At 34.2% G+C, this 141,328-nt stretch overlaps 17 protein-coding genes, 1 long non-coding RNA gene and 2 pseudogenes across 26 annotated transcripts in view; 11 read left to right on the top strand and 9 right to left on the bottom strand.

The window, feature by feature from the left end:
- LOC105957259 (E3 ubiquitin-protein ligase SP1-like) overlaps nt 1-2,036 on the top strand; it is a 3,380-nt gene extending 1,344 nt beyond the window's left edge. The window contains exons 3-10 of the mRNA XM_088813544.1: nt 140-264; nt 344-439; nt 541-693; nt 790-855; nt 963-1,078; nt 1,461-1,559; nt 1,655-1,704; nt 1,802-2,036. Of these exons, the coding sequence (XP_088669670.1) occupies nt 140-264; nt 344-439; nt 541-693; nt 790-855; nt 963-1,078; nt 1,461-1,559; nt 1,655-1,704; nt 1,802-1,827 (731 nt within the window). The 3' untranslated portion in view covers nt 1,828-2,036. The remainder of the gene's footprint in view (nt 1-139; nt 265-343; nt 440-540; nt 694-789; nt 856-962; nt 1,079-1,460; nt 1,560-1,654; nt 1,705-1,801) is intronic.
- A 2,518-nt stretch (nt 2,037-4,554) lies between these two features.
- On the top strand, nt 4,555-6,520 carry LOC105957261 (E3 ubiquitin-protein ligase SP1-like). The gene is made up of 8 exons (XM_088812775.1): nt 4,555-4,719; nt 4,806-4,858; nt 5,448-5,572; nt 5,652-5,747; nt 5,868-6,020; nt 6,106-6,171; nt 6,259-6,336; nt 6,464-6,520. Exons 1-8 carry the CDS (start codon nt 4,568-4,570, stop codon nt 6,518-6,520), a joined length of 780 nt encoding a protein of 259 aa, XP_088668901.1. The 5' UTR covers nt 4,555-4,567.
- Nucleotides 6,521-8,340: 1,820 nt separating this feature from the next.
- Nucleotides 8,341-9,230, bottom strand: LOC148765379 (uncharacterized). The gene is made up of 3 exons (XM_088812774.1): nt 9,052-9,230; nt 8,620-8,944; nt 8,341-8,511 (listed from the first exon to the last, which is right to left on the bottom strand). Exons 1-3 carry the CDS (start codon nt 9,228-9,230, stop codon nt 8,341-8,343), a joined length of 675 nt encoding a protein of 224 aa, XP_088668900.1.
- Nucleotides 9,231-20,883: 11,653 nt separating this feature from the next.
- Nucleotides 20,884-22,076, bottom strand: LOC105957235 (putative E3 ubiquitin-protein ligase RF298). Its single transcript, XM_012981166.2, has 2 exons — nt 21,480-22,076; nt 20,884-21,338 (listed from the first exon to the last, which is right to left on the bottom strand). The coding sequence occupies exons 1-2, from the start codon at nt 22,026-22,028 to the stop codon at nt 21,162-21,164; spliced, it is 726 nt and encodes a 241-aa protein (XP_012836620.2). The 5' UTR covers nt 22,029-22,076; the 3' UTR covers nt 20,884-21,161.
- Nucleotides 22,077-26,127: 4,051 nt separating this feature from the next.
- On the bottom strand, nt 26,128-26,984 carry LOC148765378 (uncharacterized; annotated as a pseudogene).
- Nucleotides 26,985-27,712: 728 nt separating this feature from the next.
- LOC105957257 (F-box/LRR-repeat protein At5g63520) lies at nt 27,713-33,205 on the bottom strand. Of its 4 annotated transcripts, none has more exons than XM_012981190.2 (10): nt 32,793-33,205; nt 32,080-32,187; nt 31,902-31,994; nt 31,515-31,655; nt 31,162-31,263; nt 30,650-30,689; nt 30,258-30,404; nt 29,982-30,157; nt 29,172-29,302; nt 27,713-28,274 (listed from the first exon to the last, which is right to left on the bottom strand). In XM_012981190.2, exons 1-10 carry the CDS (start codon nt 33,009-33,011, stop codon nt 27,839-27,841), a joined length of 1,593 nt encoding a protein of 530 aa, XP_012836644.2. In that variant the 5' UTR covers nt 33,012-33,205; the 3' UTR covers nt 27,713-27,838. The 4 variants fall into 4 exon arrangements, with proteins under 4 accessions (XP_012836644.2, XP_088669825.1, XP_012836645.2 ...); XM_088813699.1 differs by having other exon boundaries at nt 31,545-31,655; nt 32,793-33,141; XM_012981191.2 differs by lacking the exons at nt 31,902-31,994; nt 32,080-32,187 and having other exon boundaries at nt 32,793-33,199.
- Nucleotides 33,206-36,172: 2,967 nt separating this feature from the next.
- On the bottom strand, nt 36,173-38,004 carry LOC105957256 (uncharacterized). The gene has a single exon (XM_012981189.2). The coding sequence runs from the start codon at nt 37,888-37,890 to the stop codon at nt 36,460-36,462; it is 1,431 nt and encodes a 476-aa protein (XP_012836643.2). The 5' UTR covers nt 37,891-38,004; the 3' UTR covers nt 36,173-36,459.
- Nucleotides 38,005-41,697: 3,693 nt separating this feature from the next.
- On the bottom strand, nt 41,698-43,262 carry LOC105957223 (putative galacturonosyltransferase-like 4 pseudogene; annotated as a pseudogene). The gene has a single exon (XR_016029592.1). The product of XR_016029592.1 is annotated as a putative galacturonosyltransferase-like 4 pseudogene (transcript).
- Nucleotides 43,263-49,584: 6,322 nt separating this feature from the next.
- Nucleotides 49,585-52,071, bottom strand: LOC105967866 (auxin-binding protein T85). The gene is made up of 5 exons (XM_012992464.2): nt 51,848-52,071; nt 51,611-51,717; nt 51,310-51,513; nt 50,742-50,809; nt 49,585-49,941 (listed from the first exon to the last, which is right to left on the bottom strand). Exons 1-5 carry the CDS (start codon nt 52,032-52,034, stop codon nt 49,830-49,832), a joined length of 678 nt encoding a protein of 225 aa, XP_012847918.2. The 5' UTR covers nt 52,035-52,071; the 3' UTR covers nt 49,585-49,829.
- Nucleotides 52,072-53,272: 1,201 nt separating this feature from the next.
- Nucleotides 53,273-54,304, top strand: LOC148765377 (uncharacterized). The gene is made up of 2 exons (XM_088812773.1): nt 53,273-53,473; nt 53,560-54,304. Exons 1-2 carry the CDS (start codon nt 53,273-53,275, stop codon nt 54,085-54,087), a joined length of 729 nt encoding a protein of 242 aa, XP_088668899.1. The 3' UTR covers nt 54,088-54,304.
- Nucleotides 54,305-58,110: 3,806 nt separating this feature from the next.
- On the top strand, nt 58,111-71,593 carry LOC105957255 (piezo-type mechanosensitive ion channel component). Of its 4 annotated transcripts, none has more exons than XR_016029500.1 (21): nt 58,111-58,524; nt 59,071-59,151; nt 59,352-59,514; nt 59,610-59,767; nt 60,233-60,389; nt 60,544-60,730; nt 61,138-61,253; nt 61,478-61,562; nt 61,646-61,861; nt 61,969-62,146; nt 62,777-62,905; nt 63,058-63,231; nt 63,357-63,590; nt 63,719-65,209; nt 65,306-67,782; nt 67,877-68,256; nt 68,783-68,941; nt 69,534-70,040; nt 70,601-70,742; nt 70,867-71,011; nt 71,125-71,593. XR_016029500.1 is itself a non-coding variant. In XM_012981187.2 (21 exons), exons 1-21 carry the CDS (start codon nt 58,476-58,478, stop codon nt 71,258-71,260), a joined length of 7,380 nt encoding a protein of 2,459 aa, XP_012836641.2. In that variant the 5' UTR covers nt 58,111-58,475; the 3' UTR covers nt 71,261-71,593. The 4 variants fall into 4 exon arrangements, 3 of the variants coding, with proteins under 3 accessions (XP_012836641.2, XP_012836642.2, XP_088669078.1); XM_012981187.2 differs by having other exon boundaries at nt 67,877-68,272; XM_012981188.2 differs by having other exon boundaries at nt 58,171-58,524; nt 59,355-59,514; nt 67,877-68,272.
- A 98-nt stretch (nt 71,594-71,691) lies between these two features.
- Nucleotides 71,692-73,033, bottom strand: LOC105957234 (methyl-CpG-binding domain-containing protein 4-like). Of its 2 annotated transcripts, none has more exons than XM_012981164.2 (2): nt 72,840-73,033; nt 71,692-72,455 (listed from the first exon to the last, which is right to left on the bottom strand). In XM_012981164.2, the coding sequence occupies exons 1-2, from the start codon at nt 72,885-72,887 to the stop codon at nt 71,979-71,981; spliced, it is 525 nt and encodes a 174-aa protein (XP_012836618.2). In that variant the 5' UTR covers nt 72,888-73,033; the 3' UTR covers nt 71,692-71,978. The 2 variants fall into 2 exon arrangements, with proteins under 2 accessions (XP_012836618.2, XP_012836619.2); XM_012981165.2 differs by having other exon boundaries at nt 71,692-72,452.
- Nucleotides 73,034-77,836: 4,803 nt separating this feature from the next.
- Nucleotides 77,837-79,330, bottom strand: LOC105957233 (methyl-CpG-binding domain-containing protein 4-like). The gene is made up of 2 exons (XM_012981163.2): nt 79,074-79,330; nt 77,837-78,610 (listed from the first exon to the last, which is right to left on the bottom strand). The coding sequence occupies exons 1-2, from the start codon at nt 79,119-79,121 to the stop codon at nt 78,140-78,142; spliced, it is 519 nt and encodes a 172-aa protein (XP_012836617.2). The 5' UTR covers nt 79,122-79,330; the 3' UTR covers nt 77,837-78,139.
- Nucleotides 79,331-85,243: 5,913 nt separating this feature from the next.
- On the top strand, nt 85,244-86,088 carry LOC148765376 (uncharacterized). Its single transcript, XR_016029715.1, has 2 exons — nt 85,244-85,420; nt 85,796-86,088. It is a non-coding gene; the product is annotated as an uncharacterized LOC148765376 (long non-coding RNA).
- A 3,411-nt stretch (nt 86,089-89,499) lies between these two features.
- On the top strand, nt 89,500-93,950 carry LOC105957254 (putative E3 ubiquitin-protein ligase RF298). Its single transcript, XM_088813468.1, has 4 exons — nt 89,500-89,941; nt 90,216-90,258; nt 91,324-93,035; nt 93,190-93,950. Exons 3-4 carry the CDS (start codon nt 91,335-91,337, stop codon nt 93,685-93,687), a joined length of 2,199 nt encoding a protein of 732 aa, XP_088669594.1. The 5' UTR covers nt 89,500-89,941; nt 90,216-90,258; nt 91,324-91,334; the 3' UTR covers nt 93,688-93,950.
- Nucleotides 93,951-97,452: 3,502 nt separating this feature from the next.
- LOC148765375 (uncharacterized) lies at nt 97,453-98,621 on the top strand. The gene has a single exon (XM_088814420.1). It carries the CDS (start codon nt 97,875-97,877, stop codon nt 98,364-98,366), a length of 492 nt encoding a protein of 163 aa, XP_088670546.1. The 5' UTR covers nt 97,453-97,874; the 3' UTR covers nt 98,367-98,621.
- Nucleotides 98,622-99,647: 1,026 nt separating this feature from the next.
- LOC148765374 (uncharacterized) lies at nt 99,648-102,481 on the top strand. Its single transcript, XM_088813777.1, has 2 exons — nt 99,648-99,874; nt 101,523-102,481. The coding sequence occupies exon 2, from the start codon at nt 101,548-101,550 to the stop codon at nt 102,454-102,456; it is 909 nt and encodes a 302-aa protein (XP_088669903.1). The 5' UTR covers nt 99,648-99,874; nt 101,523-101,547; the 3' UTR covers nt 102,457-102,481.
- A 4,351-nt stretch (nt 102,482-106,832) lies between these two features.
- On the top strand, nt 106,833-109,306 carry LOC105957221 (uncharacterized). The gene is made up of 2 exons (XM_088813804.1): nt 106,833-108,227; nt 108,652-109,306. Exons 1-2 carry the CDS (start codon nt 107,324-107,326, stop codon nt 108,996-108,998), a joined length of 1,251 nt encoding a protein of 416 aa, XP_088669930.1. The 5' UTR covers nt 106,833-107,323; the 3' UTR covers nt 108,999-109,306.
- A 16,144-nt stretch (nt 109,307-125,450) lies between these two features.
- On the top strand, nt 125,451-130,270 carry LOC148765373 (uncharacterized). Its single transcript, XM_088814456.1, has 3 exons — nt 125,451-125,530; nt 127,838-129,298; nt 129,755-130,270. The coding sequence occupies exons 2-3, from the start codon at nt 128,146-128,148 to the stop codon at nt 130,108-130,110; spliced, it is 1,509 nt and encodes a 502-aa protein (XP_088670582.1). The 5' UTR covers nt 125,451-125,530; nt 127,838-128,145; the 3' UTR covers nt 130,111-130,270.
- A 5,359-nt stretch (nt 130,271-135,629) lies between these two features.
- LOC105957253 (uncharacterized) lies at nt 135,630-139,928 on the top strand. Its single transcript, XM_088814436.1, has 3 exons — nt 135,630-135,796; nt 137,404-138,861; nt 139,297-139,928. Exons 2-3 carry the CDS (start codon nt 137,448-137,450, stop codon nt 139,644-139,646), a joined length of 1,764 nt encoding a protein of 587 aa, XP_088670562.1. The 5' UTR covers nt 135,630-135,796; nt 137,404-137,447; the 3' UTR covers nt 139,647-139,928.
- Nucleotides 139,929-141,328: the final 1,400 nt, after the last annotated feature.

Below are 141,328 nucleotides of genomic sequence, written 5' to 3'. Positions count from 1 at the left end.
GGACAACTTATAGGATAAAATCTCTAAAGAGACCAAGATATAGGACAAAAATTACAAATTTTCCTCTTTAGAACCTATCTCAGTCTCCGTAACTAGGGTTTGGAATCTGTAACTTGAATTAATCCATTGTTATATATAGCTCAATTATGCAGTGCTGCAAGCGCAGTGGTTCCTTTGGTGGTGGCGTTTTCTGGATTGGTTTCATCAGATACCCCAATCAAATGCGAGTACAGCGGTTTAAAGGGCGTAATCGTCGAGAATAAGGTAAAAAATAACCGACTAGTCACGTTTTCTCCAAAGTTTTATTGTACATTTTTTAGCCAATTTTGAATCCTTAATTTAGGAAGAGACTCATATCTTGAGACGCAATTTCCGAGGAGAATGGAAAAAAGAATCAATTCTTCCGTCTTCGGTGTGGAATGAAGTTCCTTGGTATCTGGTAAGCATAAACTTATATATGCTGTTCTAATCAAATAGGCATGATTACTAAATTTCTCTTAAAAAGCTTAATTTCGTTATAGTGAGTTTAATTGACAACAGGACGATGGCACTAGCCGTGTACGTGTTGCTGAAGCCCGTTCGGTTGAGGATTTCACTTTCACTTGTCTGCCAATGGCATGTGGAGGGGAAGTGTTTGAGAAGTCAATACAAACCCCAATTCAGGAGAAAATACAATTAGACACTGGTGCTAAGGTTTATAATATTTTTGTAATTATCTCAACTCCGATCCACATTTTTTTTAACTCCCCATATTGTTGCTGAAGTGATTAGGTAATCGTATTTTTATAGACTTTAGGAGTCCACAAGATCGAGCGAGTTCTCCCAATCGGTACATGCTTGACGGTTGTTGGTGAGGTATATATATATAAAGTTAATTTTATTTAATTTAATTTTATTATTTTATGGTACTTGTCCCCTTAAATGCATGTTGAATGCATTGTTTGGTTTTTTTATGTTACCAGGTGATTAAGGATGAAGCAGGAAATTTTGTTATTCAGAAACCATACGGAGGACACCCATTTTACGTCTCCTATAGATCAGTCAGCGAGACTATTGAAAATTTTCGGGAAACGTCGAGGTTTAGTTTTTCTCCTTGTATCACTAGTAGAAAAATAGTTTTTTTTAGTACGATCATTAACCGTAGCAAAACGTATCAAATTCGTACTAAAAAGGCTTTTGCTACGCATTTGCTACAAATTTGTCCAGTAGCATATACAGGCATGACAAAAGCTTTGCTACGGTAAATGGCCGTACAAAATATTTTTTTGCTACGGTAAATCTTAGTATTTACTACGACTTCAAAATTGTTCCGTAGTAAAAAATACCTTTTATTACGGTTTTTTACCGTAGCAAAAAATTTCGCAGTAATAAGCAAATTTGCTACTAGTGTATGTATGTTTTATGTAAATTAAAAGGACCTATTTCAAGCGTCTTTGATATGTATTTTTGTTTTCCTTCAGGTTTTGCATGTATGCGTCTGCGGCTTTCGGTCTAATTGGGGTGGTTCTCATTGCTAAGCATGCATTTCAGTACATGGAATTCAAGAAAATGCAAAAGAGGTAAACTTTATTCGTCATTTCTTACATGCGTATATGTTTGTATACATACGTAAATAGTGCCTTATTTTTTGCGGTTCGATTTAACCTCGTGACAGGGAAGCCGAATATAAACGTAGGCTTCTTGATGCTGCTGCTGCTAAACAAGGTAACCAATTAAGAGATATTAAATAGGTGCTGCTGTATATTTAGTAATTTAAAATTCGGTTAATTTGTTCTTGTTTTGTCTGATGATGATTTGCCAGCTTCAAGAAGAAGGAATGTTGCATGAGAGTTGCGTGATCGATCTAATACGACCCCGCATTTGTTCTAGGACATATTTTAAAATTCAGCTAATTTTTGTTTTATAAATCGACAATTGTGTGTGGGTGAATTGCGTTTATAGTTGAACAAGTTGTTGAGGATCGCATCTACTAACAAACATGAGAATCAAATCAATCGTCTATTTTTGGGATAATTACAGTTTTAGTCCTTATATTATACACTTTTTTCTTGGTCTTTATATTATACAGTTTTGGGATATCCTCCCAACCTTATGAACTCATCATCTTTCCCACTTCAAATTGATGTGGGGACTTTGTTTACACACCTAACAAATTAAGAGTTACGTCGAAAAAGAACGCGGTGTTCGAAGAACGGAGATTTATGTGCGGGCCGCTCGATCATCCCTCTATGTACCAAAACTGTGGCAAGAAGAGCTCGGCCTTCTCACAGATCTCGGCACCTTAAAGAAACGGTTCGAGGTATAAAGAGCGAAAAGAAGAAACGTGGACAAAAATGTTATTTCACAAAAGAAAAGAAATCATAAAACATTAAAATGTGGCCAAATCTCATTAATAGTAAAAATCATAAAACATTAAAATGTGGCCAAATCTCATTAATAGTTCCTCAGCTTAGTATTTAGTCCTACTTTAGTCCCTCATGTCCCAATTGTCTCATTATCATCCTTCAACTCTACAATCTATCTCAATATAGTCCTTCGTTCTATAATTTTGTTAACTTTAGCGAAATCTTTTGTTTATTGGATGAAATATTCTATTCTGACAATTATTTGTAATAAATTATAAATAAATTAATAAATACTAGAAATACATATTTATTGAATTAGCTCTTTAAATATTAACATAAGGTCATAAAAAATGTAAATGATTTTTTTATGAGAATATATGTAGATGACATATTATAATTATTTAAATATGTTTCTAAATTATATCTACAATATAGATGATTCGTTTTATATTAATATAAATTAATGTTTCGTAAAAATAGTAGGTTTTTAAGTTATATTTTTGTTGGTTGCAATATTATTTTTAAATTATAAACCTTATTATTTATTGAAAAAAGTCTTAAATTATCAAAAATAATTCTAACAGTGTAATATTCCATCCGTTTTTTAAAATATTCCGTTAAAGTTAACAGGTTTATACATCAAGAGATGACAATGAGATGAATTATAGAGATGAATGATGAAAATGAGACAATTGAGACATGAAAAACTACAGTGCAACTAAAGGTGACGATGAGGGACCATTTATGAGATTTGGCCTTCAAATGTAGAACAATGAAAGATAGGCGTTACTTTTAGGTCAGTCAAATGAGGAGTTTTAGACAATTAATCCTTTAATTTTTATGAAATGTACCTCATTTTTCTTTTAATTCTTAAATTTCCCTCCAATCATTTTTGTTTCAACTAAATTTTTGGCCTGTGTGATGCACGAGGCTGAAGTGAAATTACTACAAAATAAAGTTCAATTTCCCAGGGTTAACTAAGAGCAATTTTACTTATAACTAACTTCTTAAGAAAATAATTATCTTGATAACATGGGCATTGGAAATTGTTGGATATCTAAAGTTAAATTTAATTTATTGGGTATTAATTTTCTTCAAAAAATTATTTATTTATTTATTTCTAACTTAGTGATTAATTATTTTAGTACATAATTAATTAAGTCACTAACTCACTAACCATTATCTCTTCTAGCGTGTTTATTCAGTGATAATAAGGAGCTCTCGGATTTCTATAAATAGGAGAACTCCTCTTTAAATTGATGAAGAAAACATCAAGTAAAATAGAAATAAAAATAAATTATTAATAAAAAATAAATTAAATTTAAAAACGAAAAATATCTAAAATAACCCCAAACCCACCGCCTCTCCCGACCACCACCCATCCAACATACTCACCCAAAACAAAAATTGATACCGCATCGTATTGATTTCAAGATCAAATCTTCTTCTCCGATGGGAGGAAATTGGCTCACTATACCCATCTTTGCCCGGACGCCTGCATCGAAAATAATTACTACATCAAGTAGGCCTCCAATACTCCGCCGGCGGCACCCACCACAGCCACAAGCTAAACAACAAACAGGAATTGGCCACGGTCCACAGCGGCGCTGTGGGGGCTGAATTGGGTGAAGTGTTGAGGGGATGGTGGTTATCGTCATGGTTGCTTTCTCCGGTGGATGATTTGCGGCGGTGCCGCGGTGGTATGGCTGGTGCTGGTGGTGCAACCTGGCTTACTGTTCTTTTGGTTCCGGAAAACATTTTACTTACACCCTTTTCACCTTTATACCATTTGTATATACAGAATATTATCAAAAAAATCTTAATTTTTTTTTTTCATATTTTAATCTTGGGGCCCACCGCGCCACACCCGATTTGTTCGACCCTACCCAGTGATAAATACCGGGTGAATCTTCTGCTGTCACGTGTCTCTTTTTGTATTTTATAATATATTTCTCGCTAGGGTTTATTTAGGGGTTTTAAAAAAATAATAAAAGGGACACGTGGCAGCAGAAGACCCACCCGATGTTTATCACCGGGTGTAGGGTGGAAGGAGCCGCCACACCCCCACCCAGCCCAGCCCAACCCACCAAGTGTTACGGATAGTAATACCCTTTCTTCCTTAGCAAGATAACTACTAGCTTCAATATAAAACTATTCAAGATAAGTGAAAAACCCTAGTCCCTTTTTCTTTCCTGTTGGATATTATTTTAAACTCGGCATCCATGGATTGGTTGAAAGTCGCAATGGATTGGTCAAAAGTCGCAATTGATTGGTCGAAAGTCGCAATTGATTGGTCAGAGATGATTCCAGTTGAAGGGGCGTCTTGCTGCCTTGTTTCGGCACTCTTTTATGCTGTAGTAGTAATCTTGGAAGGGTTTGATTAATTACTTTCTTGGTTTATGTTTTTGTTTTTGTTTTTGTTTTTCTTTTTTTTTTTCTTTTTAATTTCTCTCGTTCCAGGCATGCTGAGGATTTGGAATCTGCAACTAGGGTTAGTAAGTTGAAGGATTTGGGTAAGTCGGGAAAATTATAGTTTTGGTCCTCTATGTTGGCCTATTTAGGAGTTTAGTCCTCTAACTTGTCATGTTTCAGTTTTACACTGCAATAACTTTGCAAATATAGTATTTTTAGTCCTATTTTGCATGATTTTTTTATTTTATGACGCGACAAAGAAACTTGACACATTTTACATATATGGACGCTTGAAAATTTATAGACTCGACATCTAATTTAAAATTTATAGACTCGACATCTAATTTACTGTTGGTAGAACTTTATTAATCATGTGAGACTACACATTTATAAACCAAATTAGAGGAGCATTTATAATTTTTGAGTGTCCATATAAATATATTTCTACGAGTTTGTTATGTACATCATTAAACGACAGCTAAAATTTAAAGTTTGAGTGAAATAGGACTAAAAATACTAATTTTGCATAGTAATTGCATGTAAAATTGAATAAGACAACTTATAGGACCAAATCTCTAACGAGACCAACATACAGGGCCTACATTACAATTTTCCCTATTTAGAACCTATCTCAATCTCGGTAACTAGGGTTTGGAATCTGTAACTTGAATTAATCATTGTTATATATAGCTCAATTATGCAGTGCTGCAAGCGCAGTGGTTCCTTTGGTGGTGGCGGTTACTGGGTTGGTTACATCAGATACCCCAATCAAATGCGAGTACAGCGGTTTAAAGGGCGTAATTGTCGAGAATAAGGTAAAAAATGACTGACTAATCAAGTTTTCTCCGAAATTTTTATTGTACATTTTGATCCAATTTTGAATCCTTAACTTAGGAAGAGACTCATATCTTGAGACGCAATTTCCGTGGAGTATGGAAAAAAGAATCAATTCGTCCGTCTTCTGTGAGGAATGAAGTTCCTTGGTATCTGGTAGGAATTGGGCTGGCTTTCTCTTGCTATAAAGCATACATATGTTGTCCTAAAATTTCATCACCATTAGAGTGAAATTTGGTTACAGTGTGTTAATAATTAGTTTGATTGACACACCAGGATGACGGTACCGGTCGTGCAAGTGTTCTTGATGCCCGTTCGGCAATTACATTAACATATGCTGGTTTGCCAATGGCATTAGGAGGTGAAGTGTTTGAGAGGTCAATACAATCCTCAATTCACGAGAAAATTGAATTAGACAAGGGTGTTAAGGTCGTCTGCATTTCTTTACGCTACGTTGTTGCTTAGCTTCTTGACATTAATTAGTATAACTAAATTGCCTATGTTATTTGTATAGACTTTAGGAGTACAGAAGATGGAACATGTTCTCCCAGTCGGTACATGTTTGACGGTTATCGGTGAGGTATGTATATATATATATATATTTTTTTTTTTCTTTTCTTTTTTCTTGTCCCCTTAAATGCATTGTTTGGTTTTTCTATGTTACCAGGTGATTAGGGATGAAGCAGGAAATTTTGTTATTCAGAAACCATGCAGAGGATTCCCATTTTTCGTCTCCTATAGATCAGTCAGCGAGATTATTCATTGTTATCGGGATGCGTCGAGGTTTAATTTTTCTCCTTGTATTTATGTTATATGTAAATTAAAAGGACCTATTCCAAGTGTCTTTGATGTGTATTTTTGTTTTCCTTCAGCCTTTGCATGTATGCCTCTGCGGCTTTCGGTCTTATTGGGGTGGTTCTCATTGCTAAGCATGCATTCAGCTACAAGAAAATGCAAAAGAGGTTAACATTATACGTCATTTCTTACATGGGTATATGTTTGTATACGTACGTAAATAGTGCCTTATTTATTGCTGTTCGATTTAACCTCGTGACAGGGAAGCCGAATATAAACGTAGGCTTCTTGATGCTGCTGCTGCTAAACAAGGTAACCAATCAAGAGACATGATATAGGTGTTTATTATATATTTAGTAATTTCAAATTCGGCTAATTTATTCTTGTTTTGTCTGACGATGATTTGCCAGCATCAAGAAGAAGGGATATTGCATGAGAGTCGCTAGACCAGACAGCGAGGAGACGGAAGATTAGTCGTGTGATCGATCTAATACGACCTCATTTCTTCTAGAACATATTTGGATATTGTGCTACTTGCATCAATTTTTGTTTTATAAATCTACAATTGTGTGTGGGTGAATTGCGTTTATAATTGAACAATTTGTTGGGATCGCACCTACTAACAAACATGAGAATCATCAAATCAGTTGAGTCGTCTATTTTCGGGATAGTTACAATTTTGGTCCTTATATTATAAACATCTTTATATTATACGGTGTTGGGATATCCTCCCAATCTTATAAACTCATGATTTTTCCCACCTCAAAGGACTTCGTTTACTACACCTAACAAATTAAGAACACCTAACAAATTAAGAGTTACGTCGAAAAGGTGATGTAAAATAATTTTGTAAAATAATTTTCTCGTTTGGTTTATAAGTAAAATATTTATTTTGTAAAACAATTTTCTCGTTTGGTTTATAAGAACACCTAACAAATTAAGAGTTACGTCGAAAAGGTGATGTAAAATAATTTTGTAAAATAATTTTCTCGTTTGGTTTATAAGTAAAATATTTATTTTGTAAAACAATTTTCTCGTTTGGTTTATAAGTAAAATATTATGTAACAAAATTGCACTAAAACCAGAAAATGTGATGTAAAATAATTTTCTTGTTTGGTTTATAACTAAAATACACATATGGATTTCCCTAAAAAAATTGAGGAAAATGTGTCATTCTATCTTCGTCCCTTCACACTTCTTTTGGGTTAGAATTTCTTTTAAAATAAAAAAATATATCTCTTTTTAGAATTTATTTTGAAATAAAAATGATCCAAACAAAGCCTTAGTTTTTAATAACAATTCATTTTTATTTTCATTTTTATTTTCATTTTACTTGGTATTTTTCTCGCCATTATCTGTGATCCTTTAAGTTGGCTTTCTAATCCAACTTAGACCAACTAGATTGAGATTTCATGTCGGGTGCATGTTGAGTGCATGTCAAGTGAATGTCGTATGCATGTTGGATGCATGCCGGGTGCATGTTGGGTGAATGTCGAGTGAATGTTGTGTGCATTTCAAGTGAATTTCTAGTGAATGTGGGGTGCATGTCGGGTGCGCGTTGGGTGCATGTTGGGTGAGAGAGATATACATGCATGAATGAAAATTCGAAGTCAAAATGGTATAAATAAAAGCGAAATGAAATTTTAGTTAAACAATTATATAATATATATAAAAAAAAAGAATTATTCGAGCCTAGAGATGTATTTGATCTCTGGTCCTCCGCCCATCCCAAGCCAAACGCGCCCTTAGCAGTCTGGTACATCTCGATCTGCATAGTGACCCGATCCTGAACCCGCGGATCCCAGGTAGTCCGTACAACACAACACAACAAACCAGTTGCAACTTCTGGGTCGATAAACATATCGCTCGTGTAGAAAAGATTGGGGTTCAAATAGTAACCCGCCTCGTGAATCGGGGTGTATAGTACTCCACTCCAAATCTCGTCTATCACTTTTCAAAACCTCGTGTATTGTGCTTTGTTCTTTTTGAACCCTTGTTTAATAGTCTCCTTCGCTTGATCCATCGTTTCGTATATATATCCCATCTGCTCCTTATTATTATTCCCCGTCTTCCATTGTATTACGCGCACGAGAGGTATAGCTGCTTTGAGCACATCCGATGCCCCCTTCCAAAAAGATTCATCACTCACCAAATCAAATACTTCGTCCCAACCCTAGTCTGCCAAAAAAATGGGAGAGCGAAACAATTTGGTCAATATTTTTTTCTCCAAGACGATATTCTCGAGGGTTAAGAAAGGCTGCGTTGAATTGATCTTCGAACACTGCTGAAAAAACTCACGACCGTCCGTTTTCTCCTTCGGATACTTGAACGCATTATGGTTTCCGTAAATAAATCTCGTAAATATTTTCGCCTTCTCCAGGATTTCTTTGATGACGTCCATTTCCAACAATTTCTCCAGCATGAGCTGCATGCAGAAAGATCCGTTCACCGACCAAAATATTTGTCGGTATTTCTCCGCCAATTCCTTCGCCACTTCCTTGGTAAAAATAGAATTCGAGGATGTAATAACTTGAACCACATTCTCAATCCCAACTTCACTGAACACTTTATTGAATAACATTTTCATTTCGTCAATTTATCCAATATAATCGGAAATATCGTACGTGCTGAGATAAATGGTTGCTCTCGGTGAGTCATCTAAAACATTGACGAAATCCCTTCCCGTTTCACCCTTCCATTCATCGAGCAAGATAGTGCATCTGTGTGCGCCCACGAATTCCTAGCATCGTCGAAATATTTAGTCACTTCTTTTAATGCATCTTGAAATAACGGCCCTTTTAGCTCCTCGAGAGTGGGGATGTGGCACTTTCTAGGGCCCCCCATGTTGTGGAAACTTGGGAAACTTACTGAATGAAAATCGAGCCCATTTTCCAATAAGAATCTTGCAATATCCTCTTTGGTTTCGTTTATCGATGGATCAACTTCTGTGGTGGAATTTTGTGGATGATTACTATTATCATGCTGGTTTGAGATGGAAGATGATTCGACCCCGATGTTGTTTTGTGATGATTGATTTGTTTGAGTGACTTATTCCGTATCAAGAAGCTTCTCCACCGGACCCTCTTGAGCTGAAATTTCGATGCACCCTCACATGTTTGGCTCAGTATTCGAATCTCACTTTTTTAGCTCTGGACATTTGCCCCCATAATTCGACCACCATTTTGCTGCAATTTAAAATTAACAATAAATAAATAATTAATATCAAGAATTAACCGAGCTTAATGTCGTTTAAATTTTATGATACCGTTTTCGATTTCAAATGTGATTTTAACCATTTTTTATGTCTGAATTATGCAAAACTCAAAACATCAAATTTGTAAAGTTGGCATAATAATCCAACTTATACCAACTCGATTGAGATTGCATGTGGATGTCGGGTGCATGTCAATTTTCAGGTGCATGTCGAGTGAATGTCGGGTGCATGTTGGGTGCATGTCAAGTAAGAGAGATATGCATGGATTAATGAACATTCGAAGTCAAAATGGTATACATGAAAGCGAAACGACATTTTAGTTAAACAATTGTAATATATATATATATATATATATATATATATATATATATATATATATATATATATATATATATATATATATATATATATATATATATATATATATATATATATATATATATATATATATAATCGAACCTGGAGAAGTATTGTCGGGGAATAAATCGTTCCTCTTCATTTTGGACGGTGAAGTTGTAAAGTGTGTATGTATGCAACTCAAATGTGCCTGATAACATAATACAAGAACACTAGTCAGAATCATTACATAAATATATTCCAATTTCAAGACAACATAATAAGATAAAAATAAATATACTAATAAAAATCCAATTGTATTAACTCAGAACACCAAATTTGTAGTCCTTTAAGTTGGCTTTCTAATCAAACTTAAACCAACTAGATTGGGAATTGCATGTTGGGTGCATGTCGAGTGAATGTCGGGTGCATGTCAGGTGAATGTCGAGCGCATGTTAGGTGCATGTCGAGTGAATGTTGAGTGAATGTCGGGTGGATGTCGGGTGCGTGTTGGGTGCAAGTCGAGTGAGAGAGATTTGCATGCATGAATGAAAATTCGACGTAAAAACGGTATAAATAAAAGCGAAATGACATTTTAGTACACAATTGTAATATATATTTAAAAAAAAAAGTAATCGAACCTGGAAAAGTATTCGATCTCTGGTCCTCCGGCCATCCCAATCCAAACCCGCGCTTAGCATTCTGGTACGTCTCGATCTGCATAGTGACCCGATCCTGGACCCGCGGATCCCGTACAACACAGCACAACTAAAACATTGATGAAATCCCTTCCCGTTTCACCCTTCCATTCATCGAGCAAGATAGTGCATCCTGTGTGCGCCCACGAATTTCTAGCCTCGTCGATATATTTAGTCACTTCTTTTAATGCATCTTGAAATAACGGCCATTTTAGCTCATCGAGGGTGGGGATGTGGCACTTTCTGGGACCCATCATATTATGGAAACTTGGGGAACTTACTGAATGGAAATCGAGCCCGTTTTCGAAGAAGAATCTTGCAATATCCTCTTTGGTTTTCTTTATCGATGGATCAACTTCTGTGGTGGAATTTTGTTGATGATTATTATTATCACGTTGGTTTGAGATGGAAGATGATTCGATCCCGATGTTGTTTTCGGGTGATCTATTTGTTTGAGTGAGCTCTATCTTTAGCTTATAAGCTGTTCTTGTGTCGGCGAATAAATTGTTCCTCTTCATTTTGGGCAGTGAAGTTGTAATGTGTGTATGTATGCAGCTCAGATGTGCCAGCCTGATAACATAATACAAGAACCCTAGTCAGAATCATTACATAAATATATTCCAATTTCAAGACAACATAATAAGATTACTTAAGATAAAAATAAATATACTAATAAAAATCCAATTGTATTATTTGGGCCATGATAAAATAATATTTGTTGGTCTAGCTACTCGGAAAATTATTGGGTTTACCATATATCGAAAAAAGTTCAGTAATTTAATTAATATTTAGTAAATCAAGACTAATTAGCCTAACTCCTAACCAAACGAGGCCTTATTACATAACTAACTTCAGTGGTAAAAGAATATTATTGCAATTTCCAACATCCTTGACGAGTACATAGTATATGTTCTTGACTTTTTGTGTAAATAATTCGGACTCTTAACCTGATTGTCCTAGTTCAGATAATTATATCCAATGTTGTTAGAACCGGACCGAACCGGCCGGTCGGACCGGTTCGACCGTGACCCGGCAATAAAACGGTCCGGTCTGACATCTAAAACCGGAAAAATGGAATACCGGAGTCAAATGACCAAAATCAGGTTCGACCGGGTAAAATCCGAGAACCGACGAGTCAGTCAAGGAACTCGATTTTCGGCCAAAACGCCTCGAATCACCGCCGAGTTGGTTATTTGTGGCTAGATTTGAGCGAACATTCACAGACTTAGTAGTGAGTGGCCGGATCTAGTCAAGATTGGTCGAAGTATTTTCAGATATGATTATAAGTGATCGAATAGGGGTGGCCGATTGCCGGATTTGAAGAATAAAAAATGAAAAAATATAGAGTATAAGCAATAAAATATAGTAAAAAGTGAGGTGGAGTAGATAAAAGTGAAAATAATAAGCGAGAGATTAAAAATATAAAGAAAATAATATTTTTAAACCATTAAAATTAATAAAATAATGGCATATTATAAAAGATCAAAAACTCGGTTGGACCGGTTCGACCCTATAAATCCATGACCCAAATAGTCGTCCGGTTCTATAGTCGCTTCGGTTCTGAAAACATTAATTATATCTCTATAAACAAAAAGAATAAAGAAAAAAAAAAGCCGGAAGCTTTATTATTACCCTTACATGTGAGACGAAAAGCGAACACGACAATTTTTTAAATATAATACGAAGTATTAGATTTTTTACAATAAGCATCTAATTTTGAAATAAGAGGAGAAAAATATACAAAATATTACGCCCGTTATTTATATTTAAGCGTCGTTTAAGGTATATGCAATAATCCTAATAAATGACATTCATTCTAACAGAAAATCCCAAAACTACCATTTACACATATTTAGAAAATATATTTTTTATTCCACATAAATCCTCATAAATGATAAATGACAAAATAGGTAAAACGAAAATAACTCACCCTTGAAAGTCTAAAGCGGCGACGCGTAATATATATTGGAAAACAATTTATGGCTTAAGAGACAATTAAAAAGAAAACCGGGTAAGTGTTGCAACTCCAAAAATTATATAACACAAACTCTTTAAAAAGGGGAAAAAGGGTCCGAAAATGCAGAAAATATAAACTTAGGGGCAAAAATACATATTCCAAAAATACCTCTTTATTTAAAAAATAAATCCTAAACTTACGGGACTAATTTGCAAAATCCAAAAAAACCAAAACCCTAGTAGGTTTTCATTCTCGAAAACTCGCTGCTTCGGAAACTAATTAAAAGTATCCGCCGCTTTGAAATATAAAAGTATCCGCCGCACAACTATTTGCCATTTTGGCCACAATCAAAACACACACACTCACACACATTTCCGATCTAAAACATTTTAGATCGGAAATTTTCATTCCGGCAACTATAACGGAATTCCGGCGAACCATGATCACATATAAATAATGCGTTCCAAATTTAAATTCCCCTAGATTGTAAAAAAAATAATATGTATAGTGTATCTCTATGTTTCAATCAAAAAATTATCATCCCGGAAACCCTACGCCGGTAGGGCGGTACTGTGTCGGATGTCTCGGATCTCAATTAAACATCAAATTTACCTTAAAATCTCATGAAAAACACCTAATAATAATTTAATAATTTCTTGAAAATTCAAAAGGAAAAATAAAAGTCTAAAAATTAAAGAGAAACCTGAAAACCCCTTGAAAAAGGGGGAAAAAGGAGGAAAAGATTGGATGAATTTCTTACAAACCAGGGACAAAAATAAACAACCTCCTCAAAAAAATGAAATATACAACTTGAATACATGAATAATAACCCAAGACAAATCAAAGAAAAAACAGTCACAAACGGTAAATGATATGTAAAAACGATTAAAAAAAAAATTAAAAAGAATACTTACCGTCTAGTTTAGCCTTCGCATGCAAGTGCAACCCCTCTTTCTTTAGCTTTTGGAATGTAATAATGATGAGAGAAATGAGAGAAATTTTGTAGTGAAATAATATTGTTCAATGCCAAGGGTCAAACATTATTAATGAGCTGCGTACTATCCACGCTGGTAAATCCATCTGACGCGTGGGTGCTCAGTTGTTCCTTTTTTGTGTACGAAATGACCGGGTCGGGTTATGAACCACCCGATTTTATTTATGGGTCTCAGTTATCCATTCATAGTTTATGTAGCACGAAAACTTTAATTTCTGAGTGTATTTGTGTTTCAAACACATTTCTTATCTGACACTCGAGGACACCTGTTGGACACCATATGTGCTATAGTGTGCAATTTCTAAAAGGTTATAAACATGTTTGAATAGAAAATTTACAAATATTTTTGTTGCTTCACTACTTATTTATACAATTTAATGATCAGTTATAAATTGATAGTGGATAATGATATTTATTTGATATATTTATATGGAAATATATTTTAAAAATTAAATATAAATAAAATATAAAATATGTTTATATAGCGTATTTATAAATATAACTCTATACGTTTAATGACTGAAATGCTATTCATATAACGTTTTTTACTAGCTTGCAGTGCGATTTATTTCAATTGTAATTTGTCTAAAAAATTAAAAATTGCCCACCATTTCGTGTTATAGCCCACGAAATGAATTGAACATATTTGTGTACAAACGCACGAAATATATGTGTTTATTGATATAGAACACGGAGGACGAAACCCCTAATATTTTTTGGGAATTTAACCAACTTATTTGTCAATAGTCAAATAAATACAATAAATTCACATAAATATTCTTAAGCTCAAGTACTAATACAAATTGAACTAAAATTCAAATACAAATAAAAATTATAATAAAAGAACACGATGGAAGTAATTTTTGACTTTTAATCACACAAGGAAACCTAAATCTTCTACTAAGTTGAGACATCTATAAAAGGGCAAAGACCAAGCACGAATCAAGACACTTTTTACACAATCTTAGAGGAAGAGGAGCGTGAGAACGGGGAATCGAAGACGGAGAATTGACAAATTGTCATCATATATTCTTCTTTCATCCATCTTTTCGGAATCTATGTCTTTTAATATTTTTATTATGTTTTTCGTAGAGAACATGAGTAGCTAAGCTTTTAATCTAGGATTTTATTAGAACCCTATGTGGTGATTCGAACCTATTTTTCTAATATTATGCAAGTTTAAATTCCATGATTATTTCTTCTATTTGATCTTATTTAGCGCATGAACCTAGCTAATTTATGTTGCTATGTGTTATTGTTAGAATTTATTGACAGATCGTTTTAATAATTAGAACAGAGATAGAAGAACCTTCGAGTAGTTTTCACCGGATGAGTGTGTCAATTGCATGTATTATGGTAGACATACAGATAATACCTTAGGTAGCCGTTTACGAGACTTGTTATTTAATGTTTTATTAATAATTGGTTTGCATAGACATTTAGTGAATCGTTTATGAATAATAGACTCATAATACACGCGACAGCGGGTTATGAGTAATTTAGTATCTCGGGTTAATAATCAGGAATGGTAACTTGCATGATAGATGATTAATTGGGTGATGATTTATCGCATAGGGGAAGATAAAATCCTAGATCCGTTTTTATATTGATACTTTCTCGTGATTATTTGCTTTCGTAATTAGTTTAATTATTTAGTTGATTATATTTGATCACATTAGCTTGCGTAGGCTGGATAAAAATCATATTTTTTAGAATTTGGTACCTAGGATTAGGTAATTTGATTATTCCATGTGGGATCGATCCATTTTTACTACTTGTTTGCGATACGTGCACTTGTGTGTTAGATATTTAGCCCAACAGTGGACGTTTAAAAAAATTCATAGTTGGAAGTGGTGTTTGTAATTACCCAATTAGGAGTGACTTTTTATTTTTTTGAATTAAATTTAAGTCCATTATAAGGGGAAGTAGGGGAGGGGGAGCTCGAACCCTAGACCGTTACCTTAATTGGGAATGGTATTTTTATAAGGGCATATTCGTGAGAACCCCTTCTACCTTTTTTTTTTTTTTTAATAAAATGGGTCTAATCACTTTTCCCTTATTAGTGGTAGACACACTCCTTTCTTTATTCCAAATCTTCCATTTCTAATTATTAACTACCCATTATGCACTACCTCATGCATTCTTTTTTTCTATAATATTCGTCTTTTATTTATTTCATTAAAAAAAAAATTCTTTTTCCAGTTTCTTTTTGTTGGAATTTTTTGTATTCTTAAATGAACTATAAACTTCCCGAAAACAACTATAAAAATTTCAAAATCAAATATAATTTCTTTTTGTTTTTTTCATTAATCAACTATAAAATTCCCAAAAACAACTATAAAATTTTCAGAATCAACTATAACTTCTTTTTTATTCTTATAAATTAATTATAAAAATATCGTAAACAACTATAAAATGTGGTGTTCAACAGTAGATTTACCAATATAAAATCAACTATGAATTATCAAATTCAACTAAGAAATTATCGAAATCAATTAAAAATTATCGAAATCAACTACAAAAAAGCACCATGACTATCACACACACAACTTGATTTTTACGTATTTCTTCACAACTCCACCTCCAACAACAAACCAAAGAATTGGAGCAATTATCAAAAGTCCACCACCTACACATTTTTTTTGATTAAAATGTAAATATTATAAATAAATAAAAAATCGTAGACAAGTACAACGGGTATACCCGAGAAAATTGCAGAACTTAATGCAGAAATTAATGCAGAAAGCATAAAGAAATAAACTAACGTAAAAGCAAAAATAAAAGTGGGGAAAACCCACATAAGCCTAGCATCTAACTTAGTAGTAAAATAACTGTAAATAACAATAATATTATTGTCAACCACATCAATATTGTTATTTTTTGGGGTTTTTTTTGTGTTGATAGAGTTATTCACGGAGTAACGTAATAATATTACTACCTATTATTGTAATATTATTGTAAACACAATAATATTACTGTTGTTATAGTAATATTACTGTCAATCAGAGTAATATTAATTATTTTGGCGTTTTATTATGTTTACCTTTGTTGAACAGTAATATTATTACTGTTAATAATTATTTTGGCATTTTACTATGTTTACCTTTGTTGAACGGTTTTATTATAGTAATGCTTTTTGTTGTGTTAATATTACTATGCTAGAGATTAATATATAAATATTATTGTATTAAACTGTAGTATAGTTATTTTTACTGTGTTTAACAGTAATATAGTTAATATTATTGTCAACCTCAACAATATTGTTGTTTAAACGGGGGACAAAAAGATATTGAAGAAAAGAATTAAAAAAAAAAAACAGACAAACAAAAGTCAACGCCGATTGACCAACGGTCAACGGCGGTGACGGACAAAATTGTCCATAAAAATGTGTCGTGGGCCAAAATTGAATAATAACAATTTTTTTAATTGTGTGTATATACAATCACATGAAAAAAAGTAAAAATGAAAGATCGTTCAATTGAGATAAGAAACACCAAATTTGAACATTTTTTCTCTGAATTATACAAAAGTCAAAACACCAAGTTTGTAGTCCTTTAAGTTGGCATTATAATCCAACTTAAACCAACTAGATCGAGATTGCATGTGGGGTGCATGTCGAGTGGATGTCGTGTGCAATGTTGGGTGCATGTTAAGTGAATGTGGGGTGCATATGTGCATGTCGAGTGAATGTCGGGTGCATGTCGGGTGCGTGTCGGGTGCATGTCGAGTGAATGTCGGGTGCATGTTGGGTGCGTATTGGATGCATGTCGAGTGAGAGAGATATGCATGCATGAATGAACATTCGAAGTCAAAATGGTATAAATAAAAGCGAAACAACATTTTAGTTAAACAATTGTAATATATATTGTAAATAAAATAATCGAACGTGAAGAAGTATTCGATTTCTGGTCCTCCGGCCATCCAAAGCCAAACACGCGCTTAGCATTCTGGTTCCGTCTTTCTTTGACCTTTCCTAGGTCCTCGTCCAGCTCAGCATTTCTACAGTTGAGACTCGTTAGTCCCTCGACGACTCAACCCTTCTCCCTTTCGCACGATTCCAGTTTCTTGAGTTTTTCTTGCTCCCTTCTCCGAGCTTCACACACGTTATTAGCCGATGTCAAAGCCTTCAACCTAGCATCTTCCATCATCTCCTTCAACTCCAAATTCTCCTCTTCGAGGCGGCGAAGAGTAAGTCTAGCCAGTTCGATCTTTCGAATCATGTTTTCCGATTTTGTCGTAACCTCCTCCAAAGTCCGACTCTCCTTGTTAAATTTGTTGAGCTCTTTTTTTCTTGCTTCAGTAATTTCAACTCACTTTGGGACTTTTCCACCATTATCGCAGCCTGCATAACCTTCTCGTTCGCCCAATCACGCCATCCTTTGATCTCTTTCTCGAGGGCTTCCTTATGTGCCACTAGCTTATTATAAGTTGTTCTTTTGTCGGGGAATGAATCGTTCCTCTTCATTTTGGATTTCGAATATTGTGTGTATTCGATGTGCCTGATATCATAATACAAGAACACAAGTCAGAATCATTACATAAATATATTGCAATTTCAAGACAACATAATAAGATTACTTAAGAGATAAATTAAATATACTAATAAAAACCCAATTGTATTATTTGGGCCGTGATAAAATATTATTTATGAGAATCATCTATATGTTGTTAACATATAGGCTCACCTCGAGATCGTGTGTAGTGAGAGAATTACGGCAATGAGGTTTGTGACGACTAAAGAGTTGATGTCTCTTAGGCTACGCAAAAGGACTCCGGTCCATGAGCATGGTTTGAGATGACTCGCTCCCAAAGAAGTTGCGTGACCACAATGTCGTTTCCCACCAGAGTTCTCGGTGAATCTCATGCTGTCTTCACTAACTACCTCTTATGAAACGTTCATAATTAATTTCAATGAAAATATGGTTGAATCTCTTTTTGAAAGAGTTGGTCAACATCTTGAAATATGAGTTGGTTATAAAGAGGACAAGTCCGTTTTGTCTTCGGCACTTTCTGTATCTTTTACTAAGAATAGTTCGAAGTCGAAGAAGAGAGTAAAAGGAAAATAGTTTTCAATCGAGCAAAAATAGACTAGGGGTGAATCGAGTATTCGCAAGGATAAAGAAAACAAGCATATAAGTGATGCTTGCTTCCAATGTGGAAAGACAGACCATTGGGCTCTGTAAACTGCACGGAGTGCCTTGATCGGAAATGTTTTGAGAAAGGTGCGTTTTTCATTTAACCTGAACTCAATATAGAAGATAAACCGACACAACTTTGGTACGTTAGATTAGGACATATTTCTTTAAGACGAATGAATGAGTTTGCATGTGAGGGATTATTCACGTTGGATGAAGTGAACTCAGTGCGGGCTTATGAATTTTGTTTAACAAGAAAAATGTCCAAATTACCATTAAAAGGGACGACAAATAGAGCGTGTTGAAGGTCTCTTGGATTTGATCTATACAGACATGTGTGGTCCACTATGTATTAGTGCCACGTGTGGTTTTAACTACTTTGTAACCTTTACCGATGATTACTCAAGGTATGGTTACGTATACTTGATGAAGTACAAGTTTGAAATATATTAAATGATCAAAGATTTTGAAAACGAAGTAGAAAAGCAATTCATACGAAGTATTAAGAAACTACGATCCGATCGTAGTGGAAAATACTTAAATGATGAGTTTATCGACTATCTCAAAGAGAACGAGATTCACTATGTTACCATCGTACTTATAGGATCATGCACTCCATACCGCCACGTATTTACTGAATAGGGTTAACACCAAAGCAGTTAGTTCCACACCATATGAACTTTGGCATTCCGGAAAATCCACTTACATGAAGTGGCTAGTGGGAGAAGAGTTGAATAGTCGATCCAACTTATGCTATTTCGTGGGATATCTCAAAAATTGTTTTAGATACTTATTCTACTATCCCTTGAAACGAAATTGTTTGTCTCGGAAATGCCACCTTCTTAATGAAGAAGGTTCTATGCGATAGAATAGGTGTATGGTAGAACTCGAAGAAATTCGAGAACCACGAATTGAAGTTCTAACACCATAAATAGAACAAGAGCCAACCAAAATCAAATAACCCATTAATGTACCTTCTCAACCATCTATGTGTAGATTCGAAAGGATCCGTAGAGAACTCAATAGGCTAACCCTCATCGAAGGTAGTTAAAATGAATTTGACGAGAGATGTGATCCAAGAACCTTCAATGGGGTTGTATTTGATGCAGTAAGGGACATTGGCTTAACACCATGAAATCCAAAATGAATTCCATGTACTCCAACAAGGTATCGACCTTGATGGATCCACCTAAAGGAATCTTTCCCATAGGATGCAAGTGGATCTATAATCTTTAAGTTGGAATAGATGGAAAGGTATCGACCTGTAAAGCTAGATACGTGGAAATGAGTTATACTCCAAGACAAGTTGTTGTATGTGAGTTAACTTTTCACGAAACATTATGCTATAATTCCATTAGGATTCTGCTAGCCATTTCTGCTGGTATGACTACGAAATATGGAAAATTGATATGAAGATCACCTTCCTCAATGGCGAGATTGAGGAAATCAGAGTGGTGCAGCCGAAAGGCTTCATATCTTCTGGAACTTAGCAAAATAGGGTTTGCAAAATTCCAGCGATCCATTTATGGATTGAACCTAGAATCCCATAAATTGGAATGTTCGATTCGACACAAAAATCAAGCAATTGATTCAGTGACAATTTTTCCTGTTGTCATCTAAAATGGAGTTTATGTGATGATTTTCATTTTTGTCTCATAAATTATTCTTTACGAGACGAATTTATATTTCTTCATAAGATCTCTACTCTACTTTGACGAATTTGAGTTTCGTCACAATAAATTGTCACATAAAAAGTTTTTTTTTTTTGTAGTGAATATGGGGAATGAGAAATTGAGAATTTTAAAATTGAAATAGAGGGAAAGAACCACATGTCAACTCCACGTTATTTTTTTGTCACATTATCTCAGTGTATTAGCCATATCGGTATTTAACTGCCAGATCGACATCACATGCGCCACATGTGATATTTCCGTCCAAGTTGACTAACTGAGTTAACGGCAGAACGTAAATTGTTGAAAAGTGACAAGTTTGAGGACATCTTTCGTGGATGAAAAAATTTGAGAACATAAATCGTTTTTAGTGATAAAATATAGGGACATAAACTGTAATTTCCCCTTCGAGTGTCGATTTCACGATAAACCTCGAATAGAAACCATAAAACATAAGAACCTCAATTGCAATTTACAAGTCAATCCGAACACAAAACAAAAAAATCATAAATTCAACAATTGAATGTCAGGTTAATATCCATAGATGTCCACGAAAATATGAGAAAAACTCGGGGAATAACCGAAAAGTGATGGTGGTGTGCAACAGTAGAAAACACCGGAGGGTATTTAGGAGTACATTTTGGGTAAGAGACAACTAAGGCATTGGAAAAACGAGGAGCAAGCAACACTCGTTTCATTTTCCAAAAATAGAATCTCACGATAGTCATAAACCAAAACCAGCACATGTATAAAAGAAGAAACTCTTCCATGCTATTTTTCGAGATTCTCGGTTTTGGCCTTCAGTGTCTGCTTGTTTTTTTCCGCCGTTTGTGTGATGGTGTCATCTTGCATTTTCATCAGATCATTGAATTCTTTCCTTTTCGCCCTCAAGAAATCAAGTTGCGCGCTCACTTTTAGCATCTCCTTCTTCTCGTGCTCGATCAGAACCTGTAAAAACATACAACTTCTTTCAGCTTCTTATAACATTCTTGAGATAATTCATAACCATAAAACCCTAAACCCTAAAAGAAAACCCGAAAACCCAAAAACCCAAAACCCTAAAAACGAAATATAAATATAAATATATACCTTCAACTGGTTCCGTCTTTCGTTGACCTTTCCTAGGTCCTCTTCCAGCTCAGCATTTTTACGGTTGTGACACGCTAGTTCCTCGACTAACAGAGTTAACTCCCTTTCGCACGATTGCAGTTTCTTGAGTGTTTCTTGCTCCCTTCTCCGAGCTTCACGCACGTTATTAGCGGATGCCAAAGCCTTCAACCTAGCATCTTCCATCATCTCCTTCAACTCCATATTCTCCTCTTCGAGGCGGCGAAGAGTAAGGCTATCCAGTTTGATCTTTCGAACCGTGTTTTCCGATGCAATGTGCATTTCAGACAGCCGTTTAGTCGTAACCTCCTCCAAAGTCCGACTCTCCTTGTCAAATTTGTCGAGCTCTTCTTTCTCTTGCTTCAGTAATTTCAACTCACTTTGGGACTTCTCCACCATTATTTCAGCCAGCATAACCTTCTCGTTCGCCCAATCGCTCCATCCTTTGAACTCTTTCTCGAGGGCTTCCTTATGTGCCACTAGCTTATCATAAGTTGTTCTTCCGTCGGGGAATGAATCGTTCCTCTTCATTTTCGATTTGGAATATTATGTGTATGTATGCAGCTCAGATGTATGCAGCTCAGATGTGCCTGATAACATAATACAAGAACACTAGTCAGAATCATTACATAAATATATATTCGAATTTGAAGACAACATAATAAGATTAGTTGAAATAAAATTAAGTACACTAATAAAAAGTCAATTGTATTAATTTGGGCCATGATAAAATAACATTTATGGGTCTAGCTACTTCGAAAATTATTGGGTTTACCATATATTGAATAAAGTCCAGATATTTAGTTAATTATAAATAATCTCTCCATCCAAACGAGACCTAGTTACAGAACTAATTTCAGTGGCAAAACAGTATTATTGCAACTTGCAACATCCTTGCAGAGTAGAATAGATAGTATATGTTCTTCACTACATCTGTGAAGAATTTGAACTCCTAACTTGATATTCCTAGTTCAGATAATTATATTTCAATACAAAAAAAAAATAACACGAAAAAATTAAGTTTCATTGTTTCCTAATGTTGTTAGAACCGGACCGAACCGGACGGTCAGACAGGTTCGACCGTGACCCGACAATAAAGTGGTCTGGTCTAACATCTAAAACCGGAAAAATCAAAAACCGGGGTCAAATGACCGAAATCCGGTTTGACCGGGCAAAACCCGAGAACCGACGAGTCAGTCAAGGAACCCAGTTGAGTTGGTTATTTGTGGCTAGATTTGAGCGAACCTTCACAAACTTAGTAGTGGGTGGCCGGATATAGTCATGAGTGGTCGAAGGATTGTGGGATATGATCATGGGTGATCGAATAGGAGTGGCCGATTACCGGATTTGAAGAATAAAAATCGAAAAATATAGAGTATAAGCAATAAAATATAGTAAAAAGTGAGATGATGTAGATAGAAGTCAAAATAATAATTGGGAGATTAAACATATAAAGAAAATGATATTTTTAAAACATTAAAATTATAAAATAATGGCATATTAAAAAAAATCAAAAACCCGGTTGAACCGGTTCGATCCTATAAACTCATGACTCAAATGGTCGTCGGTTCTATAGTCGATCCGGTTCTGAAAATATTGATAAGACGAAATGTGAACTCCTCAAATTTGTTTAAATAAAATACTAAGTATTAGATTTTTTACAATCAGTAACTAATTTTGAAATTAGAGTAGAAAAATATATAAAATATTACGCCAGTCTTTTATTTTTAAGTGTTGTTTAAGGTATATGCAATAATCCTAATAAATGAGATTCATTCAAATAGAAAAGCACAAAACTACAGATATTAAGAAATGATATTTTTTCTCCACATGAATCCTCATAAATGATATAGGGCAAAATAGGTAAAACGAAAATAACTCAGTCTTAAAGTCTAAGGCAACACGTAATATATATGGGAAAAAGTTTTATGGCTAAAGAGACAATTAAAAAAAAACCGTTAGTGTTAAAACTTCAAAAATCATATTACAAAAAGGGCCAAAGGGTCCGAAAATGCAGAAAATATAAATTTAGGGGCAAAATTAAAAATTCCAGAAATTTCTATTTATTTTAAAAAGAAATCATAAACTTACGGGACTAATTTGCAAAATCCAACAAAAACCGAAACCCTAGTAGGTTTTCATTCTCGAAACCTCGCCGCTTTGAAACCTAAAAGTATCCGCCGCACAACTATTTGCCATTTCCGCCAACACCAAAAACACACACACTCACACATTTCCGATCTAAAACATTTCAGATCGGAAATTTTAATTCCGGCAACTATAACGGAATCCCGGCGAACCATGAACACATATAAATGAGGCATTTCAAATTTAAATTCCCCTAGATTGTAAAGATAAAAAATTAATAAAAACAAATCTAGCTAATTCCATCATAAATATCATGTATAGTGTATCTCTATGTTTTAATCGAAAATTTATCATCCTGAAAACCCTATGCCGGTCGGGCGGTACCATGTTGGCCGTTTCGGACCTCAATTAAATAGCAAATTTACCTTAAACTCTCATGAAAAACATCTAAAAAACAATGTAATAATCTCTTGAGAATTGAAAAGGAAAAATAAAAAAATAAAAATGAAAGAGAAATCTGAAAAAATCTTGAAAATTTGGGAAAAACTTGTGTGATTTTCTTACAAGCCAGAAAAAAATAATAAACATCCTTCTTAAACAAATCCAAATGTACAACTTGAACACATGAATAATAATAACCACCATAAATCAAAGAAAGAACACTGATCAACAAGAAACGATAAATGATATGTAAAAAAAAAAAAAAAGATTAAAAAGAAAGCTTACCGCCTAGTTTAGCCTTGGCATGCAACCTCTCTTTCTTTCGCTTTTGGAATGTAATAATGAGAATAATGAGAGAAATTTTCAAGTTAAATAATATATAGGGGCTCGTTAATAACCCCTCAATATTTTTTTTAGTAGATGAAGACCCAAATTATTTTGTATCATTTGAGAAAAACTCACTTCAAATTTCAATCACCCAATTTTTTAATTGTGTCCCTCCACCTTACACACTATCCCAATGACCCATCAGCCCACTATCCCAATGACCCATTAGTTGTGTCTTTCTCTATTTTTTTTTTCTTTATTGTTATATAGTATTATTATTATTTTATTATTATTATTATTAATTTATTATTATTAATTTTTTTAATTTTTTTTTTACTTTCTCTATCAGGTATGTTAATCAACTATGAAGCATATTAAATCGACTATGATGAACTATAGTCGATTAAGTAATCGACTACTAAAAATAACAAATCACAACTACAAAAATCCAAACTCAACTATATTTTACAATAACTAACAATATACAAACATTATAATTAATTTATACAATTAAAATCAATAAACAAAAAATTCAAAAAAAAATTAAAAATTGGAGTCAATGAGGCATATTAATCGACTATGATGTGAAGCATAGTCGATTAAGAATCTGCTACTAAAAATAACAAATCACAACTGCGAAAAAATGTAAATCAACTATATATTACAAAAACAAAAAATATAAAAACATTATAAATGATTTATACAATTGGAATAAAAAAAATTGGAGTCGATCAACCTTAATCGGCTGCCAGAGCATAGTTAATTAACTTAATCGACTATGAACATGTACATAGTCCATTAAGGTTTCAGTCTGCGCGAAATTATCTACATGCGCCGTCCTCCGTCCGATCAGGCCACCAAAAAACCCTAAATCTGCTTCCCCATCATCACCACACCGTCGCACCACACAATTTCAACCTATCCTTAACAAGAAAAATAAAATAAATAATTCATGCAAAACAAAACACAAATTAGCATTTCAATGTTCACAAAAAAAAATTAATAAAAATAATAAATAAATAAGAACGATTCAAAGGTATTTGTCAACCATTGTTGGTCACTCCATAAACAATTTTGAGCACATGACAAAACCAACACTAAAAAATAATAAAGGTAAAAAAAAAATACCTACATCAACAATTTCCGTAGATTCTCCTCCGACGACGAGTGATTCTTCTTCTTTCTCAACAGCTTGTTCCTCTTCTTCTTCCTCCACACGCTGACTGGGTGGGACATGATGTTGAGAAAGAAGAGTGTTTCTCCTCCACACGCCGACGACGAGTGATTCCTCTTCTTTCTTTCTCCATCTACCGACGGCGGCGACGACAACTTTGGAACAAAAGCTCAATAAAATCTCTAAAAATGTTATTGAGCTTTTTCATATATGCAGAGAGAAACTTTGGAAGTCGTTTTGGGATCTATTTATTTTGTTTGAAAACCTAAACAAATACGAATTCATTTTCAGAAGAGAATAAAAGAGAAACCAAAACCGAACCAAACATTGCCATATGATCCGGTTACAATTGTTTTTATTTATTTTTTTCAAGTGTAATTTCGTGGTATGTCAAACTTCAATGGGCCTATTTTTAGAAGGGAAAATTAGTAAGACCTCCTTCATTTGGAAAAGTCATGTAAGGTAAACAATCATAGTGCAAGGCAGAAGCGAGAAGTGCCCGAAAAATATTTATAAATTAAGAATGATATGCATTGTAGATCATAAACAAAAGTGTATACTAAAATCTCCAAAAATCATGTGGTGTACAAGAAGGATTTATAAATAATCCTACTAGTCATGGTGGATCATAAACAAAAGCTTAACAAAATCTCTAAAAATTACGCGGTGTTTTAAAAGTGTGCAGCTGAAGTAAGTTTCATTGTCCACATCACCCTTAGATTCTTCTTCATCTTTTCTTCCTACGCTCGTAATCACTTCCACTCTCTGTTGACTCGAAATCCAACTCAGAGATCGCCTTTTGTCGTTGCATGTTTTTGAGATACTCACGCATGTGCTATGTGATCCCTCCAAGCTCAATTAAAGTGAAGAAGTTAATAGCAAACATAGTGTTGTTTGTATTATCCTTCGGAAATATAGAGTACTCGAAAGAATCTTTACTTAGACGTTCATTCAGTGAGCGAATTCCAAGATTAATTTCTGAAGAGAAACTTGACGAAAATACGAGAAGAAGAAGTTGTACCCACTTCAGTCAACCGTTCATACCCCAAAACATGTCAAGGTAGTGCATCTGTCGCGAGTAAATGAGCGAAGAAATTTGCCACATTCCGTATTTTATTCATGCCCATTCGATGAATCATAGAGTAGTTCTGGACAAAGCACTTTTCAAAATTCGCCTTACTTTGTTCGTCATACAAAACCGGCCTACCCAAGCAATCCATAGTAGAGATGGTAGGTTCTCTCCTGACTGCAACACTCCAACAACATAACACAAAGATCCATCTCTAATTGAGCAGGCTCCATTTTCATTATCTCAACTAGCGTATGCCCTTCTTCTTCAAAATCAACACTTGACATAATCGTCAAGTAAATAGTTCTTCGAAAAAATCGATCAAATTCGTCTCTGTCTCATCCTTTATTTCATGGAGAAAGCACCCACATTCCGTAACGAAGCCCATAACCACCTCAACTCATGTCATCGGTTGGATTCTCCAGAAGCAGAGTCAGCAGCTCGAGAGCAATAAGCTCGTGAGCTACATGCTGGTTCACCAAGTGTGCGATGAATTTGTCTGCAGCAATTAATTGTGGTTTATCATGGCGCATGAAAAGATGGCCGATTTCAACCAAATTATTCTCCACAATTTAAAAGGAGGAATATATACGCCGCCGCTTTTCCCCAATCTTGCAACCAATTCCGGGACATCGTATTGTAACCAAGTCCATGATTCATTAACTTAATTATCTGTTGGCACTTAATTATTTATCGGCATGAAAACTTAATTATTTGTAAATGGATTGTCTTTTGAGCCCTAGTTGGTGATCAATCTGCAAAATAATTAGTACATAAACTTCGTTTTTTATAAATTTATTTTTAGTATTTTTTAGTTCATGTTATCATGGAAAGTTAATTGATTTGAAAACCAAATAATGTTAAGTTTCTAATATGCGATTCGAAACAAAAAGGAATTTTCTCGCATGAATATTTACATACATGTATATCATTGAAAAAGTACTTGCACAAGTTTCATATAAAATAGATGTTCTATTAAAAATGAAGTATTGTCATACTCTTAAGTTTTAGGTATATGAGTCAAGTCTTATGATTTAACCTCTTTGCTTGTGGATTTTAGACACAATGTGGTTATGTCACTAATCACAACAAGAAAAATAGCAAAAACAAATTAAAAAAAAAAAAAGTCAGACATGTATATAGTATAGGAAATGTCAAGTAATATACAAAATTTACAGACCATCTTCACTAATGTTGAAATATCAATTGCAAATGCAACAGAGAAAACAAAATGATAAGGGCCTACCTCTCTGGTATTGGACAATGGTAAGACATAACTAGGTAAAGAGCACCGTAAGGATGAAGATTGCAGTGAATATCATGGTTGTTTTCTTGATCAGGGCCATACAAATAGCCGAAACACCCACGAGCAATTTCTGCAGAAGTATGTGTTCCCGCAAAAGTAACACCGGGAAAGTTGTCCACAAAAGGGAAGCAAGCATAATCAGGACTTCCGAGATAGTTACCACCACGACCACCGCAGCAAAAAACAATTCCACCAAAAACTTCTGCCTTTTCATGTTTTTTTATTCTGTTATTAAAATCTTCCTTTAGATCCATAAGCATATCAAAAATGTTGTAGGTAGTTGACAAAGCGGGGTCTTTGTCTGAGATGTAGAAACGAAAGGGATCTCCACTATTAATACCAACAGGCCTGACAGGTGGCAATGCTTCGTCGCTGGGGGAAAAGAAAAAAACAGAGAGAATCTCTATAGAATTACAAAGACGAATAAGCCAATAGAATTGTCAAGAATCTCCACATGGAATTAGTATGTCGTCAAGCATGGATATTATTTCCCACCTAATAAGTTTAAATCATGCAAAGCAAGTTTATTTTCCAAATGATTTCACCGTTCTTTTTCTGAAAAAATAAATCTCAAGTCAACTATAGAACAAACATGGATGCATAGTCTTACATTGTTATGTGGATTTTCTACCATAGAAATGTTAGTCTAATGGTGTTTTTTAAGGGCTTGACTTGACCGTGTCTTTTCTCGGGTTGGAGGCTAAAACGGGAAAGTTCAGTGTAATCTTATTTAAGTAAGAGAACCTTTTTCAAAAACTATTGCCATTTCCATGTAATTTATGGTTTCAAATTGGCAGGATAGAGATATACTTTGGCCCCGTTTGGTTGGCAAGATAAGATTAGCCAAGATAAGATTAAATAATCTAATAAGACCCAATTATTTTATTGGAGCTTGAATCGTCCAACAAAAAAAACTCATTAGAAGGCAAGATAAGCCATGATTATTTAATTTTGGCGGGTCGACCCGGCAATTTATTGAGGATACCAAACATCAAATTAAGTTCAACTATTTAGTTAATCATGGCTTATCTTGGCAACCAGACGAGGCCTTAGATCATCATACCTTCCAGAAGATACAAAAACTAAATCCAGATAGGTTAATTAAACCTCAGCCTTTTCAAAAAATTCAATCACGGAACTCACCGAGCTAAATCTATTCAAAGTTAGTACATGCCTGAGATGCTTGAAAATTAAATTAAATTTAAAAACAAGAAAGGATTTTTTTTTTAAATAAAGGAGTAACTTTATGTAATAAAAAGTGCATATTACCCCACAGGTTCAAATTTATGGAATTCATGAAATTGCATCAGTTTTGCTCTTTCCGTCCCAACCGAGCAACTTCTACTTTTTGTTACTCCAATATAGGTAGCTTTAGCAGCAAACATAATATCTTCTCCAACCTGTCACAGGTATCCTTGTTAGATGAATCATTAACGAAGCAATTGTGACAAAATTTAGATGTTGAACTCTTTTCGTTTTTCCTTTGGGCAAAAGCTGCAGTTCATATAGAAATACTGACTACTGCTTAAATATTAAGTCAGCTCAACTACAAAGCTGAGCAAAGACGAGAGGCTTGACAGTCTACTTTTATTTATAATTTCTACAAGGTTAATCATAAAAACTAACACTTCAGGTTTAACCTCTTTACCAAAGAAGAAAAAAAAAATCAAGCTAAGTTTGTATATAACAAATACCATCTTGATATCTATGAGGGTCATGTATAAAAACTGTCTTAGAGGTTTAAGTATAGCCTATCGGTGAAAATAATCAAGAGTTTGTAAAGCTACATAATAAATCTCGAGGGAGGTATTTGTCATACCTTGACAGAGTATTTTCTAATTCTGAAAATTAGCTCTCAATATTCATGAGTAATTAGTAGAAAGGAAAGTTTTATTGATTGCTCAAGACTTACGAGTTATTTTTTATTGCTTCCATCAGATGTAAACTACAAGATGATTTAGCTTAACAAAAAGTTGAACTAGTTCGTAGAGTAACTTTACCTACTAAGCAACACTACGACAACCACTAACATGCACCTTCAATTTTATAAAAAAAAAATTAGGTTTAGATCATGGATACCTCATCAAGAATATCATGTAAAATAGCTTCACCCTCAAAAGGCTCAGGAATTGTTTCTCTCGTTGCAGTGAAGCAAGTTGAAGTTCCGTGCTCTTCAACAGAGAGTACCTTGTATACAGGACCAACTGCTGTTACGCCAGTTGATAACATGACATGAAATTGAATTTCTCCGATACCTATACACAGATAAAAAAAAATATTGATCATATAAAAATGAAGACCAGTTTTGGTGATTACTCTCAAGTCTCAGAAATATGAATATAAAAGATGACCTACCTAAAGGCTTGTTTATATCCCTTGTGAACAATAGGGCAACAGCAGCAAACGTGGAATTTGGTGGCATGGTAGTGGTTTTACTGATTCGAAATATTAATTCACTACCTCCATCACCCACAATGAAAGTATCCTTGGGAAATGCATATTCTAAGTGATATATAACAAAGGAACAAAAAAGTGTCAACGATAGATTTTCATTGTCGCCGATATATTCTAAGTAATAAATAACAAAGAAAGGCATCTTTATTTTTTATATTGAAAAATAAAATACAAGTTTCTTTTATTACTTGGAACTTAATGCACCTTAACTCTACTTCAGTTCACACTCTATATCACTAAAAAGATTAATTTAATGTGTGTGCAAGAACAATGTCTAGACATAGTTTACTTACCAGTTTTTTGAAGAACGGGTAAGATGTTTGTTTTCCGGTCCTAGCAAATCATTCAATTCAAATATAAGAAACAAAACTTACAGTTAGGAGTGTCTATTTTCTTTTAAGAAGCCTACCAAAGTGTGTAAGAAGTGTTTAAAACCCTTCAAATTTACCAAAACTTCCAGCCCTCTAATTAAGTAAATGCTTTTCAAATGAGTTTTTGTCAATGCACAGTTAAGAGTGTCTATTTTCTTGTAAGACTGGTTTTTGCTAAACTCATCCAACTTTAAACCCAACCAAATAACAACAAGAGAGCAGTTTTTGGCTAAACCGATTGTTGAAGGGGACTACAATATACAGTAAGAGTGATTCCAAAACCAAGAAAAAGTCCAAGGAACTCGGCTCATAAGTATAATAAAACATAAGAACCATAAAAATTGTCACAGGAAAAAAAATATCATTCAGGCTTATCAGTAGAGAAAAGGGAGAAAACAGTTAAATAAGAAAAAATGCAAGAAAACTTCACTCACAGCAAACAACATGATTCCGGCAGGAGATGAAGAATGGGAAAAAGCTGATGCAACTTCTCTAATATCCATAACAAATTTGTCAACGAGAAGGCTTTGAGGTCCCTGATATTTTCAAGCCACGAGTCAATATCTAAAAAGTAGAGCAAACAATATTCAACTACTGATCGATTGATCAATAGCATAGAGCGGAATTACATATATCATTTGTACAATCAGAAACACAACAAAGATCCTTCATATAAGCTGATGGAGAGAATGCAGTCTCTCCACTATATTCCATTCAGACATTGAAATGAAATTAATTTGCTAAAGAAAACTATTTTGTCCTAGAAAGCTATGTAAACCGCGCTTACCCGACTTCGGAATAAAGGAACTAAATGAACCTTCAGTCCTGGCAAAAATCCAACTGTCAATATCATGCCGCAGGTCGCTGTTGGCTGAGTGTCAGTAGACCAAGAATATTTCTTCTTTGCTGCCAAAAGTGCCCATTGTACCTAGACCAATAATGAAGATCCATCACATAAGTATTCACGCACTCGTAAAAAGACCCATGTATCTTCCAGTTAAGAATCAAGACGACTAGTTAAATATATTGACGACCATTTTACACCATCCTAGAACAGTGAACAAGCACTGAAGCATAATGTAACAACTTTAAGGAATCGAACCTTCTTCCTAGATGGTCAACTCTGTAAGAATTTTTTTACTGAGAGAGAACCAACATAAGACTTGAATATTACCTCTACAAACTTATCTGTACGCACATCCCTGCCAATGACTCCCTCAGCCACATTGATAATAATAGGAATCTTGGAACCAAATATCCCTTCAATCTTTAGAAAATTATCGTATCTAGTCAAAGATAGGACAACACACCTTTCTATAAATCTACACGAACAAGAAAAGTTGGAAACATACCCGTCGTAGAGCTGCTTGCAAGATAAAGCAGGGACCAATAGAGGCCAATACGAAATGAGGGCGAATTGGTTCCATCAGAACCTTTTCGACAACCTCGTTCAAAGCTTTCTACCACCATAACAGAAATTGTAGTTTGTTGGAGAGAGAGACATGAAAACTAAAAATATGCTGGAAAAATGAGAAAGATTGCATCTCATGGTTGTATACAAAACTATCACAGTATTTTCCTTCTCATCATATTACCTTTTTGTATTATACAACAGAGCTACGACAGAACAATAACGTATTGTAAGATTAGGTGTTAATACTGTAAGTTAATTGAAAGAATATATTGTACGAATAACAGTGCTCTTAGACTAACAAACATAATTCCCAAATCGTAAGTTCCAGAAAACAAAAATGAGATTATTCTACAAAAATGTCTACCTACTTTCACAGTATGCAAGGTGCATTCAACTCAAGAATCGTAAAATTCCACAGCCAAAAATCTCAATTGCTTATAATTCATAAAAAAAGCCGGGAAAAAAAAAAGTAATCATGAGAAAAGCATATTCAATTTCGTTAATTCACAAAGCAACCCCACAATTCACCAAGTAAACAAAATTGGAGTACAATGAAAAAAAAAATTGAACTACAAACATTCAGCTCACAAGCAAAATACAAGGAAATGAATTTTCCGTCGAAATAAAGAAAGAAGGGGGAAAAGGTAGCACCTCAAGTGAAGGGTTAAAAGAGACGGCAGATGCGAGTTTAGGGGAGGAAAGTATGCTATTGCAGATAGTGTTCCATGAACGGCTAACACACGCCGCCGATGCGAATGATTTGGCCGGCAGCCGACTGAGAATGTTTCGTATAACAGCTTCTCCTAAATCGTCGATCACATATATAATACGCCGGAAGAAATCTAGGTTTTCTACAGCGGCTCTCTCCATTTCTTCCAAGGCCTCCACAATTATCGGATTAACCTGGGACTTCCAAACGACTCACAGAAAACGACGAATTCTAGAAACCCTAACCCTAACCCCCAAATGAGAAGGATATACAGAGAGGAATGGAATTAGAGAAGGAGGAAGAAGAAGATTATTGAGGAGTAACTAACAGATTCGTGTTCTGAAATTTTGAATTCTGTTTCCCCGGCTTCACAATATTAAAAGTCCTCGAACAAACTAACCGCTAGTGCCTGTTTTTAATGATGCCAAGTGTCAAGATATCATTGGCTGGAAGCTTAATTAATTAAGTTTAAATGGCTAACAGTTTGGCATGAAAATGGTGACTTCGCCGCTTGCATAAGTCGCTACGATGTCGTTTTATTTTATAATGGTATTTGTAAGGTGTTCATTCGGTAAAACCGTACCGGAATTTTTCGATAAACGGAAATTTTGGTATTTCAAAAATGTGTATCATTTTTTCAGTTGGGTACAGTTTTTTACCGAATTAATTCATGTTTGGCATCGGTAAAAAAATATTTAAACTAATTAGTTCTTGAATTTGACATTCAAATTTCAATAATCCGCCCTAAAAATTAAAAAAATGATTATCAATAGAGACTAGGCTAGTTGGTAAATAATGAAGAAAAAAAAGCTATCAATTTATAAGTATTTTATAATTTGTTATAACCTTAAAGGATTTCAAATAAAAGAAAAAAATAAATATATATTAAACATTTCGATATTCGGTACGGTATGGTATACGGTATTCCAGACATTTGTACCGTATACCGTACTGAATCCCGAAATTCAAAAAAATTACCGATTACCAAACCCAATTTTTGGTTCGGACTTGGCATGTTCCGAATTTTCGATTTGCTACGGTTCGGTCGGTTTATCAATTAAGTGAACACAGCTAGGTATTTGACTTCTTTCGTGTGGGGAGAGTATCAGCTTCAAATGGTTTTCGGGTGCGAGTTTGTAAAATGGATTACTAATCCAAGCAAATTAATACAATTAATTAATTGGTGCGGTAACAGAATGTCAAGTAAAATAACCCAAATTCAAAGTTCTTTTAGCAAAACCATCTTTATTATTTTAGGTTCAGGGGCTATCTATTAGTTTGACTAGCTTGTCGAGCATGCTGATGCGAATCTTGGATTGAATTCCAACATATACAACAGATTCCCCGTTTATCATTGTTTGGACAAGGTTAATTAGTTTCCCAGATATGTTACGAGTTTGGAGGTTGAGTTTGTACGGCTAATTGATTTCGTTACTTCTCATGCCAGGTCACTAGGGATGTCACAGAAACATTCTGCATTCAGAAACCATATGGACGAGGCCCGTTTTACGTGTTTTGCAAGACATTTGGCCAGCTTGTTGTAGATCTTCAGTCAATATCAAAGTTTATATACAGACATGCAACTTCTAGTTTTTGTATATATTCGTTAGATTAATTTCTGCTTCCAAGCAATAACCTGTTACGCTGATTCGCCAAGTAATTTTCTTCCTCGATTACATTAAGTATAGTTAGCTTGTTTTGAAATACAATTCCTCACAGTTCATCTATTGTGAGATGGATTCTTCGTAAGCTTTAGTTACGCTGTCTCGAACATTACCAATCCTCTAACTAAGGTTTCTTTGTAAAAAGATTTTTCAACTTTCGAGGCACAATCGAATCAGATTCCAGACTTTTAATCAGGAAAATCAAGCCCAATTATTTCCATATCTATGTGAGACAGCTAATCATGAGGTTTTATTTGATACCCCATTACTCTGATTAATTATATTTTTTACGCTAATTTTCGTGACAAAAATCGTTAACCAACAAACGTAAGACCCGAGTCGCGTCACACTTGGAGCTTAATTTGATTCAATTAGTTTGTGTTTTTCTCCATAAAAAGGAGGCAGGAAGAATCTATATAGGGCCACTGAGAATAGTATTATGTTGAAAAATCCTCCCTTCAAAAGTTATGCAAATCAATTAGAGCAAAAAGATTATGCAGCTTCGTTACGATTTACGATTACGCCATCCGTCTTTAAATAGCATCGCATGATCTATTATATTAGCATTCAAAACTCAGCAGCAACAATGGCACACAACAGTAAGCAGAGAAAATCTGAAGGGCTGTGCCAGAAAATCTACAATGCAGTGAGCCCTTTGAGATCGAAAAATCGACGTATCGAAAATCTGCCCAAAATAATTATCTCTCCTCCCCAAACCAAACCAGTTCATATTACGCACCAACCGAGCCTAACAAAAATGATCCCTGTTGAATACGAACCTACTTCTGCACATATTTCTGCAGGTAAAAAGAAGAGTAACGGCGGCAAACAAGGGCATGACTTTGTCGGAAGAGAAATACTTATCGTAAATGGCGGCAAAAAAATGGCGAAAGAAAAACCAGTTAAGTATGGTTCGTTTGCCAAGGCTAGATCCGAGAAGAGAGATAATGATGACGATGATGATGGGCATGAAGGTAAGTTTTCCGATTATATCAACAAGGTCAAAAACAGGATGATGAAATCTTATTCAAATGTTAATGGTGGTGGTGGTGGTGGTGGCGTTGGAAATTTCTCGAGAAGAGATAGCTTCAACGATAAGGTCGTAAACTACATTAATCAGGCCAAGGTTAAAATCAGGACAACTTCGACGAATATCGGTCATTAACGGGAAGAGATCTCTAAATAAATGAAGAAGCATAAGAAATAATTCAGTTATTGATTTGCTTTGTATTATTTTTTATTTTTGTTTTCTTGTGCAATATATATATACATATTATATATACACATGTATGCATATGATTAAGATTTAAGTTTTGAGTGGTACTGAGTTTATACAACTCTTGAGATAAGGACATATATAAAAGGTACCTGTCTTTTGTGTGTTGTGATTGTTTTGATTTTATACTACTATTCTTGATTTCATGGATGCAGTGATGTTGGAATATTCCTAGCACCTTTGTTGATAGAAATTAAATTCAATTAATGTAAATGCCAAAGAGAATGTGCAATCCACCGAATTCACCGTTAGTTAGTAATCGTATATGTGTGTGTGTGTGTGTGTGTGTGTCAAAGGTGAGATTCTCAAGTCTCGATTTTTCTTATCGAGTCGGTGTTGGTGTCTCTTTGTTAATTTAGTAGTCGTAACCATAACCAAGACGAAAGAGGCAACGGTTCTTCTGAATACGAAACACAATTACAACAAATGCAGTCCCAGTCTTGTCAGGACAAATGGCTCAGCTCAACATAACCGAGAATTTAAAACAGTTAATAACCGAAAGAAAATTATAATCCCCCACGAACAAACTTAAGACGTATTCATCGAATAAACAAACTGAAACTTCATCACACAATGAATGATAGAGAAAACGAGCAAATCTTTAAACGAGGCATATTCATTACATTACCAGTTTGTACGTTTCTTGATCGATATTTTCTTGATGAACAATCACGATTTCGATTTCACCGGCACATTATTATCATCATCATCATCTTCAATATCCCAACTCAAATCCTCGTCTCCATCGTCTTCAACACTCAACTGCTTCCTGAGCTCGTCTCTGTTCACTCTCCCGGCATCACTTGTTTTCGAGTTTTTATTTTCGTCCCCACTCCCAATATCCTCAATCTCATCCCACCCCAAATCCTCCTCTTCCGAAACATCTCCCTTTTTGCCAGATTCACCCTTCTCTACTAGTCCCACATTCTCATTACTCTTCTCTTCCGATTTCATTTTCTCCTCACTTTTCAATCCACCACCAACAACAACATCCGACTTCACTTCTTTCTCTCTCTCCTCACTTTTCAATCCATCAACTTCTTCCTTCTCTTTTTCGACACTTTTCGATTCACCAACTTCATTAGACTTCACTTCTTTCTCTTTCTCCTCACTTTTCAGTCCATCAACTTCGTCGGATTTCACTTCTTTCTCTTTCTCGTCACTTTTCACTCCACCAACTTCGTCGGACTTAACCTCTCTCTCATCGGACTTTACTTCTCTCTCATCGGACTTCACTTCTTTCACCTCTGCACCACTCTTTACCTTACTCCCATTACCATCTTTTGCCACAACAACGTCATCATCATCGACATCCCACGACAGATCATCGTCTTCATCAGCCGAAATCGCTCTCTTCACAAGATTCGCCCTAACACTCTCCTGCTGCTTCAGTTTAACCACTCTGTAAAAATACCGACACCAAAACGTCTCGTGATCAACCACACTCGGAACAACCCTTTCGTAAACACCCTCCAAATTCCCATTCTCCCCAACCATATCCTCGATTTCGCCCTTCTTCTCATCCAGATCAAACGTCAGTTTCCACTTCTTGTACTCCTCCACATCCTCCGGCTCTTCACAGAAAGTATTCGGATCACTCTGAACAGCACTCACCTGAGATTCAAACCAACTGTACCGACCCGAATTCAAGCCCCGATTCGTTTCCGGGGTCTCGGGTTCCCCATCCGACCCGAAAGCTTGGGTTTCCTTCGAAATGATTTCGGCTGTTGACTTCAGCACACCATCCAGCACGCCCTGCGCAGCTGAAGTGCCGGCTTCGAGTGAAGCCGGGAGATCCTTCACGGCTCGGCTGGCGGCCTCCCGGATTATCTCGGACTCTTTTTTCAGACCCGATCCGAATTCCTCCAGATCTTTACGGTACGTTTCGATCACCGATTCGGATCGGGTAGCCAAAGTTTTAATCAAACCTCCGAAACTCCACCCATCAGCAGCAGTGCCTTCCTGAGCGGCGGCGGCGGCGCCGCCGGGATTGGCATCTTGATGAGGCGGTTTGAGGGGGGAATTTGGACCGGGTTGATCGGAATTATGGGATTTGGGAGGGTCCGGATCGTCTAGTAAAATGGATTTGAAGAAATTCATGGTGAAATGAAGGATTGGAGGAGGTTGTTTCGGCTGTTGTTTAGATACGATGATTATTAGAGTTTAGAACAAATCCATTTTAAGCTCTGTTGGGCTTATTTAGGCAGACTAGGAATGTTCAAAAATGGGCTTGGATTATGACCAAGGGTATATTTGTCTTCTTACTAAGTCAAGAGAATTGCACCTCGAGGCTTGCTATTTGCAGAGGGCATATTACTAGGTTGCGGTGAGATTTTAGTCATTCTTCCAAATTTCACAGGAAAATCGAAATCCTCTCCACTATCAATTTCTTAAATTTTTAGACTTTGAAATTCGTTTCGATAATATTCGAAGAACAACAACAATTATTTGAATGGCCGATCTGGATTACGATTTTGGGTAAAAATTAGTTGTTCGATATATATATTTTTTTTTAATTCATGTGTTTCGTGTTGTTGAACAAGTTTCGTGTTCAATATTACGAAACAAACAAAAACAAATCATAGTTTTGTTTTGTCACTAAACTTATGCACAAGTTTCTTGTTGTAGAGCATTAAGCCCTATTTTCTTTTTTATTGTTTCGTGTTACAGAACAGGACGAAACTATCAAATTTTACCTATTCCAAAATCGGAATGCATCATAGTTTTGTTCTTAAGAGTTCGAAGTCTGAAGGTGGGTTTCATGCTCTAAAGTCTAAAGCACGAAACGTTCAATTAATTTTTTTTTTAACATTTTGTGCCCTAAGGGCCTAAAGCATGAAGCTCACCCAATTTGTATTTTTTTTTCGAACTCTTAATCCCTAAGACCTAATCTTAAACCTACATGTCTGAAAATCTAACAAGCATGAAGATCCCCAAATACTCTCACATGTCTGAAAATCCAACAATTTTAGAAGTTTTTTCAATAATATTGTAAAATTAGGGGTTTCTTAACCAATAAATTCGTCAATAAGAGTCTTTTAATAATATTTGCTTTGTTTGAAAATTAGGGATTTTATAGGGTATGATTTGATTAGGTATCACTTTTAAAGGTTTGGAGATGCACTTGGATTTTTTAGGATATTATCTAATAAGTATTCCAATATTTGTATTTTATATTCAATATGACTAAACAAAAAGAAATTTAGAATTTCTAAGACTTCCGATTTTAGAACAAGGTTTTCAATTCCAATTTCTTATTTTTTTTTTTTTTTCAAACTATATCTAAAAACATTTGAAACTGAATTGGAATTAGTTATTCACTTAGAAAAGAAGATTGATTATTTTCTTCCAAAAGTATTAGTTCTGATCCGATCCACGCGATTTTCAACCCTAGTTAAAAGTAGTAGTAATGATAATTTTATATAGACTTTACTCATGAGATGGCAGAGTATCACGCTGTTGTGTACAAGTTAAATACTTATTAGTCTCGTACACTAAAAACTATTGAACTATATATCGAGTAATTTAGGGATTTTCGACTATCAATTAACTTGAATATTCAAGTTAGACAACTAAGATGATGGAACTTTAATTTTTGATGAACTACGATGAGCTCAATTGCTCAAATGTCATAGAGTTTTCATTTTGATTATTAAAATATTAGATGGAGAAAAATATACCAAATATAATCGTTATATATAAAATAAAGAAACACTAGAACAACTTAAGAAACTCTAATGACATATTTAAATATATATATATATATTATCTCCAAATTTGCAATTATTTTTTCTTCTAATTACATTCACACCAAATCTTAACTAGCACACAATCTTAATCTACTATCTCTGTATATTTTTAGTTGCTATCATTATTAGTATCTCCTATTTTCCAACCTACTTTTTTTTAATTCTTGTTTGCTTCATTTATTTAATGATCAATTTCATATAATAACTTGTTCTAAATATTGGTTATGGCGGCTGATATATCGGCCGCCATATCGGTGGCGTGGCGTAAACCTTTACGATATTTGTGGGGCGGTTTTAAAAATCGGTTTTTGACGATGAGGCGGTCTGTGGCAGGTCAAACCGATATATCGGGTCAAATTTCGAGCAATATATCGAAAAAATATCGGTTTCAAATTTATTTATTTATTTTTTTAATTAAAAGGAAAATAGGGTTTTTACTTTTTATTTTTTTTTCAATTCTAATACATTATCTCTTTCAATCAAAACCAAACTCGCCAACACGGGTTATAACTTCTAAAAATATATAAACTGACTAGCACGGGTTATAACTTCTAAAAATATATAAACTGACCAGCACGGGTTAGAATATATAAACGATGGGGAGAGAATCATGCTTAAATATTTTTTATACGTTTTAAGTATTTACAAATAATATTTAGAAATATATTACACTAATTCTAAAAACCGATTTATTTTTTATATATCTCCGATAAATCACCGCCGCGCCGATTTATCGTGTGGCGGTCCCTAACCACCTCGGACCCGATAGCCGATATCTAGAACTTTGATAATAACAATTAAGTTTATTATTGTCATGTATTCAACTAATTATTATTTTTCACTTTTGAAATGTTATCCGTGCTTCGCATGGGAAAAACGCAAAGTACCTAAAAAGGGGTAAACTCAATCCATAAAATGGTTAAGACTAAAGATTCTAGGCTAGATTTTGCCCCCATTTCAAGAAAGGTAGAAGTGTGATCTTCTCTTCTTGAAGTTATACGCTTTTGACTGCTTTGGGGAAAATATATAAAATGTTTCAAACTTCCTAGGTAGAGCTTATAAACAAAACAAAAGGACAACAATATTAACTGCTTTTGTTAGCCCCCAATCTAAGATTAGAATCACTTGGGGCAATGTATTTTGTTCATAAACAGACTTTCCATTCTTGTCCAATTCACATTTCACAGCATTTTTTCTTTTCTTTAAAAAAAATTAAATAAAATTGTTTTTTGGCCCCAAAAAAAGGTTCAAGAAAATGGGCAGCAATTCCCAGCCTGTTGGCATCTGGCAAAGGCTGTTCAACTTCATAATGAGTAAAATGTTCCGTCCAATGCCTCCGGATTCCGAGATCGTAGTCGAGTTTATGCACACGGACGACCTCGAAATCTGTACTCAAACCAACGAACCAATCATAGTGCAAAAGGGTTCGGAGGAAATCGAGAAAAATCAACATACCTCTGCACCGAATTCTCATCAGAAAATCGGTCGAGGAAAAGGGCTCCAAGAAGTGCAGGCCTTAACCGCGACCGGTGCTGCTGCTAAAAAGAAAGGCCCGAAAAAGAATGTCACTTTCAAAGAAGACGATAAGAAAGAGGCTAATAATAATAATAATCTTATCTCAGCCGACGAAGAAGCAAAGAAGGCGAATGGCAACGGTGGTTCGCATGAAGAGACGAAAGAGAAGCCACCTAGGCATTGGGGACCTCTTCTGAGTGTGGCGTCGAACATTAACGAAAAGTCCGATGCGTTCATCAATAGGAAGAAGAAAGCCATGCAAAGAAACTACACCCTTGATCCCGAAAAGTCTTGATTTATTTATTTAATTAATTCTATGTTTCGTTATAATTCGTGTGACGTGAAAACTATGAATTTCATTTTTCAACAATTTCGACATATAGTGTGGAAAATCTTTTGTTATTTTATTATAAGTTTGGTGATTCATGTGATGCCAACAATATTAATAATAGTTTCATTTTCGTGTTCTATATATCATCGTTTTCGCTAGTCGATTTTACGAACGGTTAAATGATCGTCAGCTAAAGCAAAACGAAATATTCCAGACACGTAAAGAATACGACAAGGAATTCGCATTGTCAGAGATTGAAGAATTCAATATATATAATGAATAATAACAAGAAATGCCACTAATAAAGTGGGATGAATCTAATTAAATTCAATAAATAAAAAATAGTACATTAAATATTGATGAGAGGGATAAACAGTAATCTAATATACATATATAGGATGATCAAGCTCTGAGAATCATTCAGCAATCTTTCTGCACAACTCTTTCTTCCCCTTCTATTATCTCCCTCCACATTTCAACAAAACAATAAACAAATAAACAAAATAAAATAAACAATATTTTTTTTCTTTTTTTTTTTTTTGGAAAATCCAAATGGTTAAAACATACTCGAGATTTTTCGATACTTAATTTTTCTTCAACAATTTCTTCTTTTTCTTTTTTAAATTTCTTTTTTTAATTAATATAGTATAGTCGTTGTATAACGTTTTTCTAACCTCCTACCGACCGTAATCAACCAACCCTTCGTCAAAAAAAAAAAAAAATCGAACAATCACTCTTCGAAAGAATGCTTGGACGAACGATAAAGATCGTAAGGCGCCCAAAGATGGTCGACATTACAAGGCTTCCTCGAATCGAGTCTCAACCAAGGCTTCCCTTTTCCACTCCAATGAAGAAGACTAATCGGACCGGGGTGCAATCCCCTGCATTTCCCTTCGATATTATCACCACCCAAACCATGCTGATTCCACCTATGGTCAACCGGCTCGATATTCCCGGCAAGAACAAGCAAAAATGGAGGCAAAGACCCCAATTGATAAATCCTCTTATGCTTCTGCACAACCATCCAATCCTCGACTTTCTGCGAATATCCCCCATTTCGCCACCTGTCCAAGTCCATGACCATCACCCCCGTGTTGAAGTAACACGGATGTCGCCCGTCGAACGTGCTCGACAGCTCGGGGGCCGACCAGAATGCGTCGGTGAAGTAGTTTGTTAGGTTGGCGTGGCAGTATTCAGGCGCGGCGAGGACTTTCTCCTTGAGGTTAACCTCCCATAGCTTCGCGACGTCGTCGACAACGACGAGGTCGGAGTCGAGGTAGATGAGGCGGTTGACCTGCTGGGGGAGAATGTCGGCGAGGTATATCCGGGCGTAGTTGAGGGGCTGGTCGAGGGCTTGGCGGATCGATTTCGAGATGAGCCCCCGGACGCGGGTGGTGTCGAATTGGTAGAATTTGAAGTTGAGGTAAGGGAATGTGGATTTAATGCTCGAGAACACGTGCGGCTCGTGGCGGACCCATAGGAAATGGAAGACGACGTTCTCCGGGCAGGTGGAGTGCTGGAGGATCGAGAGGACCGCGGCCACCGTGCCGCGGAGGTAGTTGGCGTCCAGGGTCATGGCAATGTGGATGGTGGTATTGCCGTTGGCGCCGTTATCCGGGCAGGTTTCGCCATTGCGGAAGGCGGGGGCTTCGCGGAAGGAGAGAGGTGGGGTGTCGGCGGCGAAGGGGTTGCGGGTGGGGGCGGAAGGGGGGTAGGGTTTGGTGGAGGCGGCGGAGGCGGAGGCGGGGAGGAGGAGAGACAGGAGGCCGAGGAAAAGTATGGAAGAGGCGAAGGCGACCATCCTGCGCTCATAATAATAGTAATAGTAATAATAATAATGAATAGGAAAAAGAAGGGAGAAGCCATTAGAGGGGAGGCTGGTGAGGAGAAGGTTTAGGAGTTGGATTATTGAAATGAATGATGGATATAGATTATTTGGAAACAAGGACAGATTTTTGTGGGATTCTTCCATCTTTCATTTCTGCGGCAGGGAATCATCCCACCACCATACATTCATGCATGCAATGCAACTATATATCCTTTTTTTATTTATTTATCACATTTATATTTATATTTTTTAAAATTTTTAAATTGGGAAAAATATTCTATTACTTCCATTAACTTCATTTTTTTTAAATAACTTATTATGTTATCTAGTACTCATTTCATTAAAGATAACTAGCATTTTTCTCAGTGCGATGCACGGGATATTGTTTCAAAAGTAAAAATAATTAAAATCAATATAATACATAATAAGAAAATATAGTACACGAACATAGTAAAATTTAATAATATAGTATTTTTCATATTTTATATAACATTAGTTTTTTTTAATCTTACATATTAAGATTTATAATTCAAATATATAGATTTAGATTTAACAAATCAAATTTCTATCTTTATCTCTTAAGATTTGAGATATATTGATGAAAAATAGAACATTGATAATTGTTGAAAATTATTAGAAAAAAAAAGTATTAAAAATAAATAATTAAAGAAATATCATTAGGGTTTTTTTAGGGTTGCCCAACGTTTCTTTCTTTTATATATAAGATTATTATGAGTTTTTTTTCATAAATGTATAAATTAATAAATGTTTATTAATGTCAATTTAAAAAAACAAATTAATATGTGTTACACTAATCAATATGAGTGATCAAATAAATATGTTTAGCACTAACTCAAAAAATTTAAAATATATTATCTAAAATTATAAATTGAATACTTATGTTCATATGACATAAATTCTTCTCTTATTTGATCTTGTTGGCAATGCTCTTTCTTTGCTTATTGTTATTTTTTATATATGTTTTCTTTAATGTTTGAACTAATTTGAATGATGGTACAGTATTTCCACATTCTTCTTTTTTATGGCAAATTACAAACAACCCCCAAACTACTTCTAAATTGCGATAACTCCCCTTTTGGTTCCGAGATTACAATTATCCTCCTGGGGAATCTTTGGTTGAATTGAGTGGTTTGGACATATAGCTATGGATGGGATATGGTATATTGGGACTAAATTATTGATTCACAGTGAGTAATCCATTATTTGGTTGGAGTTATGAGGGAGAAACTAATAATACTTGCAAATAATATCATGTTTTGTTTGGGTGATAACACTGTTTTGTATGGATTTTTTAGGTAAATTACTGGTTTGCCCCTTTTAATACATTTATCAATTAATCGATTCTCTCTCTACCAATACATCTCCGTCTTCTTCATTTATATTTGGGTACAATCTTCTGCGGAAGAAACCCTAATCTTCTGCGATGTTTGTTATTGCGGCAATTTAAAAGATCTTCAATTTAAAAGCCGCTGAGGAATTCGAGCAAATAGTTATCCCAAAAAAATTGTATGATCGAATTTAAAAGAAAAAAAAAATTGAATGGAAATTTAAAATCAGTAAACTGTAAACATACCCATGAGAATTCCGATTGTTGAAATTGGGGGCTTTTTTTTTTTTTTTCTTCGGCTTTCTTCAAGTCTTCGTCGCTGGCATTGCGGTTCACTTTGAGGATGTTGTAGTAATCAATCCCCATATCTGGGTTTCAATTCCGATTGTTGAAATTGGGGCTCTTTTTTTTTTTTTTAATTCTTGTTACGGGAAGTGATTGATTGCAGATATGAGAGGAGGAGGGCGGTGGTGGTGGGCGGGGCTGCGGTGGTTGAAATTGAGTGTAGTAAAGAAATTGAGTTTGAACAAGGAAGGTGGTGACGAGGTGTGAGATTGGGAAGGAGGAAAAAGGTGGGGTTATTTTTTTTAATTTTGTTCATACGAGTTTTTACCTGGAAAAAAACTAGGGCACGATGTAAGAAAGGGGAAGATGAAGATTGTAGTATTTATACCTATTAATTTCGTAATTAATGTATTTTCAAAGGATATTTTCGACATTACACATGGGTTACAAAAGGGGATTCAAAATGTGATAACTTGTCAAGCCAATTTTGGCTTGACTAACAATAATTCGAATGGGGTATTAAATGAGTGGGCCCAACAGTCAAGGATAATAACTCAAGCAAACCAAACATTGTACAAAACCGTACAACCCATACCATCCCTTGTAATACCCCCAACCAAAGAGGCCCCTGAGGTATACTTTGGGCTAACAGTTCTCCCCTCATGGCATCAACTCTATAATATTCATTCTAATATGCCAATTTTACCCTTGTAACTTTTAGGGGTGTACTTGTAAGGTTAATTAATTAAGAGGTTAATTGTAAATTTTGTAATTCATTTTTAGACACTACTCCCTTCGTTTTTTGTTAGCGTCTCTTGAGTCTTTGTTTCATATTAAGTGTACATGTGGCTTTAGAGTTTCATATTTCTAGCGATTCGCTCTAAAAGCTCGTATGCTTCGTCATAAGTCAAACTCATGAACATTCCTCAAGTTGCAGAGTCAAGCACCGTTCTCGAGTTATCTTGTAATCTATCGTAGAATATTTGCAGCTGGCGCCACTCTTGAAGTCCATAATTCGGGCACCTTCGAATTAGTTGTTTCAATCGCTCTCACGTCTCGAATAATGGTTCACTAGCTTCTTGTATAAAGTTTTGTATTTCTTTCTGGATTTTTTCAGTTTTAGTGGGGGAGTTGTACGTGTTCATGAAAAGTTGAGCAATTTGGGCCCATGAAGATATGGAATTGGGAGCACGACTTTGTAACCATTCTCGGGCTGCACCTTGTAAAGAGTTTTTGAAAAGACGGAGTTGCAGTGCTTCAGGTGACATCCCGTTCATCGTATGCAAAACACACGTCTCGAGAAAGTTAACTAAATGAAGGTGCGGATCTTCATGAGCTAATCCGCTGAACAACCCATTGTTTTGGAGCATAGTGAGGAGTCCCCCTCGAATTTCAAAATTATTGGCGTCAATGGGGGCTGCTGGATGCTTGATTGAAACCCATTGAGTGTCGAAACAGTGTACTCATGTAATGCTCGTTGACGAGGTTGGGGATTAATGAGGTGAAATTGCTCATGCTCGTTGATGATTTTTCCTTCTGCATCTAGTAAGCGTCCTTGGTCATCTCTCCCGCGATTATTTTCTCCTTTCATTGTTGCGGGAACGTTTTGAGCTAACCGTTGATTTCTCTTGGCGTGCCTAAAACTTTGCTCGATTTCGGGATCAAAAGGTAGCAAGTTTGTGTCGTGTCTTCTACGCATAAAAATTACCTAAAACAAAAATAATAAAAATAAAATAAGCAAATTAAATAAATAAAACGGCTGAAGTAAGAAAAATTGCTCAAATTTGATATTAGAATAAATAGATAATTTAGCAGTATTCCCCGGCAACGGCGCCAAAAACTTGTTGGGACTAAATACCTAACACGCAAGTGCACTTATCGCAAACAAGTAGTAAAAGTGGACTCGTGAGAGTAGGATGTCGATCCCACATGGAATGCTCAAATTATCTAATCCTAAATACCGAATCCTACCATTATGATTTTTATCCAGCCTACGCAAGGATGTCAAATTTAATCAACTAAATAATTAAACTAATTATAAAATCAAATAAATACGAGATTATATCAATAAAAGCGGATCTAGGATTTTATCTTTCCCCTATGCGATAATTCATCACCCAATTAAACCTCTATCATGCAAGTTACGATTCCTGATTATTAACCCGAGACACTCAATTACTCATAACCCGTTGTCGCTTGTATTATGAGTCTATTATTCATAAAAGATTCACTATATGTCTATGCAAACGAATTATGAATAAAACATTAAATAATAAGTCTCGTAAACGGGTACCTAAGGTGTTATCTGTATGTCTACGATAATACATGCAATTGACACATTCATCCGATGAAAACTACTCGAAGGCTTTTCTATCCTTGTTCTAATTATTAAAACGATCTGTAGATTCAATTCTAATAATAACACATGCATAGCAACATAAATTAGCTAGGTTCATGCACTAAATAAGATCAGATAGAAGACGTAATCATGGAATTAAACTTGCATAATATTAGAAAAATAGGTTCGACTCACCCCATAGGGTTCTAATAAAATCATAGATTAAAAACTAAGCTACTCATATCCTCTATGAAAAACATCATAAAAATATAAAAATACATAGATTTAGAAAAGATAGATAAAAGAAGAATTAAGATGAAGATTCGTCAGGTCTTCATCTTCGATTCTCCGTTCCCTTGCTCCTTTTGCTCTAAGATTGTGTAAAAGTTTCGACTTCTTAATTGAGTGCTTGGCTTGGTCTTATATACAGTAGAAAACTTTGAGAATAAGGTAGTTTCCTTGGGCAATTAGGATTTCTTTACTCCGCCTCTACGTCTTCTTGGACGACCGTCTGGATTTGCAGTTCAAATTTCAAACGGCCGTCTCAATCCCAGAGACTTTATTCCTCCCATGAAAATATTCGGACGGCCGTCTGGATTTCTAGTGTATTTCTCAGACGGCCGTCCGTGCTCTAATTCTTCAGATTTTTTACTCCTTCACTTTTCGCCCATATTTTCTCCTAAATTACAGTTTTGACCCTCTATTTATCCAATTTTTCAGTTTGTACCTAAAACACAATAAATCAGCACTTTAAGCACCAATTATCAATAAAATACACCAAAAGCTCCAATTAAAAGATATGATTAAATGTAAAAATATACGCTTAACATAATCCTTCCTTTTCATATTCTCCAAATCTCTTCATAGAGTTTGAAGTTTAGTAGTTCGTACATTTGCATTGCCTTGGAACTCCTCCTTCAAGGTATCTCACCCTTCCTTTGAACTTGTAACATCGTAATTCTTGGGAAAATTTAATCCGCCATAGCCATTTGAATGTTTTATAGTGCTAAGTTGTCTTTTTCTATATTGTTGGCTAATTTATCTTTCTCCACTTGAGAGCGTTTAGAAATGTCGCTAGGAGTAGTCAACTCTTGGTCGACAATCTTCCATAAGCCTTGAGATTAAAGAAGGTCTCGAAGACCAATAGTCATATTTTTCTCCGGAGAACATAGGAAGAGTAATTTGGTTTAATTTGGTTGTTAGATAGTGTATTGGCCATGATTTAAATTAAAGGAATAATAAATGGTGGTTTTAGGAATAGTTTGCAGTGAAGGGAACGCCCAAGTGTTTGATCAAACGGGGTTCTAACACCACTATTAGTTTTGGAAGGGTGGTGGATAGTAACACCACTATTAGTTTTGGAAGGGTGGTGGATAGTAATTTGAAGTTATTTGATTTACTTGGAGAGAAAAGATAATATGACTTAGTTGAAGGAGAAGGCTTTATTAGTTTTGGTTGAGTTGATTCAAGTTTACTTTATGGATAAATCTGGAGAATTGCTAGAGTACTCCTTCTCTAGAATTCTCATAACAATCCTAGTTATTTTTTAGTATTCTTGTATGATTAGAAGTATCTAGCTAGCCTTGAATCCTATAGATTATTCTAGATACTATTTACAAGATTAGTGTTTCTTGAATATTCCAAAATTGACCATTAATTTCAAGGGGAAAAAAAAGTAATTAAGACATTAAAAATTTATTATTTAGGGGCCTCAAGATTGAGAAATTGTAAAAATAGCTAATGATGATTGATTTTAGATTTATTTTAGAATTGAGGTTCCAAAATATTAGATATTATAATTGTTTAAAAAAAATAAGTATTAATATATAGTGTATATAAAAATGTTCGGAAGCTCTAGGCGGACTGTCTACTTCGCCTCCCCTTAGAACCGGCCCTGTTCACATTTCGAGAGTTTTTATGCTCAACATGTTCTTTGAAATGGTAATTGTGCAGCTTATGATCTACCTCGTTTTCTGTTAAAGATTTGTATATGTCCAATTCTTTACGAGTGGAGATCTAAACTTCGTACCTGCAGACTCAAAATTTTGAAATTAAAATTATTCCCTTCTAAAAAAATTGTAAAACATGAGAGAGAGAGAGAGAGAGAGAGAGAGGAAAAGAAAAAAAAAAAGCTAAACTTATTTCGAAAATAACAATTTTGGTATAAAATAATAATAAAATTACTGGTTCCTGATGTATTCAGAAAAATAATCAATTACATACATTATTACAAGAGAAATGCTCTGGTTGGTCAGATGAAGTACAAACTGTAGACTTTTCTTGTTTTAAAATGTTTTATACGACCAACTTACCTTAGTAATCAGCCTCCTTGACATATAGTAATCAACTTCTATATGATTTATACTCAATGTTGCATAAATTAATTTGTTATACAGGCCATTCATAAAACCTACATTAATTAATTTTACAAAATAAAAAGAAACTCTTAACCAGATCGATAATTTAGTCGTCATTTTCTTACATATTATTAATTATCGAAAGAGATTCACATACTAGTAATAGTAAACTGTCACAAAGTTGCAAAGAGGGAAGCCATATCAAAAATCTTTTTATGATACAAAAGAAAACATCAAATTGTGTTTTAACTGTTGAACTTTAACTTGCCAGCGGTTATTGAAGTTCCTTCAAAGCTCGTCTTTTACGGGAGATGTTTGGCCGTAAGACAATTCATCCCAATAATAAGGGAACTTCAGTTTGGCAGCTGTGTGTGGCATATACCAATCATCGTATATGAACCTGCATCCATCAATATTCACATACAATCACAAGTCACGACACTTTAATCCACAAAATAGACGATTATATATATATATATATATATATATATATATATATATATATATATATATATTGTTGTTTGATTGAAGGAGGTTCAAACTTGTTTTCTGGTGGTGGTGCCTTTTGAGTGGTCTTTCATGTTAGCACATAGTAGAATCCCAATTAGGGGTTGAAATCCGACGGATCAGAATTAGCGATTTAAAAAAAAATCTGAATTGTTTTTTTCGCAGGTGAAAAACTGATCACAGTTCCGTTCCGAAAAAAAAAATCGGAAATTTTCGGATCGGTACACAGCGGAATTCGCAAAGTTCCAATTTTTTTAGTGACCTAAAAGATAAAATGCATTATAATATTGATATAATAAGTGTAATTTAGAAAAACAAATCGGAATTATTTTCTGAAATTAAAATTGGATGGGAAATCATACTCCCATTCCAAAAAATCAAAAAAAGATCGGAATCGGAAATCCTGGAATTCGGAATGACAAATATTGTTCCAAAATCGGAAATGTTCGGATAGGAATTGGCGGAAATTGGAAATTGAGTTCCAATTCCAACCCCTAAGCCCAATAGATAAAAATAAATTCGTTGGATGGATAACAAACTCTCACAAAAGTATATGAATGACCACCGAAGAGCATTCATTATAAGAGATGAACGGAGTTTATCGGTTGTTGCTTTCCAAAAACACCAATGCACCAAAAGCTAAGCAGTCATATAAATCGTAGAGAGAGAGAAACTTAGAAAATGATAACTTACACTTTTATTGGAGGTCGAGATATAATAACCAGAAACTGCAAATCCTCGTGTTTGTTCGTATTCCACACCTAGCAGTGAGGCATAGTCAGAGATCTTGTTGCGAGCAGCTAACAGATTACAAAATGATCAATGAGATATTAATATATAATCAAGATGTTTAAAGTAAATATAAAAAGAAACGAAGCAACCACCAATCAAGTCAGAATCCTAATTAAAAAAGCAAATTTGAAATTGAATAATCCTATTTTATTATATATAAAAGGCTCCAACCTCAAACCGATCTCCAGTTTCAACAGGCTTTATAAATAATTTTGTCATTCCTAGAGCTTCAATCGTAATTGCAAAGATAATTGGATCGAAAGAGAGAACATATTTTCGTACGGGCTACGTTCCCCTGTTGCAGATAAAGTTCCTACAACACGATCCACCATGCATAAATTGCACGACAGTGTCAAGATTTAACTTATGTTCTGCTTTCGTTCGTTTTCTGCTTGATATGCTAAGAGAATTTTCTCCGCAGAACTCCTAAAACACGCACTCCTAAACATATTAATACTAACTTATATACCTGATGAGCATCATTGATAGGGATGTGAAATGTAGTATTCGTGAAAATCGGAAACTGTTGTGGGCTGCCGGGATAGTTTTTATGTGAATCGGAGGCAAGATAAAGAGTGCCACTCCCTTTTAGAACCACAAATATCTCCTCACACGAGTGCCTGTGAATCGGCGTACGAGCACCCGGTGCAAATGTTTGTAGCCACACCTCAATCTGCCAACACCATAAATTCATCAGATCAACTTTCAAAAAAAAAAGGAAAAAAAAAAACAATTATGAATATTTTAAGTTCACAATAAGCAATGATCACCTCTTTGAACCCGTGCATTACTGAACCGGCAATTGTAATGTGAGATAAACCGAGCCTACCATAGTTATCCTGATTAATCTCGCTGATATTCCGGACTATGGGCACGCCTTAAAAAATGAAAACGAAAAAAAAAACGGTTAGATTCTGATTTCTGATTCATACCAAGAAACTGGGGCTACCATTTTAACTTAATGCACACAACGTGTTTGTTAAAATGACTGAGAGAAAGGTACTTGCCGTTGGCTTCAAAGAGTGAAGAATCGGCGGCGGCGACAGATAATAAAAGAGTAAGCAAGAACGACGTCCACGTAGAACCCATGATTTTTTCAAGAATCACTCGGCGCCAAATTTCTGCGTGTGGAGTAAAGCTCAAGCTCAACTCAATAGGTTCGTCCCTTTCGTAATTATCATTTTGCACCCGCATATCATACGTCTCTTACAATTCTGACTCTTAGCTTAAGAGAATAACATCTTTGCCCCTCGGGTTGTATTTTATTTGCGAATTTCACTATTAAATTAGGAAATTTGTATTTTGCGCCCATGAAAATTTCAAATGATTGCACATTGCACCTCTAAGGCTATGTTTGTTACGATTTTCAAATTATTTTCACTCTTTCTCCAAAATAAAATTATCTTTCTAAATTATTTTCAAAAACTTTTTCCAAAAAAATTCAAATGTTTTCTTCTCTAATAAACATGAATTGACTGAGACATTAAAAAATGTTTTCACTATGATACAAACTTAAATCACTTCGGCTATATTTGGTAAGCTTCTCGAATTCTTTTCATTCTTTCCCCAAAATAAAATTATCTTTCTGAAATATTTTCAAAAAATTTCCCCAAAAAGAATTCAAATTTTTCTCTCTCCAAAAGACATGATTTGACTGCTACAGTGAAAATTGTCTTCACTAAATTACAAACTAAAATCACTTTATCCTTCAAATTCTTCTTCCAAAATACCTTTTTCCAACACCTTTTAGATATGATTTGACTTGCTACAGTACAAATTGTCTCCTCTCAAAACACAAAAGCTATGTTTGGACGCCTTCTTAGATTCTTTTCACAATTTCGGGAAATGAGAAGTATGTTTGGTTGGCTTTTGAAATTGAATTTTGATATTCTTTCGGGAAAATTAATTCCAATTTTCTCTCGATATGTGCACTCGGTTCTCAGACTTTGTCCCCCAACTTTTTCTTTGTAATTGAATTTTCTCACTCTCTCTCCTCTCCCCAACACACTCTCTCTCTACATTTATTTTCTTAGTTAGGGTTCTTCATCTCCTTTCTCTCTCTGTCGGCAACCATATTCGTCTCTACACACATCCCGATTCTCTGATCAAATCAATTATCGTATTGAAGAAGGAATCCGATTCTTCAATTAATGTGGTACTTCATATTTGACTAATTAATAGTCAATTATTTCACCATTATCCAAGTATCACCTATTTTATTTGACTGTTATATATGTCTTACAATTATGTATAACTGACGTTTATCTAATTCTCTAATTTAGATGCCTAGATGTGTAAGTAGTCAGAAACAAACTCGATCTGAAAATGCTCAATGACCATTTGCTAATGAGGAATTTTTAATTCAACATAGCTATGACTATTACTTGCTCATTGACCATTTGCTAATGAGGAATTTTTAATTCAACATAGCTATGACTATTGCTGGTCAGTTGAACGAGTCCACTAATCATCAATTTCAGTACACTGTCAAACATTGTAGAGAAAAATTCACAAGAATAAGGTCACTATGGAAACTGTATTATAAATTGTTGAACACAGACACTGGATATGGGATTGATGAACATACAAAGAAGATTACCGGTGAACCGGAAAGGATTGCCGTAGTGATTGATGTAAGTGTGCGGTTTAGTTATTTTCAGTTTATAATCTCAGTTTTCGATGGACTACCTTGTAATATATAAGTTTGTTTATTGAATAGGGAAACAAGGAGTATGCTAGAATGCTTAATAGTGGAATCCCTCGTTACGATAATTGCACCGAGATGTTCTACAGAACTTATGTAGCAGGTTCACATGCAAGGTCTGGATGTCAGGGGCCTCTTGACAGTGATGATGAGGAGACTGTTGGAGGTTCTATAAAACAAGTTTCTGGTGGCAAAAGGGCTAGCACTGAGTTTATGGCTACTTCAGACCATGATTGTGGACCAAGTAACCGTAGCAACAAGCAATACAAGCCCTGCAAGAAGGGTAAAGTTAACAAGACAGAGTCCATGACCACAGTGATGCAGCAAATTGGTGGAATGATGGAGGCTAAGCAGAACAGCTGGCAGGTTAATTGTAATGACCAAATGAATGAATGTTATCGCATCATAAAGAGGCTGACTGGTTCAGATTCATCGCTTCGTATGAAAGCATTAACCGAAATTAAAAGCGCGACCATGAGGAGTTTGTTTCTGACCATGGATGATGATGATATACTGGTTTGGCTGAGTACTTTGCAGGGGTGATGGGTGCAGGCTGCTGGGTTTAAGAGGTTTTTTATGGGTGCGGGCTGCTGGGTTTAAGAGTTTTTTATTAGGGTCGATTGAACAATTTTTCAAGTATTGTTTTAATTATCAGTTTGTATGCGTATTTTTAATTATCTATTTCTAATAGTGTTTCCTATTTTAATTCACTATTTGTTTATGTTCGAACATTTATGAATTATTCATGGTTGTCTTCAAATTTATCATTATGTTTACGACTTTTAAAAATTCTTTTATGAAGGAAAATGTCTTCTGGGAGTGAAGGTAGTCCAGGTAGTCCACGAAGTCCAACAAATAATTCAGGTGAAGAATCAAGTAATGAATCTCAAATATATAAGTTGATAATGGAAGTCGTGATACCGTATTTTTTTCCTATTCGGGTTCCTCGTAATACGTCTATGCTTCGTGGAAATGATTGGGTATGTGAGATACTTCACGGCCATGATGGAAGGTTTTATGATAGTTTTCGAATGAACAAACCAACTTTCATGTCTTTGCTGCACACATTAACAAGTCGAGGCTACTTAACACAATCGAAATACGCTCGAGTATCTGTTATGGAAGAGTTGGTCTTATTTTTGCGTACTGTTGGAATGCATCATCGACAACGAGATAGTATGGAGTGATTTCAACATTCATTAGAAACAATAAATCGTCATATTCGCAGAGTGATTAAGGCATTAAACTTATTGGCAATTAAGGTGATAACTCCTCCAAACTTCAACGAAATACATCCAAAAATTGCGGATGAGCCGGACTTTGCGTTCTTCAAGGTAAGTTACTCTTACTCCATATAGATATGAATTAATTTTTCAATTAAATTATTATACTGATTATTTAAGACTTAAATACATACTTAACAGGATGCCATTGGTGCAATTGATGGAACATTAGTGCCAGCATGGGTTCCTGCCTCTAGACGCAATGCATATAGATCAAGAAAGTCACACGTGTCGCAGAATGTCCTTGCAATATGTGATTTTGATCTTATGTTTACATACGTGTATGCCGGATGGGAGGGAAGTGCTAATGATGCTTTGGTACTTCGTAATGCCATTGCTAATGATCCAAAGTTTCCTTTTCCACCACATGATACTTATTTATTTTCAATATACTGTCATTTATATTATATTGAAATTTAAATATATACTAAGTCTAAAGTGTCACAGGAAAATATTATATTGTTGGTGCTGGTTATACGAACTACATGTGTTTCTTTGCGCCGTATAGAGGTTGTAGGCGCCATATAGAAGAATTTAATAGAGGTACTCGAGCAATAACCGGACCAAACGAGATCTTTAATTATACACATGCACGCTTAAGGAATTGTATTGAACGATGTTTCGGCATTTTGAAGAAGCGCTTTCCAATTCTGGCATGGGGAATGCCAAGCTACATGATTCATAGGCAAGTGCAAATGGTCATTGCTTGTTGTGTCTTACACAACTATATCCGAAAGTTCAGTCGCGATGATGAAATTTCAACAAGGAACTTGAACCGGAAGACGTAGATGTGGATACATTCTACCACAAAGGTCATCCAAGCCAAGCTATGGTTCAAGCTCAAGGTCTATTTAGGGATGGAATTGCACATTCCTTGTGGGAACAATATTCAGCTTCTTGATCATTAAACATAAGGGGTACTCTTTCCTTGTTTGGCCAAACAAGTTTTTAACGAGGCCCCATTTTATTCATAAAAAATAATTTGGCCAAAAAAAGGTTTAAATATGCTTATAGTTTGTCTTGTTAATCTTATTAAGATGTTTTTTGTTTGTACGATTCATTTATGTTTGTATTTCTAAAACTTATGATCATGATTATCATTTCGTTAGTATTATATAATTTTTTCGATTTTCATTAGTATGTTGACTATATTTTACTATAATGTTTCAATTATGATTATTATTCATGTTGCAATTATAGATAATTAAAGACATGGAAAAAAATTACATATAATGATAACAGTGCATGATCATTACTGAGGTTCCAAAAGAATGAATATATAACAATAATATTATCAAATAATTAAAAATATTTTATTATTCTTATAAATACCATCCATTAAATATACAATAATACAAAAATCATTCAATCATTTAAATAGGTCAAAATAATCATAACTTAATCATTATTCTATTTTAATTTAACAATTTCAGACAATGATTTGACTGCTGCAGTGTAAACTGTCTCCTTCCAAAATATACACAAACATACTTTTATTTTCAAATTCTTCTCCCAAAACATCTTTTCCCGAAATGTTTTGGAAAACTTACCCCAAAAGGGTACCAAACACAGCCAAACAAACTTTATTTTATTTTCAAATTCTTCTCCCAAAACATCTTTCTCCAGAATAAAATGGAAATGGAAGCCCAAAAGCTTACCAAACATAGCCTTCATCTTTCAAATTCTTCTTACAAAATTTATTTTCCCAACACCTTTCAGACATGATTTGACTAGCTACAATACAAATTGTCTCTTCTCACAAACCCAAACAAACTTTATTTTATTTTCAAATTCTTCTCCCAAAACATCTTTTTCCAAAATAAAATGAAAACGGAAGCCCAAAAGCTTACCAACATAGCCATGTTTTAGTAAAATAAGTCGATTTTTCTTTCCTTCCTTAGCGCTCGTGTGGTTTAACACGAACAGAGACTCCCGCTCATGTGAAATGATGCGAGCAAAACATCTCTGTTTGCGTGGAACCACACGAGCTAAAAAAATCGACTTATTTTTATATGTCGAATATTTGTCAATTTTTTATATTTTTTTAAAGGTGCTCATATGGTTTCGCATGAACGTTTTGCTCGTGTGGTTTCTCGTGAGCAAAATGTCAATGTTCATGTGGATCCACACGAGCTCCTTAAAAAAAATACGACTTATTTTTTAATATCGAATATTTGCCATTTTTTATGTTATTTTAAGAGCTTGTGTGGTTTCACACGAATATATAAATTTTGCTCGTGTGATTTCACGCGAGCAAAACCTGTCTGTTCGCGTGGAATCACACGAGCTCCTTAAAAAAATAAGAAAATATATATTCTAAGAAATTAAAGAAAAAAGCCAAATAAAACAACGTAGTTAAAAAAGGCAAATACAATAACAAAGTTAAAAAAACCAAATGCAATAACAAAGTTAAAAAAACCCAAAATACAAATATTGTCTTCGTGGAAAGACTGACGTCTAATTTCAAGACCATGATTAAGGGTCGTACCATTGTGGGGGTACTCTTTCCTTGTGCTAGGCCCACAAAGTTTTAACGAGGTCCTAGATGCCTATTTATAATGGAATAACAAATGTTTTTTTGAAAAAAAAAAAAAAAGAAAGACTAAGGGCCGTGTTCATCGCCACTCAACTAGTGCATCTTTACTATCGAATACAGTCGAAATAATGAAATATCGAAATAATGAAATATTAACTGTAATCATGTAAATCGAGTGTTTATGTATACTTCTTGCTTTAAGATACGTATAGTTAAAAAAATATTAAACTAAAAAACAAAAATTAAATAAAAATAATAATAATTAAGAGTTCGCGTGAACTCCCACGAGAACCTTGTCAGGGTTCGCGTAAATTCACACGCACAGAAACAAAGGTTTTCGTGTAAAACCACACGAACAAAAAAGAAAAAAAAATTAACTTCATTTGTTCGTGTAGATTTACACGAACACTTGGTAAGTGTTCGTGTAAAACTACACAAACACATGAAGATTAAAAGAAATAAACAAAAACATTACCTCCATTAGGTGATCGTTTGGATCTATCTCGAAATTTGTTGAATATCAGAATTTTTTGAGTTGAATGTTAAGTTTTGACTTTTGTGAAAAATTGAGAGATTTTGGTAAAAAAGTAAAATTATTATGGTAAAAAATGCCTCCTCCAAGTTTACCCATTGCAAGAGGGGCCTCATAGATTCACCGGTCCCAAAAGATACATTCGAAGATGACCAAAATACCCTCCAAACAAACCCATATTTCCATCCAACTGGAAATCCAGCAACTTCTCGCTCGCACATTGGGAGGAGATATTCCTTCATATAAAAATCTCATTGGTTAGAGAATTCATACATATATATATATATACACTTTCGGCAATCATAATTTCATGAATTAATTCAACCCAATTTGCGCACACACTCTTCCTCACTGCATTTGATTTTCACGTACCGGAGAGATTTCCCAATAATATGCAGGAAGAACAAGTCTTTGATCAACTGGGGTTTAATTTAGCGGCTTGAGCAATCCGCTTTCTTCGAATGATTGCCTGCTTCAGTGTTGGATTATTGCTCCGCTAGTTTATTGATCGGACGGATTTTTTTTTCTTCTTAATTAATGGAAGCGGCATCTGAAAATTGGAGATGAGAAAGCGGCAACAATGGGGAAAATCATGGGTGGTTTTGTATTGCCCCTGTTACTTTTGACAGGTGTGTGAAATTTGTGTTTTCTCTTCAATAAATTGTTTGTTGCCAAATAGACTTCATTTCTATATATCCTGCGTTCTTGGTTGTTTGTAATGTTTCACTATTGCTTAGTTAATAACTATTTTCGGTCGAAGTGTGTTCAAAGATTTTATTTTGTTTTCGTATGTATGCTGCTCGTAAATTCGAAGAGAAATGTTGCGGTTGTCTTTAAGAAAGTTCGCTGGCAGGCGACTTTTGTTTTTGCAATTTGTTGCTTTTCTAGAATCCTAAAATCGTAGGTTGTTAAATTTCAAATAAATATATGCAGCTCGAATGGAATAATAATAATGTAGATATATATGGAACTGATAATCACTCTTTGATTCGCATTCAAAACAATTTAAGAATTTCAGGAAACCTCCGACTTTAGGAGCAAGATAACTCAACTGATTGCATCATAGCTGTTTCATTTTTCTGCAGAACATTACATCTGTATGCTTTTCATTACTATGGAGCATTTTCAGTTCGTGATTATACTATTGTTTCTTATCATCTATGTACTTTTTGCAGCTGGATTACTGAATTGGAGTTTGATTTCTCTTATTCATTTGGTGACTTCTCTTCTTTTCCGGTTTACTTCCCCTAAAACAGGTAATGGTTGGTCTGTGAACAAGAATTTAGCTACTTTATCTGGTCATCTGTTTATCTTCATCATTTTCATTGTTTCTGCTTATATTTTGTATGATAACGTGCTGACATTATCACTCAATGAGCATGTTGGTAGTGTTCTTTCTGAAGGGTTAACCTAACTGTGTGTATATTTTTCTTCCTCTCTTTTTCTGTGAATTTAGCAGGACTGCGATACAGAGGGAGAGTCTTCACTTTGTGGTTTATTTTCATTTACTCGGCTCTTGTGATTATTTTACAAGTGGGCTTTCTTATACTATGCGCAATTCTGGGTTCAGAATGGAGCATTGCAGATGCCTGGTGGATAAAGCTGTTTGGACTTATGAAGTAGGATTTATTTCTTTCCTATTCTAGCTACTTCTACGTTGTTGAGTGTCTAAGTACGATACTTACAAACTACTTAACATGGTATGCTTTTGCAGTGTCCAGTCCTGGAAATCTCCCACAGTAATCTATTTCCTCGTCGTAGAATTATTGGTGGGGCTTGTTGCTTTCTTTGAGATCAATAGGAACAGATTTGGCTTCGTGGAATCTCGAGATTCATGCTGGTGCTATTTGTCATCTGTGTTTGAACACATAGGTTTGTCCAGACTGTTGCCCCTATTGGTCTTGACTGTTTCTCAAGTATCAAAATAAAAAATATCAATTCTCATGTATGTTGTTAGACAGCGACAGTTTCTGTACAGTGATTTGAATTCCAATAGTGGTTGTGTACTTGGAACAATCAGAACTAGACATGAATTAGATATCTTCAAATTTTACAAGGACAAGTCTGATATTGGGAATTTTTACTGCATGCTCAAAAAATTGATCTTTCAGTACCATTTCATCAGTTCTCTCTTACGATTGTGCATTAAAAAATGCTAGGAACTCATCAGTTACTGGTTACTTATCAGTTGTCACGTATTCATGTATAAGTTTGCAACATTAAAGTATTTGGATTTTCAACTTTTTTTTGAAGTTTGTGAAAAATAAGACAGACTCAATAGCATGTGATTATGTCATAGATTGACTATGTTTTTCTCCTTTTCATCCCAAATGGAAGGTTATCGCCTTAGGTTGGTTTCCTGCTTATTGCTGCCAGCAGTGCAGTTGGTTTCGGGGATCAGCAATCCTTCCTGGCTTTCTTTACCGTTTTTCATTTGCAGCTGTGTCGGTCTTGTTGATTGGTCTTTAACAAGCAACTTCTTAGGCCTCTTCAGGTATTTCATCCTTGCATATAAATTTTGTTTATTTACGGTTATAAAATTTATCTTTATTTCCCTAAAAGATAATTAAGCAAATAAAAGGTCCTCAAGTTAAAGTTTTTAAAGTTCAAATTCAGTCAATGCTTATGTTCTTATACCTGGCTTGAAGGTGGTGGAAGATACTGTGGGTATATGCTGGCTTTAGCATTTGCATACTTTATGTGTATCAGCTTCCTATTGGGTTTCCACAGTCTCTTCAGACGTTTGCTGATGTCATTGGTCTGTACAAAGCATCGGTGGATTCTGATTGGCAAGAAATTTGTTCTGGTATTTCTCTCACGGTGTTCTACTATATGGTATGCATTCATTGTCTTAGTTTCCACTTTACTTTACTACCTTGCCAGTGAAACACTTAAGATTAATTTGTCTATGTACATGTTTAAGCAGCCTTGTATATTTTTTATTTAGTTGTCGGGCTCTAATTTTTCTTATACATGTATTATTCTCTGTCTACCTTTCTGTAAATAATAACATGGAATAAACATGAGCAAATCAACATAATCATTGATGCAACATGGTGGTTCTGAAAGCTAGATAATACATAAGTGCTGTTCTTGGACATGTTGTTCCTTTACTAACATTCATTAAAAGTAAAGGTCAACCTTATTGAGGATTTCTTGTTAAATAATATGCTTAGAAGAGTCATATATAAATTGTTGTGCATTTTGAGCTATTAAGAACTCATTCTGAAACGCATGTGCAGCTCTCTTGTGTAAAACATGACCTAGAAGACATGGAATTTATGATGTCCATGCGAGAAGGCAGCTTGACTGAACAGTTTCTTCCCTCAAAAAATTCCTTTTTTGTTCGTCAGCTGAGGTAAATACTACTCATTGGTTTTTCTTAGTTAGACAAGCCATCCTGTTTATCTGATATGTAAATTATCTGAGATTGTTTTGTTTTCTATGAAAATCAGTACTCGTGGGCCGTTAGTTGTAATGCTCTATGTTTCAGCTGTTAGGTAGCATAAGTTAGGGGGTTATTGCTCATGACATTGTTTTTCTTCTAACTCAAGATTGTTGAATAGTTCTTCTGGTTTGCAGGTCTGGTGTAAGGCATACCAACATTTTATTGAGGGGAACGGTTTTCAGGGTTTTTAGTATCAACTGGTTCACTTATGGATTCCCGGTATGTAGTTACGTACTCGAGACTGTTTATCCTCTATGCATGTATGTTTTACTCTGATCTCTCGACTGATGCAAATATGACAGGTGTCCTTGTTTGCTCTTTCATACTGGAGCTTTCATTTCGCAAGTATATGTGCATTTGGGTTACTTGCTTATGTTGGGTATGTTTTGTATGCTTTTCCATCCTTGTTCCGACTGCACCGTTTGAACGGGTTGCTTCTTGTGTTCATTCTCTTGTGGGCTGTGAGCACATATGTATTCAATGTAGCCTTCGCATACGTGAACTGGAAACTCGGGAAGGTACCTTGTTATGTTAATCTTCAACTTGCTCTTGTGAGCCCCAAATTTGAGTCAAGTTTACGATTTTTCTTCTTTTTATTTTCTTATTGTTTTTTATTTATAATCAGGATATGGAGATCTGGGAGATGGTTGGATTATGGCATTATCCTATCCCTGGTTTCTTCCTTCTTGCACAGTTCTGTCTTGGAATTCTCGTAGCTCTTGGTAATCTTGTAAATAACTCGGTTTTTCTGTGCCTATCAAATGAGGAGAGGCAAGTCTCTAATGAGAACAAGACTGAGGAAGGTACATATGCTTATACTAACACTAACAATTTGATTTTCTTTTATTTTAAATGACACCGTGTACCCTTGCTCTCAACTCAATTACTCCTTCTGACTGAACCACGCTTAGTCGGTCATCAGTCATCACCTATTTCAGTTTCAAATACCTCCTTAAATGCTAGTCTCTGAAAACAAGCCGTGAGTGAATCAAATGCGTGTTGTTTGATTGTTAATTGGTTAGTCAGTATAGTAACTTGAAATTGGAGGAGTTGCCTCTCACAATAGTTCTTCTTGGCTACTACGTAGCTGCCTTTGTGAAATAGTTTTTCTGGTCATATGTTCCATCAGTGTTAGCATAGTCTTATGTTGGTCATGTAGAGTGATCAAAAGAGACCATGCCTTTTTTTACATACATGATTGTCGCATTTTCAAGTAGATTGATCAAAAGACACCATGTTTGCGTGATATGGTAATTTTGTATGTTATAGTCTGGCTTTTGATATAATCTGATTCTTCCTTCTCTGGGCATGAAAGTTGGGTGTTCTTCTGTCAGCGATTCTAATGCCTGTGCTGCATAGTCTTTTCTTTTAAAGTCAACCTGCCTTTCACTTTAACCCCAATTATTTTATTTATTGTATCTATATGGTTGCAGTGAAGGAAGATGCCAAGGTTTTAATCGTTGCTACAATTGCTTGGGGACTGCGCAAAAGTTCTCGGCCTATTATGCTGTTGCTGATTTTCCTAATTGCTACAAAACCTGGTTTAGCTCATGCTGTTTATAGTATGTCAAAGCCCGAACTCTGAATTTCCACTGCATTTACTTTTTAAAAAAAATATTCTTCCACAATCAACATAGTGTATTGAAGAGTAAGCAGTGCTGCATGGTGGCGATTGCTCAGTATTTTAATCGATGATAAACTTTCTTTCTTTCAGTGGTATTCTTCTTTGCTTACCTTTTGAGCCACAACATCGATACAAGGATGCGACAATCCCTTATTCTTCTGTGCGAGGCTCATTTTGCGGTTCTGTACATTCTTCAGCTTAGTCTTGTCTCCAGAAAATTGGAGCAGAAAGGCTCTATAAGTATGGAAGTGCTATCACAGTTAGGTGTGGGTTTTATGAATCTTGAATTCCTTACCTTTCAATATTTTCTAGCAATAGCAATATTCCATTTTTGTTTTATGGACCTACTTTTTTTGTTTTTTGCTAACTCATTTGTGAAAAATCTGTAGGTCTCCTTGAAAGTGATAGCTCATGGGACTTCCTTGAAATAGCTCTGCTCGCGTGCTTTTGTACCATTCATAATCATGGATTTGAAATGTTGTTCTCATTTTCTGCAATTGTTCAGCACACACCTTTTCCTCCAGTTGGATTTAGCATCCTTAAAGCTGGTCTGAACAAATCAGTTCTTTTGTCTGTTTATGCCACCTCCAACACCAGAGATTATAGTGTGAATCATTCTCATGGTATGTTCACCTTTTCCAAGGATAAATTCTTGATTGTGCTTAAACTCATAATTCCTTCCTACTTTTCTTTAAAAAAATGTACCATCACTTATTATTTATGTAAATGCTAATCCTTGTCCACCTTTCAGAAAGAAGGGTAGCATTGTATCTGAGTGCAGTCGGGGAGAAGTTCTTATCCATATACAGATCATTTGGAACCTACATTGCCTTTCTCACCATTCTTCTTGCTGTATACCTTGTGAGACCTAATTTCATAGCATTCGGTTACATTTTCCTTCTCCTTGTCTGGATAATCGGAAGACAGCTCGTTGAGAAAACAAAACGGCGTCTATGGTTCCCACTCAAAGCATACGCAATCATGGTTTTCGTTTTCATTTACATCTTAAGTGTATTTCCTACTTTCGAAATGTGGATGTCCCAAAAAGTTAATCTTTATGTATGCTTCGGCTATAACAGTGACGCTTCTCTGTTACAAAATCTCTGGGAGTCTCTAGCAATTGTGATTGTCATGCAACTTTACAGTTACGAGAGAAGACAAAGCAAAAACATGAAATTGGAAGATACCGACCCATTGCAATTGGGGATATTGGGATTTGCAAAAAGGTTTTTGATCTGGCACAGTCAAAAGATTTTGTTCGCCGCGCTTTTCTATGCTTCAATATCTCCTATAAGTGCATTCGGGTTTCTGTACCTTCTTGGTCTTGTTTTGTCTTCTGCTTTGCCCAAAGCGTCCAGAATTCCATCCAAGTCATTCTTAATTTACACGGGATTTTTGGTGACAACTGAATATCTATTTCAGATGTGGGGTAAACAGGCTCAAATGTTTCCAGGACAGAAGCACCACGATTTGTCGATTTTCCTTGGTTTACAGGTGTATAAACGGAGTTTCGAGGGTGTAGAAGCGGGGTTGAGAGCAAAAGTGCTTGTGATTGCTGCGTGTACACTTCAGTATAACGTTTTTCACTGGTTGGAAAAAATGCCTGCTTCTCTTTTGAATGCAGGGAAATCGGAAGAGCCTTGTCCTCTATTTATTTCAGAGGAAGATGTTTCTACTGCTTCAACTTCTAATGGAGATCGTGAAGAATCCTCGCAAAAGACAAGAAGCAATTCATGGCCGTTTTTGACACCCGATAATTACCGGTCAACTGAGGTTTCTTCTTCTTCTTCCAATACTAGTAGAAAATACTCGTTCAGTTATATATGGGGGAGCATGAAGGAAAGTCACAAGTGGAATAAAAAGAGGATTATTGCCTTGAGGCAGGAGAGGTTTGAAATGCAGAAAACAATGCTTAAAGTTTATTTGAAGTTTTGGATGGAAAACATGTTCAATCTCTTTGGCCTCGAGATAAATATGATAGCGCTGCTACTTGCCAGTTTCGCTTTGTTGAATGCTATTTCTATGTTCTACATTGCATGCCTTGCTACTTGTGTTCTGTTGGGTCGAACTATTATACGTAAACTGTGGCCGGTATTTGTCGTTGTTTTTGCTGCTATACTTCTCGTTGAATATTTGGCAATGTGGAAGAGCGTTATGCCTACGACTGAGACTAGTGCACATTGCCATGACTGCTGGAAAAACTCGATCGTGTATTTTCACTATTGTGAAAAGTGTTGGTTAGGTACTGATTTCTCTGACTTGTAATTTGATGTTTCTTGTCGAATTATAATTTTTTAATTTAGTGCATTGAATTTTTATCCGTTTTCTCGTTTTACAGGAATTGTAGTTGATGATCCTCGTGTGCTGATCAGTTACTACGTGGTCTTCATGCTGGCGTGTTTTAAACTCCGTGCAGATCATGCATCTAATTTTTCAGGATCGTTCACATATCACCAGATGATTTCTCAGCGTAAAAATGCTTTTGTTTGGCGAGATCTCACTTTCGAAACTAAAAGCATGTGGACTTTTCTCGACTATTTGAGGGTATACTGCTATTGCCATCTATTAGATTTAGTACTCGCTCTCATTTTAATAACCGGAACCCTCGAGTATGACATTCTGCACCTTGGATACCTTGGCTTCGCTCTTATTTTCTTCCGTATGAGGCTCACCATATTGAAGAAGAAAAACAAGATCTTCAAGTATTTGCGTATATACAACTTTGCTGTAATTGTTCTCTCTCTGGCCTATCAGTCGCCTTTTGTTGGCGATTTCAATGCTGGGAAATGTGAAACAGTGGATTATATTTACGAGGTGATCGGCTTTTATAAATACGATTACGGATTTCGGATTACCTCAAGATCTGCTTTGGTGGAAATCATCATCTTTGTTTTGGTATCGTGTCAGTCGTACATGTTTGCTTCATCAGAGTTCGATTACGTATTTCGATATCTCGAGGCGGAGCAAATCGGTGCAATCGTACGCGAGCAAGAGAAGAAAGCTACATGGAAAACCGAACAGCTACAGCACATTCGTGAATCCGAGGAGAAAAAACGGCAGCGTAACTCACAAGTGGAGAAAATGAAATCGGAAATGCTCAACCTACAAAGCCAGCTCCACGGTATGAATTCATCTACTGTTTGTGGTGGTGATGCTTCTTCACCTGCTAGTGGGGGTTTGAGAAGAAGGAAAAATGCTTCGATCGATTTTCAAGAAATTGAAAACCTCGAGAAAGAAGAAGGTTATGTCAGTTTTGATTCAGGTTTTCCATATAATGTGTACGAATCTCCACGTAGCTTAAGACCTGAGACCCCATTTGCAGTTGACTTTACAAAGCAACAAATTGATGCTTCTGTTAGTGAGATTACGGAACTTGGAGAGGATGCGAACGATAATGATCCGGACAAAGAAAAGAAAGGTAAAAGCCCGTTGAAGGAAAACCATTTAGCTTCTGCTGTGCAATTGATAGGCGATGGGGTTTCTCAAGTACAGTCGATTGGAAATCGGGCAGTTAGCAATCTCGTTAGCTTTCTGAATATTACACCCGAAGATTCGGATTCGAACGAGCCGCCATCTTTCGAAGATGGTCTTTCGTTTCCGAAAAAAACCCCGGAGATTAAACAAGCACACTTTAGTAGTTCGTCTTCTCTGCTGTCTGATAAGAGTAGAACATCTGAGTCTGCAAGTCTACAGATTGGAAGAATAGTCTGTCATATATGGTCACAGATGCGATCGAATAATGATGTTGTGTGTTATTGCTGTTTTATTCTTGTCTATCTTTGGAATTTTAGTTTGCTTTCTATGGTGTACTTGGCAGCTCTGTTTCTATTTGCTCTCTGCGTGAATACCGGGCCAAATTACATCTTCTGGGTTATTATGCTGATCTATACCGAAATTTATATATTGGTTCAGTATTTCTACCAAATAATGATACAGCATTGCGGTTTCACCATTCAGTTAGATCTTCTACGTGAGTTGGGGTTCCCCATGAAAAAGATAAAATCATCGTTTGTTATCAGTTTGTTACCTCTGTTTCTGGTGTATTTATTCACTCTGATACAGAGCTCTATTACTGCAAAAGACGGCGAATGGTTTTCAGTGGGATTTAGTAATTGCAAAGGGGGATTCACAAGTCGAAAGGAGGTTCACCCCAGCTCTAGCTGGAGAGAGAAAGCGAAGAAGACTTTCCGATTAATTTTACAAATGGGCGAAATGGTGCTTAGTAGCTGCTCTAGGTACTGGAAATCACTGACACAAGAAGCGGAATCTCCTCCGTATTTTGTTCAATTGTCGATGGATGTGAAAGAATGGCCAGAGGATGGCATTCAACCGGAAAGAATCGAATCTGGAATGAATCAGTTATTACAGCTCGTTCATGATGAAAACTGCAAGAACGGAATCTCTCTCCGCTGTCCTTGTACTAGCAAGGTTCAAATTCGAAGCATCGAAAAAAGTACAGAAAACACGAATGTGGCTTTGTCTGTTTTTGAGGTTGTTTATGTCTCATCTGTGACAGACTGTACACCTGCAGAACAGTTCAAGTCTCTTACTCCGGCAGCTGATATAGTGAAAGAAATCCTTAAAGCACAACGAATGGGACTTGCTAAAGAAGTTGGATTTCCTTACCCTATACTCACAGTAATTGGAGGTGGCAGAAGAGAGATTGATCTTTACGCATACATATTCGGTGCTGATTTGACTGTTTTTTTTCTGGTCGGCGTATTTTACCAATCTGTTATTAAAAATAAAAGTGAATTTCTGGAGTATTATCAGCTCGAGGATCAATTCCCCAAAGAGTTTGTGTTTATTCTAATGGTAAGGAATAATATTTGTTTATATACCCTTGATTACTAGGAACATGCGTATTTTTTTCCCCTTAAATAATCTGCGTGGATTTTTGTTTGTGCAGATAATTTTCTTCCTGATTGTTGTGGATCGAATCATATATCTATGTTCATTTGCAACGGGGAAGGTCATATTTTATCTTTTCAACCTTATTCTTTTCACTTATGCTGTGACCGAGTACGCGTGGAATATGGATACGTCACAGCAGAACACTGCTGGTTTGGCACTTCGAGCAATATATCTTACGAAAGCAGTTTCTTTGGCATTACAAGCCATGCAAATTCGATATGGTGTTCCTCATCAAAGCACATTGTATCGACAGTTTCTGACCAGTGAAGTTTCTCGTGTTAACTATCTTGGATACAGGCTCTATCGTGCTTTGCCTTTTCTTTATGAGTTGCGATGCGTCCTTGATTGGTCATGCACTACGACATCTTTGACAATGTATGACTGGCTGAAGGTGATTTTTTTTCGAGTTTCTATTATTTGCTCATATAAATGTGCTGTTTGCCCCGTAACCTTCTATAAATTCTTGTTAGATCAGATAGATATCATTGTTTCTTCTGTAAGTATTTCCTTTTCTTTTGAGTGGTATCCAAAATCTGAACTATGAGAGAGCCTAATGGCATTCTTAAAATCATTTAAGAATAAAACTGTGTGTTTGAAGTTACTACTGCTAAAATTTTTATTACATGAAGGCATGGTTAAAATAATATTCAGTCTTTAATTCCCATACTATGCACAAAACTGTGAAAGAAGGATCAATTAATTTGAGAGTATTTGTAGTAACCCTTCAGCATTTGAATTCGGTTTCCTAGTTTGAAAGTGTTGACTTGTTTGATACTGGGGAACATGTGAGACAGTACAATACCTGGTTCATCTGTTGAACTACTACTATAAGATTGATGCTAACCATCTAGGATATGTAATAGAAGTTTGAAATAAACTCACGTGTTGTATCTTGTTTCAGTTGGAGGACATAAATGCAAGCTTGTATCTAGTGAAATGTGATAGTGTTCTGAACAGATCTACACATAAACAAGGAGACAAGCAGACAAAGATGACAAAGTTTTGCAATGGCATTTGTCTCTTCTTTATTCTAATCTGCGTTATTTGGGCTCCCATGCTGGTAAGCAATTCTACTCTGTCAATCCAAATATGATGTTTTTATTTTATTTATTTATTTATTATTAGTATTTTAATCATTAACTTTTCTTCCCCTTTTTGTACTTGATTGCAAGTTAAACGAAAAGAGTCTAATTAATCTGTCAAAAATGAATGGTTGACTATCAAAATGAAGATTTTCTTATTCTTATTGCTATTTTGCCTTTTTCACCTTTAAAAACACTCACATTACAAAAGGCGTTCCAGAATGCTTTTGCTATCTTGTTGCGTAAGTGTTAAATTTCCTGCCTTTTTGGACAATTGTCTCTCCTCAAGTTTCACAACAGCAACTTACTTAATTCAGGAATAATGTGGAAAGTCAGAAAGGTTGGTAAAAAAGGAGTTCACTGATTGTATCTTATGTTATTTTTTTTTTAACGTTTAGGTGCTTATAAGTTGTGCACAGATGGCTGTTGTGCTAATTAATGAGTGCAAATTTGTGGGCTTAGTTCACAACAAAAGTTTATTTCCTGTTACGTAATTAGACGCGAAAAAAAAAACATCTTGAGAATTTATGAATTTTGAGGGTAATAAAAAGCTTACTTTTCTCGTAACAGATGTACAGTAGCGGCAATCCAACAAACATAGCAAATCCGATCAACGATGCCAGCTTTCAATTCGACATCAAGACAACTGGTGGCAGGTTAACCTTGTACCAAACAACTCTCTGTGAAAAACTCGCATACGATCATGTCAATGCAAATGCCGATCTTGACCCCCACCATTATTTAGATTCGTATAATGTGAACGACATTCAGCTCATTTGTTGCCAACCTGATGCAAGTACTCTTTGGCTTGTTCCCGATGTGGTTCAGAAGCAGTTTATACGTTCTCTTAACGATGATAACATGGATATAATCTTTTCTTGGGTACTTACAAGAGACAGACCAAAAGGCAAAGAAACTGTGAAATATGAAAGACCTGTTGACTCATCAAATCTTCCGAAAGCGTCGGAAGTTGAGGGGGTTCTCAACGGTTCCTTCAGCAGCTTTAGGATTTTTAATATTTATCCAAGATTTTTCCGCGTTACTGGTTCTGGTGAAATTAGACCTTTTGAGCAGGAGGTATGCCTTTGAGTTTTGAACCTCTTTTATATCGCCATATGCATATTAGCAATTTATTGGATGAAGCAAAAAGTTTAAATGATTTAAAGGGTTTGCATTATTCTTTCATAAATTGGGGGTTTATTGCAATTAGTACCCCTGTGTTATATCGAAGTGGTAAAAAGACTACCCCATGTTATTGTATTGGCAAAATCCCCCCTGTGATTCAATTTTCTTTAGCACACAACCCCTTAGACAGGGGTGCTAACTGCTAGAAAAGAAATTAAATCATAATGGCTTTTTTGCCAATAAAATAACATGGGGTATCTTTTTAGTGATTCGATATAACATAGGGGTACCAGCTGCAATAGACTCCATAAATTGGTGATCTTTTTGAATTGTATAAAAAAAATGATGGAAGATCCTCATCTTTTCGTAGTAAAAGTTCTAACTTCAGAGTTCCAGCGAAATTAATTTAGATTGGGCGCGTAGACTTTTTTTTTTTTTTTACTTCAAGAGTAAGGATGACTGTTTTAGCTAATTTAATATAACTCGGGTGGTCGCTTGTGGATAATTGACAGGTGAATGATGTCAGCGCTGATGTCATCTTGCATCATGGGAATTCCGAATGGTGGTCCTTTCATGATATCAATTCTTCGGATGCATACGGCTGTGGAGGATTGTCAGGGCCAATGGCTGTCATTGTGTCTGAGGAAACCCCACGTAAGTATTTTATATGTATGATGAACTTGAACAACATTGTAATTGTATTAAAATGTATATATATATATATATATATATATATATATATATTACTAATTATTGCAATATATTTTATTCATTGCAGAGGGATTTCTTGGTGAGACACTGAGCAAGTTCAGCATTTGGGGTCTGTACATCACATTTGTCCTTGCAGTTGGTCGGTTTATCAGAATGCAGTGTGCCGACTTACGGATGAGAATACCGTACGAGAATCTTCCTTCATGTGACAGGTAAATAATAATAAATATATAAGATGCCTAAGTACGGTCACACTATATTCTGTTTATTTAGCACAGAAACAATCTTAAACTGTTTTTTTTTTGGGGGTTAATTTGAACTCCAGGTTGATTGCCATATGCGAGGATATATACGCTGCACGAGCAGAAGGTGAACTTGGAGTGGAAGAGGTCCTATATTGGACCCTGGTCAAGATTTACAGATCGCCACATATGTTGCTCGAATACACCAAGCCTGACTAGTTTTCGCATATTTTCATTGGAGGATCGACTAACTCTCATTACAAGATGCTAGCTAACCAAGAGTTCAGAATTTCCACTTCTCCTTCTCAACTTGTTTTTATTTTATTTTATTTTATTTATAAATATATCTAGGTTGGGAAGTGAGTTCAAATACAGGTGTTTATTTATATGCTTCTCTCCTATTCTTTAACCACAGCTTTGAGTAAAGGGGGTTTTGTGTATATATATGTAATACAACTGTTTAGAAGAAAAAGCCACATATCATTCTTTCCCTTGTATGATTGTATATGTACTAATATGAGAATGAAGAAGAAATCCAGTTTCTTTTTATTATTAGTTTTCTTTTATTATCTCGTTAAATTTTCGTTATCGATCTTTCTTCAAATAAAATTAAACATACAATTTGAGAATATTCGACTTTATTCATAGGATTGAAGAGGAAGGGAAATAAATAGAGAAATCAAAAGTAACAAGTGTGTAAGGAAACATGTCAAAATTCAAAAAAATAGCTAAAAATATACTTGCTAAGAAGCACAAAATCCTATCATGTCATTGCCTACTTCCTCTATTATGTTTTTCCAATGTGTTGCATACTACTAAATGAATGATCACCACTCCTTTTGAACAGTCGTTACGAAAGAAGAAAGAATCCAGAAACAATAGTCCTACTTGTTCTTCATCGTTGTAGTCGAGTCTCGTTCAAATCACGTTGCTAAAATCAGTCCTTGGGTGCAGCAGCAGCAGAAGTGGGTGGAAGAGTGTCTTGCATGATCTTTGGCGCATTGAAACTGAAATGTTGGACGGAGATGTGGCCATTGATGTTGTACTCTGGATACGAAGTTAGAAAGTTGGAAACATCGGTAGGTGACCTCAATTGTTTTGTCCCGTTCGGGGTTTTGTAATAGCAGTCTATTCTTGATTCACAGCCCCTCATTACCATTCTCCTCTTGAAACCTGCCGGAGTTTTGGGTGTGTTGGGCTTGTCTATCACCCATGTCCTCGACTTATCGTACTCTATATCCGCCCCATCATTGCAACAAACTCCTGCCTTTTTGCTGCACACGAAAGGGTCCTCTATGAATTTGCTTCGGATTTCTTCGTACTCGTCTTCACTTGGAATTATCCTCCACTTGAAGCATTCCCCACACTGCGCACTCCATATCTCAACACATTTCTTGCCACCAATTTCTGGCTGCTGTTACAAGAAACAGAGCACAACAGTATTCAACATTGTTTATCAACTCAGATTTCCAATTCTTGGAGTAATCAAGAACAGAGACGTTTCATCAAACAGGTGGTGGGCAGTGAGCACAATGCAAATCAAATGAAAAACGCCCCAACATTTTATTACACTCAAAATTTCAGTCTAAAATACAAGAGAGTAGCATTTAGGCCTGTGACAGAAATGATTAATCACTCGAACTATTTTCATCAGGATAAAAAAAAAACAAGAAAGAACTCGCACGCACACACACACACACACACACACACACACACGTACATGAAATTTGAAGAGTAAATAAAATACAGATACCGAAACAGATGCAGGATTTTTGTGTATATAAACGAAGAGAAATACCAATTTGGGTTGCTGGGGAGTCGTCTTCTCCGTAATAATTTTCTTCATTTCTCAGATTCTAATCTGTTGATGATTTTCTCTTCTTTCCCACAATTCAATAATTTCCGAATTGGGTTTCTGCCGTCTGCTTTAGTACGAGAACCATGTTTCCCATGTAGTGGTATGAGAGTGTTTACATTTGGCATCCACGTTGAATGTTTAGTCAACATTTTTTTTACACCTTGGCACCCACCTCATTTAATTTTATTTCCCATTTTCTTTTGGGGTATTGTTCTCATAAATTCCCAAGCCCAAACATAAAATGCGAGTCACTCCCCAACAACGTTTTACAAGCGGGTTAGTCCCTAAAGCAAATATAAATATGCACTTAACTCCCTAGCTGGTGTGTAAAGTCCGAAAAAGCCTTCACTTTATTTTGAAATTACCTGCAAATTCTGACACACCTTTCCACACACTTTTCACGCGCCGGTTGGGAGACACGCTTCACGCCTTTTTAACTATTCGTTGCCATTCTATTTTCGAACTATTTTCTAAGCAATTTCTAAGCAGTTCTTCCTAAGCGATTCTTCAGATTTATCAGATTTTTTTTGCTTGTATAAATAAGCACAACAAGGCGGAAAGCATTAAGGGAATAAAGGCAAGTAAAGTAATAATTTTTGAAGTAGAAGAATGGTGCGGACAAAGAAGGGGAAGGAGAAACAAGGTTTTTTTTTTTTTTTTTTTTTTTTTTTTGAAGAAATCGATTCTGAAATTTGTTGGTGTTTTTTTATTAGGTTTGCAAAAACAAACTGCATGTTCTCATATTGAATGATTTTGAACATTTCCAGTAGTGGGTAGTATTCGACGAGATTGGGATTTTCTCAAATAAAAAAATCGAACAACTGGTTACAATATATGTTGTTTTCTTGTTTATGTTTGCAAAAGTTGTTTATTTGCTGTCGAATTGTAAGATTCTGATCACTTTCATTCTTGGGTATCATTCGTCTGGCACATTAGTATTCCCCACATCATTTTTGGTCCAAACAAGAGTTTGATTTTGGACATTAAATGTGTATAAATAATATAAGTATTATTACACAATGGTAGTGCTATAGTTATTAGAAGTATCAAAACAAGGTAATGAAATTTCTTCAGATGTAAGTAAATAATATATATTGATACATGAAAGTGAAAGTACAATTACAATAACTACATTGTACCATTATTATTTTACAATTATATTTTTGCTGATTATTGTTTTTTCTTTATAATCGTAATACATTTGCAGAGAATGACGCGCTATAAGCTTGTAGATGCTCTCCTAGTGCCTTCAAAGAAGAAATTGACATAATTAAACCAACGATGACGGCCACACATTTTGCTGCCTTGGAGAAAGATTCTTTCGGGCACTTCTTAAACATGCCTAAGATGTACCATAATTTCTTAAAGATGTTAGTTTTATTGCAGAAGACGTACTACGTGGAGGAACGTACATTCTCGTCTGGAGGTAAAACTATACCTGTCGTATTTGACCCTGCGGAATTCTGCATTATGCTGATGCTTTGAGCATATTTTGAAGGATTTTGAACAAAATTGATTTTTGTCTGCTTTTGTCATGAACAATCTGTTTTTCTGGGTGTTTTTGGGTTTCGGTATTATGAACAATCTGCTTTTCACTGTCTTTTGCATGAACAAGTACTATTAGTTTAGGTTTTTCGTGCGATCATGATATTAAACATGTACCCCTTTTTTTTGGTGTTTTTAAGTTTTTTGCACATTGGTTTTTCATCTCAACTCCCAAGTTGCCTCAATTCACGTAAATGAGTGATGAGATGGTTTTCTATGATCGTATTGAACCCCAAAGGATATTATAACAAGGGTACCATTAGTACAATACATAAACACTATGTATAAGTTACCGTCATACTATGATAGTTTCATGTTGATGTGTACAACCTACCCGGTCTATACCAACAATGACGAATACCATAATGTTGATGACTTGAATTGCTCAAATTGTTTTTACACATTTGTGATACATAAGTATGGGAATGACATATAATACGTTTTAAATGAATGTTGTAAGTTTTTTGCACGTTAGTTTTTTGCCTTTGGGGTCCAAAATGGAACAAATGTTGTCGAATTCTTTACAAGATACACTACTAATGTACAAGGCTCATATATAGAAGTGATATTTTTCATCACATGTGACCATATTCAACCCCTATCAACTCCCAACTTTGTCTTAATTCTTGTAAATAAGTCGTAAAATAAATAAATGAGTGATGAGATGGTTTTTCATAATTGTATTTATATCAAGGGTACCATTAGTAAAGTACAGAAGCAATGTATTGTCGGAACCATAATACCTAGATATTGTACAATCTATGTGTATATTGTGCACGTGAAATACCGCGCCGTAAAACAATGAATACCATACAATTAATGACTTGAATCGATCGAATTGCTGGCCCCAAAATGATAACTATATTGTATGAGTATGTTTCTTACGAACAACAATCACTGTTTCATCAAAAGAGTTATTTTATTTAGATGTACCCTAAGTAATTACACATCAACATTACGATATGATTTAACGTGCTACAATACACGACACTAACTTATGACTCGTACTATTATGGTGATTAATTAAGAAACATTACATAGGTTTGACAAATTGTGTAAACTGCAAATATTACTAGGTTTAACACTATCAAACTTTGGATTAATCAACTTCATATTTGGAATTCTTTACTTTACTTTCTTGATGAACTTGGTTCATCGATCCACTCGTAGCTTCACATTCTTCATATTGAGAGTAGTTGTGGGAGAAAGTTTGCCCAATTTCAAATGGCTCACACTAATGAGAATAGCCATAGTATGGGCAAGAGTAAAATAGTCTCGCGGGATTCAAACTTGTCTCCAAAACCATGATTATTGTTTTTCTACAACAATGAGAATGACCCCTTGTACGAAGAGTAGCATCACCACAACTGTGTTCAAGAATACATTTGCGAATGCCGAATAACTGGTGTGATTTATAAACTGATGCATAAACCCTCCATTTGCAATTTTCAACAATGCATACCGCTATGATCTTTGATTATTTTTCTTTTACTTAAATGTTCGATTATTAGCAGTGTTCTAAAAATCGGCCGATGCGGCCGATTAATCGGTCTCCGAGGCGGAGGCGGTCCAAAACCTTTACGATTTTAGTGTAAAGGTTTGAAAAATCGGTTTTTTGCCTGTGAGGTGGTTTTAGGCGGTCTGAGGCGGTCCGAGGCGGTCAAACCTTTAAGGCGGGTCAAAATCGGTGGCAAAAATCGGTTAAAATCGTTTTTTTTTTCTTTTTATAATTCAAAATAAAAGTTGGATTTTAATAAAAGAAAATATGAGTTTATGTCTTATTTTGTTTATGTTAATTGTTATTGTTAAAGAACTAATGATGTATTCCAGGAATGTTCAAGAATAAATGTAAATTCAAAAAAATAGTTTTTTTATTTATATTTTATAAGGATATTTATGTATTATGATCTTATAATTATTAAACTTTTATTATGTTATTAGGATATATACATGATGGAGATATAACTATGTTTAAATATCTTTTTATATATGTTTGGAGTATTTATAAATAATATTTAGAAATATATTATATTAAATTTTAAAAACTGATTTATTTCCGATTTATTACCGATTAATCACCGTCGCACCAATTAATCGTGAGTCAGTGCCTGACCGACTCGGACCCGATTACCGCTTTTTACAACCTTGATTATTAGCAATGGTTTTGTTTAGCATAAACCTTAAATGATTAAGATCTCTGAAAATTTGAGTATCCCCACGTATGCAATGTCTCAATGCATCAATTGAATTTCCAAGAGGATTGAATTCAATTTGCAACATTTTGTCGGAATTGACAACCTCACTTGAAAATGCAAAAAAAAAAAAAAAAAAAAAAATTAAACAAATTGGATTATTATAGTGTACTACAAATAAATTATAACAACCAAAATAAGTAATTTGAGTGGAATGCTTGCATACGAGAACTCCATTTCTAAGATACTAGACGTACAATCATTCCATACTATCAATATCCTTATACGATAATACGAGCGTATTTATTCCACACTATCAGTATATTAACACGATACTATTAAGTATTATATTCTATGTTATGATGACATAAACAAATCAAAAATGCATACAAAACAGAATGGGGGCATACCAATTTTCAGCTCGAACGCTCTTTCCACGCCCATTTGGTTCATCTATGTGGCTCACCACAATGTCGACCACATTCATGTGCATTATCAAATGCAATGTAACTATATTCACCATGTTTTCGTCACAACTCAGAATGACAACCATTCTTTCACGAGGAGCTAAGTATTGGAGCACCAATGTGTCAGGATGAATATGGTCCCACTTCCTTATGACAGACTCATAGCCTCCCTTAAAGTCGAATCATTCATAACGGAAATGACGTGCATATTATCTTGATACCGACAACTTCCAAGAATACTAGTGCAGAGGGGGTTTCATTCAGCATTTGCTACCATTGTGGAAAATTTCAAATTTTTTTCGCGGTCGAGAAAGAGGAAGTAGTAACAGAGAATATGAGGAAAGAGAGATGAGAGATGAGAGAGAAAGAGAAGAGAAGAAATGGAAGAAAGAAGAGAGAGAGGAGAGGAGAAGAGAGAGAGTGTATGAAGTGAAATAAAGTAGGGCTAGAGACTGAACTGCATGTTTATGTTAGTTGTAGGGACTGACCCGCTTGTGAAACGTGGCTGGGGATTGACTCGTGTTTTATGTTTGCACTTGGGGATTTATCGGTACAAACCCCTAGGAAATTCATTATCTTCTGAGCCGTCTTTAAAATTCGTAAGAGAGAGAGAGAGAGAGAGAGAGAGAGAGAGAGAGAGAGAGAGAGAGAGAGAGTGTCATTTTTTCTGCCCCATGTATGTATGCTTTGTACATGTATTAACAGGAAGACGAAGGAATCCAGACTTCTACGGTTTTACCACTTATGTAACATTCATTACAAAGGAAGAAAGTAACCAAAAACTAGTGTACTTGTTCTTGATTTGGGTCTCGTTCAAATGACGTCACTTCCTACTTTTTCCGGATTCCAATTGAAATAACAGAAACATAAATTTAAATCGAAAAACCCCGGTGGGTGGTTGCACACCTCTTCAAAAACCCAACACTTGTGAACAAGTAAAAAATATGTGAAGTTGAGCATATATACGGTGCCCAAAAATTCGAAAATAGTAAAACTCCAGCAGCCGAAAAAAAAACGACGATTTCCTCAAATAAAATCAGTTCTTGGCAGCAGCAGCTGAAGTGGCCGGAAGAGTGTCTTGCATGATCTTTGGCGTAATGAAACTGAAATGCTGGACAGAGATATAGCCATTGTTATACTCTGGATACGAAGTTAGAAAGTTGGAAACATCGGTAGGTGTCCTCAATTGTTTTGTCCCATTGGGGGTTTTGTAATGGCAGTCGATTTTGGATCCGTCCCTCCTCAATGTCATTCTCCTCTTGAAACCTGCCGGAGTTTTGGGTGTGTTGGGCTTGTCTATCACCCATGTCCTCGACTTATCGTACTCTATGTCAGCCTTATCTTTGCAAGAAACTCCCGGCTTTTTGCTGCACACGAAAGGGTCCTCTATGAATTTGCTTCTGATTTCTTCGTACTCTTCTTCACTTGGAATTATCCTCCACTTGAAGCATTCGCCACACTGCGCACTCCATATCTCAACCCATTTCTTACCACCAATTTCTGGTTGCTGTCACAAGTAACAGAGTACAACGTCATGCAAAAACTGTTTATCAACTCAGATTTTCAATTCTTGGAGTAATCAAGAACAGAGGCGTTTCTTCAAACAGGTAGTGGGCACTAAGAACAATGCAAAACAAGGAAAAATGCTGCACAATTTGTGGTTGCTGTTATAAGAAACAGAGTACCAGCAGTATGCAACATTGTTTATCAACTCAGATTTTCAATTCTTGGTGTCAAGAGCAGAGACATTTCATCAAACAGGTAGTGAGCAGTGTTCACAATGCAAAGCAAATAAAAATGCCACACGATTTTCATTGAACTCAAAATTTCAGTCCAAAATACAAGAGAATTACTTAGGCCTGCGACAAGAGATTAGTACTATTTTGATAAAAAAAAAAAAAAAAACTCGCACAAACACACATAAACGGAAACAGATGCAGGATTATTGTGTATGAAACGAAGAGAAATACCGTTTTGGGTTGCTGGGGAGTCGTCTTCTCCGTACTAATTTTCTTCATTTCTCAGATTCTAATCTGTTGATGATTTTCTCTTCTTTCCCACAATTCAATAATTTCCGAATTGGGTTTCTGCCGTCTGCTTTAGTACGAGAACCATGTTTCTATATACATATGAACTAAAACTCCCTCATTCATAATTTGATTAGCCATCGTTAGGAGGAAACAGCCAAATTATTGTCGTTAGCTAAATTAGTAGCCGCACGGGAAATAAGGTTGTAGTGTGACCTTATATTATACTATGTGAAAGGTGTTATTCACTCATGTTATTTATAAAAAAACATCAAACGCCCCCTAATTTTTTACAGTTACTGATTAAACTTTTAACGATGTTAAATTGAAGGCTGCGGCTATATGCAAGACTAATTCCACTTGTGTAAGAACAAATTAAAATTTTCAATGTATAAATACTATAATACCCTTATTTATTAAAAAAATAAAAAATTCCAAATATGCAAGACCAAAAATTCAAAAACACAAAAAACCCTATCACAAGACCACAAAACCACAAGATCAACTATCATTTTCTCCATCTTCCAAAACCCACAAGACCTTTCTCCTTCCTCCTCCATTAACCCACAAAACCTAGAAATTCAAAATCATCAAAACTCAACAAATCTTACAAAGATGGCAAGTATGGAGTCAGGAGACATCAAAATAGAAAATTCTACGATGGAAAAACCCAAGAATGTATGCATTTATGGGTTTTTTAGCTACAATATCGATTTTCCAAAAAAAATCCCGCGCAAACGAATTCGACATGTACAGGTCGAATTTTACAGCTAAAAATCGACATTTAGATGTCGATTTTGAGGTATAAAATTCGACATTTAGATGTCGATTTTGAGGTATAAAATTCGACATTTGAATTTGTGCTATAAATTCGACATGTCAATGTCGATTTTTACCTATGAAATTCGACGCTTAAGTGTCGATTTGTAGCATAGTTTTTCGACACCTTGGTGTCGATTTTTGTTTTTCTCTCATTATTTGTATTTGGTCTTACATGAGAAAAAAAGCCAATTTAATTGATGGGCATACTTGTCATTCCATCTTAATAAAATAGAATCTTTTGGAATCTTTCTTTAATTTGGTCTTGCACAAGTGGATTGAGTATTGCATATAGCCGCAGCCTAAATTGAATTGTGCGATGACTCATTTACCCTGTTTTATATTTAATAGAATCCTCTATTTTTCTAGGTTATTATAAATATCTAAAAGACACACTTTCTCTTGAATTATTTTATCAATGTTTTATTTTTCAAAGCAACAAAACCTACAAAATCTCTATCATTCTCAACGTATTCGGAAAATCTTTTGAAGAAATCTTGTATGAGCATATTAGAAGGATGAACTTTTGGTCTGACGGTATGGATTTTGATCTTAAGATTTTTTTCCCTCGATTACGAGATGAATTTTTGGGTACTCTGAAATGTTTTTTGGGGTTCTTTAACCCAATGAACTAAGAAGGTTATGGATACGATTTTAAGTAAAAATGAGGTATATTTTTTGTGGATTGTTGACGATTTTTAACGTTTGTTCAAATTAGGGTTTTTTTTGTCGATTTTAGTGTTTGATTTTAGGTATTTTCAGTTTTCTTTTTTGGGGGTTTGCAATTATAATATGAAAAGCTTTGGGTTTAATTTGCAATTCTTTCAAATTCCGGGTTTCATCCAATTTGAGGATTTCTTTTAGATTTTGGGGATTTTCCGTTTTCTATTTGTGGGCTTTAACATTCATAAACAAAAGCCAACATTTTTTTTGCAACAGCCGGTCAAAGGGTTTAACTAAGGCAGTCGGTAAAAAAAAGTTAATCGCTTAAAAAAAAAAGTTAATCGCTTGGGAGTGTTTTATTAAAGTGAATTTTACCCTAAATAGTAATCATGTCAAAATTCATATACATATATTTATGTGATAAAAGTTCGGATGAAATCATCGATTAGTATAACAATCGAAAGTATATTGAATATACAATAAGATATGTAATTTATTATGTTATGCTGATTGTTGTTTTAGGAGCTATGTACTTCAATTTAAGAGGTTCTCGTCTTTTATTTTATCAGTTAAAGTTCTATTGTTGCTTATTATATTTTAGTATTATTAATTAATTAGAACTAATAAGTCGGTAATCATGTGCAATTTGTTAAAATAATCATTTTATATACTAATTAATAAAAATATACTGGCCTTAATTACACCAAATCATATTTTCCATCTTTACTAGTAATTTACTTGTGCGATGTACGGGGATCAATTCTAAGTTCAAATTTTTTTAATGACTAAAACACGTTGATGATGTAAATCAAAGACCTTTGTGAATGAAAAGAGGATTTTAATGCGATGCACGGGGTAATATAAAAAATCAAAATATGTTTTACATAAAATAAGCGAATGAAAACTTTGAATAGTTGATATATAATACGATATAATCTATTTTTTTAAAACAAAATCAATTCCATTTGATTTAAGTACTGACATCAACAAAATAAAATGATAAAAGAAAATATAAAATACGAAAAAATGTGATATAAAAAGTAAGATGCATTATCTGACATAAATGGTACAACTATCTCGTCCAATACACTCAGATCCTTAACATGAAACTTAATTGTTAAAATAGTGTTTTACAACACACGCATGGGCATAACTCATCTAATACCTTGCGAGTAACATGCAATTTTTTCATTTCAAATTCAATAAGTGATACACATTACTGAAACACAAATCCCTAAAAGTGTTAGAAATAAATACAATTTATATTAAATTACCTTGATTTAAAAAAAATTATGTGCAGTCGACAATAAAATTAGCATAAAGTGCAAATAAATTTAACACGACAAAATAATTATATATATAAATAAGATTTTTTTTTTGTAAACCAAAATGCATTTAAGTCCCATATGGTGGGCTTTTTTGCTATTCGCCAAAAAAAAAAAAAAAAAAAAGAACCTACTGTGCCAAAATTAGATTTACGGTATATGGGGTTTTCTAAATAAAAAAAAATAGAATAATATTTCCTAAATAATCAAATTAATTAGTGGAAAGAAATCTCTAGAAGAAGAAAAAAAACAAATATACAAAAGCTCAGAAGTGGATTTTGGCAATTTGATATATTACTTTTTGGCCTCATTTGGTTGGCAAGATAAGATTAGCTAAGATAAGATTAAATAATATAATGAAACCCAATTATTTTATTGGAGCTCGCGACGTCCAACAATAAAAACTCACTGAGAGGCAAGATAAGCCATGATAAGGCAAGATAAACCATGATTATATAATTTTGGCGGATCGACCCTCGGCAATTTATTGGGATACCAAACATCAAAACAAGTCCAACTATTTAGTTAATCGTGGCTAAACTTGACAACCAAACGCGTCCTTTATGTATTATTTTAATATTTTCTTCATTTAGCTTTCATGTACAGGGTCTGGTATATATAGCTGTTGAAGGATTGATTATAGGTGCCGAGCAATAATTTACCTGCTCCGTTAATCATGTTTTTTTGTTCATAAATGCTACATGGTTGTGTTTTTAGCTGATACCATTCCAAAACGTGAACGGTTGGAGATGCCCTAGTTGAATTTTTAGGATGGTCCGAAAATGCTAAAAATCATTGTTTCCGATTTTATCGTCCAATAAATTAGATGAGAGGTTGGGACAAACATTCAAGTTGACACGTGTGCTTGATCGCCAAACATGGATGAAAGTATGCCTTACTAATCCAGACCGGGTGAAGACCATCGCCCATCTTAGGCGACATCGAACCTAATGCCCGCCCAACATGAGCATTCAAACGGTGAAAATCAGCTTTCATAATTATTTTATATAAAATTATTTGTATATTGTAGATGTCAGATGTTCCTCGGCATCGCCTCTAGGAGAGAAGGTCGGGGTGTAAGACCATCAGAGAAGAGACGTGCCACGAGATGTCGTCATTGTTAGATCAACTATCTATGTTTAGAGTATGGAACTAAATTTCTTATTACATTGATACATGTCTTTCTTTTATTATTACGTATATTTCAGTATTTTGATAAGGGTAAGATACAGTTTACACCTCTGAACTATGGCCAACGAACCAAACATCCACTGAAACTTCAATTCAAAACGTAGTAAAATAGCCCACATTTTTGTTGCATATTGCGTAGTTCTATAAATTGATTATTTCTCGATATATATCATGGGGATTAGAAAATTCGAGTCAGGACATCGGAAAAGAAAGAAAAAACAAAGAATAGAGAAGTCTATACACACTACCAAAAAACATGGCTTTTGTAACGGAAACTTTGTGACACACCAAATTTGTCACAACTAGTGATGGAATTACTGGCAAATTTGTGACTGCTTTGATTACGAAAATTCTGTAATTGATTGTGACGAGTACGTGACCAATTTTGCGACGAATTTTGTGACAACCATACTTTTGTTACATTTCAGTCACATATGGTTTGACAGAAATTAGTTTTGTCACAAATCAGTGACATATTTTATGACTAAAAATAGTGTGGTCACAAGTCCGTCATAATATTTTTAAAGAAGTAACAGTTTGACTAATATTGGTCACAAATACGTCACACTCCCATTTCCATCACAAATCTGTCACATACATTTCAGTCGTAAATCGGTCACATTTCAAGGTTCGTCATTGATCCGTCATTACTTCATCACCGTCATACATCTGTCATACACAACTCCGTCATAAATCTGTCATATTTTAAATTCTGTCATTTATTTGTCACTATCTTTATTCAATCGCAAATCCGTCACATGTAATTCGGTAACGAATCTGTCACATTTTAAGTTTCGTCATTAATTCGCCACTTTTGATATTCTGGTCACAAATTCGACACATATGTTTATTGATTAAAAATAATCACATTTTAATTTTGATTTACTAATCATTTATACTTGCTTTCATCTTTGTAAAACAATTTAATGGTGATTAAAACCTATTATAGTATATTAAATAAATAATAGTATAATAAATATGAACTATTCTAATGCTAATATTGCAAATATATTTTAGATATTGTTCAAAATTCATACTATTCCTCTTTAATTCTTTAACGCATTGGAGAATACTTCAATCTTTAACTATTAAGATATTTTTTTAAATATTTATAAATAATAAAAAAATCATTATTTCATTTATATTTCAATATTTTACTATTTTGAAAAAAGAACTTGATTAATTAAAAAATGAAGTCTACAATTAAATTAAATTAAATTATCAAGCCTAAATTAATTAACTGTACTTTGATTTGTAGTATATTATGTAATAATCAATATTGTCAGAATTGGATTGGACACAAAACCGGATAAGCATTCGGGTCACGATTGGACCTGTTTAACCGGGTTCAACCCGGGTGTTTTAGTTTTTTAAAAATTTTATTATTTTATAAATTTTAATATTTAAAATTATAATTTCTATACGTTTTTTAATCTTCACACTTTCTTCCCCTTTATTAATTTTTTATAGACTCTTATCTTTATTATTCACCACACCTAAAGGTGGAAATTGGAACAAAATTTCCGATTTCCGCCGAATCCGATCAAAAAATTTCCGATTTTGGAACGGTTTTTTCAATTCCGAAATTATGAATTCCGAAAATTCCGAAAAAAATCGGATCGGAATTGGAATACATATCAAAATTTTAGAATTTCCGAATTCCGATCCGAAAGTAATTCCGAATTTTTCCGATTATTTCCGAAGTTTTCCAATATTTTCTGAATATTTATTAATTATTATATATATATATATATATATATATATATATATATATATATATAATATATACATATTGACTGCCTTGTAGGTGACTAGGCCGTTCCATTACCTTTCCGTTTTCTTTTTTATTTTTTATTTTATTTTATTTTATTTATTTTTTTATTCAATTGTTTTATTCAAGAAACCCTAACATGAACTTCTCATTTTCAACTTTTTTTCATCGCCGCTTCTTCCCATTTTTTTATTTTCGGCCTCTTTTCCTCTTTTCTTCAAAATTACATCTTCAATCTTTGCCCCAGTCTTGGCCTCTTATTTAATTACGCAGAACTTCTTCTGGTGAAGCCTGAAGGTATTGTTCACAGAAGAAAGGATGGTTAAATACGAAGTTTTATTTTGGTTTGGATTTTTTTTTAAACTCCAACTCTGTTTCAAACATCAAACCATCGACGGCGGTGGACTGAGAATAAATTATTGTGATTGGGCATAGTCAGCGATTTTGCGATTAGGGCCATACTCTCTACTAGCATCGGTGGTTTCTACCATCAATAGCAACAACGGCATCAGTGATTTTAGGTACTTATGGGGTAGGGTATTATCTAATTTCTTCTAGCGGCAATTTAAGTGGGTAGTTTCTGATTTTGTACTTTACTACATATATGTGTCTACAGGAACTTTGAGTTTTGGATACAAATGTATATTGAAATGTTATAACTAATTCCCCAGATCTGCAGTTAGGCCAGGCAGTATATAAACAATTATTGTTTGAGATTAACGTCTTTTTATCTGTGTCTTGTGTCTACTGTTAGAAGACGAGAGTTTTTCTTTTTTCCTATTGTGATAGATTACACGTCAGTAAGTACAAGGGAATAATTATAAATTCTTTTTCCATAATCATGAAATCTGCACATTGGAATTTACTGATTGTTAAATAAATTTCTTTGTTCACAGGGTCTCGTGTAAATTTTGTTCGAGTTCAATTTGAGGGCTCAATGTAGCAGTGGTCTGATCGAAACCAGCTTTCCGCATCAACAAGCTTGAGCACGTAAATGAGAAGGATATTGATCTCGAACATAGTTACAGAAGAAATAGCTTTTTGAACTTGTATCGAATTGATAAATTAGGTGGCTTCCTTCAATTTTAATGCAAAACTCATTCGAGTTTTCTTTCGGTCTATGTATTATACGTTTTGACTATTGTGGTATCATATGTGAATTTGGTGTTCTAAGAATTTTCTGTGAGAATTTATTTGGAATCTTCTACTTTTTGTTAGTTTTGTAGTAGATTTTGTGTTGATTATCAAGAATTTTGAAGTTGAATAAAGTATTGAAATATTCGGATAACAGGCATAAAAAAAACTAAAATAGCTTTGAATAGCGAATTGTGACCGAAAGATAATTAAATATTTGTAATAGGTTTTCTGACGGGATACTTGTGATGGAATTTTGTGACGGAGGTTTGAATGAATTATTTGTGACCGATGTTCGGGATGGATTATTTGTGACGGACGTTTTTTATGACGACGTCTGTCACGGACAAGTGATGTAAATTCTCAGTAATTTGTGACACATTAATGACCAATAAAAAGGTTTGTGACGAAATCCGTCACAATACTTGGAGACCCTATATTACGTATTTGTGACGAAATTAGTTTGATTGCGACAGACGTATCTGTCATAAACATTGTGACGGACAAGAAAAATCAGTCACAAATGTGTTTTGTGACGAGGGTTTTTCTGACAGAACAATTCGGTCACAAATTTGTGACAAAAGGTCTTTTGTGACAGATTTTCTTCAATTTTGTGACTGAATCTTCCGTCATAAAAGCCCTTTTTTTTGGTAGTGACATTCACAACATGGAGACTATATATAAATTTTATCCTCCAAAAAACAAGTTGAAGGCGAAGTTATGGTTGGAAAATGTTTTAATTTGGAAAAAGTAAACGATCAATAAAGAAGGTGTTCATCTCGTTAGATATTTTTTATATTTTTTTCCATGCTGTTATTTGGTTTGTTGATTTGTTTTAAATGTTTGGATACTTGTAGTTATATTAATTATTTGGAAAAAAAATAATAAATTTATGGAGGCATGAGACAATCATCAGTCATTATATGGTAAAATAACCTATCGTTGATATTCGACTATATCAACGTGCAAGATAACCCTTTCGTATGTTAACCGTGATACACCATACATATGAGGACAAGGTATGGTTTTCCTTGCTAAATATCTCCAAGTATATATGATCCGCCTTTATATAAGCTTTGTACAATTAAGAACGCATCATGCCTTCGAGACGACGTACACTTCGTCCACATTTCAAATTCATCTTTGTTATTAATTATTCCAGACGCTAAAATATTCGTAGTAGTAATTCATGAATTTTTGAAGATTTTTTACTCATTCTGAGAAAAAGAAAATTCAGTTTTCGGACATCAAAATCAATTTAACTTAATTTAAGTGACTAATTGTAATTTAAATAATAATAATAATAATAATAATAATAATAATAATAATAATAATAATAATAATAATAATAATAATAATAATAATAATAATACAAACCAAGTTGAAAATAATTAGTTTTATTATAATATAGTGGATTAAAATGTCCTTTAAATAATATATATATATATATATATATATATATATATATATATATATATATATATATATATATATATATATATATATATATATATATATATATATATATATATACATATATATATATATATATATACATATATATATATATATACATATATATATATATATATGTGTATTTGATCTTATAAATAGTAATTTGATTGAAATAATAAGGTGCAACGAATTGAAAAGGATAGATTGTGAGGGAATCGGTTGAATTGGGGTTCGGATAGCGAGGAATGGCATTCCCACCATTCAATTAATCTCAAATGGTTATTTATTGAATATCTTTCTCAAATTTTCTCTTTTATTTTAGAAAGTAAATAATATATACATGAAATCAAATACGAATTGTCGAAATTAAATCAGGTATAAAGATTTCTCTATTTTCAAATCATTTCCGTTGCCTCTCAAAGTTTTCTCCTAAAATACAACATAATCTTTTCAATTACCATTTAAACTCAACATTTGACTGCTTAATTTAGTCAAGGATGATATTTTAGGTTATATTTATGGTCAAAAACACTAAAAATCGTTGCTTCCAATTTTATCGTCCAATAAATTTGATGAGAGGTTGGGACAAGCATTCAAGTTGACACGTGTGCTCGATCGCTCAACATGGATGAATGTATGTCCAACTCATCCAGACGGGGCGAGGACCATCGTGTAATAATTAATAAGACACCGGACCTAATGCTCGCCCAACATGAGCGTTCAGATGATGAAAATCAACGTTCATGCATGGTGAAATATATATATTTTAAAACTTATATAACTATTTTATATAAAATTATTTGTATATTTGTAGATGTCACATGGTCCTCGGCATCGCCTCTAGGAGTGAACGTCGGGGTGTTGGACAATCAAGAAGAGGCCTGCGACGAGGGGTCGTCATTGTTAGATTAACTACTATGTATTTTTAACGTATTGAACTAAATTTCTTATTACATTGACGCATATCTTTCTTTTATTATTACGTATATTTGAGCATTTTGGTAAGGGTAAGATACACTTTGCTCCTCTGAACTATGGCTAATGCACCAAACATCCACTGAACGTCAAAACATAGTAAAATAGTCCACAGTTTTCTTGTATCTTTTGTTTGAACTATGCTAATGGACCAAACATCCACTGAATGTCAAAACAGAGTAAAATAGTCCACAGTTTTCTTGTATTTTTTGTAATATTACAAATTGATTATTTCTCGATGTCATGAGACTTAGAAAATTCGAGTCCCGACATCATAAAAGAAAGAAAAAGGAAAGAATAGAAAATTCTATACGTTCACGACATGGAGATATACATAAATTTTATCCTCCGAAAAAACAAGTTGAAGATGAAGCTGTGGTCGTAAAATATTTTAATTTGCGAGAAGTAAACGTGAATGAGGTTTGCAATAAAGGAGAGTTCATCTCGTCCTTATATAGTAAAATAAACTATCGTTGATATTCGACGCGCAAGATAATCATTTTATATGTTATCCGTGATACACCATATATATGTGAAAAAAACAGTAAATGCGTAAGATAGTCATTTCCTTGCTAAATATCTCCAGGTATAAATAATCGCCTTCACGTAAGCTTCGTACAATTAAGAACTCATCATGCCTTCGAGACGACGTACGTGCGTCCACTTTTCGAATTCATCTTTGCTATTAAATACTCGAGACGCTTCAAAATATTCGCAGTTGCAATTCATGAATTTGTGAAGAATTTTTACTCATTTTGTGAAAAAAAAAAGGAAAATCAGTTTTCGGACATCATAGTCAATTTAACTTAATTTAAGTGAGCAATTGAAATTTAAATAATAATAATAATAATAATAATAATAATAATAATAATAATAATGCAAACTAGGTTTAAAAATTAAAATAATAAGTAGTACATTTGAAAAAAGTACGACTTAATAAATTTAATAATAATAATAATTGGATAAACAAAAATAGAAAAGTCATACAGTCAGAGCCGAGTCGTTTGAAGTCATACTCATCCATGGATAAAATATCAAAACACAAAATAATAAAACCTGGCTGAGTTAGAGAGAGAAAGTGAGAGAGAGAGACAGATAATGCTGATGTAAAAAGGGGTGTAAACATTAATTAGGGCTCAATCACGTAATCTGCAAAAATGGGGGTTTAGTAAATCCCCACTGCCAAAAATTTGATTCTGTATTTGAATAACCGTGGTAAAAAAGTTAAAAAAGCATGGTGGAAAAAGGGGTTGAGGTTAACTGCACGTTTGGGTCACTGACCCTATATATACCCCCAGCCGTGCGTATCACACAGCACACAGTGAGTAGGAGCGAGAGAGAGAGAGAGAGAGAGACTGCGTGTTTTGTGAGAGAGAGAAACTCCAGAACACGAAATGAGTGTGTTTCTGTGTGTGCGTCGTCCTTTATAAAAACCTTGGAAAAACACTCTCTTTTTTTTCTCCAATTCATCCCATTCTGTGAGTTCCCCTTTTCCATGGCTATTCGTTTTCCCGATTTTCATTTTATTTGATTTTACCGAAAGATTCGATATCTGTTTTTTTTTTCGAATTTTGTTTTGTTGAGTCTTTCTTTTCTTTGTTCGGAATCTTATGTTGATTTTTTCTGTAAAAAAAAAAAAATTCAACAATCGGTAGGTTAAGTTGATTGGGGGGTGGTGTAGAATTTGTAATCAGGTTGTGGATTTGTGGTTGTTGGTTCTAATTTTTATTTGTTTGAATGAATTCAATGCAGGAATATTTCTGAGGAGGATTTAATTTGACGAAGCATCTCAGAGGTATCATTTGTTCTTGAGTCATTTGAATTTCCTTATGAATGATTCCTGTTGCTGCTTTTCGTTTTTTTTTTTGTTTTGTTTCTCATTGATTGTGAATAGATTATGTAAGGACTCTTTTGATTCTTGGATTGAATAGAATGTTTTATGATTCGATGTTCGATATTCGTGTGCGCACATTTTCCACATAGCTGGTAGGCTTTGATGTCTATTTTGTCGTGTTTTTGTCGTTGATCTTGAGTATTAAAGATAAAGTAAAACGTATTCGCTTTTCGAACTAAATAGAAAGTCGTGTCATTTAAAACAAAAATTCCGATATCTGCAACGGTTTCCTATTTTTCCTGATTCGCCTGTACTTTTTATGACAAATGTACGGCCGTTGCATAGTTACGGATTAGTTTTTGGAATGCCCTAAACTGAAATTGCAACCGTTAATGCTGTGGGACCCGCATTTCGGATACTTCTTAGAATCAACACGTATGTCCTTATATTATTGCAATCTAACTAAATAGAAAGTCGAAAGTCGTATCATATGAAAAAAATCCAATATCTGAAGTTCTTTCCTTTTCGTCTGTGTTACTATTTTTGTTTGAATGACCACCTCATTTAATATTTATATCTCCAACACTTGTACCTTTTCTTATGTCTATGTCTATCATACAATCGTCGCATAGGTTCGTACATTCGTATTAGTCTCCCAAAGGTCCAATGTGGTCACGTGCCTTTCTAAGAAGCTTTTCTATTTCTGTTGCAAAACAAGAAATATGTTTTCATTGAATTTGGACTGTTTATTCACTATGCATGCCTATGAAAGTTCTAACCGGATATTGAAATTCGTGATTTTTGGGTGCTGTTTTGATATTTGATTAAATTTTTTTTGATAATATGCTTACGCATCCATGGTATCGTCAATCCCTTACTGTCAAAGGGTTAGATATGATGATTCTTTTTGCCCTATTTATCACCGCAGATCAAATTAGTATTTTGCTTCCCGACTTCGTTAAATAAATACTCCTACTTCTGTTGTCTGTTATACTTACTATGAAACCATTTGATTGCCCGCTGTAGAGTTAAGAGATATGGATGGTAATAGCAGTGAAGGAGCGCCAGCTGTTGTGGCCAACGAAAACGGCAAAAATAAGAGGAAATATGTATCACAAGACATTTCAGCCGAAGTACAAATGCTGTCTCCAGCAGAGTTCGCTAGGCACGAAGTGCTCGAGGAAATTGAGAATGCTCTGAAAATGTTGAAATCAAATATGGAAAGTTCCGAAGAAGATCAAGAAAACAGCAGTATCGAGAAGCATGAAGATCAACTAGCTGATTGGGATGATCCTATTGCTTGTCGGTTAGAAGAACTTTTGACGAAGGGTTTGTCTGCGATTTTCTGCAGTGCGATGAAGAAACTTGTTGAAAATGGGCACACTAAAGAAACTGCCGAGTGGGCTGTTTTAAATTGCAGCTTTTACCATGGTAGTAAAGATGTTGTATCTAACATTGTAGAGGGTGCTACGGAGTTACTAAAGCTGAAAAAGAATTTTATCAAGACCGAAAAATACGTGTTTGAAGGACTACCGAGCCTCGTGGACTACACATTACTCGAGATGGTTCATGTGCTTTTAGAGATTAGGCCGGCTTGGAGTATTGTTGAAGCAATGTGGTGGCTCTTGGTAAACGATTTGAACCTCGCAAATGCCTGTGTAGTACTACGACAGGAGGGTAAATCCGAAACTTCTGCCACCACCAGCGAATCTGATTGCGACACGTTGGATAATCTAAAAGCCCCTGCTCAAAGTTCTCAGCCTGAAAGATCACCTGCACTTGAAGTAGCAAAGGGGAAATTTTTAATGCCTCCACCCAATGTAGTGGCAGCAGACGAGAAATTGGGGGGCGGTCGAAAAGGGATGTCGGCTAATTCTAAGAGAGATATGCTTCGACAGAAGGCGATTCATTTCGAGAAAAACACGAAAGGACGACTGTCGAAGGGAGCTTTTAAGGCCAAAGTATCAGTTAATAAGTCACAACCTGGTTCATCTTCTTCTTCTTCTTCTTCTTCCAAGTCACAGTCTACTTCAGCTAATAAAGATCCTGTTTTTGCTTTACCTGCAAATACAAAGCCGCCGCCTCCTCCTTATCCTCCTAAGGATTATCCTCATAAGCCTCGTCCTCCGCAAACTGCGACTACGACTACTATTACAGATTACTATGCTTCAATGCCATTTGATGAAATTCTGCACAAGTACATTCCGAAGGACGACAAAGACAAAGTTGTTCTGAAGCTAGTGTCACATAAGGAAGCCCTCGAGAAAGAGATCAAAGGATGGGATGATTGGGTGAAGGAGAAGCTTATGCAGGCTACAACAAGGCTGGCGAAGGACAAAAGCGAGTTGAAATTACTGAAGCAAGAGAAAGAAGAGCTCGAGAAATTTAACAAGGAGATGCAGACTTTGGAGGAGGGTACGGCAAAACGGCTGTCTGAAATGCAGAATGCATTGGACAACACACTTGGACAGATCGAACTGGCTAACCTTAGTGTTCGACGCCTCGAAGAGGAGAATTTGGAGTTGAAGAAGATGATGGAAGATGCTAGGTTGAAGGCTTTGGCATCGGCTAATGACTTGCTTGAAGCTCGGAGAAGGGAGCAAGAAATACTCAAGAAACTGCAATCCTGCGAAACGGAGAAGGGTTTACTCGTTGAGGAACTAACGTGTCTCAAACGTAAAAATGCTGAGCAGGGCGAGGGCTTAGGAAAGGCCAAAGAAAGACAGAACCAGATCAAGGTATATATTTATATTTGTGTTTCGATTTTTGGGTTTTGGGTTTCCGGATTTTTGGGCTTTCTTTTAGGGTTTTAGGATTTCGGATTTTCGAGTTTTATGCTTATGAATTATCTCAGGAATGTAAGAAGCTGAAAGAAGTTATATGTTTTTACAGGTTCTGTTGAAGCAGGGGGAGAAGGAGAAGCTAAAAGCGAGCGCGGAACTTGATTTCTTGAGGGGGAAAAATAAAGAGTTGAATGATCGGACAGAAATGCAAGCTGACAGCATCAACCAAACAGCGGAAAAAAACAAGCAGGCATTGCAAGCCAAAATCGAGAATCACGAGAGTATGATATCGAAATTGAGGCTGGAATCCGACAAATTGAAAATAGCAGCTCTCAGTGTGGGGTACGGTAATAGCTTGTCCGATCAGAATGCGTCCGCATTACCGAAAATCGGCAAGAGATTGGTTGTTGGAGATGGAGATGGGAATCGGGACCGGGAATGTGTTTTGTGTATGAGCGAAGAGATCTCTGTGGTTTTCTTGCCTTGTATGCATCAGATTGTTTGTGTGCATTGCAATGAACTCCTTGAAAAGGATGAGACGAAAGATTGTCCTTCTTGCAGGGCAAAGATTGACAAGAGGATTCCTGTTGGTTTTTTCGAGGGTTAGACTTTTCGGTTATTGGGAAACCCTTTTTTTTTTTTTTTTTTTTCTTCTGAAACAGTTTCAAGTCGATAATTGTTGTCTTATAGTACCATTAGCACATTTTTTGTTATAAAGGAGTTACCGTTGGTACATTTGAACCAGGAAAAAACGAGGTAGAAAGTAGGACAAGGCTTTAGTAAAGTGGAGTTGGTTTACAAAGTCATAGGGATGGATGTAAATTTTCAGTCACATGTTTCTATCTTACATATATTTTTTCTTCTTCTTTACCTTGGTGCAGTTATTAACATTGAAGATTTTCTTCTTTTATGCATGTACTGGTTTTGGTTTATGACTATAGTGAGATTCTATTATTGGAAAATGAAATGAGTTCTGCTTTCTCCTCATTTTTCCAATGCCTAAGTAGTCTCTTACCTAAAATGTACTCCTAAATACCCTCCGGTGTTTTCTGCTCTTGCACACCACCGTCACTTTTCGGTTATTCGCCAAGTTTTTCTCATATTTTCATGGACATCTATGGATATTAACCTGACATTCAATTGTTGAATTTATGATCTTTTCTGTTTTGTGTTCGGATTGACTTGGAAATTGCAATTGAGGTTCTTATGTTTTGTGGTTTTTTATTCGAGGTTTCTCGTGAAATCGACACTCGAACGTTTGAGAATCCTATGTTCTCCCCACCTCTTCAAGATCGAAAGATGGGTATTTACTCGTATATATTTCGGACTTCAGTTTTATACCGTGCTTAAATAATTTCATAATATTAATATACTTCATTCACCCAAGAGAAAAAGTCGCATATATTTTTTTTAAATATATATATATTAACGGGTCAATGAGGCATAATTCCCTCATTTGAATAAATATTGAAACCAATGTTGTTAGAATCGGACCGAACCGGCCAGTCGGACCGGTTCGACCGTGACCCGGCAATAAAGCGGTCCGGTCTAACATCTAAAACTGGAAAAGTAAAAAATCGGGGTCAAATGACCAAAATCCGGTTTGACCGGGTAAAATCCGAGAACCGCCGAGTCAGTCAAGGAACCCGGTTTTCGGCCAAAACGTCTCGAATCACTGTTGCGATGGTTATTTGTGGCTAGATTTGAGCGAATCTTCACATACTTATTAGTGGGTGGGCGGATCTAATCATGAGTGGTCGAAAGATTGTCAGATATGATCATGGGTGATCGAATAGGGGTGACCGATTGCCGAATTTGAAGAATAAAAAATGTAAAAAGATAGAATATAAGCAATAAAATATAGTAAAAAGTGAGGTGAAGTAGATAAAAACGAAAATAATAACTCGGAGATTAAAATATAAAGAAAATAATATTTTTAAAAACATTAAAATTAATAAAATAATAGCATATTAAAAAAAATCAAAAACCTGGTTGAACCGGTTCAACCCTATAAACCCATGACCCAAATAATCATCCGGTTCTATAGCCAGTCCGGTTCTGATAACATTGATTGAAACTAAACACCTCACATTATTTTGGGATAATTAGCTGGGAACCCTCTTATTTGGAACTTATATGGCTGGTGGTCCATTTTATATTTTTATTAGTTGATTATAGCTATAGGCCATTTACCAATAAATGTAATATAAATTAAATTAAATTATTTTTCTATTGACTGTAATACCTTTAATTATTATTTATATTAAGGTAGTTAGTTATGGAAAATATGACTAAAATCCCACATTTCACTCTCCCATTTAACTCCTCTCTCTCTTCTCCCTCACGTCTCCCCCTCCCTTTCTTTTCTTACATTTGACTCATCTCTCTCTTTCTCCTCTCAATCAAGTCTCTCTCTCTCTTTCCTTTTTTTTTTTTTTTTTCTATTTTATAACAGCAAAAATAAATCGCAAGATTGCAAAATAAATGTGTCAAGTTACAACAACAAATTGCAAAATACAATTAGCAACATACAAACTGCAATTTATAACAGCAAAAATAAATAGCAAAATAAATATAATACCGAATCACCTACCATATGACAAAAATATTATTTTACAAATGTCTTTTCACAACAACACAATATAGAACTAATGATAATTTGATCAAACATTAGAGGTTCAAGTTTATTCTTCCTCGAATAATATAAAATATTTTTAAAATATAAAATATGAAATAAAAGATGATATAACCAACCAACAAACAATTTTTATTTATGAATAAATCAGTACGTTAAATACAAAATATTGTAAGATACAAATCAATAGATACAAGCAGTGTTGCAATATAGTCAATGAACAAACTACAATCTATCATAATTGATTATGACAGGGGTGATGTCATAACGGACATAGGCTCGACATTCGACTGAATTCACAACTTCCAAAGGTAATCGAGGATCTTCTAGAAACATTATTGTTTTAGTAGCATCAACCTCTAATGAATCTCTTGTTTGTTTTCTTCTGGCCTATAGTTGCAACGACGGTAAAATACGAGTTTAACCACAAAAACTTCAAATTAAAATATGCACAAATTTGCATCAATGCATATTACAATATCAAAACGCATCATAGAATCCCTATAGAGAAATACAATGTTCGAAGTTGCAACAACGAGATGCAAAAAATACAATTACTCGCAATATGCAATACATTATGAAACGGCAAAATACAAAAGAAAAAAAAAGGCACACACACATTAACTTTAATACGAGTTCAGGAAGACAACCAAAAAATACGTGAAACCTTTCATAGTTATTCCCAAAGAAGAAAAATAAAACTAATATTAATTTGCAATGACGAGCTGCAAATTGAAATATGCAGAACTGCAAAAGTGAAAATGAAAACCGTCTAAAGGGACAACATCAACAAACTTCAAGTTGCAGACAACAACACAAAAAATATAATGTAAAAAAAAGTCAAAGCTGATAACCACCGAGACAAATAATATTATTAAAAAGTCAAAATAAAAGAAAAGAGGAGAAAGTCAACAGAGCTCAACGACGAAAAAATTTTAAGAAAAAAAAAATTGAAAATTAACGGCCGGTGTTAGCCCAAAAAACCGTTGTACTAGAGTGGTTATCTCATTTCCAAATTACTCCGCACATGCCTAATTCATCTTCTTCCTATTCTTTTCGGAAGAAATTTGGGATGCAGTGGCAGTTCCACGAAGAAAAAACTAAGAGGAAGCAATTATGGATTTTTAGATTTTTGAAAATTATATTTTGGGCCCAAAATTTTAGATAAAAACATTTGTAGAAGTTTGTAATTTTAATATTACGATACTAGATATTAATACATTATTATTATTTTGTGTCATATAGTAATAATATTATGTTGATCGGAAAAAAATAATTCACAGGAACGACGTCAAAAATAATATTAAGTAAAAAGTCAATGACGAAAAAAAATCAACGGCGATCAACAGTCAGCGGTAATGGTGGTAAAAATCGGAGTCGTTTGTCAAAATTTGTTTAAATGATGAAATCGGGGTTAAATTAGGGTTGAATAAAATTTTAGAGGTTTTTAGAATATTTTAAAAGAATGCAGAGTCTTAGTGCAATTTTTTCAATGAAAAAACCCAAATTCAGTCCTAATTCAACAATTGACCGTTACTTCTTGACGGTCATACAGACGGAGGGACTCAATGTGTTACATTGTGACAACATTAGTGTGTATTTTGTTGATGGCGGTAAATGGGAGACCAAAACTGAAAAACGTACAAACTTGAAGGACCAATAATTATATAGGGCAAATTACCAAAACCCCCCTGAGGTAAGCCTAAATAACGAAAATCCCCCCCACGTTCTCGTAATTACAAAAACCCCCCTTGACTAACGGTTGACCGAATTTTTTTAACCGAAAATGTGAAATGTCTATTATATCCTTCTGTTAAATATGTGAAAATAAAAGAAAAAAGCTGAAAATGTGATTCTCTCAGAGGCAAATCGTCGAACAGGAGGCGTGCACCGGCGAACGCTTTGAATCGGGCGTCATCAAATCCCAAGGAGTTGCGTATTTGAATTCCGTTGACGAGGAGTTTCTGCTGAGCCTCGCCTTTGCTGAGAGGCTCGAGGATCTCGATCGCGCCGCCAACTCCGTTTCTCGATTGGGGAAAAAATGCGACGATTTAGGGCTCAATCGATTCGATCTCGTCTACACCGATTTGAAACTCGGCATCATTGATTTCGGCAAACTCAAATACGGCTCGAGAACCGCCGACAAGAAGCTGCGGAAAATGGAGAAATTAGTCTCCGCCACCTCGTCTTTGCACGCAGCATTGGAGGGTTTGACGGAGATGGAGGTTTCGGAGAGGAGGCTGAAGCAATTGAAGGAGAGGCAGATCGAGCTGCTGCAGAAGGCCAATTTCGACCTTTTCAATCACAAACTCGAGAATCAGCGCAAAGATGTTCGATATTTCAGAGAGATTTCACTCTGGTCCAAAACTTTCGATAAAAGTGTTGACTTGATGGCAAGATTTGTATTCCTTCTGTATGCAAGAATTTGCTATTCGGGTCCTCTTTTAACCACGTCGAAACCTACCATGGTCCGCTTTTACAGCCGGAAATCACTTCTCTTCTTCGACGAAGATGATAATGGTAATGACGGTGATGGCGGTTATGGAGCTGACGAGGAAAAGATTGTGAAAAGCAACAAGGTGTTCCATTCCGCGGGGCCCACAACGCTTGGAGGGACGGGCCTTGCATTGCGTTATGCGGACGTGATTTGAGATTAGATTCCGGCGGAAGAGATTCGAGCCCTAATCCGATCAACATCGCACCGGATAAAATGCTTACAATCACCCCCTAAGGGTAATTTCGTGTACAAGGGCAAAATTGGTATTATCGGAGGAATATTCGGGAGAATCAAAAAGATTCTATCAAGTTTAACACCGTTAGAGCGATTTGTAAGATGTCTGCATACCTCAGGGGGGTTTTCGTAATTACGAGAACGTGGGGGGATTTTCGTTATTTAGGCTTACCTCAGGGGGTTTTTGGTAATTTGCCCTAATTATATATATATATATATATATATATATATATATATATATATATATAATATTATAATACCCTTACTTGTTAAAAAAAAAATTTATGCAATACCAAAAAAAAAAAAAAAAAAAACCACAAACATCAAACCACAAGACTAAATTTTTATCTTCTCCATCTTCCAAGACCCACAAAAATCGTTCTCGTTCCTCTTCCACAAACCTACAAAACCTCAACATTGAAAACCCTCAAAACTCAACAAACCTTATAAAGAGGGCAAGTTTGGAGTCAAAAGACATGAAAATGGAAGATTTTACGGTGAAAGAACCCACGGATTATGCATTTATGTGTTTTATTTGCTAGGTTATCATTTTGGAAAAAAATCGCGTAGGCATGATTCGACATTTACATGTCGAGTTTTGGAAAATAGGCTTATTTTGACATCTAAGCGTCGAATTTTGGGGGCAAAATTCGACATGTTAAAGTTATTAAAAAGTTGATTTTGGAAAATCTAAAAACCGTCACATGCATGTTTGGACAATATGTTTGAACTGTGCCTATGTAGCACGGACCCGAAAATGGTGATAGTGGAAAACGGGAGAGCATAATATCCCAAAACTGGGGATACATGAACTTGGAGGAAATGTGTAAATATTAAAAGTATAGGGGTATATTTATAAATATGCTATATAAATATATATCATATTTTAGTTATATATAATTTTTTAAAATATATTTTCATACAAATATATTCAAAATAAATATCATTATCAACTCTCAATTTGTAATTGATCATTAAATCAATAAATAAGTAGGAAGAAACAAAAATATTTGTAAATTTTCTATTCAAACATGTTTCTAACTTGTTAGAAATTGCAAAATATAACCCATAAGGTATCTGACAGGTGTACTCGAGTGTCGCATACGAAACGTGTTCGAAACGCGGATCCATTCAGATGTTGAAGTTTTCGTGCTTAAAGACTAGGACTGGATAACTGAGAACCATAAACAAAACACGGTGGTTCATAACCCGACCCGGTCATTTCATGTAAGAAAAATGAACACCTAAGCACCCACGCGTCAGATTGATTTGCCAGCGTGGATAGTATGTAGCTCATTAATTATGTTTGATCCTTGGCCTTACACATTATTATTTCACTAGAAAATTTCTCTCATTATTCTCATTATTACATTCCAAAAGCATAAGAAAGAGCGGTTGCACTTTTGCATGCGAAGGTTAAATTAGACGGTAAGCTTTCTTTGATTTGTCGTGGGTTATCATTATTCATGTGTTCAAGTTGTACATTTGATTTTTTTTAAGAACGATGGTTAGTTTTTGTCTCTTTGATTTTTAGACTTTTACTTTTTCTTTTTAATTTTCGAGAAATTAATTACATTCTGTTTTAGGTGTTTTTCATGAGGGTTTGAGATTAATTTGATATTTAATTGAGGTCGGAAACGGCCGACATGGTACCGCCCTACCGGGGTAGGGATTTCGGGATGATAAATTTTCTATTGAAACGTAGAGATACACTATACATGGATATATGATGGAACTAGATTTATTAATTTATTGTTTTTTTTAAACAATCTAGGGGAATTTAAATTTGGAATGCATTATTTATCTGTGATCACGATTCGCCGGAATTCCGTTATAGTTGCCAGAATGAAAATTTCCGATCTAAAATGTTTTAGATCGGAAATGTGTGTGTGTGTGTGTGTGTGTGTGTGTGTGTGTGGTGGTGGCGGAAATGGCAAATAGTTTTGCGGCAGATACTTTTGTGTTACGAAGCGGCGAGTTTTCGAGAATGAAAACCTACTAGGGTTTCAATTTTTTTGGATTTTGCGAATTAGTCCAGTAAGTTTACGATTTATTTTTTAAATAAAGAGGTATTTCTGGAATTTGTGTTTTTGCCCCTAAATTTATATTTTCTGCGTTTTCGGACCCTTTTTGCCCTTTTTAAGAGATCGTTGTAATACGATTTTTTGGAGTTGTAATATTTACTCGGTTTTCTTTTTAATTGTCTCTTTTAGCCATAAAACATTTTCCCATATAACGTGTCGCCTAAAACTTTCAAGGCTGAGTTATTTTCATTTTACCTATTTTGTCCTTAATCAATTATGTGGAGAAAAAAAATAATATGTGTAAATGGTAGTTTTGGGATTTTCTATTAGAATGAATGTCATTAATTAGAGCAACTCCAATGGAGAGACATCAAAATGGAGCATTAAATATTCATTTGATACTTGATATAATACTTTGATACTTCTAGAAAAAAAATTCACTCCAACCACAAGTATCAAAGAGATTATCAAATTTTAAATATATGAATAATTACATTATTAAATGCCACGTGTCAAATAGTGATAGGTTAATGGAGTGGTTACATTTTTGATACCTCATTTTCCAGGGAGTATTTTTACACCTCGAGGTGGTTGAGTATCAAAATGATTCTCACTTTAATGCCTCCATTGGAGGGGGATTTTTTAATTTTGGAGCATAAAAGTGGTAGTTTTTTAGTTTGATACCCCTTTTAGTGCCTCCATTGCGACACTTAAAAAAAACTAAACGGTTGGTATAATATTTTGTATACTTTTCTACTCTAATTTCAAAAAAAAAAGTTACTTATTGTAAAAAATCTAATACTCGGCAAGGATGTTGCAATAATACTCTTTTGCCATTGAAATTAATTAGTTATGTAATTAAGATCTCATTTGGTTGGACAGATTATCCATGATTAACTAAATATTAACTAAATACCTTTTCGAGTATATAATTGGGTTTTTTTATTAATGTATTTAATTTTATCTTAACTAATCTTATTATGTATGTTTTCTTGAAACTGAAATATATTTATGTAATGATTCTGACTAGTGTTCTTGTATTATGTTGTCAGGGCACATCTGAGATTTCTGCCCAAAATGAAGAGGAACAATTTATTCCCCGACACAAGAACAACTTATAAGCTAAAGAGAGAGCAAACCAACATCGGGATCGAATCATCTTCCATCTCAAACCAACCTGATAATAATAATCATCCACAAAATTCCACCACAGAAGCTGATCCATTGATAAAGAAAAGCAAAGAGGATATTGCAAGATTCTTCTTTGAAAACGGGCTCGATTTTCATTCAGTAAGTTCCCCAAGTTTCCACAACATGATGGGTCCCAGAAAGTGCCACATCCCCACTCTCGAGGAGCTAACAGGGCCGTTATTTCAAGATGCATTAAAAGAAGTGACTAAATATATCGACGAGGCTAGAAATTCGTGGGCGCACGCAGGATGCACTATCTTGCTCGATGAATGGAAGGGTGAAACGGGAAGGGATTTCGTCAATGTTTTAGTTGACTCACCGAGAGGAACCGTTTATCTCAGCACGTACGATATTTCCGATTATATTGGAAAAAATGATGAAATGAAAATGCTATTCGACAAAGTGTCGAGTGAAGTTGGGATCGAGAATGTGGTCCAAGTTATTACATCCTCAGATTCTATTTTTACCAAGGATGTGGCGAAGGAATTGTCGGAGAAATACCGACAAATATTTTGGTCGGTGAGCGAGTCTTTCTGCATGCAACTCATGCTGGAGAAATTGTTGGAAATGGACGTCATCAAAGAAATATTGGAGAAGGCGAAAATATTTACGAGGTTTATTTACGGAAACCATAACGTGCTCAAGTATCTGAAGGAGAAAACGGACGGTCGTGATTTATTTCAGCAGAGTTCGAAGATCAAGTCAACGCAACCTTTCTTAACCCTCGAGAATATCGTCTTGGAGAAAAAAATATTGACCAAAATGTTTCAATCTCCCATTTTTTTTTCTTTTTGACATTAAAAATCACGATTTTGCCTTGAATTGCTTTACAAAAATTATATAAACAATGCCACTAGTAAATCTAAATTGATAATTAGCAGTACCATATATTATCTTACCAAAAAAAAATCTGTAAGAGAATAATGAATTTCACAACAAAAATTTCAATGGTGTAATTGATTAGTAGGGTTGCCCTACCAAATCCACCCTTATGAATACTTATTATACTCCGAATTACGATTCAATTTTAGTTTACGAAAACATTTTCGAAAATTTTGCCTTTAAAAAAGAACACTTTGAACATCAATATTAAACATATTTTTTTTTATATTATAGGTGATAGGAAAATGGTAATTTTGATCCGGAAACTTATGATTTTGGCACATGTTTATATTTATAATATCTGAAATTATTTGGGTCGTATTTTCAAAATTTTAATTCAATTTGTTTTAAATTTCAATCCGATCCGTTGAATTTTACTATAACAAAGTGCATTTATTTTAGGGTAAATAGCACTTTACCAACTATACTTTGCTAGTTTTTGCACATAGCCACCTTAACAAAAACAAAATTGCACTAGCACGCACAAATTAGTTATTTCGAGCCACTTAACCACCTACGTCGAATTTTCAGGCAAATATTCGAATATTCCATCGCACGTGCGAAGCACATGGCTACGTCCATGGGTTTTTTCGTCTTTCAATTCAAACTAACTTGTAAGCCTAATTTCTATATTTTTTCAATTTTATTTCTTCTCTCTTGCACACACACAGACCAACAACATCATCTTCTTCTTCCTTGATTTTCTTATCCTTTTTCCTTCATTTTCTTCTTCACCCTTGTTTCTTGTTCATTTTCATTGTCAATCTTTCTCAGCCAGTCATTTTCAACGTTTCTCTAGTTGCACATCCCTATCTCTGCTTCGTCATTTTAGAGAAAATAATTGTATTGATGTTGAGTGTGAGTAATCTTCTGCTGTGAAGAAATTGTTGCTCACACCTGCAGATTAGTTCGTCTTATCTATTGTTAATCTTGTGCTATGTTCTTGCATTGCATGAGACTTTTCTCCGATTTTTAAGTTTTGAGTAGGTTTCAAAAAAATAAATGTTGATGTTTGATATTGGGTTTAAATTTTTATACTCGAACGTATTTCTTTAAGGGTTGCGATTAATTTCCATGCGAAATTAGAGTGAAAACTAAAGAATTGATCGATAAATATTTTTTTCTCAAAAAGTGGTCTTAATAAAAAAAAGATCGATATTGAAACTTCTAAATGAGAATTCATAAAATGGAGGGGGTAAAGAAATTCATCAGTCAATACTCAAAACCATTCATGTAGTCATGATGCGATGAAAACCAAACTTATCTTCTTCTAGTCGTAGAATGATTGACTTGTTTATCTTTGCTCTGCCGTAGCCGCCTCACCGCTTATGGCCTCCCGCCATCGGGCCCCTTCTTTCTTTCTCTGTTTCTATTTGTCTCCAAAAATTTTGCTGCATAAGAGTAGAGGTTACCCTTATTTATTAAGGCTTCAATTTTCTCCAAAGATACTGTTAGTTCAAAGAAAAAATTAGTGGGCGAGAAACTCCCATGGAAGACAAGAAGAAGAACTCGAGCTTTATTTCAATCAATTTCTAGTTTGGGTAAGTTTCAAATTAAGTTTCCGTCCTTAAGTTTCAGTTAAGTTCAATTGACTCCTTAGAACTTTTAGTTTCACCCACATATGATATCCTAAGATGAGAAGACAAGAAAACCCATGGACGTAGCCATGTGCCTGGCGCGTGCGCTGGAATATTCGCCTGAAAATTCGACATAGGTGGTTAAGTGGCTCAAAATACCGAGTTTGGGCATACCCGTGCAATTTATTTTTTGTTAAGGTGACAATGTTCAAAAACGGGCAAAAGACATATGGCAAAATGCTATTTATCCTACAATTTATACTACTAGTGTCGCTCAAAGTTATAAATATTAAAATAAATTCAACACCAACTGGCGGGAAACGGTGGCTGACAGACGGTCAACGGCGGCGACGGACAAAATTAAAATCAAAATTGGACCAGGGGTCAAAATGAATACTTGGTGAAATTAGGGTCAAATTTGGTTAAATGGGTGAAATTTACACACTTCTAGACTTTGTCTAGACTTTTCTGTAAGGGTAAATTACACCGACACTCACCCCCTTGAAACGTAGTTATAAACTCTAATGGAATATTGCATTGGATACGTTATTCTGATAGAGTTCTAACGGGCTATTGGTTTCAGGAAGTGGTGGGGACAACAAAGAGTTATGGGTGATTTAAGAAATATTGGGGGAGCCATGTCACCCCATTAGTCCCCATAACTCTATGTTATCTCCACCACTAGCTAAAAGTAATAGTCCATTAGAACCCTATCGAAATAATGTATCCAATGCATTATCCCGTTATAGTTTCTAACTACGTTTCAGGGGGGTGACTGTAATTACCGATACCATAGGGACCTTAAAATTATTTAAGCATACCTCAGGGGTGTGGGTGTAATTTACCCTTTTTGTAAAAGAGATTTAGAGGTAAACCTACATTGAAATAAGTCACAAGAGCTTAGTTGTAATGGCCTTTTTTTTAACCAAATAAAAAAAAACAAAAAATCCAAAGTTGAAATTGGAAAATCTAAAAATTATCACGCACATGTTTGGAAAATTTGTTTGAACTATGACCGGATAATTCAGACCCGTAAATCAAACCGGTAGTTCATAACCCGACCCGGCCATTTCATACACGAAAAAGGAACAACTGAGCACCCACGCGTCAGATGGATTTGCCTGCGTGGATAGTACATAGCTCATTAATAATGTCCGATCCTTGGCCTTACACATTATTATTTAACTAGAAAATTTCTCTCATTATTCTCATTATTACATTCCAAAAGCATAATTAGACGGTAAGCTTTCTTTTAATCTTTTTTACATTTCATTTATCGTTTCTTGTTGACTGTTATTTTCTTTGATTTCTCTTGGGTCATTATTCATGTGTTCAAGTTGTACATTTCATTTTTGTTTGTAAGAAAATCACCCAAGTCTTCCCCCCTTTTTAAATGGTTTTTCAGGTTTTTCTTTGATTTTTAGACTTTTATTTTTCCTTTTCAATTTTCAAGAAACCATTAGATTCTTTTTTAGGTGTTTTTCATGAGAGTTTAAGGTAAATTTGATGTTTAACTGAGGTCCGAAACGACCGATATGGTACCGCCCTACCAGCGTAGGGTTTTCGGGATGATAAATGTTCGATAGAAACATTTATAGAGATACACTATACATCGTATATATATAATGGAACTAGATTTGTTTTTATTATTAATTTTTATTTTTACAATCTAGGGGAATTTAAATTTGGAATGCATTATTTATATGTGATCATGGTTCATCGGAATTCCGTTATAGTTGCCAGAATGAAAATTTCCGATCTAAAATGTTTTAGATAGGAAATATGTGTGAGGGTGTGTGTTTGGTGGTGGCGGAAATGGAAAATAGTTGTGCGGCGGATATTTTTATGTTTCGAAGCGGCGGATACTTTTAATTAGTTTTTGAAGCGGCGAGTTTTCGATTTTGCAAATTAGTCCCATAAGTTTAGGATTTCTTTTTAAAATAAAGAGATATTTTTGGAATTTGTATTTTTGCCCCTAAATTTATATTTTCTGCATTTTCGGACCCTTTTTCCCCTTTTTAAAGAGATTGTTGGAGGAGTAATACTTACATTGTTTTCTTTTTAATTGTCTCTTTAGCCAAAAAATATTTTTCCATATTACGTCTCGCCTTAAACTTTCAAGGCTGAGTTATTTTCATTTTACATATTTTGTCCTCTATCATTTATGTGGAGAAAAAAGATCATTTCTTAATATGTGTAAATGGTAGTTTTGGATTTTCTATTAGAATGCCTTTTATTTATTTCATAATATTTTGTATATTTTTCTACTCTAATTTCAAAATTAGTTACTTACTGTAAAAAATATAATACTTAGTATTTTTTCTTAAATTGCCGTTCTCTTTTCGTCTACTCGGTAAGGATGTTGCCATAATACTCTTTTACCATTGAAATTAGTTATGTAATTAAGTTCTCGTTCGGTTGGAGAGACTATCCATGATTCACTAAATATTAACTAAATAGTTTTCAGAGTAGCTAAACCCATAAATATTATTTTTTTACAGCTTATCTTGTCCTCATGGTCAAATAATACTATTGCATTTTTATTAATGTACTTAAATTTTATCTTAACTAATCTTATTATGTTGTCTTGAAATTCGAATATATATTTATATAATGATTTTGACTAGTATTCTTCTATTAAGTTAACAGGTATATAGGAGCTACATACACACAATCCAATTTACCTGTCCAAAATGAAGAGGAACAATTTATTCCCCGACACAAAAACAACTTATAAGGTCAAGACAGAGCTCACTCAAACAAATAGATCATCCGAAAACAACGTCGGGATCGAATCATCTTCCATCTCAAACCAGCCTGATCATAATAATCATCCACAAAATTCCACCACAGAAGTTGATCCATCAATAAAGAAAACTAAACAGGATATTGCAAGATTCTTCTTAGAAAACGGGCTCGATTTCAATTCAGTAAGTTCCCCAAGTTTCCATAACATGATGGGTCCCAGAAAGTGCCACATCCCCACCCTCGAGGAGGTAAAAGGGCCGTTATTTCAAGATGCATTAAAAGAAGTGACTAAATATATCGACGAGGCTAGAAATTCGTGGGCACACACATGATGCACTATCTTGCTCGATGAATGGAAAGGTGAAACGGGAAGGGATTTCGTCAATGTTTTAGTTGACTCCCTGAGAGGAACCGTTTATCTCAGCACATACGATATTTCCGATTATATTGGAAAAATGCACAAAATGAAAATGCTATTCGACAAAGTGTTGAGTGAAGTTGGGGTTGAGAATGTGGTTCAAGTCATTACATCCTCGAATTCTATTTTTACCAAGAAAGTGGCGAAGGAATTGTCGGAGAAATACCGACAAATATTTAGGTCGGTGAGCGGGTCTTTCTGCATGCAACTCATGATGGAGAAATTGTTAGAAATCGACGTCATCAAAGAAATCCTGGAGAAGGAGAAAATATTTACGAGGTTTATTTACGGGAACCCTAATGCGCTCAAGTATCTGAAGGACAAAACGGACGGTCGTGATTTGTTTCAGCAGAGTTCGAAGATCAAGTCAACGCAACCTTTCTTAATCCTCGAGAATATCGTCTTGGAGAAAAAAATATTGACCAAAATGTTTCAATCTCCCATTTTTTTGGCACACGAGGGTTGGGAAGAAGTATATGATTTGGTGAGTGATGAATCTTTTTGGAAGGGGGCATCGGATGTGCTCAAAGCAACTATACCTCTCGTGCGCGTTATACAATGGATGACGGGGAGTAGTAATAAGGAGCAGATGAGATATATATACGAAACACTGGATCAAGCGAAGGAGACTACTAAACAAGGGTTCAAAAAGAATAAAGCACAATACACAAGATTCTGGAAAGTGATAGATGAGATTTGGACTGGAGTATTATACACCCCGATTCACGCAGCGGGTTACTATTTCAACCCCAATCTTTTCTACACAAGCGATAGGTTTATCGACCCTGAAGTTGCAACTGGTTTGTTGTGCTGTGTTGTACGGACTACCCGGGATCCGCGGGTCCAGGATTGGGTCACTATGCAGATTGAGACTTACCAGAATGCTAAGGGAGCGTTTGGCTTGGGATGCGCGGAGGACCTGAGATCAAATACGTCTCCAGGTTCGATTAATTTTGTTTTAATATATATAAATACATATATTACAATTGTTTAACTAAAAATGTCATTTCGTTTTTATTTATACCGTTTTGACTTCGAACTTTCATTCATGTATGCATATCTCTCTCACTTGACATGCACCCGACACGCACCCAACATTTTCTCGACATGCACCCAACATGCACTCAACATTCACTCAGCATGCACCCGACATGCACCCGGCATTCACCCGACATTCACTCGACATGCACCCGACATGCAATCTCAATCTAGTTAGTTTAAGTTGGATTAGAAAGCCAACTTAAAGGCTGAAAAAAGGTTAAAATCACATTTCAAATCGAAAACGAAATTATAAAATATAAACGACATTTAGCGTGGTTAATTCTTGATTTTATTTATTTATCATTTTTAATTTTTAAATTGCAGCAAAATGGTGGCTGAAATATGGGGGTGAGTGTCCGGAGCTACAAAAGCTGGCGCTTCGAATACTGAGCCAAACATGTGAGGGTGCATCGAAATTTCAGCGAAAGAGGGTTTCGGTGGAGAAACTTCTTGATACGAGAATAAGTCGAAGAGAAAAGAAGAGATTAGATCATGCTGTTTTTGTTGAATATAATATGCAAGTGCAGAATTTTGAATCTGGTAAGATGGGGTATATGGGACCCGACGAAATCGAACTGTTGGATGATTGGGTAGTTCATAAAGGACCAAATGATGGGGCCCTAAACTCGGGAGGACTGTCGAATTTTCATCCCAAAGTGGAGCGTGTATGAGCTAATATAGCTTATTTCAGACGTGAAAGTGATGATTTTGTAAATTTTATAGAATATGAAATTGTATTGCACATTTTCTTGGACATGGATTATGATTAAGTTCTTCTGAGTTATTAGATATGCTATACAAATGGTGGATAATGCGATTTGAGTGGATTATTATTGTTATTTATTATTTATATGTACGTAGATGGTAAAAGTTAGGAGGGAAAATTCGAACCGAATTTTTAAGTCCTGTCGATTTCAATATTTCCAATTGTAGGACAAAAAAATTTCTTTCCGAATTCCGGAAGTTCCTAGGGTTGAATATTTTGGATGGTATGTAGATTTTTTGGAACGAAAGTGAATTACTTAGGGTTGAATATTTTTACCCAACCGATTGCCCTACAGTTCACCATACAAATTATTTATCAAATTATTTCTACCAATGTTTATTGTACCAAATTTTCTACCGTATTTATACACATTTAAATTATTAATATATTTTGTATGGACAATGAATACAGTAGTTCAAATTTGTAAAACTTTTCAGGTATGTCAAAAATAATTTGAATGATTCCGTCAAAGATGATATACATTATCTTAAAAGTTTTTATGCTATAATCTTATATATAAAAGAAAGAAACGATGGGCAACCCTAAAAAACCCTAATGGTGTTTCTGTAATTATTTATTTTTAATATTTTTTTCTATTAATTTTTTTACTATAATTTTCAACAATTATCAATCTCCTATTTTTCATCAATATATTTCAAATCTTAAGAGATAAAGATAGAAATTTGATTTGTTAAATCTTAATCTATATATTTGGATTATAAATCTTAATCTGCAATATTAAAAAAAAAAAACTAATGTTATATATAATATGAATAATACTACATTATTAAATTTAATATGTACTATATTTTCTTATTATGTATTAAATTGATTATTTGTTTTTTAAATAATATCCCGTGCATCGCACGTGGAAAAAAATGCTAGTTTAGTTTAAAGATATTTTATGTTACATGTGTTAATCTTTATATTGAAAAGTAATTATAGTTTAGTTTAAAGATATTTTATGTTACGTATGTTAATCTTTATATTCAAAAGTAACTAACACTTGGGTAACTTTAGAGCAACCTAAGTGCATCTTTATAATTATTTTTGTTTATTTTTATCTACTGTGTTTCTAATAATTAATGTTTTCTTTCTTATCTCTTTTCCTCGAGAAATTTTATCTTGACTCAATGGAACGGTCTTTCATTTTTTTTTGTTATTCCACTTTCTCTAAATGACATCTTTGTAATTGTTATTTTTTCTCTATAAATTTTCTAAATGTTATCTTTTTCTAAGAAACACTCCTTTTTTTTATCTCTACTTAATCTATTTATTATAGGGTCCCAATACATATAGGTGCAACTATAAAATTGATATATATTTTACTTGTCGTATTTCAAAATGGACAAATCTTATATATAAAAGAAAGAAACGTTAAGGCAACCCTAAGAAACTCTAATGCTATATTTGTAATTTTTTTATTATTTTTGATTTTTATTTAATTTTTATCTCCTAAATATTATTTTAAATATTATTTTCGAATTTTATCAGATTAATATCTCCTAAAGATTATTTTAAATATTATTTTAGATTTTTATCTCCTAAATACTATTTTCGATTTTTATCAGATTATTATCTCCTAAATATTATTTTCAATTTTTATGAAATTTTTATCTCTTAAATATTATTTTAAATAATATTTTCGAATTTTATCAAATTTATATCTCCTAAATATAATCTTAAATATTATTTTCGATTTTTAGCAGATTTTTATTTCCTAAATATTATTTTTGATTTTTATTAGATTATTACCTCCTAAATATTATTTTATATATTATTTTCAATTTTTATCAAATTTTTATCTCCTAAATATTATTTTTGAATTTTATGAAATTTATATCTCCTAAATATTATTTTAAATATTTTTTTCGAGTTTTATAAGATTTTTATCTCCTAAATATTATTGTCGATTTTATTAGATTTTTGTCTCCTAAATATTATTTTCGATTTTTATCAAATTTCTATCTCCTAATTATTATTTTAAATATTATTTTCGATTTTTATCAAATTTTTATGTCCTAAATATTATTTTAAATAATATTTTTGATAATTATCAAATATTTATCTCCTAAATGTTATTTTAATTATTATTTTCGTATGTTATCAAATTTAATCTCATTAGCATTATTTTAAATGTTATTTTCGATTTTTATTAAACTTTTATCTCCTAAATATTATTTTAAATATCATTTTCGATTTTTATCCCCCAAATAATATTTTTTGATTTTTTTATCAATTTTTTATCTCCTAATTTTAAATATTATTTTCGATTTTCATCAAATTTTATCTCCTAAATATTATTGTCGGTTTTTTATCATATTTTTATCTCCTAAATATTATTTTCGATTTTCATCAAAAAAAATCCCCGAACCAGCCCAATCACACATATTTCCAACCATAAATATTTCTAATGCACAACCAATTAAATCTCCTAAATTGTTGTAAAATGGCCTATTTATCTAGCTCTTTGGTTTGTGTTTGTGGAAATACATAAGAATGTAAATAACAAGACAAAGAGAGAAAGCGAGAATGCAAAGAACAAGAATCCGTAGAGAGAAAATTGTGGGATACGTGGGGAGGGAGTGTTTCTCATTTATATAGGTGGTAACCACCGGGAAGTTACAAAGGAGTTACATGTGGAAGTTACGTAGAGGTTACATCGCCACTAACACCATATATAGATATGGGAAGTTAATAAACTAGTGGGAAGTTGAAAACCATCAAGTGGTTATGTTAGGAAACCACACATTCCATATTATTTACAACACTCCCCCTTGGATTCCTATCAAACCACTATTGTGCTTTTTGTGTTGCCTCGTTAAAACCTTCCGAGTCATAAAACCCATTGAAAAAAAAAAAAACAATCTCGGTTAGGGAAAAGAGTACAACGCACAATCTTTTCAATCAACAAATGTTGCCTCATTAAAACCTTGTCGAGTAACTAAAACCCTGTGGGAAAAATAAACCTCGCACGAAGGAAAAAGAGTACTACAGGGCACTCGGGTATCTTCTGGATACTGAGTACCTACAGGGTACTCCCCCTCAAGTTAACTCCCCCTGATGTCTACAAGGGAACGAGCTTGTATAATCTACGCAAGTCAACATCCTTAACATACTTTTCCAAAGTGACTTTAGGCGAAAACTTAGTGAATAAGTCAGCGTAGTTATCATGTTTCATGATCTACTGAATCATTATTGTTTGAGATCTTATTATTGTTGATTGAAGAAAACCTCATAACTATGTTCCTGGAGTTGTCACATTTAATGAAGCTCGTCTTCATTTGCTCAATGCAGTTAAATACAATCTCTTAGGATCATTTGTGGTAGCCAATTCACAAAAATCTCGAACATGCTTAATCATGGCTTCAGGCCAAGTGCATTCACTCACTATCTTGTGAAACAAACATCATGCATGATTTGATCTAGTGACAACCGAGGTACATTTCATAGAACCCCAAGACATAGCTAGTTTCCCAATACTTAACCATGGATTGGGAACGAGCCTTTTGTGGATATGACTTCTAGTCAATGCCAATATAAACCACAAGTTTCGCCTCATTCATTGATGCATTGGGCGTGTCGGTAAGGTGAGATAAGTCTATCATATAAATTTACCGAAAAAGCTAAATCATATCGAGTACATGGAGTTAAGCATAATAATGCATATATTGCATTTACATATGGCACTTCTGGTGCTAACACCTCTTCGTCCTGCTCCATGGGACAAAATGAATCATTGGACCTTTTCCACTTTCCAACTCCCATAGGTGTTACTTGATAATTTCTCTTTATCCATAACATCTTCTCGATGTAATTCGATTGATGGACATAAATATAATTGACATGATAATTTTAAGTTGGTAGAGACAACAAATTATTCTCATTTAGATCTTTGATCTTGAACTCAAATTTTCAACAATTGAGTTTTTCTTACTTGACTTCTAGTCTAAATCATGTTTATGTCATTTATATAAATTGTAGTAATATGAACAATCAAAACCAGTTATTGTTCACATATTCTCTTCCGAGCAATTGTTCACTTAGGCAATTGTCCTATATTCTTCTGGAATATTTCTAGTCATAATTAAAGTGAACGTCTTAGCCCAACTGGTTTATGTTCCGTGATCTGGAACTAATTGCTTCGGGAAATTGAAGTCCTTCTGGAACTTTCATATAAATACTTGTATCTAGATTCTCATTAGATACTTTGTGACCACGTATTTAATAACATTCACCATGAAAGAGTATACCTCTTTAAAATCAATCTCAGGATGCTGAGGAATCCTTGAATTAGGAGATGAGTCTTCGAGCTCCCAATCTTATTTGCCCATAAATCATTGTACTATGAGATGAGTCTTCTGGCTCCAAATCTCGTTCGAGCTATGAGATGAGTCTTCTGGCTCCCAATCTCGTTTAAGCTATGAGATGAATCTTCAGGTTCCCAATCTCATTTGAGCTATGAGATGAATCTTCTGGTTCCCAATCTCATTTGAGATATGAGATGAATCTTCTGGTTCCCAATCTCATTTCATTGATTGAGCTATGAGATGAGTCTCCCGGCTCCCAATCTCGTTTAAGCTATGAGATGAATCTTCTAGTTCCCAATCTCATTTGAGCTATGAGATGAATCTTCTGGTTCATAATCTCATTTCATTCCTTGAGCTATGAGGTGAGTCTCCTGGCTCCCAATCTCGTTTAAACTATGAGATGAATCTTCTGGCTCCCAATCTCATTTTAGCTAGGAGATGAATCTTCTGGCTCCCAATCTCGTTTGAGGTATGAGATGAGCTTTTTGGCTCCCAATCTCATTTCTTTTCTTTGTGAGTACTCACTTATATCCCATGGGTGAAATTCAAGGAGTTGTAGGAACTACTGGTCTCTACACTCTTCATTTTATCAAGGAATCAAATTCAGCTTGGATTGATTTTTTTTCTCATTTCGGCGGACCATCCCTTTGTTTACACTTATTTGATCAAGGTTATATATCATCACCCAATAAAAAGTTTAGTAGCTACTGTGTAAGGAAATTTGTCATCGATGATCATTTCATCCCAATACCACATCTCGTTCATGCATGAATAACTAACCGAGTTTTTCCTATTCACGGGAATGGATATTAATGTCAAGGCGTCCCCCGACTTTGTCTGCAGGACGAATCCATAGTCCGGAATTATTTTATGAGATGGATCAAGTGGGATCCCATTTATACTAGTGCTAAACGAATTCAATTATTGGGCATTCATCCACTTCCGGGGGTGAGAATCATTTGGTCCCATTGCGCTCCCCCTCTCCTAGGAAGAGAGGCAAGACTAGTTAGCATGGATTGATGGCCTACCCGTAATTGTCCTTCTAGGACATCTATCCTAGCAGGCTTATTTGAGATCTCGTCACTTTTTCAAACCATAGAATGAGTCTGGCATTATTCGCCATACACGACTTCACGCTGTTCTTCAGGAACATTAGTGTTGACATTATTTGCAGATTTAGTAGTCGTCCCACACGACTTCACGCCGTTCTTCAGGAACGTTAGTGTGGATGATCTATTAATCTATATATCAATTCTCTGTAAGAGATCTTGATGAGACACGGTGGGGTCGTCCCACACGATTTCACGCCGTTCTTCAGGAACGGTAGCGTGGACGTTCTTTCCTCCCCCTAACGGCGGGAAGACAGTCTCATCAAAGTGATAGTCCGCAATTTGAGCGGGTAAGAGATCGCCTGTCTAAGGTTCTAAATTTTAGTTGAAGATGGTGATACATAGTCCACATATATCTCATTGGATTACCTCCAAGAAATGAATTGAATCGTTACATGTATGTGCGTATGCTGGCATATAATCAAATTACTTAACTTCGAGCAATCGACAACTTATGCTTCTGGCATACAAATTGTTGTTCTATATAACCGTGTTTGAAAATTCCTCTAATTTTCCCAATGTACGCTTCTGGCCGTACACGTTAGAGATGATGCACATACCAATTTCTTGTGTTCAATGGTTTCAACAAAATAACCATTAGCTCAAATATCTTTAAAGTTTGAACAACGTTCTACTGGAACGTGGAGAAAAATGAGCTACTTTAATAGGTAAAATTGTGCCATGAGATACATAATTTGGACATTATCATAACCATCTATCAAAACTACATGTGCCTCATTTAGTTATCAAAGAGGTCTTGCAACAAATAGACATGTAATTAATAAAGTACGACTTATCTCTCAGGATAGTATGTGTTGCCGCACTATCTACCAGACATTTACCCACACATGTCATGTCTAGAGAGTTATATAAATTTAATCACATATATCCAGTACTTCAGGTACTAGATAAATTCATCAAGCAAACACCAATGAATAACATAATAATTAACTTAGAACATACAGTGACATAAATATATGATCTAGAGCATAAACTAAACATAATCAAAATACGAATATAGTTCATAACATGAGCATATGAAGTAAGATGATTGAAATTCAATAAACTAATAAAGCCGAGTAATAAAATAAACATAATGCATGAAATCAACAGTTCAATCATATCCCAATATGGGTTATTTGGTCAGATGTGCCCAAGTATGGAAGCTGAGTGATGCGCTATACATTGAAAACATTTACCTCTACCAACTCAGTCTATGCTGGTGTATTATTATTTGTATCTCCAGCCCCAACGTTCTTCGCACTTCGTACGCGACCAATGCTCAGATCCACCATATATGTATGTTCTGATTTTGAGCTCTATTCGGATTTTAAAGTTCATATACAAATCTTTTATGAAAACTTGCTCCTTGTTTCAGGCAAGTGTATTGTCTTTTGGTAATCAAAACGATTAGCCAGGGTATCCCATTCTTTATGCGGACCCTCGTTTGATGAATAGTCTAGACGAAGGACTTCATCTAATTATCTCGTAATCAGAAACATAATCTTAGCCTTCTAGGCTTTACCTAATAAATTATCCTCGAAAACGACCATTCTCAATTGCTCACTAAGCGTATGGATCTTAACATCCATTCTCCAACTAATATAACTTTCATCAAATAAATTAAGTTGGGTAAACTTGAGTTTGCTCATGTGTTTTATCTCAAATCAAATACAATAAGGAGTATTATTGTTTTATGGGAATGTAACCTCCATAAACAATTTCATGAATATTTTGCACATATTAGAACTTCTGGTCTAATAATTCATACACCACATGTTCATACACATTCATGGATTACATACGATAAACCATAACAACGAACGAAATATTTTTTACCATTTTCATATCACAAAATTACATATGGCAGATGGATCAATTGAATAGAATTCTCCATTAGAGATGGACCAAAATATTCATGCAATAAAGACTTTGTAAATTGTCAAATATATAAAATATAACATGCTAAATAATATAAACAATATATATAGCATGTACAATCTCATATAAATTCCACGAACTACTTCTGAAATTATTCCGGTAGATACTCATGAATTAACTAAATAGATCCATAATGCTATCAAGTATCAGCAGTGCATTATATCATCTTAAAATCAAATGACCAAGTTATTGTAGCAAAATTTTCTAACAATTCATGCAATATAAATTCAACCAAGAAAAACAAATTCTATTAATATGGCTACAATCACGTTCAGTAAGATTCATAAACAATTTCACATTCATCATCAAATATATTCACCCCTCATTCTACAGTGCATATTTATTCATAAAGTTCTTAGTGCCACTGTATTCTAAATATTATGATAAAACATTCATAATACAATTTCATATCAAATCCTCGAAACATGAAATAAACCAGCAAGGTATTATAATCATTTGACAATATACAATCACACATTTATCGTCGCTAACCATAAAATAATTTGCTACACCACATACCAAAAAACAATCATTGTGATATTTATACCATACTATAACATATTAAGCATGCTTCCAATAATTACGATTCACATCATATTTTGGAATTATCCACGGTATAAATGAAGTAATAACTTGAAGATAAATATGTATTTCATGCATTTCATTTCCTTAAATAGATCTAGTGCATCTCTTACGAAATCGAAATTGCAAGGGATTACGGCTTACTGGAAACGCTTAAACCCAAATGTTGAAGAATTTATTGTATTCTTTGAACAAGATTACCATTTCACGAACATACTTGAATCACAAGTTCTTCAAGCATCCACGTGCCAAAAATGGTTCATTTTTCACGAGCACCTGAATCACAAATTCTTCAAGTATCCTAGTCCCACGAACGATTGTCTTTCCACGATCACGACGAGCATTTCGTGCTGATAACGTGTTGTAAAATGGCCTATTTATCTAGCTCTTTGGTTTGTGTTTGTGGAAATACATAAGAATGTAAATAACAAGACAAAGAGAGAAAGAGAGAATGCAAAGAACAAGAATCCGTAGAGAGAAAATTGTGGGATACGTGGGGAGGGAGTGTTTCTCATTTATATAGGTGGTAACCACCGGGAAGTTACAAAGGAGTTACATGTGGAAGTTACGTAGAGATTACATCGCCACTAACACCATATATAGATATGGGAAGTTAATAAACTAGTGGGAAGTTGAAAACCATCAAGTGGTTATGTTAGGAAACCACACATTCCATATTATTTATAACATAAATATTATTTTATCTCCTAATTTTCAGCCATAAACATCTCAACACTAATTATTATTTGTTGATGATAAAATACTAGTTACCATATTCCCAAAGATGGACGATTCCCAAAGATTTTCCTTAAGACTCTCAACACTTTCAACTTCTCTCTTCTACTTCAACATGTTTGTGTTTTTTGTGTTTTATCTTCTTATTTATATCCCACCTCTCAACTTCTCCACCCTAGTTTTATCTCTCCCCGTTTCTACGAAATGTTTGTGGCTTCATAAAAGGTTAGCTGTTTTGCAATTTGTTTTCACTTCATAGTTCATAATAAATTTGATTTTCGATATTTACAAAAAGGGTAAATAAATTTGATTTTCATCCCTATCGGATTTTTTGGCACCGTTTTACAGAATTTCTGCAACATTTGAATTTTATTTCTTCATCCTACCTAAGGCTTCTTCTTCTGATAACCCGACTTTAGAATTTTTGTCTTATTTTCTTCTTCATGCTATTGACTGTGGGGTAATTATGCTGCATCATTTTCCATCATGGCTTATAGGTAATTTTATTTTGTTAAATTATGTGTTTCATTAATTTATACCAAAGATTTCAAATTTTGTGTATAACAATTATTTCCTTTTAGATGTTGTTGGACATGTTATTGAAAGGATGAGTTGAGAGAGCTAATCGGAAATGGGCGGAGCCACAAGCTATTGGAAGTCGGCCTTCAGGACCTATTGTTTGTATGCGATATTTAATTTATTTTTTATATTTATTTTTGTTTCTTAATTTTCCAATTGTTAATTCCAGTGGCAAAACAGGACCAAAACGAGGCAATGGAGAATGTCTTAGTTAAGATGCAAGATGTATAGATGGCCTTTTACGTTTGTATGTTCTCGATAGTATATTTTTATTATGTTAACTAAGTTATTAAATCTAATTAATTTTAAGCTCAACATGAAAGACATAGTTGATGATTTTGTTTCTGGTTAATTTTTCAATCTACTGGTATTAGCTGATTCAATTCATTTGGAAAATTATTCAACAGTAAAGTTATTTGCTTTTTTTTAGTATACTTAGTAATGTTCCACTGATGAATTATTATTGAATGATTATAACAGAATTTTGATCATACGATTCATCAAACGTTTGTTTATATTCTTACAGCATCAAAATAATGCAATATGTTGTCCCGTGCATCGCACGGGTACAATTACTAGTAGGCATATAAAACAAAGGTTCTCATATTTATAAAAGAAATTACTGGAGCGAAAACGGAAAAAAGAAAAAAAAAGAAAAAGAAAAATAGTAGAAAATAAGGCGGATATACTTAAATATTACAAGATATATAGATCATTATTTTACTAATGTAAAAACTATTTACACCTATTAGTTTATACTCTATACATATTTGCAATAATTAATTTCAAAATTAATAAATACTAGCATTTTTTCCCGTGCAATGCAAATGGTCGTATTAATGTAAAAAAAAAAGTCAATTTAATACATAATAGAATAAATATAAAACATAGTAAAATTTAAGAAATTGGTATTATTCTTATTTTATATAACATTTTATTTTATTTTTTATTTTACGTAATATGATTTATAATCCAAACAAATAAGTTAAGATTTAACAAATCGAATTTCTATCTTTATCTCTTAAGATTTGAGATATATTGATGAAAAATAGGAAATTGAAGCCGGAAGGATTCTTCACGGTTCAGTGTTGATTTTGATAATTTGTTGAAAAATATAATTAGAAAATTAGCACACAAAAAATATTAAAAATAAATAATTACCGAAATGCCATTAGCTTTCTTAGGGTTGCCCTAGCGTTTCTTTGTTTTACATATAAGATAAGGTAAAAAAATATTAAAAATAAATAATTACAGAAATGCCATTAGTTAGGATTGCCAATGTTTTGAAAACCGGACCGGACCGGCCGGTTCGACCGGTTGAACCGCGAACCGGCTGGTCATCCGGTCCGGTCCTATGTATAAAACCGAAAATGCCTAAAAACCGGGTCAACCACTGATAACCGGGAAAAACCTGGTCGAACCAACAAAACCGGAAACCGGCCAAAAAACCGGGTTTTGTAAAAAAATCCAAAAACAGACAAATTAATAGTTGAAAATCGATCTTCTTCTCGATTTGGGTTGTTGCAGAGTTAAGTGGTGAGGAAAGAGGAGCCAAAAAGAAAGAATAGGAAAAAAAATTTAGAAAACCAGACGCAGGGGAAAGGGGAAAGAATGGAGAAGAGGAGAGATGAGTGGTGTCGGCGGAATGACGCTGACAAATTGTAAACTAGGGTTGGGGTTAATGTATTAGTTATTGGTTTATCTTTTTAGGCCCCATTTGGTTGCCAAGATAAGCCATGATTAACTAAATAGTTGGACTTAATTTGATGTTTGGTATCCTCAATAACTTGCCGGGTCGACCCGCCAAAATTATATAATCATGGCTTATCTTGCCTTATCTTGGCTTATCTTGCCTTTTAATGAGTTTTTTTTATTGCACCTTTCAAGCTCCAATAAAATAATTGGATCTCATTAGATTATTTAATCTTATCTTGGCTAATCTTATCTTGCCAACCAAACGAGGCCTTAATGTTTTATTAATGTTTATAAGTTCTCGTAAAGTAATTTATCAAAAAAAAAAAAAAGTCTCCTAAAGTATATTAGTGTATATTTCAATTATGTTTTTGCTTGTTTGAAAATTTATGCACATAAACTTTTTATTTAACATTTATGTCTCATAAATTTATTTGTACTTTTATATATTTATGTAATATCTTTTATTTTTTTTGACAGAGTATTTTACGTAATTTCAAAAATTTTGTTTTTATATTGTAAAATTTGATATAATTTAATTTACTTTGTGTGATTCAAAAAAATTAATTATAGTCTTTATGTTAATGTTAATGTTAATGTTAATTATAATGATATATATTGGAAGTAATATTTATTTATAAAATAGTTACATTATATATATATATATATATATATATATATATATATATATATATATAAATAAAAGAATTCAAAAACCCGGTTGGACCCCGGTTGAACCGGTCCGACCGTGACCCTGTTGACTGTCCGGTTCTATGTCCGGTCCGGTTTTAAAAACATTGAGGATTGCCATAGCGTTTCTTTCTTTTTTTTTATATAAGATTTATATTTTGAAATTTAAGGTTTAGAGATACACATGATTCATTTATATTTGTAAATATACCATATTTTCTGTTATATTCAAACGGCCCGTGCATTGTAGAGGGTAAATTACTAATAACATATATTAAGAATGTTACTTTTTTGGTATATTTCGAAATGAATTTTAAACAGAAATTTTGGACGGAAAAAGAAGTCGAGGCAAGAATTGGATTATTTCTCCGCAAGACAAAATTGACCCGTAAACGTTCTTATGTTCTTAGCCAATTGTCCTCAAGATACAACGACTTAAAAGTTTCGAATTTTGCAGCACAACTGTTGGGCTAAATGCCTAACACGCAAGTGCACGTATCGCAAACAAGTAGTAAAAGTGGACTCGTGAGAGTTGGATGTCGATCCCACATGGAATACTCAAATAATCTAATCCTAAGTACCAAATTCTAACAACTATGATTTTTATCCAGCCTACGCAAGGTTGTCAAATTTAATCAACTAAATAATTAAAACAATTAAAAAAGCAAATAAACACGAGAAAATATCAATAAAAATGGACCTAGGATTTTATCTTCCCCCTATATAAGAATTGCTCACCCAAAACCCCTCAATTATGAAATATATGATTCACGATTAGTAACCCGAGACACTAATTTACTCATAACCCGCTGTCGTGTGTATTATGAGTCTATTATTCATAAACGGTTGACTATACTTCTATGCAAACCAATTATGAATAAAACATTAACTAACAAGTCTCGTAAATGGCTACCTAAGGTGATATATGTATGTCTACGACACCACATGCAATTGACACACTCATCCTTCGAAGGTTCTTTTACTTACCGTCTAATTATCAAAATAGCTATGTCGAGTCAATCCCAATAATCACAGATAAAGCACATAAATTGATCAGGTTCATGCACTAACAATCATAACAAGTAGAAGAAATTATCATAAAATCATAATTGCATAATCTCAAGAAAACGGGTTCACCATCCCCACATAGGGTTCCAACAAAATCCTAGATTAAAAACTTAGCTACTCATGTTCTCTACAAAAACATAATAAAAATATAAAAAGACATAGATTAAGAAAAGATAGATAAAAGAAGAATTTTGATGAAGATTTGTAAATTCTCCGTTCTCTCGCTCCTCTTCCTCCAAGATTGTGTTCAAAAGTCGTCCTTTAATTCGTGCTTGGTTTGCCCTTAAATAGATGTCCCATCTTAGTAGAAGATTTTAGGTTTCCTTTGTGATTTTAGCAATCCACGGTCCACTATTTAAAGTGTTCTCATTAAGGCTCTTTTCCAATGTGCATAGTGACTTTTCACCTTCCAATTTCCCATAAATTAATCTTATTTAAGTGTCTATCTTTATGCATTAATTTTTCATCCAACCAAAATCAATTTTGAGATTAACTACATTAGATTCATCTACTCGTAACGTAGATCGTGAATTTAAATTATATTTTCATTCGATAAACGGAACTCACTTAAATATTTTATTAAAGTTGGGTTTGAATCCAAATTTTCCAACAAATAATATTTATGCCATCGGCCCATAAGTACTTGGATTATGTGTATTTTAAACATGAAGATGCCTTTTTTTTTTCTTTTTGACATTAAAAAACACGATTTTGCCTTGAATCGCTTTACAAAAATTATATAAACAATGTCACTAGTCAACATAAATTTATAATTAACAGTACCATAGCGTATCTTATCAAAAAAAATTTGGTAAGAGAATAATGAATTTCACAAGAAAAAGTTCAATGGTGTAATTGATTAGTAGGGTTGCCCTACCAAACCCACACTTATGAATACTTGTTATACTCCGAATTATGATTCAATTTTAATTTACGAAAACATTTTCGAAAATTTTGCCTTGAAAAAAGAACACTTTGAACATCAATATTATTATGTATTTTTATTATATTATAGGTGATAGAAAAATGGAAATTCTTATCTGGAAACTTATGATTTTGGCACATGTTTTTATTTATAATATCTGAAATTCGTTGGGTCTTATTTTCAAAATTTTAATTCAATTTATTTTAAATTTCAATTCGATTCGTTGAATTTTCACTATAACAAAGTGCATTTATTTAAGGGTAAATATCACTTTACCAACTGTACTTTGCTAGTTTTTGCACATAGCCACCTTAACAAAAACAAAATTGCACAGGCACGCACAAACTAGTTATTTCGAGCCACTTAACCACCTACGTCGAATTTTCAGGCGAATATTCGACTATTCCATCGCACGTGCGAGGCACATGGCTACATCCATGGGTTTTTTCGTCTTCCAATTCAAACTAACTTGTAAGCCTAATTTCTATTTTGTTTCAATTTTATTTCTTCTCTCTTGCACACACATACCAACATCATCATCTTCTTCTTCCTTGATTTTCTTCTCCTTTTTCCTTCATTTTCTTTTTCACCCTTGTTTCTTGTTCATTTTCAGTGTCAATCTTTCTAAGCCAGTCATTTTCAACGTTTCTCTAGTTGCACATCCCAATCTCTGCTTCGTCATTTTAAAGAAAATAATTGTATTGATGCTGAGTGTGAGTAATTTTCTGCAGTGAAGAAATTGTTGCTCACACCTGCAAATTAGTTCGTCTTATCTATTGCTAATCTTGTGCTATGTTCTTGCATTACGCATGAGACTTTTCTCCGATTTTTAAGTTTTGAGTAGGTTTCAAAATAATAAATGTTGATGTTTGATATTGGGTTTAAGTTTTTGTACTCGGACGTATTTCTTTAAGGGTTGCAATTAATTTCCATGCGAAATCAGAGTGAAAACGGAAGAATTGATCGATAAACGGATTTTTCTCAAAAAGTGGTCTTGGTAAAAAAAAGATCGATGTTGAAACTTCTAAATGAGGATTCATAAAATGGAGGGGGTAAAGAAATTCATCAGTCAAAACTCAAAACCATTCATGTAGTCATGATGTGATGAAAACCAAACTTATCTTCTTCTAGTCGTAGAATTATTGACTTTTTTTATCTTTGCTCTGCCGTAGCCGCCTCACCTCTTATGGCCTCCCGCCGTCGGGCCCCTTCTTTCTTTCTCTTATTCCAAAAGGCCATTTCTATTTGTCTCCAAAAATTTTGCTGCATAAGAGCAGAGGTTACTCTTCTTTATTAAGGCTTCAATTTTCTCCAAAGATACTGTTAGTTCAAAGAAATAAATTAGTAGGGGAGAAACTCCCATGGAAGACAAGAAGAAGAACCCTAGCTTCATTCCAATCAATTTCTAGTTTGGGTAAGTTTCAAATTAAGTTTCCGTCCTTAAGTTTCAGTTAAGTTCAATTGACTCCTTAGAACTTTTAATTTCACCCACATATGATATCCTAAGATGAGAAGACAAGAAAACCCATGGATGTAGCCATGTGCCTGGCGCGTGCACTGGAATATTTGCCTGAAAATTCGACATAGGTGGTTAAGTGGCTCGAAATACCGAGTTTGAGCGTGCTCGTGCAATTTAATTTTTGTTAAGGTGACAATGTTAAAAAAACGGGCAAAATACATATGGAAAAATGCTATTTATCCTACATTTTATACTACTAGTGTCGCTCAAAGTTATAAATATTAAAATAAAGTCAACACCAACTGGCGGGAAACGGTGGCTGACAGACGATCAACGGCGGCGACGGACAAAATTAGAATCAAAATTGGACCAGGTGTCAAAATGAATACTTGGTGAAATTATGCTCAAATTTGGTTAAATGGGTGAAATAAGAGTTTATCAAGATTTTAGGCGTTATTTAAGTTTTTTACACACTTCTAGACTTTGTCTAGATTTTTTTGTAAGGGTAAATTACACCCACACCCATGAGGTATGCTTAAATAACTTTAAGGTCCATGTGGTATCGATAATTACACTTACCCCCTTGAAACGTAGTTATAAACTCTAATGGGATAATGCATTGGATCTGTTATTATGATAGAGTTCTAACGGACTATTGGTTTCAGGAATTGGTGGCGACAACAAAGAGTTATGGGTGATTTAAGAAATATTGGGGGAGCCATGTCACCCCATTACTCCCCATAACTCTATGTTATCTCCACTACTAGCTAAAAGTAATAGTCCATTAGAACCCTATCGAAATAATGTATCCAATGCATTATCCCGTTAGAGTTTCTAACTACGTTTCAGGGGGGTGACTGTAATTACCGATACCATAGAAATCTTAAAATTATTTAAGCATACCTCAAAGGTGTGGGTGTAATTTACCCTTATTGTAAAAGAGATTTAGAGGTAAACCTATATTGAAATAAGTCACAAGAGATTGATGGCCTTTTTTTGTAACCAAATAAAAAAAACAAAAAAATCCAAAGTTGAAATTGGAAAATCTAAAAATTATCCCGTGCGTGTTTGGAAAATTTGTTTGAACTATGACCGGATAATTCAGATCCGTAAATCAAACCGGGTGGTTCATAACCCGACCCGATCATTTCATACACGAAAAAGGAACAACTGAGCACCCACGCGTCAGATGGATTTGCCTGCGTACGTAGCTCATTAATAATGTCTGATCCTTGGCCTTGCACATTATTATTTAAGTAGAAAATTTCTCTCATTATTCTCATTATTACATTCCAAAAGCATAAGAGAGAGCGGTTGCACTTTTGCATGCAAAAGCTAAATTAGACGGTAAGCTTTCTTTTAATCTATTTTACATTTGATTTATCGTTTCTTGTTGACTGTTATTTTCTTTGATTTGTCTTGGGTCATTATTCATGTGTTCAAGTTGTACATTTCATTTTTGTTTGTAAGAAAATCACCCAAGTCTTTCCCCCCTTTTCAAGGGCTTTTCAGGTTTCTCTTTGATTTTTAGACTTTTATTTTTCCTTTACAATTTTCAAGAAATTATTACATTCTTGTTTAGGTGTTTTTCATGAGAGTTTAAGGTAAATTTGATGTTTAATTGAGGTCCGAGACGACCGATATGGTACCGCCCAACCAACGTTGGATTTCCGGGATGATAAATGTTCGATTGAAACATATATAAAGATACACTATACATCGTATATATGATGGGATGATAAATGTTTTTTTTTTTACTTTTACAATCTAGGGGAATTTAAATTTGGAATGCATTATTTATATGTGATCATGGTTCGTTCTAATTCCGTTATAGTTGCCGGAATGAAAATTTCTGATCTTAAATGTTTTAGATCGGAAATGTGTGCGAGTGTGTGTGTTTTTTTTTTGGTGGCGGAAATGGCAAATAGTTGTGCGGCGGATACTTTTATGTTTCGAAGCGGCGGATACTTTTAATTAGTTTTCGAAGCGGCGAGTTTTCGAGAATGAAAACCTACTAGGGTTTCGAATTTGCAAATTAGTCCAACAAGTTTAGGATTTCTTTTTATAAATATGAGATATTTTTGGAATTTTATTTTTGCCCCTAAATTTATATTTTCTGCATTTTCAGACCCTTTTAGCCCTTTTTAAAGAGATTGTTGGAATACGATTTTTTGGAGTTGTAATGCTTGGTTTTTTTTTAATTGTCTCTTTAGCCATAAAATATTTTTCCATATTACGTGTCACCTTGGACTTTCAAGGCTGAGTTATTTTCATTTTACCTATTTTGTCCTTTATCATTTATGTGGAAAAAAAAATTCTTAATATGCGTAAATGGCAATTTTGGGATTTTCTATTAGAATGAATGTCTTTTATTATGATTATTGCATATATTTAAACGACACTTGGCTAAGAGGGTGTTTGGCTAAGCTTATAAGATGTTAAAAGAAGCTTATAAGATGTTTTAGAGCTTATAAGCTCTTTCAAAGTGTTTGGTAATTTTTTAGAAAAAGATCTTAATTTTTTTAAAAATAAACTGTTGGGGAGCAAATAAGATCTTTTTAAATAAGTACCTCTACCCCACCTTTTTATTTAAGATCTTTTAATGAGTAAAAATAGGAAATAAGCCCATTATCCAAACACTCTAAAAAATAATCCTAAAAATAAGATGTAACAGCTTATCAGCTTTTAAAACATCTTATCAGACGTAAGAGCTTATCAGTTGTTTAAAATAAGTTTAGCCAAACACCCTCTAAGTTTATTTAAAACAACTCATAAGCTCTTACGTCTGATAAGATGTTTTTTGAGCTGATAAGCTGTTACATCTTTTTAGGATTAATTTTTAGAGTGTTTGGATAATGAGCTTATTTCCTATTTTACACATTATAAGATTTTAAATAAAAAGGTGGGATAGAGGTACTTATTTAAAAAGATCTTATTTGTTCTCCAACAGCTTATTTTAAAAAAAAAATAAGATCTTTTTATAAAAAATTACCAAACACTTTGAAAGAGCTTATAAGCTTTAAAACATCTTATAAGCTCCTTTTAACATCTTATAAGCTTAGCCAAACACCCTCTTAATGAAAAACAAAAGGCCGGTATATTATTTTGTATATTTTTCTATTCTAATTTTAAAATTCGTTACTTACTGTAAAAAATATAATGCTTAGTATTTTCTTTTATAAATCCGTTCTCTTTTCGTCCTATATGATATCTTCCATTTTTCTTTTTTCTTTTGTATAGAAAGATGATTATATGAATTAGGAAAATAAAGTTAGGAGAATTTTTTTACAGATAAAGTAAATAGCATATCTATCTACTCGGTAAGGAATGAGGATGTTGCAACAATACTCTTTTGCCATTGAAATTAGTTATTTAATTAAGGCCTCGTCTGGTTTGGGTATTAGGCTATTAGGCACGATTAATTAAATATTAACTAAATAACTAAACTTTCTTCGATATATGGTGAACTCAATAATTTTCCGAGTAGCTAGACTCATAAATATTATTTTATCATAGTTTATCATGTCCTCTGGTTAAATAATACAATTGGATTTTTATTTGTGTACTTAACTTTATCTTATTATTATTTTGTCTTGAAATTCGAATATATTTATGTAATGATTCTAACCTTGTGTTCTTGTATTATGTTATCAGGCACATCTGAGCTACATACACAAAATATTCCAACTTCACTGTCCCAAATGAAGAGGAACGATTTATTCCCCGACACAAGAACAACTTTTAAGCTCAAGACATAGCTCACTCAAACAAATCAATCATCACAAAACAACATCGGAATCGAATCATCTTCCATCTCAAACCAACCTGATAATAATAATCATCCACAAAATTCCACCACAGAAGTTGACCCATCGATAAAGAAAACCAAAGAGGATATTGCAAGATTCTTCTTCGAAAACGGGCTCGATTTCCATTCAGTAAGTTCCCCAAGTTTCCATAACATGATGGGTCCTAGAAAGTTCCACATCCCCACCCTCGATGAGCTAAGAGGGTCGTTATTTGAAGATGCATTAAAAGAAGTGAGTAAATATATCGACGAGGCTAGAAATTCGTGGGCGCACACAGGATGCACTATCTTGCTCGATGAATGGAAAGGTGAAACGGGAAGGGATTTCGTCAATGTTTTAGTTGACTCCCCGAGAGGAACCGTTTATCTCAACACATACGATATTTCCGATTATATTGGAAAAATTCACAAAATGAAAATGTTATTCGACAAAGTGTTGAGTGAAGTTGGGGTTGAGAATGTGGTTCAAGTTATTACATCCTCGAATTCTATTTTTACCAAGGAAGTGGTGAAGGAATTGTCGGAGAAATACCGACAAATATTTTGGTCGGTGAGCGGGTCTTTCTGCATGCAGCTCATGCTGGAGAAATTGTTGGAAATGGACGTTATCAAAGAAATCCTGGAGAAGGCGAAAATATTTACGAGGTTTATTTACGGAAACCCTAACGCGCTCAAGTATCTGAAGGAGAAAACAGACGGTCGTGATTTATTCCAGCAGAGTTCGAATATCAAGTCAACGCAGCCTTTCTTAACCCTCGAGAATATCGTCTTGGAGAAAAAAATATTGACCAAAATGTTTCAATCTCCCATTTTTTTGACAGACAAGGGTTGGGAAGAAGTATATGATTTGGTGAGTGATGAATCTTTTTGGAAGGGGGCATCCGATGTGCTCAAAGCAGCTATACCTCTCGTGCGCATAATACAATGGATGACGGGGAGTAGTTATAAGGAGCAGATGGGATATATATACGAAACGATGGATCAAGCCAAGGAGACTATTAAACAAGGGTTCAAAAAGAATAAAGCACAATACACGAGGTTTTGGAAAGTGATAGACGAGATTTGGAGTGGAGTACTATACACCCCGATTCACGCGGCGGGTTACTATTTGAACCCCAATCTTTTCTACACGAGCGATAGGTTTATCGACCCTGAAGTTGCAACTGGTTTGTTGTGTTGTGTTGTACGGACTACCCGGGATCCGCGGGTCCAGGATTGGGTCACTATACAAATCGAGATGTACCAGAATGCTAAGGGCGGGTTTGGCTTGGGATGGCCGAAGGACCAGAGATCGAATACTTCTCCAGGTTCGATTACGTTTTTTTATATATATTACATTTTTTTTACTAAGATGTCATTTCGCTTTTATTTTTTCGAATTTTCATTCATGCATGCATATCTCTCTCACTCGACATGCACCCAACACGCACCCGACATTCACTCAACATTCACTCGACATGCACCTGACATGCACTCGACATTCACTCAACATGCACCCGACATTCACCCGTCATTCACCTGACTTGCACCGGGCATTCACTCGACATGCACCCAACATTCAATTTCCAATCTAGTTGGTTTAAGTTGGATTAGAAAGCCAACTAAAAGGACTACGAATTTGGTGTTCTGAGTTTTGTGCAATTGAGACAGAGAAAGGGTCAATCACATTTGAAATCGAAAACGTTATCATAAAATATAAACGACATTTAGCTTGGTTAATTCTTGATTTTATTTATTTATTATTGTTAATTTTTAAATTGCAGCAAAATGGTGGTTGAAATATGGGGGCGAATGTCCGGAGCTACAAAAGTTGGCGATTAGAATACTAAGCCAAACATGTGAGGGTGCATCGAAATTTCAGCTCAAGAGGGGTTCGGTGGAGAAGCTTCTTGATACGAAAATAAGTCGAAGAGAAAAGAACAGGTTAGCTAATGTTGTTTTTGTTGAATATAATATGCAGCTGCAGAACTTCGGATCTGGTAAGGTGGGGTATATGGGACCCGATGAAATCGAACCATTGGATGATTGGGGAGTTCATAAAGGAACTAATGATGGGGCCCTAAACTCGGGAGGTCCCTCGAATTTTCATCCAAAGTGGAGCGTGTGTGAACTTATATAGCTTATTTTAGACTTGAAAGTGATGAATTTGTAAATTTTATAGAATATGAAGTTGTATTGCGCCTTTTCTTGGACATGGATTTTGATTAAGTTGTTCTAGATTATTAGATATGCTATACAAATGGTGGATAATGCGATTTGAGTGGATTATTATTGTTATTTATTATTTATATGTACGTAAATGGTAAAAGTTAGGAGGTGAAATTGGAACCGAATTTTTGAATCCTGTCGATTTCGATATTTCCAATTTTAGAACAAAAAATTTCATTCCAAACTCCGGATGTTTCTAGGGTTCAATATTTTGGATGGTACGTAATTTTTTTGGAACGGAGGTCGATACATACGGAGAATATTTTTAGTTTTTTACCCAACCGATTGCCCTACCGTTCACCACACAAATTATTTGTCAAAATATTTCTACCAATGGTTACCCTGGCAAATTTTCTATCGTATATATACAAAGGTTGTAAAAAGTGGAAATCGGGTCGGAGGCGGTTAGGTACCGACTCACGATTAATCGATGCGGCGGTGATTAATCAGCCATAAATAAAAAATAAATCGGTTTTTAAAATTTAATATACTATATTCATAGATATTATTTACAAATACTCAAAACATAAATTAAAAGATATTTAAACTTGTTATATCTCCATCATGTATATATCCTAATAACATAATACAAGTTTAATAATAGTAAGATCATAATTCAATCAAAATCCTTATAAAATATAAATGAAAAGGCAATTTTTTTGAATTTAAATTTATCTTTGAACATTCCAAGCATTATTCTTTAACAATAACACTTAACATAAAAAAATAACGCACAAACTCATATTTTTTTTTAAATCCCAATTTTTATTTTTAATTAAAAAAGAAATTGAAAAAAAAAACTGATTTGACACCAAAGTTTGACCCGCCTTCAAGGTTTGACCGTCTCAGACCGCCTCAAACTGCCTAAAACCGCCCTACATGCCAAAACCCGAATTTTCAAACATTTACTCAAAAATCGTAAAGGTTTGGGACCGCCTCCGGCTCGGAGAACCGATTAATCGGACACCTCGGCCGATTTTTAGAACACATATATATACACATAAATAGATTTTTTATAATTATGAATATATTTTGTATGGACAATGAATATAGTAGTTCGAATTTCTAAGACTATTCAGGTATGTCAAAAATATTTTGAATGATTCCGTGACGGCTAAGCAAGAACAATATTCCGAGAATCAAGACTTTGATTGCTCCTATATCAGTTCTCATAGTGTTCATTCTTTTTCATTCACTCATCATGGTAATTTTCTTCGTCATCAACTTATCTTTTTGTCCATTTTTTTCTAGTTTTTTTTCATGCTAAAAAATCTACTATTCGATATACAGTCCGTAGTATACCAATATATGGAGAACATTTTTTCATAGTGATTGTATGTTATACTTACTGATAGTTGATACCCATAAACTGCATAATTCGTAACAATTTCATAAATCGGTGTTATTAGACATAGCAAACTAAAATTTTAGTGTTAACAATTTCATAATTTATTGGTGAATTATAGAAAACATAAATTATTAGTTTGCTATATATGTTTCAAAATTTATGAAATATTTATAGAAAACTTGAACTTGTTGCTGACACTAGAAAACATAAATTATTAGTGTTTAGTATTGCACGGGTGAGTTATTAGAGTTAACAATTTCATAATTGGTATTATTAGTTCTATACTTTATTTATTCATTTACTTCATCCACATTATTAGTGTGCAACGCACCGTACAACTCACGGGACAAAGTACTAGTTTTAGTTTACAAATAGTTTTATGTTATGTATGTTAATCTTTATATTTAAAAGTAACTAACACTTGGGTAACTCTAGGGCAACCTAAGTGCATCTTTATAATTATTTTTGTTTAGTTTTTTCTACTATGTTTCTAATAATTTTTTTTTTCTTTCTTATCTCTTCTCCTTGAGAAATTTTATTTCTTGACTCAATGGAAAGGTCTTTCATTTTTTTTTGTTATTCCACTTTCTGTAACTGACATCTTTGTAATTATTATTTTTCTCTATAAATTTTCTAATTATTACATTTTTCTAAGAAATATTTTGTTGCGCCATCAAATGGTAACACGATAAATTTCATTTCTTCTTTTTCAAAAAAATAAGCTGATGAATTCCTGTGATATATATTATATCAATTTTTATGGTGCATTTTTTTATTTTTTTTACAATTAGGTAAATTTGTGTCGAATGTGGCGATGGGAAGTGACGATTTGAAGTTGTCTACGGAGGGTGGTGCGAGGTCCACTCCCTCAGAAGCAAGGGAATTTGCTGCTGCACAAATGACTGTCAAAATACAAACTCGTTTCTGTGTTAACGTAATCAGGAGTTAATTTTCTGTCTTCCGTTAAAGGGTACCTGAATGACGGCGCGTGCGATGCGAAATAAGCAATGGCGGAAATGCGTGGCCTCCAAACTGACTGGGTGAAAGGAAAGGCGCCCGAGAGCTGATTAAAGTTTTTTTTTTTTTTTTTATATATTTGCAAAATCCGCGTTTTTTGTTCTGTTTTAAGCACGTTAACTATAAATTTAGAGCTTTTTGGCGATTACACAGTATAACATTGTGCATTCGCATCATCAACCCCATCGTAATGACTGATCAATGTGTGCAAATATGACGACTGGGCACCGCGCCTTACACGGTGTTCCATACCTAATATATATATATATATATATATATATATATATATATATATATATATATATATATATATATATATATATATATATATATATATATATATATATATATATATATATATAGTTTTAATAATTAATATATTTTGTATGGACAATGAATATAATAGTTCAAATTTGTGGTACTTTTCGAGTGTGTCAAAAATATTTTGAATGATTCCGTCAAAGATGATATAATTTATGATAAAAGTGTTTATGTTATAATTTTAGTTTAAAAATATTTTATATTAGATATGTTAATAATCTTTATATTCAAAAGTAACTAACTCTTGGATAACTCTAGGGCAACCCAAGTGCAACTTTATAGTTATTTTTTGTTTATTTGTTTTCTATTATTTTTTTAATTATTTTCTTTTTCTTTCTTATCTCTTATTCACACGAAATTTTATTTCTTATCTGAATGGAAGGGTCTTTCATATTTTTTTATTCCACTTTCTGTGAATTAAATAATTATGATCATCTTGCTTTAAAATGTAGAGCTCAAATGGTATAAAATGGGTACAAATGTGATAATATTCCATGTAATCAAGAAAATTCCACGAAATTTGAAACCGCAAGAATAGACGTGTAAGAAGATTTATAGTTGAGGGATAGTTGTAATTACCCAAACAGGAGTGGTTTTTTTCATAATTTGACCATACCTCAGGGGGTTGGTTGTAATTTATCCTTAAAATTAATATATATTTTACTTGTAGTGTTTGAAAATGGATCAAATCTTTATATATAAAAGAAGGGGTTTTTGTGCCCCCAAATCAAGTATCTTTATTATTCTAGGTTTAGGGGCTATATCTCTTTCACCAATAAGCCCATCCCTTTAATATTTATTATAAATAAAGGAAACATTCATGGTTATGACAATATTACCCCCAACCCTTTATACCCAATTCTTAATTGTAACCCCAATTTAATCAATATTGTTCACAAAAATTCAATTTTGACCAAAAAAATTCATTTTTCTTTCACAAACTTTTTTTTTTCAAAAAAAAAATTTCAGAATTTTTTTTTTGCTGACGAATTTCGGCGTTGACTTTTCGACTTTTTTTTTTCTGGTCTATTTTTTTCCGCCGTCGGATTCCGGCGTTGACTTTTTTTAGTGTTTTTTTTTGCGTCCACCGCTGAACGTTGACTGTAATTGTGATGTCACTGACAGTAAATTAACGTAATTATACTGTCAATGACAATTAATTAACGTAATTGTACTGCCGTTGACAATACATTTATGTATTGTTCTGCCGTTGACAGTAAATTAACGTAATATTATTATTTTTTATTTTATGTTATTTTTTTTTATTTTGTTTGATTTGTTGACAAGTCAACGTATTTATATTACTGTCTTTGACGGTAAAATAACTGTAAACACAATAATATTACTGTCAACAACATCAATATTATTATTTTTTGGGGTTTTTTTGTTTTGTTTGAGCTATTCACGGAGTAACGTAATAATATTATTGTCTATTATTGTAATATAACTGTAAACACAATAATATTACTGTGGTTGAAGGTAATATTACTGTAATATTGTTGTCAACCACATCAATATTATTATCTTGTTTTGATTTTTTTGTTTGTTTGAGTTATTCACGGAGTAACATAATAATATTACTGTCTATTTTTGTAATATTACTGTGGTTGACGGTAATATTACTGTTGCTATAGTAATATTACTGTCACTCACAGTAATATTAATTCTTTTTTGCTTTTTATTACGCTTACATTTGTTGAACGATCAACATAGTAATATTACTCTATTACACAATATTAATGAGTTTTGTTGTGTTAATATTACTGTGCTAGAGATTAATACAACAATATTGATGTATTAAACTGTAGTTTAGTTAATTTTACTGTGTTTAACAGTAATATAGTTAATATGACTATCAATCACAGCAATATTGTTGTTTAAACGAAAAAAAATGTTACAAAAAGAAAAACAAAAAAAAAAGTCAACGCCGGAACCTGCAAAAAAATCCGGAAGAAAAAAAAAATGAAAAGTCAATGCCAGAATCCGTCGGCAAAAAAAAGTTTTGGGTCAAAATTTAATAATTTGTGAATTTTGGGGTCAAATTGAGGTTAAATTAAATTAAGGATGAAATTGGAGCATATTAAAGTATGAGGGGCGATTTTAGTCTTTTACAAAAATTTGGACCATTTGTGTACTTATTTGTAAATGAGTTTTTTGTCTTGATCTCTTTATGAATAAGTACCCATTGATGAGCTTATTTATAATCACCCCATAAAAGAAAGGTTTGCCCCAAAGCCCGAAATCATTTTTTTTTAATATTTTTGTCAAATATTTGTTTCCTTTATTTTCTCATTTTTAAGAGCACATAAAGAAATAAAAAAGTCACAAATATTAAAATAAAGTCAACGCCAACTGGTAGCTAATAGACAGTCAACGGCAGCAACGGAGAAAATTAGAGTCAAAATTGGGCTAGGGGTCAAAATGAATAATTGGTGAAATTAGAGTCAAATTATGGTTAAATAGATGAAATTAGAGTATATTAAAATGTGAGGCAGTATTAAAGTTTTGTACAAACTTCTAGACTTTTTCTAAATTTTTTTGTAAAAGAGATTTAGAGGTTGACCTAAAAAAAAAAAAAAATTCCAAAGTTGAAATTGGAAAATCTTAAAATTGTAACGTGCATGTTTGGAAAATTTGTTTGAACTATGACCGGATAATTCAGACCCGTAAATCAAACCGGGTGGTTCATAACCCGACCCGATCATTTCATACACAAAAAAGGAACAACTGAGCACCCACGCGTCAGATGGATTCGCCTGCGTGTATAGTACGTACCTCATTAATAATGTCTGATCCTTGGCCTTACACATTATTATTTAACTGGAAAATTTATCTCATTGTTCTCATTATTACATTCCAAAAGCATAAGAAAGAGCGGTTTCACTTTTGTATGCGAAGGCTAAATTAGACGGTAAGCTTTCTTTTTAATCTTTTTTACATCTCATTTATCGTTTCTTGTTGACTGTTTTTTCTTTGATTTGTCTTGGGTCATTATTCATGTGTTCAAGTTGTACATTTGATTTTTTTTAAGGAAGATGTTCATTTTTGTTTCTGGTTTGTAAGAAAATCACCCAAGTATTTCCCCCTTTTTCAAGGGTTTTTCAGGTTTTTCTTTGATTTTTAGACTTTTATTTTTTCTTTTCAATTTTCAAGAAATTATTAAATTCATTTTTAGGTGTTTTTCATGAGAGTTTAAGGTAAATTTGATGTTTAATTGAGGTCCGAGACCACCGATATGGTACCGCCCAACCAGCGTAGGGTTTCCGTGATGATAAATGTTCGATTGAAACATATATAGAGATACACTATAAATCGTATATATGATAGAACTAGATTTGTTTTTATTATTATTTTTTTTTACATTTACAATCTAGGGGAATTTAAATTTGGAATGCATTATATATATGTGATCATGGTTCGTTGGAATTCCGTTATAGTTGCTGGAATGAAAATTTCTGATCTTAAATGTTTTAGATCGAAAATGTGTGTGAGTGTGTATTTTTTGTGGTGGCGAAAATGGCAAATAGTTGTGCGGCGGATACTTTTATGTTTCGAAGCGGCGGATACTTTTAATTAGTTTTCGAAGCGGCGAGTTTTCGTGAATGAAAACCTATTAGGGTTGCGATTTTGCAAATTAGTCCCATAAGTTTAGGATTTCTTATTAAAATAAAGAGATATTTTTTGAATTTGTCTTTTTGACCCTAAATTTATATTTTATGCATTTCCAGACCCTTTTTGCCCTTTTTAAAGAGATTGTTGGAATACGATTTTTTGGAGTTGTAATACTTACTTTGTTTTCTTTTTAATTGTCTGTTTAGCCCTAAAACATTTTTCCATATTACGTGTCGCCTTAGACTTTCAAAGCTGAGTCATTTTCATTTTACATATTTTGTCCTTTATCATTTATGAGGATTTATGTGGAGAAAAAAAGATCATTTCTTAATATGTGTAAATGGTAGTTTTGGGATTTTCTATTAGAATGAATGTCTTTTATTATGATTATTGCATATACATTAAACGACATTTAAAAAAATTAAACGGCTGGCTAAATATTTTGAATATTTTTCTACTCTAATTTCAAAATTAGTTACTTACTGTAAAAAAAATATAACACTTAGTATTTTTTTTTTAAATCGCCGTTCTCTTTTCGTCTTATATGATAGCTTTCATTTTTCGTTTTTTTGTATAGAGATGAAGTAAATAACATATCTACCTACTCGGTAATGATGTTGCCATAATACTCTTTTGCCATTAAAATTAGTTATATAATTAAGTTCTCGTTTGGTTGGAGAGATTATCTATGATTCACTAAATATTAACTAAATAATTTTCAGAGTAGCTAAATCCATAAATATTATTTTATCATAGCTTATCTTGTCCTCATGGTCAAATAATAATATTGATGTGTTTTTATTAGTGTACTTAATTTTATCTTAACTAATCTTATTATGTTGTCTTGAAATTCGAATATATATTTATGTAATGATTTTGACTAGTGTTCTTGTATTATATTAACAGGCATATCTGAGCTACATACACACAATCCAATTTCCCTGTCCAAAATGAAGAGGAACGATTTATTCCCTGACACAAGAACAACTTATAAGGTCAAGACAGAGCTCAATCAAACAAATAGATCATCCGAAAACAACGTAGGGATCGAATCATCTTCCATCTCAAACCGACGTGATAATAATAATCATCAACAAAATTCCACCACAGAAGTTGATCCATCGATAAAGAAAACCAAAGAGGATATTGCAAGATTCTTCTTCGAAAACGGGCTCGATTTCAATTCAGTAAGTTCCCCAAGTTTCCATAACATGATGGGTCCCAGAAAGTGCCACATCCCCACTCTCGAGGAGCTAAAAGGGCCGTTATTTCAAGATGCATTAAAAGAAGTGACTAAATATATCGACGAGGCTAGAAATTCGTGGGCGCACACAGGTTGCACTATCTTGCTCGATGAATGGAAGGGTGAAACGGGAAGGGATTTCGTCAATGTTTTAGTTGACTCCCCGAGAGGAACCATTTATCTCAGCACATACGATATTTCCGATTATATTGGAAAAATTGACAAAATGAAAATGCTATTCGACAAAGTGTTGAGTGAAGTTGGGGTTGAGAATGTGGTTCAAGTTATTACATCCTCGAATTCTATTTTTACCAAGGAAGTGGCGAAGGAATTGTCGGAGAAATACCGACAAATATTTTGGTCGGTGAGTGGGTCTTTCTGCATGCAACTCATGCTGGAGAAATTGTTGGAAATCGACGTCATCAAAGAAATTCTCGAGAAGGCAAAAATATTTACGAGATTTATTTATGGAAACCCTAACGCGCTCAAGTATCTCAAGGAGAAAACGAACGGTCGTGATTTGTTTCAGCAGTGTTCGAAGATCAAGTCAACGCAGCCTTTCTTAACCCTCGAGAATATCGTCTTGGAGAAACAAATATTGACCAAAATGTTTCGGTCTCCCATTTTTTTGGCAGACAAGGGTTGGGACGAAGTATATGATTTGGTGAGTGATGAATCTTTTTGGAAGGGGGCATCGGATGTGCTCAAAGCAGCTATACCTCTCGTGCGGGTAATAAAATGGATGACGGGCATTAGTAATAAGGAGCATATGGGATATATATACGAAACGATGGATCAAGCGAAGAAGACTATTAAACAAGGGCTCAAAACGAATAAAGCACAATACACGAGATTCTGGAAAGTGATAGATGAGATTTGGAGTGGAGTACTATTCACCCCGATTCACGCGGCGGGTTACTATTTGAACCCCAATCTTTTCTACACAAGTGATAGGTTTATCGACCCTGAAGTTGCAACTAGTTTGTTGTGCTGTGTTGTACGGACTACCCGGGATCCGCGGGTCCAGGATCGGGTCACTATGCAGATCGAGACGTACCAGAATGCTAAGGGCGCGTTTGGCTTGGGATGCGCGGAGGACCAGAGATCAAATACTTCTCCAGGTTCGATTAATTTTGTTTTAATATATATAAATACATATATTACAATTGTTTAACTAAAAATGTCATTTCGCTTTTATTTATACCGTTTTGACTTTGAACTTTCATTCATGCATGCATATCTCTCTCACTTGACATGCACCCGACACGCACCCAACATTTTCTCGACATGCACTCAACATGCACTCGACATTCACTCAACATGCACCCAACATACACCCGGCATTCACCCGACATGCACTCGACATTCACTCGACATACACCCGACATGCAATCTCAATCTAGTTAGTTTAAGTTGGATTAGAAAGCCAACTTAAAGGGTGAAAAAAGGTCAAAATCACATTTCAAATCGAAAACGAAATCATAAAATATAAACGACATTTAGCATGGTTAATTCTTGATTTTATTTATTTATCATTTTTAATTTTAAAATTGCAGCAAAATGGTGGTTGAAATATGGGGGTGAATGTCCGGAACTACAAAAGTTGGCGCTTCGAATACTGAGCCAAACATGTGCGGGTGCATCGAAATTTCAGCTAAAGAGGGTTTCGGTGGAGAAACTTCTTGATACGAGAATAAGTCGAAGAGAAAAGAAGAGGTTAGCTCATGCTGTTTTTGTTGAATATAATATGCAACTGCAGAATTTTGAATCTGGTGAGGTGGTGTATATGGGACCCGATGAAATCGAACCGTTGGATGATTGGGTAGTTCATAAAGGACCAAATGATGGGGCCCTAAACTCGGGAGGGCCGTCGAATTTTCATCCAAAAGTGGAGCGTATAGTATGAGCTAATATAGCTTATTTTAGACGTGAAAGTGATGATTTTGTAAATTTTATAGAATATGAAATTGTATTGCACAATTTCTTGGACATGGATTTTGATTAAGTTCTTCTGGATTATTAGATATGCTATACAAATGGTGGATAATGCGATTTGAGTGGACTATTATTGTTATTCATCATTTATATGTACTTAGATGTTAAAAGTTAGGTTGGGGAAATTCGAACCAAATTTTTGAGTCCTGTCGATTTCGATATTTCCAAAATTAGGACAAAAAGTTTTCTTTCCGAATTCCGAAAGTTCCTAGGGTTGAATATTTTTTATCCAACCGATTGCCCTACCGTTCAGCATACAAATTATTTATCAAATTATTTCTACCAATGTTTATTGTGCCAAATTTTCTACAGTATATATACACATTTTAATTATTAATATATTTTGTATGGACAATGAATATAGTAGTTCAAATTTGTAAAACTTTTCAGGTATGTCAAAAATAATTTGAATGATTCCGTCAAAGATGATATAATTTATCTTAAAAGTTTTTATGTTATAAGTTAGTTTAAAAATATTTTATGTTAGGTATGTTAATTATTATATTCAAAAGTAACTAATACTTGGGTAACTCTGGGGCAACCTAAGTGCATCTTTATAATTATTTTTGTTTATTTTTTTCTACTATATTTGTAATAATTTATGTTTTCTTTCTTATCTCTTTTCCTCGTGAAATTTTATTTCTTGCCTCAATGGAAAGGTCTTACATTTTTTTTTTGTTCCACTTTCTTTAAATGACATCTTTGTATTTATTTTTTCTCTATAAATTTTTTAAATGTTATATTTTTGTAAGAAGCACTCTTTTTTTTTTCTCTACTTGATCTATTTATTATAGGCACCAATATATAGGTGAAACTATAAAATTGATATATATTTTACTTGTCGTATTTCAAAATGGACGAATAGGCATATAATACAAAAGGTCTCATATGTATAGAAAATTTTAAAGTAATTATTTTGTCAAAATTTTGTAGTGACTGGAGAACGAAAAAAAAAAAAAACAAAAGAATAGTAGAAAATAAGGCGGACATACTTAAATATTACAAGATATATAGATCATTATTTTACTAGTGAAAAAACTATTTACAACTATTAGTTTATACTCTATACACATTTGGAATAAATTGAAATTTAAGGTTTAGAGATACACATGATTCATTTCTATTTGTAATATACCATATTTTCTGTTATATTCAAACTGCCCGTGCATCGTAGAGGGTAAATTACTAATAACATATATTAAGAATGTTATTTTTTTGGTATATTTCGAAATGAATTTTAAACAGAAATTTTGGACGGAAAAAGAAGTCGAGACAATAATTGGATTATTTTTCCACAAGACAAGATCGACCCGTGAACGTTCTTATGTTCTTAGCCAATTGTCGTCAAGATAAAACGACTTAAGAGTTTCGAATTGTGCAGTACAACGAAAGTCGAATTACAACGAACAAAAAGTGAGCTTTGGATTCTATATACAGGAAGAAAGAGATGAACAATATGCTTGTATGCGGAGAATGCTTAGAATTCAAAAATGATTTTGAATTCTGCAGGGGCTCTATTAATAGAATTGAAAAACTTAAGTCCAAAACACACAACTTAGGAAAGAAAGGGGGCTGAAAAATGTGTGTTATCAT

The sequence above is a fragment of the Erythranthe guttata genome, chromosome 14, assembly GCF_056151865.1.
Source record: "Erythranthe guttata isolate IM_541 chromosome 14, IM_541, whole genome shotgun sequence".
Lineage (NCBI taxonomy): Eukaryota > Viridiplantae > Streptophyta > Magnoliopsida > Lamiales > Phrymaceae > Erythranthe > Erythranthe guttata.
Note: the sequence above shows the minus strand (reverse complement) of the source record. Positions and strands in the feature narration are given on the sequence as shown.

Excerpts from the sequence above, each read along its gene's own strand:
- LOC148765373 (XM_088814456.1), top strand. The coding sequence starts at position 128,146 with ATGATGGGTCCTAGAAAGTTCCACATCCCCACCCTCGATGAGCTAAGA. Across the intron at positions 129,299-129,754 it reads GAGATCGAATACTTCTCCAG|CAAAATGGTGGTTGAAATAT; the intron begins GTTCGATTACGT and ends TTTAAATTGCAG.
- LOC105957254 (XM_088813468.1), top strand. The coding sequence starts at position 91,335 with ATGGATGGTAATAGCAGTGAAGGAGCGCCAGCTGTTGTGGCCAACGAA. Across the intron at positions 93,036-93,189 it reads AAAGACAGAACCAGATCAAG|GTTCTGTTGAAGCAGGGGGA; the intron begins GTATATATTTAT and ends ATGTTTTTACAG.
- LOC105957234 (XM_012981164.2), bottom strand. The coding sequence starts at position 72,887 with ATGAAGAAAATTATTACGGAGAAGACGACTCCCCAGCAACCCAAATTG. Across the intron at positions 72,456-72,839 it reads CTCCCCAGCAACCCAAATTG|CAGCCAGAAATTGGTGGCAA; the intron begins GTATTTCTCTTC and ends TTCTTGTAACAG.
- LOC105957253 (XM_088814436.1), top strand. The coding sequence starts at position 137,448 with ATGAAGAGGAACGATTTATTCCCTGACACAAGAACAACTTATAAGGTC. Across the intron at positions 138,862-139,296 it reads GAGATCAAATACTTCTCCAG|CAAAATGGTGGTTGAAATAT; the intron begins GTTCGATTAATT and ends TTAAAATTGCAG.
- LOC105957256 (XM_012981189.2), bottom strand. The coding sequence starts at position 37,890 with ATGAATTTCTTCAAATCCATTTTACTAGACGATCCGGACCCTCCCAAA.
- LOC148765375 (XM_088814420.1), top strand. The coding sequence starts at position 97,875 with ATGGAGAAATTAGTCTCCGCCACCTCGTCTTTGCACGCAGCATTGGAG.
- LOC105957257 (XM_012981190.2), bottom strand. The coding sequence starts at position 33,011 with ATGGAGAGAGCCGCTGTAGAAAACCTAGATTTCTTCCGGCGTATTATA. Across the intron at positions 31,656-31,901 it reads GTACAGATAAGTTTGTAGAG|GTACAATGGGCACTTTTGGC; the intron begins GTAATATTCAAG and ends TTATTGGTCTAG. Across the intron at positions 29,303-29,981 it reads TACATGATATTCTTGATGAG|GTTGGAGAAGATATTATGTT; the intron begins GTATCCATGATC and ends TACCTGTGACAG.
- LOC148765374 (XM_088813777.1), top strand. The coding sequence starts at position 101,548 with ATGAAGAGGAACAATTTATTCCCCGACACAAGAACAACTTATAAGCTA.
- LOC105967866 (XM_012992464.2), bottom strand. The coding sequence starts at position 52,034 with ATGCGGGTGCAAAATGATAATTACGAAAGGGACGAACCTATTGAGTTG. Across the intron at positions 51,514-51,610 it reads TAATGCACGGGTTCAAAGAG|ATTGAGGTGTGGCTACAAAC; the intron begins GTGATCATTGCT and ends TGGTGTTGGCAG. Across the intron at positions 50,810-51,309 it reads CTATCAATGATGCTCATCAG|GTGTGGAATACGAACAAACA; the intron begins GTATATAAGTTA and ends CCTCACTGCTAG.
- LOC105957233 (XM_012981163.2), bottom strand. The coding sequence starts at position 79,121 with ATGAAGAAAATTAGTACGGAGAAGACGACTCCCCAGCAACCCAAAACG. Across the intron at positions 78,611-79,073 it reads CTCCCCAGCAACCCAAAACG|CAACCAGAAATTGGTGGTAA; the intron begins GTATTTCTCTTC and ends TACTTGTGACAG.
- LOC105957255 (XM_012981187.2), top strand. The coding sequence starts at position 58,476 with ATGGGGAAAATCATGGGTGGTTTTGTATTGCCCCTGTTACTTTTGACA. Across the intron at positions 59,768-60,232 it reads ATCTGTGTTTGAACACATAG|GTTATCGCCTTAGGTTGGTT; the intron begins GTTTGTCCAGAC and ends CCCAAATGGAAG. Across the intron at positions 61,563-61,645 it reads GGTTCACTTATGGATTCCCG|GTGTCCTTGTTTGCTCTTTC; the intron begins GTATGTAGTTAC and ends CAAATATGACAG.
- LOC105957235 (XM_012981166.2), bottom strand. The coding sequence starts at position 22,028 with ATGAAGAGGAACGATTCATTCCCCGACGGAAGAACAACTTATGATAAG. Across the intron at positions 21,339-21,479 it reads AAAGACGGAACCAGTTGAAG|GTTCTGATCGAGCACGAGAA; the intron begins GTATATATTTAT and ends ATGTTTTTACAG.
- LOC148765377 (XM_088812773.1), top strand. The coding sequence starts at position 53,273 with ATGACTATTGCTGGTCAGTTGAACGAGTCCACTAATCATCAATTTCAG. Across the intron at positions 53,474-53,559 it reads GGATTGCCGTAGTGATTGAT|GGAAACAAGGAGTATGCTAG; the intron begins GTAAGTGTGCGG and ends TTTATTGAATAG.
- LOC105957261 (XM_088812775.1), top strand. The coding sequence starts at position 4,568 with ATGGATTGGTTGAAAGTCGCAATGGATTGGTCAAAAGTCGCAATTGAT. Across the intron at positions 4,859-5,447 it reads TAGTAAGTTGAAGGATTTGG|CTCAATTATGCAGTGCTGCA; the intron begins GTAAGTCGGGAA and ends TGTTATATATAG. Across the intron at positions 6,172-6,258 it reads GTTTGACGGTTATCGGTGAG|GTGATTAGGGATGAAGCAGG; the intron begins GTATGTATATAT and ends CTATGTTACCAG.
- LOC105957221 (XM_088813804.1), top strand. The coding sequence starts at position 107,324 with ATGCACAAAATGAAAATGCTATTCGACAAAGTGTTGAGTGAAGTTGGG. Across the intron at positions 108,228-108,651 it reads GAGATCAAATACGTCTCCAG|CAAAATGGTGGCTGAAATAT; the intron begins GTTCGATTAATT and ends TTTAAATTGCAG.
- LOC148765379 (XM_088812774.1), bottom strand. The coding sequence starts at position 9,230 with ATGGGGGGCCCTAGAAAGTGCCACATCCCCACTCTCGAGGAGCTAAAA. Across the intron at positions 8,945-9,051 it reads CGGGAAGGGATTTCGTCAAT|TGAAGTTGGGATTGAGAATG; the intron begins GTTTTAGATGAC and ends TAAAGTGTTCAG. Across the intron at positions 8,512-8,619 it reads TCTTAACCCTCGAGAATATC|GGGGCATCGGATGTGCTCAA; the intron begins GTCTTGGAGAAA and ends TCTTTTTGGAAG.